The 144,179-nt window shown below is 41.0% G+C and overlaps 1 protein-coding gene across 3 annotated transcripts; it reads left to right on the top strand.

Moving 5' to 3' along the window:
• Positions 1-50,144: 50,144 nt before the first annotated feature.
• Positions 50,145-134,734, top strand: B3GAT1 (beta-1,3-glucuronyltransferase 1). Of its 3 annotated transcripts, none has more exons than XM_063435712.1 (7): positions 50,145-50,355; positions 118,138-118,258; positions 118,390-118,536; positions 128,452-128,960; positions 130,591-130,887; positions 131,051-131,164; positions 132,885-134,734. In XM_063435712.1, the coding sequence occupies exons 2-6, from the start codon at positions 118,255-118,257 to the stop codon at positions 131,135-131,137; spliced, it is 1,044 nt and encodes a 347-aa protein (XP_063291782.1). In that variant the 5' UTR covers positions 50,145-50,355; positions 118,138-118,254; the 3' UTR covers positions 131,138-131,164; positions 132,885-134,734. The 3 variants fall into 3 exon arrangements, with proteins under 3 accessions (XP_063291782.1, XP_063291783.1, XP_063291784.1); XM_063435713.1 differs by having other exon boundaries at positions 118,138-118,276; XM_063435714.1 differs by lacking the exon at positions 118,390-118,536.
• Positions 134,735-144,179: the final 9,445 nt, after the last annotated feature.

The following is a 144,179-nucleotide window of genomic DNA, read 5'->3' as shown; positions in this document are numbered from 1 at the left end:
ACTTGCCCAGTGCCACCACTCATATCTGGTGTCACAATAGCTTGCATTTAAAAACCAAAATGTTTTTTTCACTGTAATAGATTAATTAGCAGTTAGTTGTCTGCAAACGTCTGTGTGTCAGGCCAACAGCGTGTACTCTGCCAGTGCACAGTGGCACTCATATCTGGTGGCACAATAGCGTGCATTTAAAAACCCACAAACTTTTTTTTCACTGTAATAGATTGAATAGCAGTTAGTTGTCTGCAAGCATCTGTGTGTCAGGCTCACAGTGGATACTGTGCCCACTTGCCCAGTGCCACCACTCATATCTGGTGTCACAATAGCTTGCATTTAAAAACATTTTTTTTTCACTGTAATAGATTAATTAGCAGTTAGTTGTCTGCAAGCGTCTGTGTGTCAGGCCAACAGCGTGTACTCTGCCAGTGCACAGTGCCACTCATATCTGGTGGCACAATAGCGTGCATTTAAAAAACCCAAAACTTGTTTTTCACTGTAATAGATTGAATAGCAGTTAGTTGTCTGCAAGCGTCTGTGCGTCAGGCTCACAGTGGATACTGTGCCCACTTGCCCAGTGCCACCACTCATATCTGGTGTCACAATAGCTTGCATTTAAAAACCAAAATGTTTTTTTCACTGTAATAGATTAATTAGCAGTTAGTTGTCTGCAAACGTCTGTGTGTCAGGCCAACAGCGTGTTCTCTGCCAGTGCACAGTGGCACTCATATCTGGTGGCACAATAGCGTGCATTTAAAAACCCACAAACTTTTTTTTCACTGTAATAGATTAATTAGCAGTTAGTTGTCTGCAAGCGTCTGTGTGTCAGGCCAACAGCGTGTACTCTGCCAGTGCACAGTGCCACTCATATCTGGTGGCACAATAGCGTGCATTTAAAAACAAAAAACTTTTTTCACTGTTATAGATTGAATAGCAGTTAGTTGTCTGTAAGCGTCTGTGTGTCAGGCCAACAGCGTGTACTCTGCCAGTGCACAGTGCCACTCATATCTGGTGTCACAATAGCGTGCAAAGCCGTTACGGCATTCTATGCCGCCGCAATGGCTTTAAAGCCCACTTAATGTGGGACGGCATAGAACGCCGTAACGGCAGGAAGGGGTTAAGTTACTCCAATGGCCACTGGAGGGAATGCCCGCCTGCCAACGTCAAGGCAGACCCCCCTAAGCAGGTCCTACACTGACCCTTCACCTTGCTTCCTTGAGCTTCTGGCAAAGATATCTCCACTGAGACAGAGAGGGGTATTTTTTATATACACCCCTATACACTTATTAACACTTAATAGGGAACACATGGGATGGGCGGCAGCATTGTAACCTAGCTATGTGATACAAAAAGTGAATACAAATACAAAAAGAAAAGTCCTGCGCGCATTCCCATCACTCCTGGGCGGCAGCAATGACCACATTATACCATCAGCCTAATGTCTCAGCGTTATTAACCAAAGTGAGAATTCACTGTAAATATCAGATACAGTGTTTTCTGTGCTCTAAAAGCAGGTTAATTAACGGGCATTCCAAATATCATAGAAACTTAAACGGACATGCCAGACCCCTAAAGTATTTTAGCTTGGAGTGATTTATGTGTGAAGAGTGTGCCCTGTTTAATCACTTTACCAAAAAAATGTAGATTTCAATAGAAATTAACACTTTTATAAATTAACTTTGTAACTTCAACCTGACTGTCAATCAGACATCTGGTCATTATTTCCAGGTTTGGTTACTTCACTCAAGAGGCAGCCGTTAACCAGAGCACCTGCCTTGCAAAGACTTCTCATTGAGCGGCATTGGGAAGCCTGTGATTGGACAGCCACAGAAAGTCTGCGTGTGGTTAGAAGGGGAGGGCTTTTTAAAGCTGTTTTCAGATATACCCTGTTGGAAAATGCATAATCAAATGCATTTTCATTTTGTGTGTCTACTATACAGTGATTTTTGTTATTTGGGTAGCCGAGTATTCATTTAAACTTCTATTATGTATTATTAAGATACAAGGAGGTTCCCTGTTACGTTCTCTTCATACACAGTGTTTTTAACAACCACAAAATGTTAAAATAAAATGTTGCCGTTAGAAGTTCTCCCTCTCACTATATATGACATATCATGGGGAGGTGGAGGCAAGCAATGCCCCATTATTGATGTGCTCTACTCTACCACTGACCATGATGGATTGGATGAAATATTTCACAACAGGTTCTTGGGCAGACCCAATCAGATCTACCTGCAGCCGCTGCGAATCCTGAGGGTTTACAGCAAAAGCAAGAAATTCAAATGTAAGCTTTTTGTAATATTTATTTATCTTTTCCCCTTTGTTTCTTGATATATTGCGCATTATCTAGAAACTAATTATAATCATATAATCCTAGTGCATAAAATTACAGGCCTGGTGTAGCTAGGAAGGCCTCACTCATAAAACGAGGGCTATATCTGCAAACAAGGATTGTAGTCGTCATGACAGAAAACTACTAGAAGCAATAAAATGCATTCATTAGGTCTGACATGAAAAATCAGTGTTGTTTAAGTTGAACTAATGTAAATGACTGGAGGAGACTAGATCTATATCATTATCACTGGATCATATTACAGTACAGGAATTATATTACAGGGCATTGAATATGCATTTCTATAAATGGAAAATTTGAACACATTGCACATTTTGTTGCCAGTTCATAGGATAGTGTGGCAAAGACAATCCTATAGATTTGCTCTCATTTGATACAGTTCAGGCCAAGACAAGCCGTGCATAAAAAAAAAAGCCATCACTCAGCAAATCTCGATAAATGATCAGCTGTGCAAGGTGATTAGACAAACCTCCCTTGGAAACACAAATACAGTAAAAATTATCTTATCAGCATTTTAACAGAGGTGTTTATTAGAGCTGAGGTGAGATGCTATGGATGGGGAGTCTGGAAGGGACTGATCATGGAACGCACATAGAATAGGTTACATTTAAGAATCATTTTGTTATTATTATTTATAATCATTTGTTAGATATGTCATGGTGGCGGGTTGCATGATGATATTCTCTGGGCCATGGTAATAGATAGTTTGTCGTTTGGTTTTGCTTTTTAACCCCTTAAGGACACGTGACATGTCATGATTCCCTTTTATTCCAGAAGTTTGGTCCTTAAGGGGTTAAAATATGCCCCATTTTCATATTATTTTTCCATCATTTTACCTAATATGAATATATTTGTAGAAATCTCTCTAAAACTCGTTATTAATTAATTTCTGCCTCTTCAAGGCCTGATCATTTTTCTCAGATTACCCAGTCAGGGTTTTTAAAGTAAATTTCAAATTGAAGTAAAAAATAGACAAACTGAAAATGGAATTGACTGGGAGAATTGATAGAATTTGTCTATTTTGGATTCCTGGCAATTCCCACTTTAGTAATAACAGAGTAATTAATTAAAGTGAGAAGTAGCCTTCTGGAAAAATTCTCCACCTTTCACTTCAGCGAATTTAGCCTCAAAGTTGAAATTTGATTTGAATTCTCTTTGAATTAATAATGAGGTAAATAACATTGGGTGAGTATTATTCACCAGAGTGTCAATTGTGGGAAAGACTAAGAAAATCAGACAGCCGCTAGAGGCACTTCCTGGTGGCTAGGCGTAGTTTGTTCCCCTAACTGATGCTGGACATCCACACACTCTGCATGATGCAATCCAACGTCAGTAAAATCCCCATAGGAAAGCATTTCAGCAATGCTTTCCTATGTAGACGGCCTACAAACGCATTAGCCCCCCCACCCCGTCGGGTGATGTTGGAGAAGGCGGAGGGAGATCGGTGCTGGAATCGGGTGAGTATAGAAAGGTTTTTTTAACTTCACTTCCGGGGGGTTGGCTTGAACAGAGGAAACTATCATGTAAGTAATACAGATTTATATTCCTTACACTATCCCTTTAAATTCTACTGACTTGGTATGAGAGACCATCTGTACTATTCTTTCGGAAACGTTTTCCAAGTCGATAGATGAAAAGCGTCAATGTACATAGGCTGTATATAAAATGATAAATAGCAGCGATCACAGCTCATTTCTTCAAACCTGCCTATACAATACAATATCATTTTCTTTTATAAAATCCTATTTCATTCCCACTTTTTGAAATACAAATCTGATTTCATTAATAGGTTATTGTAGGTGCATCACCTATCTGCTGTAATGTAATACTCTGAGCGATCTCGCAGCTTAGGGATTAGAAAAAGTCAATTTAAATTACATGGGTTTTGTTTTCCAATTGATATCACTTGCTACAGGGTCTGCTGGTGTCCCTCGTGATAACAAATAGCGGAGCAATCTTGCATTGTGTCAATGACATATAGCACACGGCACAGGGGATTACATTGTAGCCGTGGGAGGTTAGAGAGAGACCCGGGCCAAATCAAATTGTTTCTCTACCAGAACAAACCTCCAGGTGAGACATTTATTTGATTAGTCATATTAATTTAATGTATATAACAGCGCAGATAGCACAGGTGCCCTCTATGTAGCAATCTGATCAAAACAATCAAATCTAAAATGGGTATTTAACCATTTCAGAGTTATTTATCGTCATTTTTATATTATGAGAGGCAGAAAGCAGGATACAAAATGGAATTAAAACTTTATTGGAAATTATTAAAATGGGCTAACGTTTTTTGATTTGTTTGTTTTTTGTTTTGTTTTTTTTAAATATATACGGAAATGTTACTGATGGCCTTTCAAATCAATACACCTAACTATTAAGACTAATTAAAGGGTAGGAATGTACAGTCAGAATTTGTGAAAACATATCGGGGGTTGTGTGCACGTTGTGAAGGATTTATCTGTACAGAAACTTACTAAATACAGCAATGAGCTGGTACAATGTACGCCCTCCCCTCCCCCACAGATTATTTACTAAACTCCAAATTATAGCAAATTTGAAACTGAATGGCAATATCAGGGCGAAAATACTGATCTGGACAAATACTCCGATTATACTCTAGCCACAGTTTAGTTATTTTAGTATTTTAGTAAATGTGTGTGAAACAGATGGAACAAGTCAAAAGTGTAAAAGTAAAGTTCTTTATTGGTGGCACACATGGTATAAAATACCCTTCAGCCACGAACCCGAATCATGCATATCAATAAGACAAATGGAGGTCATTTAATTGCTCCAATGGCCATTGGAGGTAAGGCCCGCCTGCCAACGTCAAGGCAGACCCCCCTAAGCGGGTCCTAACACTGACCCTTCAGCCTGCTTCCTTGAGCTTCTGGCAAAGATATCTCTAATGAGACAGAGAGGGGTATTTTTTATATACACCCCTATATACTTATTAACCCTTAATAGGGAACACATGGGATGGGCGGCAGCACTGTAACCAGGCTGTGTGATACAAAGTAAATACAAATACAAAAAGAGAAGTCCTGCGCTCACTCCCATTACTACCTGGCCGGCAGCAAGGACTACAATACACATCAGCCCCAATATATAGTAAAAACCAAAGAAAATAAAAAGTTAAGAAAAAGAAAAAAAAAGAAAAAACAAAGAAAAGAAAAAGAAAAAGTTAAGAAAAAGTTAAAGAAAAGAAAAAGTGGTTAAAGAAAAGAAAAAGGGTTAATAAGTATATAGGGGTGTATATAAAAATACCCCTCTCTGTCTCATTAGAGATATCTTTGCCAGAAGCTCAAGGAAGCAGGCTGAAGGGTCAGTGTTAGGACCCGCTTAGGGGGGTCTGCCTTGACGTTGGCAGGCAGGCATTCCCTTCCAATTGCCTTTGGAGCAACTAAATGACCTCCATTTGTCTAAATATACATAGGGATTAAGGAGAGAGCGCAGGTAACTTTTTCTTTTCTTTGGTTTTTACTATATATTGGGGCTGATGTGTATTGTAGTCCTTGCTGCCGGCCCAGTAGTAATGGGAGTGAGCGCAGGACTTCTATTTTTGTATTTATATCAATAAGATAAAGACATGAGTATGTATACCCTCCCCAAGTGGGATCAAAGATGGTTATAATTCATCGTCCCTCTCCCCTTCCCGGACCATGCTCGAAGAATAGACATTTACATTTTATAGATTTTTAATTGTGCCATTAAGGTTTTGATGAAGTACATTTTAGAGTTTAGTGATTAAAAATGCATTTAGGCATCAAAAATATTAACTTCTATATCAGATTTGCTGCTAATGTTGACGAGAAAAGTTTTATATGAAAACTGTCACAACCTAGAAGTTACATTCATGGAAGCCTTGATACTCTGCTGTTACGAGCCATCGATGGGGTATCCTAAGGGAAGCCAGGACAAGGAGGGTTAAGGGGTCTCTACCCAGATCATATTATGCATTTGTGGCACCTTTCAGGTTGTGAATCCTGTCCTATTGTGTTTTACAACCCACCTCCTATAGAATGTAAGCTTGTTTGAGCAGGGTCCTCTCCAACCTCTCGTTCCTGTAAGGTGTCTTGTACTTGTCCTATTTATAGTTAAATCTCCCCTCTTGTAATATTGTAACGCGCTATGGAATCTGTTGGCGCAATATAAATGGCAATAATAATAATAATAGAATTGCAAGCCGTCTGGCACAGCGAATAATACGTTTAATGATGGTTACTTTGCCTAGTTTCACTTCTGTCCGAGGATCATGTCCGCCTTGAATGGCCAGCTTTATTTACAAATAAATTACCATCGTTTGGAAGCAGAGAGAAGATATATTTTAATGCTTGATGGCCCACTCTGTTTCTGCATTAGCACACTGGATGAAATAGGCATGAAAATAGCAAGATATAGATTAGGGATTCATTTCCTAATGAAAAGCCATTGAGAAAATCTAAATTCAGCAAAATATCTCATGGATAGCAAGCAGGAGCCAAGACAAGTTTAACGACAGGCCTAATCAATCAATCTCAAAAAAACATGCTTTGTGCTTGCAGTCCAGGCATAATCAATCAATCCAATCATTAGAATCTTGCCAGTAGCTTTTTACTGCACGAGTTGTGGCCCCTGAAAGTGAGGCTTCTGGGGTCGATAATCCCTGGGAGCCAGAGATGGGGAATATAAAATAACGCGGTAAAGGGAGGGAGAATTGGAGCAATTTGTGGAAGCCGGGGATTTGCAAGAAGAACGAACTACTCAAGGAGAAATATTGCAGCGATGACAATTAGACAATTGTATTTGTGTGTATATGTGTGTGTGTGTGTGTGTTTGTGTGTGTGTGTGTGTGTGTGTGTTTGTGTGTGTGTGTGTGTGTGTGTGTGTATATATTTATGTGTGTGTGAATATGTGTGTCTTGTGTATGTATGTGCATGTGTTTGTGTTTGTGTATGTGCGTATTTGCGTGTGTGTTTGTGTATGTGCGTATATGCATGTGTACATATGTGTGTATCTGTATATAAAAAATCTTGTATTGTACATTGAAGTATCCGTGCATTATTCTCTTTAATGCGTGGCTCCTTCTATTTGCATCTGCAGTTCGAATAATACTGTGCTCGGAATTTAAATGAATTTGTTTTTTTAATACACTATTTTTGTGTAATATTATCTGTATTATATTATATTATTGGGGATAGACTATTATCTTTCATATTTTCATTTTGGCCTGTTAATTTAAAAAACGAGAGAAAAAAACAAGAGCATTTTCACTTATAGTTAATTTCCATTTTTTTCATTAGCAGCTAGTTTTGTTTTTAGTTCTTTAGGTATTTCAGACTCCTCATTATCTGAATATTGCTCATTTCCTTTTCATTTCTTTTAGGAATGGGATAATCTCTCTAAAATGGAATATGAAGATCTCTCCATTAAAAGAGAAAAAAATTCTACCCATCGGTAGAGGAACATACACTACGTACAAAACAAAAACATGCTCTACCCAGCGGATGAGGAACATACTCTAACCATCAAATGAGGAACATACTCTACCCATCAAATGAGGAACATACTCTAACCATCAAATGAGGAACATACTCTAACCATCAAATGAGGAACATACTCTAACCATCAAATGAGGAACATACTCTAACCATCAAATGAGGAACATACTCTAACCATCAAATGAGGAACATACTCTAACCATCAAATGAGGAACATACTCTAACCATCAAATGAGGAACATACTCTACCCAGCGGATGAGGAACATACTCTAACCATCAAATGAGGAACATACTCTAACCATCAAATGAGGAACATACTCTAACCATCAAATGAGGAACATACTCTAACCATCAAAAGAGGAACATACTCTACCCATCAGATGAGGAACATACTCTAACCATCAAATGAGGAACATACTCTAACCATCAGATGAGGAACATACTCTACCCATCAGATGAGGAACATATTCTAACCATCAAATGAGGAACATACTCTAACCATCAAATGAGGAACATACTCTAACCATCAAATGAGGAACATACTCTAACCATCAAAAGAGGAACATACTCTACCCATCAGATGAGGAACATACTCTAACCATCAAATGAGGAACATACTCTAACCATCAGATGAGGAACATACTCTACCCATCAGATGAGGAACATATTCTAACCATCAAATGAGGAACATACTCTAACCATCAAATGAGGAACATACTCTAACCATCAGATGAGGAACATACTCTAGCCATCGAATGAGGAAAATACTCTACCCATCGAATGAGGAAAATACTCTAACCATCAAATGAGGAACATACTCTAACCCACGGGCGTATTAGCCGCGAGGCAAACAAGGTATTTGCCTTGCGGCTAACAGACATGCCGGCGGGCTGCTGGGCTGGGCGGGGCGGGCGGCGCTGGTGGGCGGCTGGCGAGGGAGCACTTCCTCTGAGCTGTCTGCTCAGCTCCCTCGCGCGCCGCAGAGTGAGGCTGGGAGCCGGAATATGACGTCATATTCCGGCTCCGCCTCCCAGCCTCACTTTGCGACGCGCGAGGGAGCTGAGCAGACAGCTCAGGGGAAGTGCTCCCTCGCCAGCCTGCCGCCCACCAATGCCGCCCGCCCAGCAGCCACTGGACCACCAGGGAGGAAGAGAACCCCCCCAGCATTTCCAAAGGTAAGGAGGCTGGGGGGGTTACATTTAAAAAACAAATGTTAAATATGTGAGTGTGTGTGTATGTCTGTTAGTGTGTCTGTTAGTGTGTGCGTGTCTGTTAGTGTGTGTCTGTTAGTGTGTGTGTCTGTTAGTGTGTGTGTGTGTGTGTGTGTGTGTCTGTTAGTGTGTGTGTGTGTGTGTCTGTTAGTGTGTGTGTATGTCTGTTAGTGTGTGTGTCTGCTAGTGTGTATGTATGTCTGTTAGTGTGTGTGTGTGTGTGTGTGTATGTATGTCTGTTAGTGTGTGTGTGTGTGTGTGTGTGTGTGTGTGTGTCTGTTAGTGTGTGTATGTATGTCTGTTAGTGTGTGTGTGTGTGTGTCTGTTAGTGTGTGTGTATGTATGTCTGTTAGTGTGTGTGTGTGTGTGTCTGTTAGTGTGTGTATGTATGTCTGTTAGTGTGTGTGTGTCTGTGTGTGTGTGTGTGTCTGTTAGTGTGTGTGTGTGTGTGTGTGTGTGTCTTTTAGTGTGTGTGTGTGTGTGTGTCTGTTAGTGTGTGTGTGTCTGTTAGCTAGTGTATGCGTATCTGTCAGTGAATGTGTGTGTGTGTATTTAGAAGGTAGGGAGAAGGGTTGGGTGGGGGTGGCGGGGGAAGGGTTGGGTGGGGGTGGTGCGGGCGGGAGGGGGGCGCCTGAGTTTTGTCCTGCCTAGGGCAGCACAAAACCAGGATACACCACTGCTCTAACCATCAGATGAGGAACATAATCTACCCATCAGATGAGGAACATACTCTACCCATCGAATGAGGAACATACTCTAACCATCAAATGAGGAACATACTCTAACCATCAAATGAGGAACATACTCTAACCATCAGATGAGGAACATACTCTAACCATCGAATGAGGAACATACTCTAACCATCAAATGAGGAACATACTCTAACCATCAAATGAGGAAAATACTCTACCCATCGAATGAGGAAAATACTCTAACCATCAAATGAGAAACATACTCTAACCATCAAATGAGGAACATACTCTACGTACAAAACAAGAACATACTCTACCCAGCGGATGAGGAACATACTCTACCCATCAAACAAGGGACATACCCTAACCATAAGAAGAGAAACATACTCTATCCAGCGGATGAGGAACATACTCTACCCATTAAAATGGTAAGATACCATACCAATCAGAAGAGGAAAATACTCTACACATCAGTAGTGGAAAAAGCTTTACTCGTAAGACGAGGATCATGTTCGTACATTTCAGAGGAGGAACATGTCTATGTGTCAGAAGATGATCATATTTTATCTGTCAGAGAAGGGATATGCATTTTGGAAGCTGAGTGGAAGTATGAATAATGTAATTAACGTTAACAGTTACTGAACAAGAATGGTAAGTTGAGCCTAAATTTCTCTGGTGGTAATAAATCTCCATTACATCTTCCTCCATCCCATATCTTGGAAAGGGGTATAATCAGGAACTCTCAGGAATGCCACTTAATTCCTTGGATATTTCATTGTATTAGTTACTATTTATTTTCCCATTCAAAAATGTGACAAATTTAGACTAAATTCTCTCTAAATATACCTTAGCCAGTGTATAACAAGACCCTCAATGTCAGGGCTCGCAGTATTGTAAGAGAGGTGGAATTCCCCAGTTACCTGAACTTGGCAAGTGGAGAGATGAATCTTGTACACGGACACATTAATCTGAGGGGCAATGCCGTGTCTAAAGAGACAGATATCCTCATTACGGTAAAGTTTACCACCAGGTAGTGTATAATGGAACTGTGTGTTTAAGCACATGATAGAAAGGAGTTTTTATCCCAGATCATCCAGGGGTGAAGAATTAACTATTCACACTTAGAAATCAAAGAAGCGTAAATAAAGCAGAGTCGTTACCATCTTGAAAAGAATATAGATTCTACGTTATGTTTCAATACTTTGTAATGTGTTTCTTGTTCTGAAGCTAATGTGTGAGCCATAGGTCGTATGTCAGTGTCAGTGAGTGAATTTCAGTGAGTATTGGTGAGTGTGTAAGGTGGGCCCTTCTCTGATTCTTGTACCTGTGATTCCTAGTTACGCCCCACGCTGCTGAATGAGTAGTCATGGCTTTTACTTCCATGTCTATGGAGAATTGGCAGTGAGTGCAATAAAATTATCTGTGTATATTAGGTGGCGAGAGAGGTCACCGAAGGTCCACCATATATTTTCTGCAAATGTCACTTCTTCAAGCTCACACTGCATGAAAAGAGCTTAAAATCAATTAGTAAATCAAGACAGAACTTTGCAGATACCACTTTTTTTTAATTAATCAATTTGCTTCACGCAGCATGTGAATGTTGTATACCAGCGGATCCCAAACCGCGCGCCGCAAGACTGTGCCTCCATTTCCCTCTTGGGTCCGCTAGCACTGTAATGCTGGCAGCCGGCAGGAAGGGAGGGGGAGAGGACCCGGGGGATCTCTAACCTGCAGCTCTGCCGGATTCTCCTCTCGCGAGTTCGGAGCCATGGTTACCACAGCAACGCTCTGAATCTCACGAGAGTGAACTCTAGCAGCTCCTGAGGCTGCTAGAGTTTACTCTCACCACTGGGAACACCAGGGTTTCTCTACCGGACCACCAGGGATTGTCCCCCCTCCCAGGCAAAGGTAAGCAAGGGATATGAAAGTAATATTTTTTAAATTAAAAAAAAATCTCTTAAATATTTCTGAATCTCCCCTCCTATCCCCACAGACCTACAATAACTCTCCCCATACACACACCCTGTCCCCAATACACACTCACACTGCCACCCATACACACACTGCCCCATACACAAACACACATTGCCCCCCCCACACACACTCTGCGCCCATACACACACTGCCCAAATACACACACACTTCCCCCATACATACACACTGCCCCCATACACACACACACTGTACCACTCACATACTAACTGCACCCCTCACGCACAAACGGCACCCCTCACGCACAAACTGCACCCCTCACGCAAACACTACATCCTTAACGCACTACATCCTACACACACACACAAACACAAACTGCGTCCCTCTCACACACACACGCACGCTGCACCCCTCACACACGCACACTGCACCCCTCACACATGCACACTGAACCCCTCACACACACACTTCACCACTCACACACACATACTTCACCCCTCACACACATACACTACTGCTCCTAACCCCTACTGCAGCCCCATCCCAAGGCACTTCTGGCACCATATCCAATACAGAGTAATGTAATGGTTATTGTGACGGAACCAATCTCGCCACATTGTATTGGAGGAGCCTGGTTGCCCGTCTGCTGCCTTTGGACTATGGGCCAGACTGTAAAATACTTATTTGCCCTGCAGAAAGGCTTATTCGTGCCTTTTCTGCCGGGGTGTTCGGTAGATTGTATCTACCGAACAAACTACCGATCGCCAGGCCACCCGGGAGCTGGAGTGTGCCCTCAATTTACCTCCGTGAAGCTGCGGTTAACCGCAGCTTAATTGACTAATCCAGGGTGGTCTTTGTTCGTCGACCGAACACGTGGCAGCGGCCATTTTACAAGTAGCGTACGGCCAGCGGTGTGCGGCACCTAACTTATGGAACTATAAACGGACACTTATTTGCACGAACACCGCTGAGCCGTCCGTCTCCTGGTTCCTGTTCGGGGGGGATGTAGCCGAACAGCCGTTCATTCGGTATTCTTATGTGAACTGTGGTAACCCAGATAGCTTGCCATGGAGCCTATTCGTGTGATTAAAGACTTTGGCTCCATGGCGATTAAACTGTATTCGTGTAGTCTGGGTGCCATTCACCTAATAATGTGCACCCAGACCTGAGCTATCTGGGGATATGTAACATGTCCATATTTAATGTGTAACAAGTGACTGTATATATTTTAAAGCATATTCTGTATTTAGGTCCCCACATGTGTAATGGAGGTTTGTCTTTGTCCCGGGAGATAATTGGATTACTTCACCAATTATCTCCAGGAAACCAGGATGCATTGTGGGGATGTTTTTCCTCTGTTTGTCCTGAAATGCTAAATGTCTGTCTTTTGTTACAGTCTTCCATCTGGTCCCCTAGGGGAGTGTCCACCAGGTGGGAGACCTGCATAAATACAGGGGCAGGTAGCCCTGAATAAACAGACCACTGCTTGACCTTCAACACGGAGCCTTGTCTCGTTCTTGGGGGGATTCACTGTATGCTGCTGGAGATTGACTGCTAGGAGTGTAAGCTGATGTCTGCTTTTCCTGTTCGTCTGCTAGCAGCTATTCGTGAGGTTCCAGTTGGAGTGCTACCTTATTCCCTTGTATGCAGTTCGGGAGTTTGGTGCATTCATTTATATCCAAATTCGTGAGTTTTGGTGCTTTTACAGTAGCTGTGCCTTTTTGGGAAAAGGGGATTATCGCCTAAACGGATTTTTCCCATTTCATGCTGAAACGGTCCGTAACAGTTATTGTGCCTGGACTGTTTTATTAAATAATCTACCAGTGCCCCTTCCAAGATTAGGTTCTGGATCTGCGCCTAAACGGCAAGCATTTCTGCCGAACAGGGACCCAGTATATACTGCAGCACGGTTCATATATACAACCTAGAAAATTGTTGTGACTTGGGGCGCCTTGGAAAAATATTGAAATATTAAGGGCACCTTGAACCTAAAAGGTTTGGGAGCCACTGCTGTATACTGTTGGGTAGCACTTTTCATGCATTGCCCACCGACAGATAAACATGATATGTAGGATTGCAATCTTGATGAAGGCAAATCGAAGAGCTAATCCAAGGAACTGCCTCTTTTAACCCCTTAAGGACACATGACGTGTGTGACATGTCATGAGTCCCTTTTATTCCAGAAGTTTGGTCCTTAAGGGGTTAATGAACTTTTTTTTCTCCTGCAGCATATGAATGACACATACCAGGCCGTGAAATGTATTAAGGAATACATGGTTAACCTAGCTGGAATTACATTATACTTTGCTCTAGCACTCAAAGGGTTAACCCCACCCCGTTTTTAACAACTGTTTGAGTGCTAATTACATTTCCTGTAACATATTTTGCCCTCGGTTGCCAAGGTTACTGCTGGAAGACAGACATTGTATCAGTTCTTGTATCATATGTAAATGAAGTAATTTCCTTAAAAAGTGTCTATTATGCAAGAAAGTGGTTTTAAGAGTAATTGTAATTAGACGTAGCCATTACAGGGATGATTTACGGCCATACATGCTTGTTATCAGGCTCCTACATTATTCTATCTAATTAACTTCCACTTATGAAGGAAACACTGCTGTATTTTATAATGATAACATTAATAATAATTATACATTGTTTTTATATGATGCTTTAGGAGTTACACTGTGAAGGCCCGCGGGTTCACCATCTCACCGCCTGTTTCATGGGAGATACTATATTATTAACCAATTAGAGGGAAATGAGATTGGTCACAAAGCAATTAAGCAAAGATCTGGCCTAAATATGATTAACCCTCTGGGTGCCGGGGTGTGCTTTAGTATAGAACAGTTAAGAGGTGGACCGATTGGATTAGCCCCTCCCCCCGGGGGCAAAGCATCATGGGAGACGTAGTATTACAACAGCTATGGCCTTACTGTTTGTAGTCTCCAGGTTTAGTGTCAGAGAGACAGACGTTGGCAAGGAAACGTCTAATTATATTAAATTACAAATTAAATTAAAATGGACTTTCTTATGTTTCAGATTTATATATAGCGGCAAGTAGCCTCTGCAGACTGATCGGAGTGAAGGACACTGACGGTTTTTAATGTGTAACATTCACATTTTTCGATATCTACTATATCTTCCTGCACACCCACAGGTCTGCATAGCTCCTATATCAAGTACAGGAGGGACAGTCAGTGGTGTATCCTGGTTTTGTGCTGCCCTAGGCAGGACAATACTCAGACCCCCCCTGCCACCGCCCCCCCTCCCCGCCTTCCAAATACACACATTCACTGACAGATACGCATACACTAGCTAACAGACACACACTCACTCACTAACAGACACACACTAACAGACACACACACTCACTCACAGACACACACACAGACACACTAACAGACACACACACACACTCACACACACTAACAGACACACTAAACAACACACTAACAGACACAGACACACACTAACATACACTCACACTAACAGACAAACCACTAACAGACACACACTCACTCACTAACAGACACACACTAACAGACAAACACACACTCACAGACACACACACCCACACATAGACACACTAACAGACACACACACTAACAGACACACTAAACGACACACTAACAGACACAGACACACACTCACACTAACATACACTCACACTAACAGACAAACCACTAACAGACACACACTCACACACTAACAAACACACACTCACTCACTCAGACACACACACACACACAGACACACTAACAGACACACACACTAACAGACATACAGACACACACTCACACTAACATACACACACTCACACTGACACACACACACTAACAGACTTTAAACTACAATAACTGTGTTTAGAAATCAGTCTGTGGATATAAGATACATGGTTCTTGTTCTAAATTACATTTCAGTTGAATAAATTGTTATTATTAAGACACCGAACAATTTCTCAGAACAGCCCTGTCCCTGGCCACACCCCCACTTACACCCCTAAAATGAAAGTGTCCCTCTTTGCCCATTTGAAATGTTGGAAGGTATGCGTGTGCGCAAAGGGTGTGCTTCCTTCAATAATGAATTTACATGAAGCACCTGAAATGGCTTCCAACTGACTGAAGCGACAATTGGCCACCACACCAAGTAGTTACTGAATTCTCCCCACCATGTATGACAGTGTTCCCCGTAAGGACCTTAGTGTGAGTGCCTGAGCACAAAACTATTTGTAAGAATCCTTACAAAACACTTCAGAATATTTTGCAGTGAAGCATTATGTGCTCAGTAACAATAATTGTGCAGTTTTAATGTGAGCTGCTTTATTAAGAGTTTCATTGAGCTAGACTACTTTGAATGCTGCGTGAAAGGATCATCTTAATGCAACAGGACATGCGCCGTTCTGCTATCTTTACTTACAGACTTGCACAGTGAATGCAAAGGACGTGGTGATATATTATTAATTTATTTTAATAAAGATTACCGTATTATAAAGGTCCTTTGAAGGAGTGCATGCTATGACTTCTGGCAGAGGTGTCAAGCACTTGAAAACATTAACAGTGGCCACTAATGACAGTGTAACTCCCCTTCCTGTAAACTGGATCAACACACATTTGTAAAACGACCATCTGAGTCAACTCCGATTAATTCATGTTTGTCAGAGAAGTGACTTGGAGTTTTAGCTAGGACGATGGGATGGAGGACACGACAGAACAGTATAGGATGTAATGAGTGAGAATGAAGGCTATCTGAGAGACGTGGTGGAGGTGGCAGCCCCCCTGGGGTTTCAGGCTATGTATCCGTTTGGTTTGAGCTGCATTCATTTAACACATCTGAATAAAACATTCCTGTAGATTAACACAGCACTTCCATCTTGGTGAAAATTTAATGAGAGCTCTCTGCTTCGAATGATGATGATCCGAAGATCCACTTTGCATGTTAAGTCAATCTTAGTTTTAACCGTGCAGACTACTGACAGAAACAACCATTTGGCACGATGTTTTCAGATGGTAGCCAGAAGCCACTGATTGAAATACAAGGCGTTCTTGCTTCCAAACTTTTTGATTATGAGCCTAACCGTCTTGTTTTTATTACGGCGTGTGCGTAAATCAAGATTTACTTTCATTTTCAATCCTTTTGCTGAAAAGTGGCACCAGAATATTGTTATCCCCTCGTCATCAATGCTCACGCCATAAGAGAAATGATGTCAGGTGCTGACATCACACAAAGGATTACATCACTTTTCTAGAAATAATACTGTGGGGATGGGAAGTTGGAGAGACACAGAATGGAGGTGGAGAGATGCAGAAAGGTTCGGAGACACCGCGATCTATAAAGGAATAATCCTCAAATCCAAATTATCGTTCTTCACTCTTTGCGCAGTTAAAAAGAAACCAGGCTGACGTAAGAAAAATGGCCAGAATTGATTATTATTAAAAATAAGCAGCCGTAATTAACTAGGCTGGCTCACCGAATCAGCATTTCCTTTGTGTTTCTCATTTCCTGGCCGCGTTTAATCATGTTCCCGTCTGTTTGATGAGCAGCCATTTGAAATCGGTTACGGTTGGATTATCAAAGGTGGATTGATTGCAAAATGTTCAATAGTTAAGTCCTTAAACTTTGCATAGTGAATACATTTTACAAGGTGTTCGTTAGAGTGTAGAATGATTGGAATCTGAGCTTATACCTGTATCGAGTTCCATTTGCTCACCTATAGAGATCTGTCACCTGTCCGTTTGACATGCCCCACGTGGAGCGAACGCACAGTTAATTAAGTTAAGGTTAAAGTGAGGTCTAGACTTAGCTAGAGCTTTGTAGCACCACTACATAAGAAATGTAAAATGACGTTGATTGTTAAAATAAGGTTTAGGCATTGGTTTAGCAGACAATTAAATCTAATCAAAACCCTTACCTTAAATATAATATTAATCTGAACCCTAGATTAATATTATTCTAACCCTAATTTTCGCGAATCACCAACTTTAATATCTGATCTTACTTTTAACCTTAACCTACATTCCTTCATTCCTTTTGCTGTATTTCACTCCTAACCCTAACCTAGTCCTAACTGTGGTTAACTTGCCGGAACACGCTAGCTCAGTTTTACTATTGGCTACTGACAGTCAACGTTATCACAGCAGTTACACGCACACTAACATACACTGATTCCCAAACAAGTCTTAAGCATCATCTGATTGGTGCTTTGTAAATTTGTTTTGTTTTGATATATTTTATTTAAAAATACTAAAATTCAAAATGGAAAAAATATAAAAATGAGATAAATTAAAAATTAAAACAAAAGTGGAAAAAAAGGAAGGACAGAAGACAGGTGCACGTTACAGCATTAAAAGCACATTCTGATAGCTAAACATTCTTTATCATACTATTTATCATACTATTTATCATACTATATCGTACTTAACATTATACAGGGGACATTATTAGTGTAGGACCCACCGATATTGGGGTACTGTGAGGTTATTAGTGTAGGACCCACTGATATTGGGGTACTGTGACATTATTAGTGTAGGACCCACCGATATTGGGGTACTGTGACGTTATTAGTGTAGGACCCACTGATATTGTGGTACTCTGACATTATTAGTGTAGGACCCACCGATATTGGGGTACTGTGAGGTTATTAGTGTAGGACCCACCGATATTGGGGTACTGTGACGTTATTAGTGTAGGACCCACCGATATTGGGGTACTGTGACGTTATTAGTGTAGGACCCACTGATATTGGGGTACTGTGATGTTATTAGGGTAGGACCCACCGATATTGCGGTACTGTGAAGCAGTAGTGGGCTTTACACCATAAAGCCATATGGTGGAACTGAATCCTCATATTTGTTTGCTGAGATAGGTGATTGTAAGTAGCCTTAGAAATTTTAAATATGTATTTTTATGTGTACTCCGTTCCTTAATCTGTTTATGTATGAATTCCTGCGAAATGCATGTTTCAGGTGTGCCCCTTTTGTCTTTAGTTTATATATCATGTTCTACAGTCTCACCGCTTCTACCTTTTAGGAATTATCTCATTTTGTTTATGCAGCTTTCCTACACACTTCCTAAAACAATTTTAGCTTCCATTATTGCACAGTGTGTTTAATTTAGAATGTCTTGTCTCCTGCTAGAAGCTGCTACAGCCTCCTGTGTGTAATTAAAGAGCAGGAGAAATTTTACTTTAAAAGTAAACTCTGATCTATATTGTAAATCAAACCATTTTTCCTTTTGTCTGTGTCAGTCACAGCCAGGGGAGGTGTGGCTATACCTGCATAAACAAAACAGAAGGGACTTAACTCCTAAATGGCAGAGAACTGAGCAGTGAGACTGCAGGGACATGATCTATACACCAACACTGCTTCATTACGCCAAAGTTATTTTGTTGCCTATAGTGTCGCTTAAAACTTTTAGGACCCAGCAGTACATCTTTAATATCAAATATAAATCCCTCCCCCACCGCCACTTCTTTGTTGTATCCTCTAATCTGACTCAGTGACACATTATGTGCAGCTCTCTATACACATCCTACTGCTATCCACCACAACAAATAATATCATATCCAACCATTGGCGTGAATTATACATTCATAGGATTATGGGTAACGCTGTGATATATGTCCCTGATATCGCACCACATTGCTTGAAAGAGTCCGAATGACAATTTTACAAATAACTGCATTTTATCATGCAAGTGATCTTATTGCGAGATTATTCCACAATGTGTATCATAAACACAAATAAAACATTCTGGAATAGAGATTGGAAATTATTAGCTAGGCTTCCTGCTGGGCTGCAGCAGTATTTCAGGTTATTTCCTTAAATGATCCATTTGAAGCCGAATCACAGGAGAACATAAAGGAATGCGAGAATCCTGTAAAGAATTGTTATAGCGGGGTTAAGGCGTATTACACTATACACGGCTTGGCAGGCCAGTACCGAGAACACATTAAAGTGCAATCAATGTAAACCTGCGGATACGATGCTTCCAGCTGTCCCCTAATCCCAGACAGACACAGCAACAATTTGTTTTATCTAAGTGTCTATTGCTTATGCTTCTCTCGGGTCGAACCATTTCTTAGGGATTTATTCACTAAACCAGAAATTGCATAATATTGGCAATGGAATCAGAAAAACACATGCATTGTACCAAATTCAGGTTTTTCGACCTTAAATTTGTATATCCCTTGACCTCATTGTTTGTTCATTAAACATTGACGAGCAGGGATTTGAAACCAATATCTTTGATATTCTGGCTAGTAGCTGTCAATGTATTCAAAGCCAAGCTGTCAATTCAAATTTTCTCATACATTTCTTATCTGCTGTTAACAAATAGTTTGTTTCCCAATTGCTCAGCGCTACAAACTATGTTAGTAGTTTATAAATAACAGTAACGCTGTGTTCCGATTCTAATTGATCTGTCATAGTTTAACCCCTGCAAGACCAGTGATATGACAGAATGGTCACAATTAGAAAGAAAAACAACTGTATCGTCATTACTTATGGGGTTTAAAATGAAAGGTCGCTTTGTTCATCAAGTTTGCCTTTACCAAAACAACCACAAAAAAACATATTATAAAGTTACATTAAAAAGTAAGAAAAATAAAATGTAACAATAACATAGACACATACGACTTAGAGCAAAGGAATTCTCGATTTTGCTTTTTTTTTTATTCTTTATTTTTGCGGGCAAGCATAAACAGTGCAGTACATCGTGTGAAGAAAAGGTATCAATCATCAGGTATACACGTTAGCATGGACCACATCACAATTAATGTACAGACCCAATTTTTTAAATGTCAGATGAGCTTAAATCTATCTCAGCCATAGTGTAGTCAGATTATGGGCTGAAGGTTGCTTGCTGCCTGTGAGCTTAAAGTGCCCGTGTAGGTAGTAACCGTATAGGGAATGTCATAAAATATCTTAGTTTAAGGAACGGGTAGTTTAAAGAGCTTAAGCTTGGTTGTTATCTATAACCTAGGACCTTCTGAATGCATGGCTGGTGGGTGGTTGGGCCGGCTAGGTCTGCATCTGGACGTGTCACATATTGCTTGCGGACTGGAAAGGAGACAGTGCACGCCCCAGTTGTTGCGCTAGGGGGGTTATTAACTAGGCAGGGTGTCTGTGTATCAGCTTACAGAGCCAGCCACATGGGTACGTGCATTATTAAAATAAACTTATCTGAACAGTTAAAATATTAACTAAGCATACAGTTCAAATGAAATATTAAACCAAACGTTGGTAAGTAGAACATGAAGTTGCAACACAAATATCAACAGCAGTTGATCCCGCCGGTATGCCCGGATGTAACGAATGCTGGTATAGCTGATACCCGTTTGACTATTTCCTCTCGAACTGCTGCAACCTGAGTGATTATAGCTCGCAGTTCAGGTGTTGATTCAAACGATTCTCCATATGAATGTCAGCCTCCCAAGTGTATTCTCCCAGCAAAGTAGACAGGTACCCAAACATCAGTCGAAACTAGATGAAGGGTGTAACAGGAATGATTTTAATGGTGCCACACTGGCTTTTATGCAAGTCCCCATGCAAGGGGTACTCCCACATGGACCTTGTTGGGAATCCATCACAAAGGTATACACCAATCACAACAGGGTTACAAAGTATAACACTCCAATAGTAAACATACAATCCCTCCTCTCTGCCTGGGAGATAATTGGGTCAGATCTTGTAATAACTCAATTATCTCCAGGCAGAAAAAGCACATTTTCCCCAAAACTTCAAAAGCACCCCAAAACACATACAATCCCCCAAAATGTTATATCCACTGACAGCCCTGATCTGGGTGACCAGCATATTGAAAAATCACCCAGATCAGTTTAGGGGTTTAGGAGTTGCATGGAGGTCTTAGTTTAACCGACCACACACAAGGTTCTTGCCCAGAAATAGTTCCATTAGTTTAGGTTGTGTGTTCATCTATTTTGAAAAGTCTTGAAACCGAACAAATCCACGAACAGTACCCCCTGGCTCATAGTAGCCTTTGTTCCCCTAGTTCGTTGGAACAAAACTACTGAACAGCGCTCTCCTAGCTGTTCAGGAAAAGGAGGCAGGCGTTAGTAAGGTTTGACTGGTGTTCAGGAAGACGAGTGTCCGTTTTAGTTCCAGACGCTCGACGACCAAGTTCTGCTGCCTCCTTTCGTCGAATAAGTTGTCCACCGTTTTCTCCTGCATGTGGCGTTCAACTATACAAGCGGCCACACAAGACGAGCACTAATTCATTGTTTGAAGTCAAAGAGCCAAAGGGGTGGTCTATGTTGGATAGTTTCAACTGCCGAACGGCACAAAAAGGCAAATTTCTTCACATTGGAGATCTGAGGAAGGTCGGCACCTCTGACCAGTGGTGGATCCAGGGGGGGGCAAAGGGGCAGTTGCCCTACCCGACAGCCGATGCGCTCTCCTGCAGGGCGGGTGCTATGACAGTGTCGGCCCTACTAAGTGCCTTCACGGATCAGAGGGGAGATCAGAGATATCCCTCACTGGTCCGCAGGCACATTGCTGGGCAGCCGGCACGGTAGGGAGAGGAGACCCCGGAGCTCTAGCTCCGCCAGTTTCCATGGTAACGCTCCGTTCTCACGAGAGTAAACTCTAGCCCAGGAGGTGCAGGCTAGAGTTCACTCCCCCGCTAGAACTGCCAGGGATTCCACCGGACCACCAGGTATCAGAAATATCCCCCCTCCCAGGCAAAGGTAAGAAGGGAGGGAGGATACTTTTTATAAGAGCAATTTCAAATAAGTGTTTGTTTGTTTGTTTTTTTATAAAAAAAAAATATGCTTTATATTCTCCCCTCCCTGAGCAAAGGTAAGAAGGGAGGGGGGATATAAAGCATATTTTTTTTATTTAAAAAACAACAACACTTATTTGTTTTAATCAGCCCCCTCCCCCAACTACACACACACTGCCCCACCAGACACACTACCCCCACTGTACCCACATACACACTTATCCCCCATACACACACTGCCCAAACTGCACCCCCATACACACACTGCCCCCACACACATAATGCCCCCACTGTACCCCCACACACACACTTCCCAAACTGCACCCCATACACCCACTGCACCCCCTTACACACACTGCCCCCACTGCACCCCCATACACACACTGCCCCCACTGTACCCCCATACACACACTGCCCCACTGTACCCCCATACACACACTTCTCCCCATACACACTGCCCAAACTGCACCCCATACACACACTGCCCCCCATACACACACTGCCCCACTGTACCCCCATACACACACTTCTCCCCATACACACTGCCCAAACTGCACCCCATACACACACTGCCCCCATACACACACTGCCCCACTGTACCCCCATACACACACTTCTCCCCATACACACTGCCCAAACTGCACCCCATACACACACTGCCCCCCATACACACACTGCCCCCACTGTACCCCCATACACACACTTATCCCTCACACACACACTGAACCCCCATACACACAGTGCTTCCCCACATAAACACTGAACCCCCATACACGCACTCCCCCACTAAACTCCCATACACATACTGCCCCCACTACATCTTTATACACACACTGTCCCCATAAACACAGTGTTCCCACTGCACCCCATGCACACACTACACCACTCACACAAAAACACACTGCCCCTCCTACACACAGTGCTCCCACTGCACCGCCATACACACGCTGCCTTGCATACACACACACACCTACCTACCTACCTAGAGGCCCTATCCCCATACTACAGCCCCTATCTTGGCAGACCCAGGTAAATTGTCAAACTGTTCTTAAACGGTTTGACTATTTACTCTGGGAGGGCACCACGGCACTCCTGGCACCATAACCACTACAGAGTGCTGTAGTGGTTATTGTGCCTGGATTGTTTCTTTAAATCATCTATGAGTGCCCCTCCCGAGATAAGGCTCTGGATCCACCTATGCCTCTGACAGTTGTACCAAAGGGTGTGTTTCGCCATTCTTATCTGCCAGTAATCAATGGGAACCCCATAAAAGTCTGAGTCCCGAACAAACTTAATCAGCACATCGCGGGGAGCATCTTTGGTGGCCCTGGGGAGACGAAAAACAAACCCGACTCATGTTACATGCCTTGGCTCTATTCTCCATGCTTGCTAGTTGTGCTGTAAGGGAACTGCATTGTATCTGCAGTGAACTCAGGGCAGTATCCGTGGCTGTTTGAGACACCCCTGCGCCCTTGATGTGTTTTTCGGCTGTCACAGACTAAAATTCAGATTACAGCAAAAAATGGCAATTTAGTCAATAACGCTTCCTAAAAAAAAAAAAATGAAATCTATGTACTGGTATATATTTGATTTTTAAAATATGTGACTCTAAATAAACTAGTTTTTTATTTGCACATTTATTTTGCCTTTTGCTACAATTCCAATGTCGTTACACCATCCTTCAAAAGTTATGCAGACGTGGGATTTTATTATCCTAAACATTGTCTTTCTTTGCAACTATGCAGTCATTTCTGACTAATGAACAATGTCTAATGGAACTCTTGCTTATAGCACATGCGCTTTAGATTAATTCTAAACCTTGTATTGCTGTGTCTGAAAACTTTTAGAAATGACAAAAACTATCTTTAGGAATAAAAATAAACAAAACAATAATGGTACAATTTCAAGTTAGATAAATGCTTTCAAACCGCTACCTCATCTTTCTGTCCTTGGACCCATTTCATTTAAGTACCATTCTCTGGAACACAGCGCTCAGAGTTATATAGCAGCTAGTTAAAACTATCTGCTAACAGGTTCGTTTTGAAAAACTCAAGGCAAAATGTGTTTGAAATATGGGAAGCATGAACAGTACTTAAAAGCAGTGATGTTCTGCATTGATTGGATATTTACAGAATTTATTTTCTTCATCCACCATTTTTCCCCGAAAATAAGACCGGGTCTTAAATTAATTTTTACCCTGATGTCTTAATTGGGGAAAACGGTAGCAAGCATGCGCAAGAAAACAGGTCTACGTTTGGAGGAATATCGCCCGTAAACTCGGGCATAGACCAGTAAACCCGGGCATAGAATCCTGCAAATCTATGTTCGGGGAAACTTCCCCGAACATAGATTAGTGAACTAGCGACTATGGCTTATTTGTGGGGTAGGGCTTAGCGTAGGAAGGAAATGGGTTAAATAATATAAGTGTTTCAAAGAAGAAGGATGTGAATTAATGCAGATGAGGACAAAACGAACAAATGAATTATTCAGCTCAATGGCTCTTTTTTGGGGGGGAAATATTCTCAGACGAAGGATCTGGGATTGAAGAATACTAGGTGAAAGTGTTGTGCAATCTCAGACGATGCTGCAAAGACAAACAAGGTATAATCACGTCTAAAACAGGTATCCATGCTGAGGATCAGAATATAATATTATTCCTTGATAAATCATTTGTAAGGTTTCACCTTCAATATACAGAGGCATTTTTGGCATCAGCTCAATAAGAAAGACATTGTGGAGCTGGAAAGGGTTCAGAGATACACAACAAGATTAATTAAAGGGATGGAAGATTTCCGTTACAGGGGCAGGATGTCTAAATCGGGTCTGTTTACTCTGGAGAAAAGTAACCCATGAAGTAAGGACCATATGATCTCCATACGCCAGGGAATTCAAGGTCAAGGTAAAAACCTCTATGGAAAGACAAAGAACTTTAATAATGACACAGAGTATCCATTAAAGTTATGAGAGATTCTTTCTATCCTAACGAGGTATTTAATTCACTCATATTTTCACTGAGTTGTTTGATTTGAGTAAGATCATACACAAAAAGAACAAACATGTTTACAAGTCATTTAAACACATCAGGTTTTGTAGCAACTGATTCAAAACATTGTTGATGTTATTTTGTTATGTTGATGTCAGATTGTTGATGTTATTTTGTTAGGTTGATGTCAGTCTGTTGATGTTATTTTGTTAGGTTGATGTCAGATTGTTCATGTTTTTTGTTAAGTTGATGTCAGATTGTTCATGTTTTTTGTTAAGTTGATGTCAGATTGTTGACGTTATTTTGTTAGGTTGATGTGAGATTGTTGATGTTATTTTGTTAGGTTGATGTGAGATTGTTGATGTTATTTTGTTAGGTTGATGTGAGATTGTTGACGTTATTTTGTTAGGTTGATGTGAGATTGTTGACGTTATTTTGTTAGGTTGATGTCAGATTGTTGACGTTATTTTGTTAGGTTGATGTCAGATTGTTGATGTTATTTTGTTATGTTGATGTCAGATTGTTGATGTTATTTTGTTAGGTTGATGTGAGATTATTGATGTTATTTTGTTAGGTTGATGTCAGATTGTTGACGTTATTTTGTTAGGTTGATGTCAGATTGTTGACGTTATTTTGTTAGGTTGATGTCAGATTGTTGACGTTATTTTGTTAGGTTGATGTCAGATTGTTCATGTTTTTTGTTAGGTTGATGTTAGATTGTTGATTTTATTTTGTTAGGTTGATGTCAGATTGTTGACGTTATTTTGTTAGGTTGATGTCAGATTGTTGATGTTATTTTGTTATGTTGATGTCAGATTGTTGACGTTATTTTGTTAGGTTGATGTCAGATTGTTGATGTTATTTTGTTATGTTGATGTCAGATTGTTGATGTTATTTTGTTAGGTTGATATCAGTCTGTTGATGTTATTTTGTTAGGTTGATGTCAGATTGTTCATATTTTTTGTTAAGTTGATGTCAGATTGTTCATGTTTTTTTGTTAGGTTGATGTCAGATTGTTGACGTTATTTTGTTAGGTTGATGTCAGATTGTTCATGTTTTTTTGTTAGGTTGATGTTAGATTGTTGATTTTATTTTGTTAGGTTGATGTCAGATTGTTGATGTTATTTTGTTAGGTTGATGTCAGATTGTTGACGTTATTTTGTTAGGTTGATGTCAGATTGTTCATGTTTTTTTGTTAAGTTGATGTCAGATTGTTCATGTTTTTTTGTTAGGTTGATGTCAGATTGTTGACGTTATTTTGTTAGGTTGATGTCAGATTGTTCATGTTTTTTTGTTAGGTTGATGTTAGATTGTTGATTTTATTTTGCTAGGTTGATGTCAGATTGTTGATGTTATTTTGTTAGGTTGATGTCAGATTGTTGACGTTATTTTGTTAGGTTGATGTCAGATTGTTGATGTTATTTTGTTAGGTTGATGTCAGATTGTTGATGTTATTTTGTTAGGTTGATGTCAGATTGTTGATTTTATAGTGTTAGGTTGATGTCAGATGGTTGATGTTTTTTGTTAGGTTGATGTCAGATTGTTGACGTTATTTTGTTAGGTTGATGTCAGATTGTTGATGTTTTTTTGTTAGGTTGATGTCAGATTGTTGATTTTATTTTGTTAGGTTGATGTCAGATTGTTGACGTTATTTTGTTATGTTGATGTCAGATTGTTGATGTTTTTTTGTTAGGTTGATGTCAGATTGTTGATGTTATTTTGTTAGGTTGATGTGACATGTAGCTGTACTTTTCCATATCTGCAATATTCTAGCGTCTTTCTAGTATCAAAATTGACGCAGTTTGCCACTTGTCTTCCCCGTGTCATTTTAGTGTCAATTTTGATGCTCCATGCTCTAAACCTTTTATAGTTCCTATAGTGTGCGTCAAAATGAGGACACAGAACAGCTGGCAACAAACACACATGTTTTGAGTGCTCAAGTATGACATAGGAAGCAATAATGGCATCAATTACTCCATAAAACCCTCTAGCCCTTGAACTCATTGCCCTGTTGTGGTGACCTGGTAATGCCAACAGCGCGTTAATTGAGCCTTGATAGTCCTGACTCTCTATAACCCTGACCCAGCTTGTCTCTGTATTCTATAATCCCTCAATCTAGGCCATCTCTGACTATTCTCTGGTTACTATAAGGACCATAATACACTTCTATCCTGTTATATAATAATAATAATAATTCTGTTATATGTATCTGGTTAGTGTGGGTTCACATGCTATGTGTTTGGGTATATTATACCATCACATATTTCCAGGAGATTCTGATTGTTTCTGTCAAAATAAATTATTTTTTTCCCTTTAGAGAGGACTGGAAACCGTGTCTGTAAGATTTTTTCATGTGTGTTAATATGTGCATTTACATGTGTGTTTGTGTCAGGGTACCTGAAGTCTCTACCTCTGAGAGAGGTAGAGACTTAGAAGTTTATCCGTCCAGAAGGGCTGTTTCCTCCGTCCCTCGCGGTCCTTCCGGTCATTTACACGCCGGCCGCGAGGGATCCACTTCCTTTTGTAACACGACGCCCAGCAGTCGACGTCATGACGCCAACCCGGACCGATCTGTCACTCAGTTGTCTGGAAACTAATCAGGACTCGTCGGAGGCGTGTCTACTCTCCTGAGCCAGGGTATTTAACAGTGCTTCTTCCATTTGCTCATTGCCCTGTCGTGGTTCTAGCCTGTCTAGTCACTCAGTGCTCTTGTATACCAGTTATTCTTTTGGTTCCGACCGGCTTGTTTGTATTACTCTGCTTATCTACGTTACCCTTTGACTCGGCTTGTTTCTCGCTTACCTGTCTTCTCGTTCCCTCGACCTCAGCTTGCCTTTGACCATTCTCTCTATCTCCGTACGTTAGTCCGGCCATTCTAAGGTCCGGTATACGTACCTTTCTACTGTCTGTACTCTGCGTGTTGGATCCCTGTCCCGATCCTGACATTACGACAGGGCCAATGGATCCTGCAAGTACAAACAGTCAGCTTGGTCCTTCCGATCCTAGGTCTGAAGCCATGGAACACAGAATTGATCAGATGGCCCTAGCACTACAGGCGTTATTATCTCGTGCTAATAACCCACCAGAGGAGACGCGTACTACTTCTATTTCCCCTGTGAGTTCAGGCCTAGAGGTAGCCACTGTAGGTGCCTCTTCCCGTATTACCCCACCAGTACGTTATGGTGGTTCACCTGAGAAGTGTCGTGGTTTTTTAAACCAGATCAGTATCCACTTTGAATTACAACCTCGCTCCTATCCTACAGATAGGGCGAAGGTTGGATTTATTATCACCTTACTCATTGAGAGAGCTCTGAGATGGGCCAACCCATTATGGGAGAATGATAACCCGTTAGTATATAATTATAATGCCTTTGTAGCTGCCTTTAGAAGAACTTTCGACCCTCCTGGTTGAAAGGTCAATGCAGCTAGATTACTGTTGCGCCTGAGACAAGAGAACCGAACACTTGTGGATTATGCACTAGAATTCAGGTCTTTGGCGGCAGAAGTTAAGTGGAATGAGCAGGCTTATATAGATGTATTTTTGAACGGGCTATCAGATGTAATCCTTGACGAGGTTGCTACTAGAGAGCTCCCTGAAAATTTGGAGGATTTAATTTCGTTCATTTCTCGTATTGATGAGCGTTTAAGAGAGAGACAGAACACTCGAGAGAGGAACTTTAGACCTTCCTTTAAATTAGCTCCCGCATTTCAAAGTCCTGATTCCACTACCTCACTGTTTCCTGAACCTATGCAGATAGGCAATACTCGCCTCTCAGAAGAGGAAAGACAGTACAGGAGAAGGGAGGGATTGTGTATGTATTGTGGAGTCAGAGGTCACTTACGCCTGAATTGTCCTAATCGCTCGGGAAACGCCCGCACCTAAGTTTCTTTAGAGGACAGGCCTTGGGTGTTTCTATTTTGTCCTCTACTCATAATTATAAAGATCACAGGCTTCTGCTACCAGTTTCTTTAACTTGGGAGAAGGGAGTACTAAAGACCATGGCTTTGATAGATTCCGGAGCTGCTGAGAATTTTATCGACCAGGCCTTTGCTACTAAACACACTATCCCATCCCAGTTAAGGGATACACCCTTGGCCGTTGAGGCCATAGATGGTAGACCTTTACTTGAGCCTGTTATCTTTCGTGAAACCATACCCGTTAACTTAACTGTTGGTATCTTACACGAGGAAAACTTATCGCTTATGCTTATTTCGTCCCCTTCTGTTCCCATAGTCCTGGGTTACCCATGGTTAAAGAGACATAACCCTATTATTGATTGGGAGTTAGGGGAGATACTCTCATGGGGCCAGGGTTGCCAGGAGAAGTGTTTACGGAGGGTTTCTCCATTGGGTGTAATTAACACACCAGGTAGTTCTACCCAGTCTACAGATATACGGATACCGCCTCTGTACCTGGATTTAAAAGCAGTATTCGACAAAAGGAATGCTGATACTCTACCTCCACACAGGACTTTTGATTGTAAAATTAATCTTCTACCTGGTACCATGCCTCCGAGGGGCAATGTATATCCTCTATCCACCAAAGAGAATTCAGTTCTAGAGGAATATATTCGGGAGAATCTAGACAAAGGATTCATTAGGAGATCTTCTTCTCCTGCCGGGGCTGGTTTTTTTTTTGTTAAAAAGAAGGATGGTTCCCTAAGACCTTGCATTGATTACCGAGGTTTGAATAAAATAACCATCAGAAATGCTTATCCGATCCCCTTGATTACCGAGCTGTTTGATCGCCTAAAGGGCTCTAAAATTTTCACCAAGTTGGATCTCAGAGGGGCATATAACTTGGTGAGAATCCAGCAAGGACACGAGTGGATGACAGCGTTCAATACCCGTTATGGGCATTATGAATACACGGTCATGCCTTTTGGACTTTGTAACGCACCGGCAGTATTTCAGGATTTGATTAATGAAGTTCTTAGGGAATTTCAACATGATTGTGTTATTGTGTACCTGGACGACATACTTATACACTCTAGAGAGATTGAGACCCACCACAGACAAGTCAGAAAGGTATTACACAAACTTCTTCAACATGGGTTATACTGCAAATTGGAGAAATGTAGTTTTGATCAGTCTCAGATAGACTTTCTTGGTTACGTGATTTCTGGGGAAGGCTTTAAGATGGATCCCGACAAACTCCAGTCTATTTTAGATTGGCCATTGCCTAAGGGACTCAAGGCTATTCAGAGGTTTATTGGTTTCTCCAATTATTATAGGCGCTTCATTAAGGGATACTCTTCTATTATTGCGCCTATTACCAATATGACCAGACAGGGGGCTGACACTAAGACTTGGTCTACTGAAGCTCTCGTTGCTTTCAAGACTCTCAAGGAACTTTTTGCTTCTGCTCCAATTTTAGTCCATCCTGATACGACTCTGCCGTTCCTACTCGAGGTCGATGCCTCTGAGACAGGCGTAGGTGCTATTCTGTCACAAAGGTTAGGGGTGGACAAACCACTACACCCTTGTGGTTTTTTTTCCAAGAAACTGTCTGGGCCTGAGAGCAGATATGACATCGGTGACAGGGAATTATTAGCGGTCATTATGGCTTTAAAAGAGTGGAGACATTTATTGGAGGGGACCTTACATCCTGTTACCATTTTAACGGATCACAAGAACTTGTCCTATATTGGGGAGGCTAAGCGACTGTCCGCCAGACAAGCTCGTTGGTCCTTGTTCCTGACCCACTTCAATTATGTGCTTACTTATAGACCTGGTTCTAAGAACTCTAAAGCCGATGCTTTGTCTCGCCAATATGAACCTTCTACTATATCTGAACCTGTTCTTTCCTCTATAGTTCCGAAATGCAATATTATCGCTAACACGAATCTCAGGATTCACTCTCCGTTACTTGCCGAGATCTTAAAGCTGCAACATCTAGCCCCTAAACAGACTCCCGGGGGTCGACATTTCGTTCCTCCTGCTCTTCAACTGGAACTGTTACAATGTTTCCACAACAGCAAGGTGGCTGGACATCCTGGCATTCGCAAGACGTGCGCTTTGATCTCTAAAGACTTCTGGTGGCCTGCTTTACGTAGGGATATTAAAGATTTCATCGGTGCGTGTGAGGTTTGTACTAAGACCAAGCAACCTCATACGCTTCCATGTGGATTTCTGCATCCCTTAGAGGTTCCAGAAAAGCCATGGTCCTGTTTGGCTATGGACTTTATTGTCGATTTACCTATATCTAAAAAACAGACTGTTATCCTCACCGTGGTTGACAGATTCACCAAGATGGCTCACTTCGTTCCTCTGCCTAAACTTCCGTCTTCTCCCGAGTTGGCAGAGATATTCGCAAGGGAGATTTTTCGTTTACATGGGATACCCTCCCAAATTGTATCTGACAGAGGTTCCCAATTTGTTTCTCGTTTTTGGAGATCCTTCTGTTCTCAACTGGGTATCAAATTGAATTTCTCTTCCGCCTATCATCCTCAGTCTAACGGAGCTGCTGAACGCACCAACCAAAAGATTGAACAATATTTACGTTGTTTTGTTTCCGAACACCAGGACGATTGGGTCGGTTTGATTCCTTGGGCGGAGTTCGCGCACAAGAATCTCGTTTGTGATTCTACTCATTCAAGCCCCTTCTTCATGAATTATGGCTTTCATCCATCCATTCTTCCCTCGGTTTCTCCTTCCCAAGGGGTACCGTCGGTTGATGTTCATGTTGCCAATTTGAGGAAGTTGTGGGATCAGACTCGACAAATTCTTCTGCACAATTCTATGCTGGTTAAGAAACACGCTGATAAACGTAGAAGGTCGGCTCCGGTTTTTGTTCCAGGCGATAGAGTATGGTTGAGTACTAGAAACATTCGTTTAAAAGTGCCTTCCATGAAGTTCGCTCCTCGTTATATTGGACCTTACAGGGTTCTGACTCGAATTAACCCAGTTGCGTATCGTCTAGCTCTCCCATCTGCCTTACGCATCCCTAACTCCTTTCATGTTTCATTGCTGAAACCGCTAGTCTGCAACAGATTTTCCTCCACGGTATCCTCTCCTCGCTCTGTTCAGGTGGAGGGTCAGGAGGAGTATGAGGTCAACTCTATCATCGATTCTCGAATCTCTCGGGGGAGAGTACAATATCTGGTCGACTGGAAAGGATATGGTCCTGAAGAGAGGAGTTGGGTACCTCAAGAGGATGTTCATGCTCCTCGCCTCCGCAGGGCGTTTCACTCCCGCTTCCCATCTCGCCCCGGTTCCTTCCGCCCGGTGGGCGTATCTGAGAGGGGGGGTACTGTCAGGGTACCTGAAGTCTCTACCTCTGAGAGAGGTAGAGACTTAGAAGTTTCTCCGTCCAGAAGGGCTGTTTCCTCCGTCCCTCACGGTCCTTCCGGTCATTTACACGCTGGCCACTTCCTTTTGTAACACGACGCCCAGCAGTCGACGTCATGACGCCAACCCGGACCGATCTGTCACTCAGTTGTCTGGAAACTAATCAGGACTCGTCGGAGGCGTGTCTACTCTCCTGAGCCAGGGTATTTAACAGTGCTTCTTCCATTTGCTCATTGCACTGTCGTGGTTCTAGCCTGTCTAGTCACTCAGTGCTCTTGTATTCCAGTTATCCTATTGGTTCCGACCCGGCTTGTTTGTATTACTCTGCTTATCTCCGTTACCCTTTGACTCGGCTTGTTTCTCGCTTACCTGTCTTCTCGTTCCCTCGACCTCGGCTTGCCTTTGACCATTCTCTCTATCTCCGTACGTTAGTCCGGCCATTCTAAGGTCCGGTATACGTACCTTTCTACTGTCTGTACTCTGCGTGTTGGATCCCTGTCCCGATCCTGACAGTTTGAGTGTTTGTGTGTAGATGTGCATCCACATTTTTTATTATTATTTCCCTTTGCATCCCTTTTCCTAGAACAAAACATATTGATTCTTCAAAAAGGTTGAATCTGAGGATGCTGCTGTTTTTGTTAACGTAATGAAGTATCTCTGTGTTTAATATGTAATGTTCTAAGTATATCCATGCATATCTGTAGGAGGAGGAGAAAGGAACTTACTTGTGATCTCTCTATCCTAGAAATCGGTTAGCAGACATGTAGCCATTGTTACAATTTGCAATAAGGTGCCGTTTTCAAACAGTAGTGAGGACAGTACCTGCCAGACCTGAATATCCCCTTGCTAGGGCTTAACCTCCACTCATTAATGGTTAGCAGCCAAGTAGATATTTTTAGCCATGTATCTATATGTAACTATGTAACTACAGATAACTAGGCAGCTATCTGACTATGTAACTGTGCAACTAGGTATCTATTTGTGTGTATATATATATCCCTATATAAATGTGTAACAATGTATAACGCTATGTAACAGCATTATAGCTAATGTTCACCTGACTGTGGTATATACTACTGTACCCCTCCGTTTACCCTTTGTGTCACTATACCCCATTCGCTCTAGCATGTAAGCTCACTGAGCAAGGCCCTCCACCCCCTCTGTTCCTGTACGTCCAGTTGTCTGGTTACAATTACATGTCTGTTAGTCCACCCATTGTACAGCGCTACGGAATCTGATGGCGCTATATAAATAATAAAATAATAATAATGTAACTTCAATCCACCCTGATCAGTAGCAACATTCTGGCACTCTCAGCAACCTCGCGCGGCTTTGAATGTTGGGAGTTGTAGACCTGCAGTAGCTGAAAACCCATTATTCTGCCTGGATTTCCTGATTAAACTTTCTGTGTGCAATCGGGGGGAACATACCAGCCTCATTCATTCTCACCATTCAATTCTTACATTTCAACAACAACCCATTTATAAGATAAGAGTGTGGCCATCACAAGCTACTCAATATTAGTCATTTATGGTTAATGGTTTCAACCCGAGATGTATTTAGTGTAAAATCAGATAAAATATTTGTATTTATAGATGAGAAGTTTTTTCCCCCAGGCCAGTAAAATCTGAACCAATTATCGGCAGCTCTGCTGAATCCTGTTGGATATCAGACGTGTAACGAGTCACCGCTCAACTGCGTCATGTTTGTAATGGAAGAAACCCAGAGATATATATACTTCGATCTCACATCCAAGTGCTTTAAAGAGCCATTCCAGGCCCGAATTGGTCATTCTATCTATACAAAAAACATTTAAATAATCCAACTGAACCAAATCAAATTTATAACGACAAAAAAAAAACAAAGACAAAAAACACAACTTTTCTCTTTTTCCAAGATCATTTTTAATGGGATCAGAGAGAGTGTGGAATCATTGCCAATACACAGACAGAATGCAGATTAGTGACAGCGTGAGCAACAGCAATAAGTGCCAACAAAGCATCGCATATTACATTTACACAAGAGACAATATATATTTAATAAAGACTTTTGGGCTCAAGACACTGTTAGACGTCCTTTATTTTCTCAGAGATTGTATCACCATTGTTGAGCTTTACCCATGCCAGGAAGTAGCCTGACCAATCAGGAGCCTCTAAGAAGTCAGAACTTTCAAATATATAATTCCTTGGAAGAGTTAACGTGGAGGGGACTGATTAGAAGAAATCATATCTCTCTGTGACTAGTGTCAGTTCTGCTCAGATCAGAACGTTCTGGATAATTATCACCATCATTTTTCATTTCTTTATAGTTTTTTACATCTGCCAACCTTTACATTTGGTACAGTAGCCATTGTGGAAAACAGGAAAGAGAATCACAACTTTTATTCCCTATAGACAAATTGAATAACTTCCCTAAAAACAGCTATTTTTCCAGCTCTAATATTTACGCCTTAAATTTGCCGATTGTTGATTGTCGATTGTCCACAATTCACAGATTAGAGAATAAACCCCCAAGAATTAAAAAATACCCAGATTGTGATGAATGAGCTGGAACTGAGGCCTTAAAGACAATGGATCAATGTGACTCCTGGCTCCGTGGACAGATTAATTCGGTATTCCTATACCTTGATTAAACACAGGAGGGTTTTTGTGGCCTGTACTGCAAATCATCACTTTTTCTATGGAACATTCCTATGATAGATAGATAGACAGACAGGTGCGTATATTATTATTATATATTATATTTTTAAATAAATTACTGTAATTACATCTGAGAATTCTGCAGCTGGGGACAAACACTGTAATCTGTTAAATCCTTTATAGATGACATTGCTGCAATAGAGTGTGCAATATGTTGGTGAATTTCTGTTTATGATCCCACTTTCCCTCGGGAGGGAAGAAATAACTGTGGGCTAGGTAGTCCACCACGTCCTGTCTGGTACACTTACTGCACTATAACAGTTGTGGAATAATTTAGCTCAGTCATAATGTGTGGGCGCCAACTCAACAGATTGCGTCTCCACTGAGTGCAGCAACTATTCCACGACGTGACCCTGAGCTTGGAACTGGGAATGACCATATTCCAATGTGGAATAACGGAGCTATTAAACTCTCTGTAACTCGGCTCAGCCCTGAATTACTAAACCATCGCACTCTCACTGTATCGAATGGCCATTACACAAAATAAGACCTGCCCTTGCTGGTATGGGGTGATTCCGCAATATCTCCTGGAGAATCATCCAAAAAGCACTCTCAGCCTCTACCAGTATACTCTATCCCTCTGCCTATACGCAATCCCTGCCAGCAGAGGCATAACTGGAAACCACTGGGCCCTAGTGTGAAAATTGCCCTGGGGCCCCCTCCATGTGTCTCATCCGCCCCAGCCCTTCCATGTGTCTCATTCCCCCCCCCCAGCCCTTCCATGTGTCTCATTCCCCCCCCAGCCCCTCCATGCATCACATTCCCCCACCCCCCAAGTCCCTTAATGTGTCTCATCCCCCCCAGCCCCTTCATGTGTCTCATCCCCTCAGACCCTCCATGTGTCTCATATCCCCAGTCTTTCCATGTCTCATTCTCCCCCAGCCCCTCCATGTGTCTCAGTACCTTCCTCCCAGCCCCTCCATGTGTCTCATTCCACCCTATTTACTCCATGTGTCTCATTCCCCCACCCCCAAGTCCCTTAATGTGTCTCATCCCCCCAGCCCCTTCATGTGTCTCATCCCCTCAATGTGTCTCATATCCCCAGTCTTTCCATGTCTCATTCTCCCCCAGCCCCTCCATGTGTCTCAGTACCTTCCTCCCAGCCCCTCCATGTGTCTCATTCCACCCTATTTACTCCATGTGTCTCATTGCCTCCCCTGCAAGACCTACTATATGTCTCATGCTCCCCTCAGACCCTCCATGTGTCTCAGTCCCTCCCTCTTAGTCCCTCCATGTGTCCCATTCCCTCCCCACAGTCACTTCATGTGTCCCATCCCCCCCTATGTTTGTCTCGTATCTTTATGCCTGTATCTTTTCCTCTCCTCTCGCCCTGTGTATATAGTTAATTATTGCCGGCTATTTCAGATAAATGTATTTTCTCCGAGTTTAACTTGTATCTGTCATGCAGAGAGAACTGTAACATATAGAGTGGAAAATAAAAGTCCACATTCTTATTGCAAGTGAAGCTATTATTGCTGTAAAGGCCGCAATCAAGATCAATCACGTCAGATCTTTTTTCACCTTTAATAAATATTGTTGGTTACAAGATGTTAAGTGAAAAACAAATGGATCATTTCTTGGAAAATAATTAAACTGTCAATGCTTAGATGTTGCAGAGAGTGTACCCTTTACAGTGGGAAATGGAGCCGGTTTAACCCTTACTGCAAGACTTCTCGCAGGTGGCTCCTTTCATTTGGAACAGCCTGCCTACCCCTGTCAGACTCTCCCCTAGTCTTCAATCATTTAAGAAGTCCCTCAAAACCCATCTTTTCAGGATTGCTTATGGCCTCCCGGAGTAACTTCTATCTCTCAAACCTTCCTCTTGCTCTCTCTCCTAAAGGGCCACACTCCACTCTCACCTCCAGCTCTGCTACTTTCCCACCATGTCTATTTGCTGTCTCCCTCAATACCCTTCCTATTGTGATTTTATACCCCATCTCCTCTAGACTGTAAGCTCTTTTGAGCAGGTCCTCCACTATCTAATGTTTCTGTTACATTTTGTTATTGTCTCATTTGGTAAAATCCGCTTTTATTGTAAAGCGCTGCAGAATAAGCTGGCGCGTTATAAATAATAATAATAATAATAATAATAATAATAATAACCCATCACTTTCCAAACCAGTTATGCAGAAATTTGCAATGAACTGGGGAGATTCATATTAAATCGAAGTAGCTGTTTCTGAATGTTTTGCTGACTACAGAGGTAAAACAAGAGGAACACCTCCAACCGCACTCCTCGTCTACACCATGACACCGCTGAAAGGTGAAGATTAGAAGAGGGGAACATCTGTACAAAGGAAATGCATTTACAGTTTAATGATGTAAAGACCGTCATTAAAGGGTTACTCCATCCACCATAACCACTTCAGTGACTTGTATGTGAAACATTTTGCTTTGAAACGCTACACATACGGAGTTTAACCCCTTTTCTGTTAGACGTGTGATTCTATCTCCAGCAGCATCATTGGGGTGTCATTATCCAGCCTGGAATTAGAGTTCAGGGCTAGTTAATGTGTATTATGTGCACAATAGACAGTGTGCCAATCATTGGCTGAGAGTGATGAGCATCCAGCTTCTGCAACTCTTGGTAGTGTGCCACCAGAGCTAAAAGGAACCCAGAAACTAGACGAAAAGCCATTGCTATACGGTTTTCCCCATTACCCGGGAATCAAAATGGTGCATGCTACTTCCATTACCCCTGTGTCTGAGTTTCAGTTTTTTAGGCCGTTACTCTGTTACTCCTGAACCAGTATCCTGACCTTTCTACTGCACAGAACAATGAATTTCTGGCCCCATTTCTGTATATTGCCCTGGTCTCCACAGTAGACTTGGCTGTGGGTCCTTTTCCAATCTTACCAAATGAAAAGTACCGGCTGACAAGAGTTTTAGTGTCATCGATAGAGAATAGTGGGAGACATTAAGTGCTGCTTACCAACTAATCTCCATGGTAGACACTAACTTGTATTGGATGCAACAATCTCACTAACTATAAAGTCTGCCTCAGCTTGGGGCAAAGTGAAAATGCCAAGTAATCTGTTAATGTCTCCGTGTCACATTTATGCCTACTTATAACCTCCTCTGGCATATCCTGATCAGGAGAGGAACTGAATTAATGGTGACAGCTGCTACCCAGGAGAGTTACATTCAGCGAAGATTGATACGACCAGGAAATGTACAGTGTGTCCTGCACTGTCTGAGGATTAAAGGAACCCCAGCCTTAAAACTAAACCTAGATCTAAAACTAACGCTGGTCTAAATCCTAGCCTGAAACACAAACCTAAAACAAATCTAACCCTAATCTAACCCCACCCTAATCCTTGCCCTAAACATAAACCTAACCCTAATCTAACCCAAGCCCTAATCCTAGCCCTAAACATAAACCTAACCCTAAACTAACCCTAGTCCTTACCCTAATCTAACCCAACCCTAATCCTTGCCCTAAACATAAACCTAACCCTAATCTAACCCAAGCCCTAATCCTAGCCCTAAACATAAACCTAACCCTAAACTAACCCTAGTCCTTACCCTAATCTAACCCAACCCTAATCCTTGCCCTAAACATAAGCCTAACCCTAAAGCAACCCTTTTCCTAACCGTAAACTAACCCAAGTCCTAATCCTAGCCCTAAACAAAAACCTAAGCCTAACCTAACCCTAGTCCTAACCCTAAACTAACTGCAGACCTAATACTAACCCTAAACTAAGCCATGCCCTAATCCTAGCCCTAAACAAAAACCTAATCCTAAATCTAACCCTACAACTAATCCAGAAGTACCACTAGACTTAACCCTAACATTAAGCCTAAACGTTATCCTAGTTCTAACTCTACAACTAACCCCAGTCTTAATTCTAGTTCTAACTCTAGAACTAACCCCAGTCTTAATTCTAACTCTACAACTAACCCTAGTCTTAATTCTAACTCTACAACTAACCCTAGTATTAATTCTAACTCTACAACTAACCCCAGTCTTAATTCTAACTCTACAACTAACACTAGTCTTAAGCCTAAACTTTAGTTGTAGAGTTAGAATTAAGACTGGGGTTAGTTGTAGAGTTTGAATTAAGACTGGGGTTAGTTGTAGAGTTAGAATTAAGACTAGGGTTAGTTGTAGAGTTAGAATTAAGACTAGGGTTAGTTGTATAGTTAGAATTAAGACTAGGGTTAGTTGTAGAGTTAGAATTAAGACTGGGGTTAGTTGTAGAGTTGGAACTAGGATAAAGTTTAGGCTTTAACATTAAGCCTAAACTTTATCCTAGTTCTAACTCTACAACTAACCCCAGTCTTAATTCTAGTTCTAACTCTACAACTAACCCCAGTCTTTATTCTAACTCTACAACTAACCCTAGTCTTAATTCTAACTCTACAACTAACCCTAGTCTTAATTCTAACTCTACAACTAACCCTAGTCTTAATTCTAACTCTACAACTAACCCTAGTCTTAATTCTAACTCTACAACTAACCCTAGTCTTAATTCTAACTCTACAACTAACCCTAGTCTTAATTCTAACTCTACAACTAACCCTAGTCTTAATTCTAACTCTACAACTAACCCCAGTCTTAATTCTAACTCTACAACTAACCCCAGTCTTAATTCTAGTTCTAACTCTACAAGTAACACTAGTCCTAACCCTAAAACTATCCTTAAATCCAACTCTTTTAATAATACTAAAATGAACCCTAGGCCTAACCCTAAAACTGACTTGAGCACTAATAATAAAACATAAACATAACTTTCAAACTAACCAAACCTATACCTAACTCTAAAAAAACACAACATAAAAGTTGCCTAATCCAGAGAAAAGAAATGCCATTTCGGATTCTGGAGACTAAACCTCTTATTGTTGATTATGGTGTTTCCAGATCCCTTGACTGGCATTATTTTCCCATAAATACACAGTTAACCATTATATACCCCTCTATATACATACATATACATACACATCAGAGGCCGATAGCCATTCAGAGAAAAATCATGTTTCAGCCCATTGTTGTTTGCTGTGTACTGCTGGGTATTCCATTTTAATGTTTCTAAGATTAAGAATCTGACTTAAAAATTGCATTTTTCACTTGTGCCAAATTTGCTCCTGAAGGAGGGGTGCCGGAGGATGCACAGTCGTGTCATGATGCATTTGCAATTGCAGCCGGCATGCTGATGTGGGCTCAGATGTTGGTCGATAGGGGAAGAGAGCATTCCAGAAGAGGTAACAGAACGCCGTGGAAAGGTGCAATATTACATTTCCGGAGGCACCCTTTTAGTAGGAGGACATGTGGATGGACTGATTATGCACCTGGAAGAAGACCGAAAGGTTGAAATGTGTTATTATATTTATTTTGTTAATATACTTGTTTTTTTTTCATTTTTTTCACTTTCACTGAAATAAATAAATAAATTATATATACTTTTTTGTACATTTTTTTTCTTTACATTTTGGTCTTACACCCCTCTTTAGTGTATCTCTTACCAGCCCCTTGTGTGTCTCTTACCCCCCCCCTCTTTTTATGTTTTACTCCCCCAAGCCCCTTTGTGTCTTACTCTTCCCAGCTCCTTTGTGTGTCTCTTTTCCCCCCAGGCTCCTCTGTGTGTCTCCCTCACAAGTGACTCTGTGCGTCTTTCTCCTGAGACCCTCTGCGTGTCGGTCTCCCCTACCTGCCCCTCTGTGCTTCACCCCTTCCTCAGGCTCTCTTTTTGTCTTTCACTCACTCCTGTCCCTTAATGATCTCTTTCACTCCACCAGTCCCTTAGTGGTCTTATCTCCTCTTCTCCCCCTGTCCCTTAGTGGTCTCCCCTCCTGTCCATTAGTGATCTCCCCTGTCCCTTAGTGCTCTCTCATCCCCTCCCTTAGTGTTTCTATCTCCTCCCTGTCCCATAGTGTTCTCCCCCCCCCACCCTTTGTTGGCCTCTCTCTCCCTCCCCCTTAGCGGTCCTCTCCCCCCACCACCACCTTAGTAATCCTCTCCCCCCCCCTCTCTCTCCAACACCCATGCACCCTTAGTGGCCCTGTCTCTCTCCTCCCACCCCTTTAGTGGTCCTGTCTCTCTCATACCCCTACCCTTTAGTGGTCCTGTCTCTTTCACCCCCCTCCCCTTTAGTGGTCCAGTCTCTCTCACCCCCCTCCCCTTTAGTGGTCATGTCGCTCTCTCACCCACCTCCCCTTTAGTGGTCCTTCCTCTCTCCCCCCTCACCTTTAGTGGTCCTCTCTCTCTCCCCCCTCTCCTTTAGTGGTCCTGTCTCTCTCACCCCCCCTCCCCTTTAGTGGTCCAGTCTCTCTCACCCACCTCCCCTTTAGTGGTCCTTCCTCTCTCCCCCCTCACCTTTAGTGGTCCTCTCTCTCTCCCCCCTCTCCTTTAGTGGTCCTGTCTCTCTCACCCCCCCTCCCCTTTAGTGGTCCTGTCTCTCCCACCCAACTTCCCCATCAGTGTCCGTGTCTCTCGAACCCCCCTCCCCCCTTTAGTGGCCCTGTCTCTCTCTCACCCCCCATCCTCTTTAGTGGTCCTGTCTCTCTCTCACCCCCTTCCCCTTTAGTGGTCCTGTCTCTTTCTCACCCCCTCCCCTTCAGTGGTCCTGTCTCTCCCCCCCTCACCTTTAGTGGTCCTGTCTCTCTCTCACTCCCTTCACTTTATTGGTCCTGTCTCTTTCCACCCTTCCCTTTGTTGGTCCTGTCTCTCTCACCCCCCTCCCCTTTAGTGGTCCTGGCTCTCTCACCCCCCTCCCTTTAGTGATCTTGTCTTTCTCCCCCTCCCTCCCTCCCCTTTAGTGGTCGTACCTTTCCCCCTCCTCCCTCTTAGAGGTGCTACCTGCTACCACCTCATCTCCCTCCCCCCTCAGTGGTTCTCTCCCCCCTGTGCCTCCTTTCTATTTTTGTAGCGTGGCCAGGCGGCACGGGCAGCAGACCGCGGTACAGGAGCATCTGTTACCTGTACCTAGCCGAAGTGACAGGAAGCGTGAGCACTTCCTGTCAGTCCGTCTGGGTACAGGAAATAGAAGCTCCTGTACCGGTAACAGATGCTGCTGTACCGCGGTCTGCTGCCCGTGCCGCCTGGCCACGCTACAAAAATAGAAAGGAGGCACAGGGGGAGAGAACCACTGAGGCCTGGCCGCCCGGTCACACTACACTGAGTGACAGGTAGGAGGGAGCGATGTGCTCTTCCCTCCTGTTGGGTCACTCAAATCTTGTGCCCCCGAGCAGGTGCACCTATAGGACGCGCCAGCCCTGTATACCAACATAGCCAGAGCCTGCTAGATGAAACACTGGAGATACAAAGATTTGTAACAGGGTTGACGTTCCAGGAGGGATAAGCCAAATGGCAAATTACTTAGGTAAACTAGAAAATGGTAAGAGCTGAAGGATATTGATACTTTGGAGAGAGTTCAGAAAAGGGCTACTAAACTGGTTCATGGATTGCAGGATAACACTTACCAGGAAAGGTTAAAGGGACACTATAGTCACCTGAACAACTACAGCTTAATGTAGTTGTTCAGGTGAGATCTATAGCTCCCTGCAGGCAATCTAATGTAAATACTGTATTTTCAGAGAAAATACAGTGTTTACATTGATTGATAGGAATACCTCCAGACGGCCACCAGAGGGACTTCGTATCATGCAGGGCCCTAAAAAGGCCCTGTACACGTCTGACGTGTGCAGGAGAGAGAAGGCACTGTGTGCGCGCCTTCTCTCTCCAGCCTGTCAGCAGAGGAGAGGGGGCGGGCAAAGACCGCGAGCTGAGCTGTCAGTCAGCTCAGCTCGCGGCCGCGCACACTGTGCGCATGAACGGTAGTGCGCTCAGGACTTTATAGGGCGGCATGAATGCCGCCCTCTGAAGTATGTGCACATGTGCGGCAAAGCCGCGCATGCGCACAAGGGAGCAATGACACTTCCGAATGGAAGCGTCTGATTGCTCCCTGCTCGTGCCCGCCTATTTCATCATTTTGACGAAATAGGGGGCGCGGCTTCACAAGGCTGCCGGCGCTGGAACGAGGTGAGTAAAAATGGCTGCCTGGAGTGTCCCTTTAAAGGATCTTAACATATGAATATGAGAGAAACATTTAAATATATAGAGGGACTCAACACAGTAAAGGAGGAGACTATATTTAAAAGAAGAAAAACTACCACAACAAGAGGACATAGTCTTAAATTAGAGGGAGAAAGGTTTAAAAATAATATCAGGAAGTATTACTTTACTGAGAGGGTAGTGGATGCATGGAATAGCCTTCCAGCTGAAGTGGTAGAGGTTAACACAGTAAAGGAGTTTAAGCATGCGTGGGATAGGCATAAGGCTATCCTAACTATAAGATAAGGCCAGGGACTAATGAAAGTATTTAGAAAATTGGGCAGACTAGATGGTCCGAATGGTTCTTATCTGCCGTCACATGTTTCTATGAAATTGTGAGTGACCTGTTACTTCTGTGATTAATTGGTGTAAATTAAAACAGTATTATGCTATGTTAGCTTTTATGTTTTATAGATTATTCAGGAGGTTCATCATGCAGGGAATAAGTTAATATATTCTCTGTGCTGTTTATTGTTGTGCCCACCACATTTTTGTTGTTGATTGTTGTATACTATGTGGTGTCTTATGAGTGGTCACAGACACTAGGGAAGCGACACTTGCACATTGAACTAGGGCCAGTCCACCCATAGCCCACTGTATTTTGGGCTGTTTTGTACACATTCAATTTTAAAATAAAGTAAGAATCTTACAAGGACAGTGCGTTCTTTCAGAAATTAAAAACGATGTGGATTTTGTGGGTTTCACAGCCGTTTTGCTCTGTACGTTATGTGATTTGTGAATGTCAAGTTTCATAGTTACATGTAACCTTGTGCTATAAATAATATAAAAAGACAGAATTCGGGATCGGATCTCTATTCCTGCAATGGTAACTTTCAGTACAGCAGCGCTGGAATTCTAAATCTACGCCATGTTGACAGATTAGAGCGATAACAATTACTCTAATGAGAGAGTTAAAGGCTGATCTTGCTATTTCACCAGAGAATGAGACATTGACAATCACCTTTAACTTGTAGTAACCTTTTTGTCATGTGATATTTCATCTTCTTTCAAATATATATTAAAGATTCAGCTAATTACATTGCAATCCATCTCGGCCGTGGCCCAGTCAGGGCACACATTGCGTTTGATAAATCTTCCCCAATGCTCCTATTTCTCCTTTTCTCTGTAACCTCTCTCTGTGCTTTGTGACAGGTGCTCCCGTTATAAAACTAAATACAGTAGAATGTATTTCTATACTTAATTTTGTATATCAGACCTTTACAAATGCATTGGGATTAATTATAGGGGATAAATAAACATAGCATTAATTGGGACTGAAACCTTCTTAGAGCTTAGACTTAGTCACGGTTTGTTCTTGTCTCTGGAGTGAGGGTACTCTATATTTGTGGAAGCGATCCTGCATGCCGTTTCATATCATTGCATGTTTTTTATAATAATTTTCCTTTTTTTATTTTTATTTTTCCATGTCCTTTAGCTCAGCCATATTTGTCTTGGGTGTTTGAATATGGCAACCCCAACTCCTGCTATGTTCTTTTAATTTGTTTAAACACCAATAAAATGTTTTCAACTAAATATCTTCGGAAGTGACTGTTCTGGAGATCTCTTGTTTGCAGCCTTTGCAGGCCCTCCCCTTCTAACCCCGCCCAGACTTTCTGTGACTGTCCAATCACAGACTTCCCAATGCAGCTCTATGAGAAGTCTTTGCAAGGCAGGTGCTCTGGGCAGTTGCTGCCTCTTGAGTTTAGCTCTTCTGATCCAAACAAACCAGGAAGTAACAGAACCTATTGTGTGATTGATAACCGGTGGGGGGGGGAGGGGGGTGTAACAAGGTTTATTTATAAAAGTGACAATTCCTATTGAAATCTGCAATTTTTGCAAAATGAAAAAAGAGGTCACACTCTTCACACATAAAGCATTTCAGCTTTAAGTTAAAGTGCTTTAACCCCTTAAGAACCAAACTTCTGGAATAAAAGGTAATCATGACATGTCACACATGTCATGTGTCCTTAAGGGGTTAAGGGTCTGGAGTGTATTTTAATCATTGAAGCAAAACTGCCAACTACCTGTGCTGGTGGTAGGTAGGTCTGTTAGGTTTGAGAGCTGCTTCATTGGACAGTCAGATACTAAATGGAGTTCTTCTTACAAACTGTGTGCAGCACCCTCAAAATCACAGGGGAAGGAAACATTTTATATTCATTTATACCTCCTAACAGAGAATTGGAAGAGACTGTTCTTTATATACTACGCTGGTTCATACTTTAACGCATCCTGCAGATGATAAATAAAGTGGCTCTAAAGTTGCACACGCACCATTGGGGAGATCTGTACGGGTTTCAGTGTGATTGCACTGTTAGGGTTAACATGTGACTAGGTTTTCATGTTTCTCAATTCCATGGATCATTGCTGTATACAGCTTCTGTGAGCCAGCATTAAAGGAATCAGATAAGAGATCTGGCTCGGATTTAACCATCTACTAATCTCCTGCTTTTTCCACTTATGTGCATATTGTGCTACATTAGCGGGCTTAGCCTAATGCACTGCCGGGGTGTGCGTCCAGGGATTGTGCTGTGTACAGTGTTCGGCTCATAGTCACTCACTAGCCTCCTTATTGCATCGATGGCACGCCGTAGCACCGCAGGTGTTGGTGTAATAAATGTAGCATGATGACAGCTGCTTTTTTGGTGTGATAGCTGACCCTTTAAAATAATTATTAGCATTTATACAAATTATGCAGCACAATTCTAGAAAGGGGATATTTAGAGGCGAAGGAGGCCCTGCTTAAAAGAATTTACAATCTATGTGGATTTTGAGGTAGGTGGATATTTGAGATTAGGTGATATGCCTAAGGGCACTTGCTGGTGAGGTGGTTTGAACAGGATTTGAACACGCCTGCTCTAGCCAGCCCATAAAACATAGATTAAAACATTTAGCGTTTAGTGGGGTGGGGGAAATGAGGGGACAGGCGATTTTGAGCATATCATAATAAATGAATGACTCCAGAAGTCTGACAATTATATTCCGCTCATACTCGTCTCACTGTTATATATTTTTTTATATTAAATATTTTTAAAATATTAGCTGGGTTTAGCATTAGGGCTCCTTTAAGCATACATGTCCTGGTATCTCCCACAATGGCAGATGTTTGCAGCTGTGGTTCTTAAATCAGCCCCTTACCGATATTGATATGCTGGGTGATGAGCTGATTTGAGAAATGCTTTTTCTGTCTCCACAGCTCCTCGCCCGGGCAAATCAAACTCAGGAGAAGAACTGTATTAATGGCAATTGGTGCAACTAGTGTCTTCTGCCTGGGAGTGTACCTGCCCTGATATTTGGGGCCTGGCACTGCGCCGTGGTGTCAGTCACACAGTGTATTATAGTTTTTAGTCTATAGTGTAGCATCACCCGCTCTTCAACGCAATGTTAAAACATAATCTGCCGTTACAAACAACAAATGCACATAAATACACCTTCCAAAAATGTTTTAATGCAATTCTATTGCTTTCCATTAAATATTTTACGTTTTAAACTGTAATAAGTGAGAAAAATATAATTTATTTAAATGTGTTTTTTTTTCTTGCCCATTTATGCTCCTAAAAGCTCTTTCTAGTCTAGTCCCCTCTAACGGAAATGTCCCCCAATCTCGCTAGCTCCGGCTGTGAGTGTGACCTTCCCCTGACTCAGAACAAACCCAGGTTTTATAAGAGATCCAGATACTCTCTTTGTATCACTTAGTATTGTACAGCAGTGTGAAAGACAGAAGAATTTATAGATCACCCACTTTCGGTTGCTATGGGATCCGCTCTCTTGTCAAAGACAAAGTGGGTTTTATGTTCCTGACGTTTTTTGCGATAGGCCTGGTCTTCTTGTGGTCCTGCCGTCGATCGTCTGCCTGGATGGGTAGCATTGCTCCCTGCCCGTCAGATGTGTTTAATTCATTAGCAGAAAAAAAGCTATATTTTATAAACAATGAGTTGGCAATTAAAGACAAAAAAAATAGCAATAAAAATATCCATCTTGACTGATTTGGACTTTTCTCAGACTTATTTTTATCTTATTTCAATTCGCAGTTTATTGTATAAATCCCAAAGAATTTATTATTAGTGGGAAAACGGGCATTTTAGGCTGTCTGGATATAAGATCACAGAACAAAGAAAGATTTAGGAAATGCATTGAACGTCTTAAAAAACAAGATTTCCTCTCACTATTAACTTGCCTTTTGTGAAAGGAGCATTTTTCCCCCCAAACAGTCTTAAGAAAGGGATTTCTTTTACGGTAGTTTTTGGAGCGATTGTTTCTTTGGCAAGATCATAAATACGTTGGGCTCCAAATAAAGGCTTATTTTCTTGTGGCCTCCTGCTGAAGGCTGAGACAAATTTGTAAATTATAGGGCAGGCAGATTATAGAGTTCCAATGATTATTACTAAAAAGGACGGGAGAAATGAATTCTAGGGATGGGTGGGATACAGAGAACTCCTGGGAAACTTCATTACACAATCCATTGTCTAGAAGGGAACCTAGAAATTTATAGCCAACACACAGAGCTACCTTGAACCTTATGAGGCATGGTGTTGGCTTCTATTATAAAAGTTAGGGTTCCAGGTGACCATCTGTAGGCAGACACTTAATTATTAAAAAAAAATAATGTTGCTGGTAAAAAATACTTCATTACTAATATGACAAATAACACATTTGCAACTACATTTCATTTTCACAAGATAAAACGGTCTGACGTTAATCTTTGTTATTAGAAGAAGTAAAGCTCCATGGCCCCAAAAAAGCTGAAATTGCCACCTAACTTTCTCTGGCAGTTTGCATTACGTTAATGTTATATTGTATAATAAATATAATGACCTTTATTTTTACTATCGGATTTTGCATAACCGTCTATTATAATTACAATGTACTCCCAAAATGGAGATTTTCTCTTATTTTCAAGTATGTCCTGGGTTATAGAAAGTATCTCTGCCTAACTGGCACTTGCTACACTGAAACTTAAGGAGACGAGGCTGACAGAATAATTTACTTAAAGGAACATTATAGGGTCAGGAACACCATCGTGTTTTAGGTGTATTGACCACCCGTACCCCACCTGACAGATGATAGAACTCACCTTATTTCCAGTGTCGTGCTGGTCCAAAGGTGCACGTGCTAAATAAAACATATCTAAATATCGTTTACAACTGACAATGTATCCCTGTAACAATCTAGAATCTTAGATTATGTGGTATTTGAAAGCGGTGAACCAAAAGATTTTAAAACTCAGAGAAAGATGTTTTGCAAACTCCTTGGCTGATTAATCATCTCTTTTATTTTTGGGTAGAAAAAAAGTGCAATTGGGGGCATGCCCGGAACATGCATTTCTAAGTAATGGTACCCAAAACATATACAGCGCACACACAAACAAACATTACATTTCAGTTTTACATTTTACAAGGCTACTTAAAATCACCCATCTCTCCTGTGGTCACCTCAAAAGGGGCACCTGTAGAGGATGGACTCCAAATCTACACAGAAAAAGGGGGATTTAGGGGGCACACCCAGAACATGCCTTTCTAAGTAGCGGTGCTGCCGTATACACTAAAATATGTACAAAAAAATACAGCTTTAGCACCTATACTTAGAAATGTGTGCCCTCTTTTTTCTGTGTAGATTTGGAATCCTGTTGGGCTGAGTACCCGCCTCTCCCCCCCCTAACCCCACCCCCCCCACTACGTGTGCCCTTTTAGAGGTGACCACAGGAAAGCATAAATTGAGGAGAGTCTCTGGAAGCTGCTTGGCATGTTAATCTCTATGTTAAAATTAGTGTAGGATCTATCAATATTGAGGTACTGTGACATTGTTAGTGTAGGACCCATCAATATTGGGGTACTGTGACATTATTAGTGTGGGACCCATCAATATTGGGGTACTGTGACATAGTGGTGGGCTTAACGCAATATGGCCATATGGTGGAACTGAATCCCCATATATGAATTCTAAGAAGCTGGTTTTAAGTTGTCTTGTAAAATGTAAAACTGCATTTGTTGTGTGTTCGCTGTTCTTTAAGCTGTATATTGCATTTATTTTTGTTTCTTTTACTAATATTTTTTCATAAATCTATTTTAACTTTTTCCTTTCAATGTATCTAATATTTACTGTCAGTGCTAGCCCCAGGTGAGGTTATCCCTTAGCTGTGGTTTAGCACCCAGCTCCAATAAATCCAGCACCCAGCTTTAATAAACCCAGCACCCAGCTATAATAAACCCAGCACCCAGCTTTAATAAACCCAGCACCCAGCTCCAATAAACCCAGCACCCAGCTTTAATAAACCCAGCACCAAGCTATAATAAACCCAGCACCCAGCTTTAATAAACCCAGCACCCAGTTTCAATGAACCCAGCTCTAGTGTCCCCCTCTGCCTGCTGAATGGATTGGGGACTTAGTTTCACTGTTTGCAATGCAGGAGGGAATAGAATAATTTGCCCCTATCAGGTACCAATCCTGCTCTCCAGCCTGTATCCCTGATTTATGGATTGTAAGAGGCAGGTCAGAGTGTACCATCTTCCATCCCCCCTATGTATCCCCCTACAGTGCAGAGGAGATTGGTACAGACCTAGGACTGAGCATCTTCTTGTGTTTGCTGAGTGTAGCTGTGCAAGCTGTCTGGCTGGGCTGTGGGAGTATCTCCTGGGATACAGTAAGGATACATTGTCACACAGTACCCAGGTGTGACTGGCCACACCCACACACACACACACACACACACACACACACACACACACACACAGACACACAGGGCAGCCTGGGTGCAGGCTCTGGGGGTCAGCCTGGCATTACACTGGGGGTGAGCCCTGGGATCCTGCAGCAATACACAAAGGATGCTCTGAGCTGCCTTCAATTGCTCTCTGTTCTCAGAGCAGGAAGGATTAAAGAATGACTGGAGAATACAGCTAAACACAGGGACGAGGAAGCTCCAGATTCCACAATGAGGTAAAGTGAAGCAGAATTGTATCTATCCCAGCTGCACCCAATACATATCACAATGCGTTATAATCCAGGTTGCTGGGAGCCCTGGGAGTGATTGCACTTATTATTTTTATTATTATGCATTGGGTTGGCATGTCTGTGTTCCCTCTGAGGATGCAATCTGTTCAGCACTGTGTCTCTCTGGCACACTCATAGTTAAATGCAACCCTTTTTTGCTGTAGTTCTTCGATGGGTTTATGGTGTCTGGATCCCCACCCCCCTCCTTTCCCCACTTTACTCTTAACTTTATTCAGTGTGGACTGTTACCCCACACACTGCAGAAAGCCCCCCCCTTCCCCTGCACCAGGTATACAATGAGACAGTCACATAGCTGAGCCTGTGAATAAATTGCCAGGTGTCAGATAAATTCTGTGCTTTGTGCTGTGAGAATGGAATCCGTAAAAGCTTTGCAATCCAATGTGTTCTGATGTTCCCATGTTTTTAGCACTGAAAGTGTTAAGTCAGCAACCCTATGCCTATTGCTCTAAGCACCGAATTTCACTGTGTCACTCACTATCACATCCTATCTGTGTGTGGCGCTTTGGAGATTGCTGCAGGATAATGGAATAGAGTTGGCATTAATGGACTCAGGAGAGGTGCAGCGGGTGGAAACGTTGGCACCTGTTATCAGGTCATCCGATAAATTGAAATCATTTGATTTAGTGCGCTCTTACATGTAGCCAGTTATCACAAAATGCATACATGTCAATACAAGGATTCAGACCAGAACTTATTGTCTTAAATATCATAAAACTGCCAGTCGGACATTAGATGTTCAATGAAAATGCAATATAGAGGCCAACAGTTGACTTATTTGGTATCAGAGATAAGAATAGGCTGTGCCACTTGGTCGGCAGAATTGTTAGTCTGAATCATTGTGATGGTACTTGTAAAAGATGATTGACAGGACTTGTCACCTAGATGTTCTATAAAACTGCCAGATGCTTCTAATGTTGGACAATCAACCATCGGTGGGGTTCGAAATGTTTCTTACCTGTTCTTGTGACCATTAACAGCAAATCTTTGGGTTTCTTTGACTTTTAAAGAGCTGGCATCAGGGATTATAAAGAGGCCCTTACTGATTGAACCCAACAAGTCCTGGATAAAATGTGTATTATAAGAGCTGGAAAGCCTCTAGAATTGGTGAGAATGTTTGGAGTTGGTGATAAACTAGCCACGTTTAATAATATAAAGAACTGGAATAGAGAATTCAAGCTCTTTCGGTTTTGTGAGATAATATAAATTGGGGGCTGTGGGGTCGCTACTATTACTATGTGACTACTACTTTCATCCTTAACTCTGCACCATAAGGTTTCGGGCAATGCTACATAATCTGTTAGGTGGTACTTGATCAGACGACTCCATTCCAAAGGGCAAAATTAACCCAGTAAGTGGGTGAGACACCTTCACCGCTGGGGCAAAGAGATAGTTAACCCTACAACAAGGAATCAAAGTCACACGTTTATATTGAGGCATTTATTCGCTAAAATGGTATTTTTGGCAAACTTTGACAATAAAGTCAAATTGGGACAAATGATAATTGAGTTGGATTTTCCGGTTGTTGCATTTTCCTCAAAAAAAAATATTGATTTCTCTTGTTAACTCTCCACAGTTTGCAGTTTACAAAATACAATTCAAGATTCAGATGGAATACCATTTCTAATGAGTAAAGCATTAATTCCCATTATTCTATTCAGCCTGGGTGCTTTGGATGACAGAGATTCATGGGCTAATCCTGAAATCTTGGAAATGTGAGCCATCAGTTTGGATAAATGTTCGATCAGGCTATTTCTTAGTGCACACAGGGACTTCTCGTCATTAAATACACTTAATTGTTCAAAGTGTTGTTATAAAGAGAATGTATTTGCAATAAAACAAGATTTCACATTGTATTTGTTTCAAACTGTCCAACCATGCTTTACTTAAAATAAACAAGAGACACAATACCCAATTTTTACTGTAGTGACAATCTGATTTGTACAAATGCAGCCATTGTTTTTTTATGCATTTTCTCTTTAACTAGATAGTGAACTAGCTCAAACTGCGTTTAAGTTCCTAATGAGAGGTCACTGGCCCATTATAAGCGTGGCGCACCTGACACACCCCTTGCGCACAAGCCACCAGTGTTGTCTGATCTAATACGGGTCTCTGATAGCCTCAATGGCCACAGGCTGTAGGTGGTCTGTTTATTACTGTGAGTGCCATAGACGTTTGCTGTTTATACTGCAGTTTGCTAGAGGTAAGCGGTAGAATATCATTTTACAGAATATGATCTTAGATTATGTATCAAGACATTTCCTCTCAATATTTAGTCCACGTACCAACACATACATGCTGCATTCTGATAGGTTCTCAGATGGAAAGCCCCTAAACAACATGTCAAATGAAGTTCAGAATCATTTGAAGAGCTAAGGTGTCTGCTGGCCCAGGATCATAGGAATTGTAGTTCATAAATATTTCTGGTTGCCGCTGTTAGCATCATTGGCCTAGCCAGCTGTAGTCAACATTCAACACTCCAGATGTTGTGGACACACAGTGCCAGTATTTTGGTTGTAAGAGCATTATGGGAGATGTTGTCCACTATATCTGGAGTGATGAAGGTGGACTAACCCTGGCTCCATGGTTTAGCTGGGGCTGCGAAGAGGGCCTGGTGTGAGATGATGATCTCTCGTTCTTTGTCTGCTGTAATGATCTGGGAACGGGAATACAGTGTATCAAGGGGAGTTATATAAGAATTCATTGCTGAGAGATGCAGAGTGCAGTGATCACACATACAGCAATATGCCTCATGTGTGAATTGCTGCAAACAGAGCATTTAATGTGATAGCCAGCCTCTACATGGAAAACTGACCTAATGTAGGAATAGGTTTGGGATGGCAATGCACCCAAGAATATGGAAGGGGGGGGGGGGGGGGGACGATACAAAATGAAGATGAGTAATCACATCAGATTATACTCAGCCTTGCCTCTGGGAAGAGGCAGCAGAAGATGTTGGTTCTGGCAGCCTGTGCAGTCTATTTCCATATTGTGATATAGGTTTATGTGACGAGTTTGGGTCATGTTGTCCTTAGTGATAAGGATTTAATGATCACACTCGCAGCGGATTAGAAATCAATCAATTTGGGCTGAGTATAAAAAACAAGGTTTGACATATCCATTTCGTTGATGACTTGTCGAATGCTTCATCAAATGTAAGATGCTTGTTAATCAAGTTTATTACTTTCAATGAGGATAGTTAGGGAGTTTAAAATCACTTGGCACATCAACGTGACGGGGCCGGGGCCGGGGGGGGGCAAATGATGGACAGAAATCAACAGCTGACTCATTGAATGGCTTCACCGAGGCTGCAAATCATTTGTTTTGGCTCAGACCCAAATCTAACTCAAATGGCTAGCTAAGCATCATGAGATATGTAGCCACAATGGCTGGTTTACCAACAGATCTCCATCATGGTCTCTGTCACATCTGCCAATCTCCCTCAATGACTCTGTGTGGGGGTGCAGGAAAATGGCAGTTTATTGACTCTGATTTAATGACTGAGCGGCTATATAATCTGCTTCCTGCCATGTGGTAAGGGTTGCCAGTTCACCATTAATTCCTGGAAACAGTATACATATATATATTTATATACATATACAGAATATTGCTGCTCTGAAGTATGTAGAATTCATCGCTGCAGCTAGGAAATCAGTTTAATAACCAATCCAGAAGTATATTAATGTTTCATACTATGGGGCAGAACTTTTTATATACTGTCATTAACATGAAAAAGGGAAAAAAGATGTGTGTGTCTGTGTGTCTGTGTGTTTGTGTGTGTGTGTGTGTGCGTGTATGTGTGTAGGGGGTCTATGTCGTGTGTTTGTAGTGTGTACATGCAGCAGTTATAGTGTGTATAAAGGGGTATAGTGTATGTGTGTGTATAGAGTGCTTGTGTGTGTAAGTGCAGGGGTTGTAATGTGAATATAGGGGTAAAGAGTGTAGTGTATTTGTGTGTGAGTGTAGAGGGTGTATATAATTTGGTCTGTGTACAGTATAGAGTGTGTAGTATGTTTGCATGTGTACATGCAGCAGCTATAGTGTGTATAAAGGGGTATAGTGTGTGTGTGTGTATGTATAGAGTGCTTGTGTGTGTAAGTGCAGGGGTTGTAATGTGAATATAGGGGTAAAGAGTGTAGTGTATTTGTGTGTGTGAGTGTAGAGGGTGTATATAATTTGGTCTGTGTACAGTATAGAGTGTGTAGTATGTTTGCATGTGTACATGCAGCAGCTATAGTGTGTATAAAGTGGTATAGTGTGTGTGTGTGTGTGTGTGTGTGTATGTGTGTATAGAGTGCTTGTGTGTGTAAGTGCAGGGGTTGTAATGTGAATATAGGGGTAAAGAGTGTAGTGTATTTGTGTGTGTGAGTGTAGAGGGTGTATATAATTTGGTCTGTGTACAGTATAGAGTGTGTTTGCGCGTGTACATGCAGCGGTTATAGTGTGTGTATATAAGGGGTATTGATTGTGTTTGTGTGTAAGTGCACGGGGTTTAGTGTGTATATAATTGGTATTGAGTGTGTGTGTTTGTGTGTAAGTGCAGAGGGTTTAGTGTGTATAAAAGGGTATTGAGTGAGTGAGTGTGTGTGTTTGTGCGTAAGTGCATGGGGTTTACTGTGTATATAATTAGTATTAAATGTGTGTGTATGTGTGTGTTTGTGTGTTTGTGTGTAAGTGCACAGGGTTTAGTGTGTATATAAGGGATATTGAGTGTGTGTTTGTGTGTAAGTGCAGCGTGTTTAATGTGTATATAAGGGATATTGAGTTTGTGTGTGTGTAAGTGCACGGGGTTTACTGTGTATATAAGGGATGTTGAGTTTGTGTGTGTGTAAGTGCAGCGGGTTTAATGTGTATATAAGGGATATGGAGTTTGTGTGTGTGTGTGTGTGTGTTTGTGTGTAGGTGCACAGGGTTTAGTGTGTATATGAGGGATATTGAGAGTCTGTGTGTTTGTTTTTGTGAAATATGTTATCAGAGAGGTTGTTTTTTTTTCATATATTGTAATAAACAGTGAACAATATTAACAGATACAATACATATTAATGGGATGGGACTGGGAGAAAATGTATCCTTATATACAGATATATACATTAGGTATATATCTGTACATCAAAATAAAGAATAAAACACTACTTTAAATAATATAGTGCAGACAATAGCATTATGTAAACATAACAAATAAATGATACATAACTATTTACAAACAATACATTTTCTTCCCATGCATTCCTAGTAGTATAATAACTCATCTAATAAGGGTGATGGTTTCTTATGGGGAATTCATATGTTTTATTCTCTATTATCAGGTTCAGGATTTCTTTAATTGACGGTAATTTGGGAGATTTCCAGTAACCGGGTAGTGAACAAGTGGCAGCAATTAAAATATGTCCTATAATTATTTTGTCGATTTTATTTATGGAACGAGGAAACTTTTTAAACAAGCCTAATTCAGTCAAAGATGGGTTAATATTTTGAATGAATGCATGTATATTCCTCCAAAATGTTTCAATTTGGGACAGAACCACCATATATGGGACATGTTTCCAATATTTCCACATTCTCTCCAACATTAATCAGGTATATTTGGGTTTATGTTGAGCAGTTTTGCTGGAACTAAAGCCCATCTGTATATACACGAGTTTAAAATGGTTTTCAAAATGATTTGTGCCTTGTGGTGCTGTACCTTTTAAATTTATGGGAAAACCGAGCCAATCATCTAAATCATACCGAGTGCCTAATTCTGAGTCCCATGATAACATGTCATTTAATTTAGTGTTGGGTCTAGTAGAAATTTGGAAGTAACAGAATGAAATAGTTGCTTTACTGTTTGGATCAAGGACATTCTCTCTAATTTAGAGATTTCTAATGATTTATATCCCATATCCAAATCACTTATGTCAAAGCATTCTTTTCATTTGTCATTAATTAAATTGAATTCTGGGATAATATGGTCCAGTAGATCACATTTTTCTTTCATTTTAACAAATTACATAATGGAATTTCCTGAAAGAAAAATAATTTACATTGAATATAGAATATGAATACCAAAAATATAATGTTAATGGAGAAATATGATCATTTACAATAGATCTCTTGATAAACCAAAATGTGTGTACTGTGTAAATCCTGCTGGTATTGGTAAGGTATGTCTTTTTGCGGATGATACTAAGATATGTTACAGGGTTGATGTTCCAGGAGGGATAAGCCAAATGGCTAATGATTTAGGTAAACTAGAAAAAATGGTCACAGTTGTGGCAACTGACATTTAATGTGGATAAGTGCAAGATAATGCATCTTGGACGTAAAAGCCCAAGGGCAGAGTACAGAATATTTGATAGAGTCCTAACCTCAACATCTGAGTAAAGGGATTTAGGGGTGATTATTTCTGATGACTTAAAGGTAGGCAGACAATGTAATAGAGCAGCAGGAAATGCTATCAGAATGCTTGGTTATATAGGGAGAGGTATTAGCAGTAGAAAGAGGGAAGTTCTCATGCCATTGTACAGAACACTGGTGAGACCTCACTTGGAGTACTGTACGCAGTACTGGAGACCGTATCTTCAGAAGGATATTGATACCTTAGAGAGAGTTCAAAGAAGGGCTACTAAACTGGTTCATGGATTGCAGGATAAAACTTACCAAGAAAGGTTAAAGGATCTTAACATGTATAGCTTGGAGGAAAGACGAGACAGGGGGATATGATAGAAACATTTAAATACATAAAGGGAATCAACACCGTAAAGGAGGAGACTATATTTAAAAGAAGAAAAACTACCACAACAAGAGGACATAGTCTTAAATTAGAGGGACAAAGGTTTAAAATAATACCATGAAGTATTACTTTACTGAGAGGGTAGTAGACGCATGGAATAGCCTTCCAGCTGAAGTGGTAGAGGTTAACACAGTGAGGGAGTTTAAGCATGTGTGGGATAGGCATAATGCTATCCTAACTATAAGATAAGGCCAGAGACTAATGAAAATATTTAGAAAATTGAGCAGACTAGATGGGCCGAATGGTTCTTATCTGTCGTCAAATTCTATGTTTCTATGTGTATATAAGGTGTATTGTGTGTGTGTGTGTGTGTGTGTGTGTGTGTGTAAGTGCATTGGGTGTACTGTGTATATAAGGTGTAGTGTGTGTGTGTGTGTAAGTGCATTGGGTTTACTGTGTATATAAGCTGTAGTGTGTGTGTGTGTGTGTGTGTGTGTAAGTGCATTGGGTTTACTGTGTATATAAGGTGTAGTGTGTGTAAGTGCATTGGGTTTACTGTGTATATAAGCTGTAGTGTGTGTGTGTAAGTGCATTGGTTTTACTGTGTATTTGAGGTTTATTGTGTGTGTGTGTGTGTGTGTGTGTGTGTAAGTGCATTGGGTTTACTGTATATAAGGTGTAGTGTGTGTGTGTGTGTGTGTGTGTGTGTGTGTAAGTGCATTAGGTTTACTGTGTATATAAGGTGTAGTGTGTGTGCGTGTGTGTGTGTGTGTGTGTGTGTGTAGGTGCATTGGGTGTACTGTGTATATAAGGTATAGTGTGTGTGTGTGTGTGTGTGTGTAAGTGCATTGGGTTTACTGTGTATATAAGGTGTAGTGTGTGTGTGTGTGTGTGTGTGTGTGTGTGTGTGTGTAGGTGCATTGGGTTTACTGTGTATATGAGGTGTAGTGTGTGTGTGTGTGTGTGTGTGTGTGTAAGTGCATTGGGTTTACTGTGTATATGAGGTGTAGTGTGTGTGTGTGTGTGTGTGTGTGTGTGTGTGGGTGCATTGGGTTTACTGTGTATATAAGGTGTAGTGTGTGTGTGTGTGTGTGTGTAAGTGCATTGGGTTTACTGTGTATATAAGGTGTAGTGTGTGTGTGTGTGTGTGTGTGTGTGTGTGTGTGTGTAAGTGCATTGGGTTTACTGTGTATATGAGGTGTAGTGTGTGTGTGTGTGTGTGTGTAGGTGCATTGGGTTTACTGTGTATATAAGGTATAGTGTGTGTGTGTGTGTGTGTGTGTGTGTGTAAGTGCATTGGGTTTACTGTGTATATAAGGTGTAGTGTGTGTGTGTGTAGGTGCATTGGGTGTACTGTGTATATAAGGTGTGTGTGTGTGTGTGTGTGTGTGTAGGTGCATTGGGTTTACTGTGTATATAAGGTGTAGTGTGTGTGTGTGTGTGTGTGTGTGTAGGTGCATTGGGTGTACTGTGTATATAAGGTGTATATAGTGGGCTGTAAGATCCAGATCCTCCATGTCTTCCTGAACAAATATCACTGAAACATGCTGGTGAGCAGCACATGAAAAGTCCTTACCAGCAAGCAGACGAGGAGGAATGCCAGACCCTGCCTTGATAAGTTCAAGGTTCCCTATGAATGATACTATAGGGCAGCACTTTTCCTGCACATCCCATCAACTTGTGTTACTGGAATGTATCCAGAAAAACGTTGACCAGGTCAGCCTCCTCTAGAGATATCTGTCCCCCTTCACCTGGGAAAGGTGTAAAACGGGAAGGAAAGTAATCAGAAATGCCTAGTGGGACCTGTCAGTTATCAACATGCCAGTAGGCGAATCCGCCTCTTCTCTGGATCTCTGTCAGATATAGTGACGGTGCCTGGCAGGCCCATTCTAACACAGTTTGACTCCTTACAGTGTTGAAACGGGGGGAGCCTCTTGGTACCATAACCACTGCAGCACACTATAGTATTTATGGCCCTTGGAGTGTTCCTTTCAGGGAGAAGGCACAGATGAGCTGAAGCTTGTGTTGCCAAAGCCACCATATACCGCTAAAAATGTGCCACCAATATCTGTAGGAAGAAAGGGAAAAGAGCTGCCCCAAAGAACTCACAATTTATAATTCATAATGATCAGTACTTCCTTAACTGAATGATTGATTGATTGATTGATCGATTTCCATCCTGCAGCATCTGAATGCTGTATATTCCAGAAACGTATTGGGGATTTAGGAATAATAGTTACTTGTTACCATCTCCTATTCATGTGGTGAATATTTCCAATAAATGGTTAATTTTAGCTCAAAATAGCAGAATTTTTCCAGTTGTCATTTTCTGAAGTTCACTTTGAACTTCTCACCATGCACCCTGGTGGCTGCTTGTGGGTCAGTATCCCAGCACACCTACTGGAACACTTACTATCTTATAACATTCTGCGTGCGGTTTCTAGTCTGCAACAGAGCAGCTCTTTATGTGGCCTGATTTCAGTTTGTCAATCTGTCAATCATTTTGTAGCACAGAGAGAATGAAAGAATATCTTATTATTATTACTACTGTGGAGCTCTGTGATACACTCAGACACATTACTGGGAGTATTATCGCTGTGGAGCTCTATTATACACTCAGACACATTACTGGGAGTATTATTGCTGTGGAGCTCTGTTATACACTCAGACACATTACTGGGAGTATTATTGCTGTGGAGCTCTGTTATACACTCAGACACATTACTGGGAGTATTATTGCTGTGGAGCTCTGTTATACACTCAGACACGTTACTGGGAGTATTATTGCTGTGGAGCTCTGTTATACACTCAGACACATTACTGGGAGTATTATTGCTGTGGACCTCTGTTATACACTCAGACACATTACTGGGAGTATTATTGCTGTGGAGCTCTGCTATACACTCAGACACATTACTGGGAGTATTATTACTGTGGAGCTCTGTTATACACTCAGACACATTACTGGGAGTATTATTACTGTGGAGCTCTGTTATACACTTAGACACATTACTGGGAGTATTATTGCTGTGGAGCTCTGTTATACACTCAGTCACATTATTGGGAGTATTATGGCTGTGGAGCTCTGTTATACACTCAGACACATTACTGGGAGTATTATTGCTGTGGAGTTCTGTTATACACTCAGACACATTACTGGGAGTATTATTGCTTTGAAGCTCTGTGATACACTCAGACACATTACTGGGAGTATTATTGCTGTGGAGCTCTGTTATACACTCAGACACATTACTGGGAGTATTATTTCTGTGGAGCTCTGTTATACACTCAGACACATTACTGGGAGTATTATTGCTGTGGAGCTCTGTTATACACTCAGACACATTACTGGGAGTATTATTGCTGTGGAGCTCTGTTATACACTCAGACACATTACTGGGAGTATTATTACTGTGGAGCTCTGTTATACACTCAGACACATTACTGGGAGTATTACTACTGTGGAGCTCTGTGATACACTCAGACACATTACTGGGAGTATTATTGCTGTGGAGCTCTGTTATACACTCAGACACATTACTGGGAGTATTATTGCTGTGGAGCTCTGTTATACACTCAAACACATTACTGGGAGTATTACTACTGTGGAGCTCTGTGATACACTCAGACACATTACTGGGAGTATTATTACTGTGGAGCTCAGTTATACACTCAGACACATTACTGGGAGGATTATTGCTGTGGGGCTCTGTTATACACTCAGACACATTACTGGGAGTATTATTGCTGTGGAGCTCTGTTATACACTCAGACACATTACTGGGAGTATTACTGCTGTGGAGCTCTGTCATACACTCAGACACATTACTGGGAGTATTATTGCTGTGGAGCTCGATTATACACTCAGACACATTACTGGGAGTATTATTGCTGTGGAGCTCTGTCATAAACTCAGACACATTACTGGCAGTATTATTGCTGTGAAGCTCTGTTATACACTCAGACACATTACTGGGAGTATTATTGCTTTGGAGCTCGATTATACACTCAGACACATTACTGGGAGTATTATTGCTGTGGAGCTTGATTATACAGTCAGACACTTTACTGGGAGTATTATTGCTGTGGAGCTCTGTTATACACTCAGACACATTACTGGGAGTATTATTGCTGTGGAGCTCTGTTATACACTCAGACACATTACTGGGAGTATTATTGCTGTTGAGCTCTGTTATACACTCGGAATGATTACTTGGAGTATTATTGCTGCGGAGCTCTGTTATACACTCGGACACATTACTGGGAGTATCATTGCTGTGGAGCTCTGTTATACACTCAGACACATTACTGGGAGTATCATTACTGTGGAGCACTGTTATACACTCAGACACATTAATGGGTGTATTATTGCTGCGGAGCTCTGTTATACACTCAGGCACATTACTGGGAGTATTATTACTGTGAAGCTCTGTTATACAGTCAGACACATTACTGGGAGTATTATTGCTATGGAGCTCTGTCATACACTCAGACACATTACTGGGAGTATTATTGCTGTGGAGCTCGATTATACACTCAGACACATTACTGGGAGTATTATTGCTGTGGAGCTCTGTCATACACTCAGACACATTACTGGGAGTATTATTGCTTTGGAGCTCGATTATACACTCAGACACATTACTGGGAGTATTATTGCTGTGGAGCTCGATTATACAGTCAGACACATTACTGGGAGTATTATTGCTGTGGAGCTCTGTTATACACTCAGACACATTACTGGGAGTATTATTGCTGTGGAGCTCTGTTATACACTCAGACACATTACTGGGAGTATTATTGCTGTGGAGCTCTGTTATACACTCGGAATGATTACTGGGAGTATTATTGCTGCGGAGCTCTGTTATACACTCGGACACATTACTGGGAGTATCATTGCTGTGGAGCTCTGTTATACACTCAGACACATTACTGGGAGTATCATTACTGTGGAGCACTGTTATACACTCAGACACATTAATGGGTGTATTATTGCTGCGGAGCTCTGTTATACACTCAGGCACATTACTGGGAGTATTATTACTGTGAAGCTCTGTTATACAGTCAGACACATTACTGGGAGTATTATTGCTATGGAGCTCTGTTATACACTCAGACACATTACTGGGAGTATTATTGCTGTGGAGCTCTGTTATACACTCAGACACATTACTGGGAGTATTATTGCTGTGGAGCTCTGTTATACACTCAGACACATTACTGGGAGTATTATTACTGTGGAGTTCTGTTATACACTCAGACACATTACTGGGAGTATTATTGCTGTGGAGCTCTGTTATACACTCAGACACATTACTGGGTGTATTATTGCTGCGGAGCTCTGTTATACACTCAGGCACATTACTGGGAGTATTATTACTGTGAAGCTCTGTTATACACTCAGAAACATTACTGGGAGTATTATTGCTATGGAGCTCTATTATCCACTCAGACACATTACTGGGAGTATTATTGCTGTGGAGCTCTGTTATACACTCATACACATTACTGGGAGTATTATTGCTGTGGAGCTCTGTTATACACTCAGACACATTACTGGGAGTATTATTGCTGTGGAGCTCTGTTATACACTCAGACACATTACTGGGAGTATTATTGCTGTGGAGCTCTGTTATACATTCAGACACATTACTGGGAGTATTATTGCTGTGGAGCTCTGTTACACACTCAGACACATTACTGGGAGTATTATTGCTGTGGAGCTCTGTTATACACTCAAACACATTACTGGGAGTATTACTGCTGTGGAGCTCTGTCATACACTCAGACACATTACTGGGAGTATTATTGCTGTGGAGCTCGATTATACACTCAGACACATTACTGGGAGTATTATTGCTGTGGAGCTCTGTTATACACTCAGACACATTACTGGGAGTATTATTGCTGTGGAGCTCTGTTATACACTCAGACACATTACTGGGAGTATTACTACTGTGGAGCTCTGTGATACACTCAGACACATTACTGGGAGTATTATTGCTGTGGAGCTCTGTTATACACTCAGACACATTACTGGGAGGATTATTGCTGTGGGGCTCTGTTATACACTCAGACACATTACTGGGGGTATTATTCCTGTGGAGCTCTGTTATACACTCAGACACATTACTGGGAGTATTATTGCTTTGGAGCTCCGTTATACACTCAGACACATTACTGGGAGTATTATTGCTGTGGAGCTCTGTTATACACTCAGACACATTACTGGGAGTATTATTGCTGTGGAGCTCGATTATACACTCAGACACATTACTGGGAGTATTATTGCTGTGGAGCTCTGTTATACACTCAGACACATTACTGGGAGTATTATTGCTGTGGAGCTCTGTTATACACTCAGACACATTACTGGGAGTATTATTGCTGTGGAGCTCTGTTATACACTCAGACACATTACTGGGAGTATTATTGCTGTGGAGCTCTGTTATACACTCAGACACATTACTGGGAGTATTATTGCTGTGGAGCTCTGTTATACACTCAGACACATTACTGGGAGTATTATTGCTGTGGAGCTCGATTATACAGTCAGACACATTACTGGGAGTATTATTGCTGTGGAGCTCTGTTATACACTCAGACACATTACTGGGAGTATTATTGCTGTGGAGCTCTGTTATACACTCAGACACATTACTGGGAGTATTATTGCTGTGGAGCTCTGTTATACACTCGGAATGATTACTTGGAGTATTATTGCTGCGGAGCTCTGTTATACACTCGGACACATTACTGGGAGTATCATTGCTGTGGAGCTCTGTTATACACTCAGACACATTACTGGGAGTATCATTACTGTGGAGCACTGTTATACACTCAGACACATTAATGGGTGTATTATTGCTGCGGAGCTCTGTTATACACTCAGGCACATTACTGGGAGTATTATTACTGTGAAGCTCTGTTATACAGTCAGACACATTACTGGGAGTATTATTGCTATGGAGCTCTGTCATACACTCAGACACATTACTGGGAGTATTATTGCTGTGGAGCTCTGTTATACACTCAGACACATTACTGGGAGTATTATTGCTGTGGAGCTCTGTTATACACTCAAACACATTACTGGGAGTATTACTACTGTGGAGCTCTGTGATACACTCAGACACATTACTGGGAGTATTATTACTGTGGAGCTCAGTTATACACTCAGACACATTACTGGGAGGATTATTGCTGTGGGGCTCTGTTATACACTCAGACACATTACTGGGAGTATTATTGCTGTGGAGCTCTGTTATACACTCAGACACATTACTGGGAGTATTACTGCTGTGGAGCTCTGTCATACACTCAGACACATTACTGGGAGTATTATTGCTGTGGAGCTCGATTATACACTCAGACACATTACTGGGAGTATTATTGCTGTGGAGCTCTGTCATAAACTCAGACACATTACTGGCAGTATTATTGCTGTGAAGCTCTGTTATACACTCAGACACATTACTGGGAGTATTATTGCTTTGGAGCTCGATTATACACTCAGACACATTACTGGGAGTATTATTGCTGTGGAGCTTGATTATACAGTCAGACACTTTACTGGGAGTATTATTGCTGTGGAGCTCTGTTATACACTCAGACACATTACTGGGAGTATTATTGCTGTGGAGCTCTGTTATACACTCAGACACATTACTGGGAGTATTATTGCTGTTGAGCTCTGTTATACACTCGGAATGATTACTTGGAGTATTATTGCTGCGGAGCTCTGTTATACACTCGGACACATTACTGGGAGTATCATTGCTGTGGAGCTCTGTTATACACTCAGACACATTACTGGGAGTATCATTACTGTGGAGCACTGTTATACACTCAGACACATTAATGGGTGTATTATTGCTGCGGAGCTCTGTTATACACTCAGGCACATTACTGGGAGTATTATTACTGTGAAGCTCTGTTATACAGTCAGACACATTACTGGGAGTATTATTGCTATGGAGCTCTGTCATACACTCAGACACATTACTGGGAGTATTATTGCTGTGGAGCTCGATTATACACTCAGACACATTACTGGGAGTATTATTGCTGTGGAGCTCTGTCATACACTCAGACACATTACTGGGAGTATTATTGCTTTGGAGCTCGATTATACACTCAGACACATTACTGGGAGTATTATTGCTGTGGAGCTCGATTATACAGTCAGACACATTACTGGGAGTATTATTGCTGTGGAGCTCTGTTATACACTCAGACACATTACTGGGAGTATTATTGCTGTGGAGCTCTGTTATACACTCAGACACATTACTGGGAGTATTATTGCTGTGGAGCTCTGTTATACACTCGGAATGATTACTGGGAGTATTATTGCTGCGGAGCTCTGTTATACACTCGGACACATTACTGGGAGTATCATTGCTGTGGAGCTCTGTTATACACTCAGACACATTACTGGGAGTATCATTACTGTGGAGCACTGTTATACACTCAGACACATTAATGGGTGTATTATTGCTGCGGAGCTCTGTTATACACTCAGGCACATTACTGGGAGTATTATTACTGTGAAGCTCTGTTATACAGTCAGACACATTACTGGGAGTATTATTGCTATGGAGCTCTGTTATACACTCAGACACATTACTGGGAGTATTATTGCTGTGGAGCTCTGTTATACACTCAGACACATTACTGGGAGTATTATTGCTGTGGAGCTCTGTTATACACTCAGACACATTACTGGGAGTATTATTACTGTGGAGTTCTGTTATACACTCAGACACATTACTGGGAGTATTATTGCTGTGGAGCTCTGTTATACACTCAGACACATTACTGGGTGTATTATTGCTGCGGAGCTCTGTTATACACTCAGGCACATTACTGGGAGTATTATTACTGTGAAGCTCTGTTATACACTCAGAAACATTACTGGGAGTATTATTGCTATGGAGCTCTATTATCCACTCAGACACATTACTGGGAGTATTATTGCTGTGGAGCTCTGTTATACACTCATACACATTACTGGGAGTATTATTGCTGTGGAGCTCTGTTATACACTCAGACACATTACTGGGAGTATTATTGCTGTGGAGCTCTGTTATACACTCAGACACATTACTGGGAGTATTATTGCTGTGGAGCTCTGTTATACATTCAGACACATTACTGGGAGTATTATTGCTGTGGAGCTCTGTTACACACTCAGACACATTACTGGGAGTATTATTGCTGTGGAGCTCTGTTATACACTCAAACACATTACTGGGAGTATTACTGCTGTGGAGCTCTGTCATACACTCAGACACATTACTGGGAGTATTATTGCTGTGGAGCTCGATTATACACTCAGACACATTACTGGGAGTATTATTGCTGTGGAGCTCTGTTATACACTCAGACACATTACTGGGAGTATTATTGCTGTGGAGCTCTGTTATACACTCAGACACATTACTGGGAGTATTACTACTGTGGAGCTCTGTGATACACTCAGACACATTACTGGGAGTATTATTGCTGTGGAGCTCTGTTATACACTCAGACACATTACTGGGAGGATTATTGCTGTGGGGCTCTGTTATACACTCAGACACATTACTGGGGGTATTATTCCTGTGGAGCTCTGTTATACACTCAGACACATTACTGGGAGTATTATTGCTTTGGAGCTCCGTTATACACTCAGACACATTACTGGGAGTATTATTGCTGTGGAGCTCTGTTATACACTCAGACACATTACTGGGAGTATTATTGCTGTGGAGCTCGATTATACACTCAGACACATTACTGGGAGTATTATTGCTGTGGAGCTCTGTTATACACTCAGACACATTACTGGGAGTATTATTGCTGTGGAGCTCTGTTATACACTCAGACACATTACTGGGAGTATTATTGCTGTGGAGCTCTGTTATACACTCAGACACATTACTGGGAGTATTATTGCTGTGGAGCTCTGTTATACACTCAGACACATTACTGGGAGTATTATTGCTGTGGAGCTCTGTTATACACTCAGACACATTACTGGGAGTATTATTGCTGTGGAGCTCGATTATACAGTCAGACACATTACTGGGAGTATTATTGCTGTGGAGCTCTGTTATACACTCAGACACATTACTGGGAGTATTATTGCTGTGGAGCTCTGTTATACACTCAGACACATTACTGGGAGTATTATTGCTGTGGAGCTCTGTTATACACTCGGAATGATTACTTGGAGTATTATTGCTGCGGAGCTCTGTTATACACTCGGACACATTACTGGGAGTATCATTGCTGTGGAGCTCTGTTATACACTCAGACACATTACTGGGAGTATCATTACTGTGGAGCACTGTTATACACTCAGACACATTAATGGGTGTATTATTGCTGCGGAGCTCTGTTATACACTCAGGCACATTACTGGGAGTATTATTACTGTGAAGCTCTGTTATACAGTCAGACACATTACTGGGAGTATTATTGCTATGGAGCTCTGTCATACACTCAGACACATTACTGGGAGTATTATTGCTGTGGAGCTCGATTATACACTCAGACACATTACTGGGAGTATTATTGCTGTGGAGCTCTGTCATACACTCAGACACATTACTGGGAGTATTATTGCTTTGGAGCTCGATTATACACTCAGACACATTACTGGGAGTATTATTGCTGTGGAGCTCGATTATACAGTCAGACACATTACTGGGAGTATTATTGCTGTGGAGCTCTGTTATACACTCAGACACATTACTGGGAGTATTATTGCTGTGGAGCTCTGTTATACACTCAGACACATTACTGGGAGTATTATTGCTGTGGAGCTCTGTTATACACTCGGAATGATTACTGGGAGTATTATTGCTGCGGAGCTCTGTTATACACTCGGACACATTACTGGGAGTATCATTGCTGTGGAGCTCTGTTATACACTCAGACACATTACTGGGAGTATCATTACTGTGGAGCACTGTTATACACTCAGACACATTAATGGGTGTATTATTGCTGCGGAGCTCTGTTATACACTCAGGCACATTACTGGGAGTATTATTACTGTGAAGCTCTGTTATACAGTCAGACACATTACTGGGAGTATTATTGCTATGGAGCTCTGTTATACACTCAGACACATTACTGGGAGTATTATTGCTGTGGAGCTCTGTTATACACTCAGACACATTACTGGGAGTATTATTGCTGTGGAGCTCTGTTATACACTCAGACACATTACTGGGAGTATTATTACTGTGGAGTTCTGTTATACACTCAGACACATTACTGGGAGTATTATTGCTGTGGAGCTCTGTTATACACTCAGACACATTACTGGGTGTATTATTGCTGCGGAGCTCTGTTATACACTCAGGCACATTACTGGGAGTATTATTACTGTGAAGCTCTGTTATACACTCAGAAATATTACTGGGAGTATTATTGCTATGGAGCTCTATTATCCACTCAGACACATTACTGGGAGTATTATTGCTGTGGAGCTCTGTTATACACTCATACACATTACTGGGAGTATTATTGCTGTGGAGCTCTGTTATACACTCAGACACATTACTGGGAGTATTATTGCTGTGGAGCTCTGTTATACACTCAGACACATTACTGGGAGTATTATTGCTGTGGAGCTCTGTTATACATTCAGACACATTACTGGGAGTATTATTGCTGTGGAGCTCTGTTACACACTCAGACACATTACTGGGAGTATTATTGCTGTGGAGCTCTGTTATACACTCAAACACATTACTGGGAGTATTACTGCTGTGGAGCTCTGTCATACACTCAGACACATTACTGGGAGTATTATTGCTGTGGAGCTCGATTATACACTCAGACACATTACTGGGAGTATTATTGCTGTGGAGCTCTGTTATACACTCAGACACATTACTGGGAGTATTATTGCTGTGGAGCTCTGTTATACACTCAGACACATTACTGGGAGTATTACTACTGTGGAGCTCTGTGATACACTCAGACACATTACTGGGAGTATCATTGCTGTGGAGCTCTGTTATACACTCAGACACATTACTGGGAGTATTATTGCTGTGGAGCTCTGTTATACACTCGGACAGATTACTGGGAGTATTATTGCTGCGGAGCTCTGTTATACACTCGGACACATTACTGGGAGTATCATTGCTGTGGAGCTCTGTTATACACTCAGACACATTACTGGGAGTATCATTACTGTGGAGCACTGTTATACACTCAGACACATTACTGGGTGTATTATTGCTGCGGAGCTCTGTTATACACTCAGGCACATTACTGGGAGTATTATTACTGTGAAGCTCTGTTATACACTCAGACACATTACTGGGAGTATTATTGCTATGGAGCTCTGTTATACACTCAGACACATTACTGGGAGTATTATTGCTGTGGAGCTCTGTTATACACTCAGACACATTACTGGGAGTATTATTGCTGTGGAGCTCTGTTATACACTCAGACACATTACTGGGAGTATTATTGCTGTGGAGCTCTGTTATACACTCGGACAGATTACTGGGAGTATTATTGCTGCGGAGCTCTGTTATACACTCGGACACATTACTGGGAGTATCATTGCTGTGGATCTCTGTTATACACTCAGACACATTACTGGGAGTATCATTACTGTGGAGCACTGTTATACACTCAGACACATTACTGGGTGTATTATTGCTGCGGAGCTCTGTTATACACTCAGGCACATTACTGGGAGTATTATTACTGTGAAGCTCTGTTATACACTCAGACACATTACTGGGAGTATTATTGCTATGGAGCTCTGTTATACACTCAGACACATTACTGGGAGTATTATTGCTATGGAGCTCTGTTATACACTCAGACACATTACTGGGAGTAATATTGCTGTGGAGCTCTGTTATACACTCAGACACATTACTGGGAGTATTATTACTGTGGAGTTCTGTTATACACTCATACACATTACTGGGAGTATTATTGCTGCGGAGCTCTGTTATACACTCAGGCACATTACTGGGAGTATTATTACTGTGAAGCTCTGTTATACACTCAGACATATTACTGGGAGTATTATTGCTATGGAGCTCTATTATCCACTCAGACACATTACTGGGAGTATTATTGCTGTGGAGCTCTGTTATACACTCATACACATTACTGGGAGTATTATTGCTGTGGAGTTCTGTTATTCACTCAGACACATTACTGGGAGTATTATTACTGTGGAGTTCTGTGATAGACTCAGACACATTACTGGGAGTATTATTGCTGTGGAGCTCTGTTATACACTCAGACACATTATTGGGAGTATTATTGCTGTGGAGCTCTGTTATACACTAAGACACATTACTGGCAGTATTATTGCTGTGGAGCTTTGTTATACACTCAGACACATTACTGGGAGTATTATTACTGTGGAGCTCTGTTATACACTCAGACACATTACTGGGTGTATTATTGCTGCGGAGCTCTGTTATACACTCAGGTACATTACTGGGAGTATTATTACTGTGGAGCTCTGTTATACACTCAGACACATTACTGGGAGTATTATTGCTGTGGAGCTCTGTTATACACTCATACACATTACTGGGAGTATTATTGCTGTGGGGCTCTGTTATACACTCAGGCACATTACTGGGAGTATTATTACTGTGGAGTTCTGTGATACACTCAGACACATTACTGGGAGTATTATTGCTGTGGAGCTCTGTTATACACTCAGACACATTACTGGGAGTATTATTGCTGTGGAGCTCTGTTATACACTCAGACACATTACTGGGAGTATTATTACTGTGGAGCTCGGTTATACACAGACACATTACTGGGAGTATTATTGCTGTGGAGCTCTGTTATACACTGAGGCCCATTACTGGGAGTATTGTTGCTGTGGAGCTCTGTTATACACTCAGACACATTACTGGGAGTATTATTGCTGTGGAGCTCTGTTATACACACACACATTACTGGGAGTATTATTACTCTGAAACTCTGTTATACACTCAGACACATTACTGGGAGTATTATTGCTGTGGAGCTCTGTTACACACTCAGACACATTACTGGGAGTATTGTTGCTGTGGAGCTCTGTTATACACTCAGACACATTACTGGGAGTATTATTGCTGTGGAGCTCTGTTATACACACACACATTACTGGGAGTATTATTACTCTGAAACTCTGTTATACACTCAGACACATTACTGGGAGTATTATTGCTGTGGAGCTCTGTTACACACTCAGACACATTACTGGGAGTATTGTTGCTGTGGAGCTCTGTTATACACTCAGACACATTACTGGGAGTATTATTGCTGTGGAGCTCTGTTATACACTCAGACACATTACTGGGAGTATTGTTGCTGTGGAGCTCTGTTATACACTCAGAAACATTACTGGGAGTATTATTGCTGTGGAGCTCTGTTATACACTCAGACACATTACTGGGAGTATTATTGCTGTGGAGCTCGGTTATACACAGACACATTATTTATTATTTATTTATTTATTAAAAATTCTTAAGAAACGCAGTCTTATTACCCATAGGGTCTCGATGCGCATACCAGCAATAAAAACAGATAAAACAATATCCAGCAAACAACAGCATTAAAATCGAGTGCATTTAAACCATGGTTAAAATTTTCATGTAATCCCGTACGCCTGAGCAAATAAGACTGTTTTTAAGCTCCGGCGGAACTTCAGTAGATCATTCTCAAGTCTTAATGTCAGGGGCAGGGAGTTCCAAAGTTGCGCTCCCTGAACATCACTCGTCCTCCCTCCGCACTTTTTCTTTTTGAAATTTGGAATCTTCAATAAGTCCAAATCAGCCGATCTCAAGGATCGACTGGGAGCATAGCGTGTGAATTTATCCTTCAGATAGTCTGGTCCCATGCCATGGATAGCCTTGTATACCAAACAACCAGTTTTAAACAGAACCCGTTCACGAACAGGCAGCCAGTGCAAGGCTCTTAATGATGGAGTGATATGGTCATTGCGGGCCACACCCGTAAGTAGCCTTGCAGCTGCGTTCTGTATCAATTGGAGCTTGTGTATGATGTTCTGGGGCAGTCCAAGGTACAGAGCATTGCAGTAGTCCAATCGACTACCGATGATGGCGTTGACCACCGAGATTTGATCGGAGGGGGCAATGAATCTAAAAGTAGACCTCAGAAGTTTCAGGTGGTAGTGGCAAGAACTTACCACCTGATTAATCTGGGGCTTCAGTGTCAACCTGGAGTCGAGGATGACTCCCAGATCTCTGACCTTGGCGGCAGGACCCAGAGATGGAGAAAACGAGTCCGGCCATGAGGGAAAGATACTATTCACCTCCTGGTTACTGAAGATGATACATTCAGTTTTGGAGCCATTGAGTTTTAGATGATTGGCTCCCATCCACGACTGGATATCCTGTAGGCAGGAGGAAAGATTGATTTGATCCTCCATTGATTTGATCCTCCATTATCCTGCAATAATTACTGGGAGTATTATTGCTGTGGAGCTCTGTTATACACTCAGACACATTACTGGGAGTATTATTACTCTGAAACTCTGTTATACACTCAGACACATTACTGGGAATATTATTGCTGTGGAGCTCTGTTACACACTCAGACACATTACTGGGAGTATTGTTGCTGTGGAGCTCTGTTATACACTCAGACACATTACTGGGAGTATTATTGCTGTGGAGCTCTGTTACACACTCAGACACATTACTGGGAGTATTGTTGCTGTGGAGCTCTGTTATACACTCAGACACATTACTGGGAGTATTATTGCTGTGGAGCTCTGTTATACACTCAGACACTTTACTGGGAGTATTATTGCTGTGGAGCTCTGTTACACACTCAGACACATTACTGGGAGTATTATTGCTGTGGAGCTCTGTTATACACTCAGACACATTACTGGGAGTATTATTACTGTGGAGCTCTTTTACACACTCAGACACATTACTGGGAGTATTGTTGCTGTGGAGCTCTGTTATACACTCAGACACATTACTGGGAGTATTATTACTGTGGAGCTCGGTTATACACAGACACATTACTGGGAGTATTATTGCTGTGGAGCTCTGTTACACACTCAGACACATTACTGGGAGTATTGTTGCTGTGGAGCTCTGTTATACACTCAGACACATTACTGGGAGTATTATTGCTGTGGAGCTCTGTTATACACTCAGACACTTTACTGGGAGTATTATTGCTGTGGAGCTCTGTTACACACTCAGACACATTACTGGGAGTATTATTGCTGTGGAGCTCTGTTATACACTCAGACACATTACTGGGAGTATTATTACTGTGGAGCTCTTTTACACACTCAGACACATTACTGGGAGTATTGTTGCTGTGGAGCTCTGTTATACACTCAGACACATTACTGGGAGTATTATTACTGTGGAGCTCGGTTATACACAGACACATTACTGGGAGTATTATTACTGTGGAGCTCTGTTATACACTGAAGCACATTACTGGGAGTATTATTACTGTGGAGTTCTGTTATGCACTCAGACACACCAACAATATGGAGCTTCGAGTAAGAGGAACAGAGTGATTTAAGCCCAAAAGAGATTTATCTATACAGATTATCATCACATGTAATATTATTGTGACTTGACTATTTAAAGGACACCAGTAGTGTTAAACTAACTGTTTATGTTACCGGCCTCCCTCAGGTTGCATGAATTAACAAAGTGATTTTATTCACTTTTTCTCCCTCACAGCACACGTCTTGCCGCGGCTGTCTCTGTCTCCATGGCTGAGATGATCAATTATTGATAATCTCAGCAATCTAATGCCTTCTCACAAGAAAGTAATTGGAGGCTATTGCACATGCAGGGCAAACACTGCACCTCATCAATCAGCATCTCCTCTTGGATCAATGTATCACTATGAGGAAAGTTCAGCGCCTCCATGCAGCACATGGAGTCGCTGTGCAGCACTGCCCCAGGAAGCACCCCTAGTGGCCGCCTGTGTGACTGCACCTAGAGCTGCTCTAGGTGCCAATGTAAACACTGTCTTTTCTCTAAAAAGGCAGTGTTTACATTGAAAAGCCTGCATGGACATTCTAAAGACATTACGCTATAGTTGTTCTGGTTTCTACAGTTTCTCTTTAAACAAATGGCAAGTGATTGAGCAGGGGTTAACTATTAACATTCTGTAAGCAGGAAGCTATTCCATTACACAGTAAGGGTGCAATAGTTCTACCATTTAAATGGGAATCATTTTAATAGGGCTAATTAAAGAAATCCATATTTTAACCCCTTAAGGACCAAACTTCTGGAATAAAAGGGAATCATGACGTGTCAGACATGTCATGTGTCCTTAAGGGGTTAATAAAGTAGATGATAGTAGAATTTTGATCAATAATTCAAACAGGTTAAAGCACTAAGAACCACTTTCCATGTATCTAATTTGTTAGCTATTAATATAAAATTAAATATTCGTGCATTTTGGTATTTTTTGACCAAATTCCACTTACTCCTCAGAGAAAATGATAATCAATTTAACAATCTGATCATAAAAAGAAATCCACTTCCAAACACAAGTTGAAGGGGCCAATTACAGCCAGGGGCGCTGGACGCCTTGTGATCTCACCTTTACCAAAAGTCGTTTTAGTAGAGGACCAGACGTTCTGCACCTCCCTCCCCCCAGGGTTTCTGGGATTATAATCCCATTCTCTAATTTCAGCTCCCTTTTGTAAAGACGTGGGCCCCTCTACCAGAGAAAAGTCACACAGCCACGAATCTTCCAATCTTCTGTGCGTCCCATGCGTCAGAGAAAGGAACCTGTTACTATTGACAATTTATCCCACACAAATCAAATGAAACATGGTTTAGCACAATTCAACACTGTATTAGCACTCCAAGAAAGTTATTCACTAATGTGAGAATTCAAAGTCAATTTCAAATTTAAAGTCCAAATACGCGAACTGGAATCATTCTCTAATTCAGCCACACAGCCAGCAATCGGCTACTTTGGTCTTACGTCTGAAATTGAGAAAATCAGAAATAAGAAATCCATCAATAATCAATGTTCTGACCTCATGCGTGTGGTCCTCCTCTATGTCGCTGCTTCCCTAGAATGAACATCTAGAGGCTTTGCCATGTCACTTCTATCCCGGTAACAGTGAGAAATCTCTCCTTACTCTACGTAGCTCTTACCTCCCTCTGTGTGAACAATGCACAGATTATGCCATCGTCATAGATCAGGAAATGTCTGGCCGTATGGCATAATTAAAGCATTCTATTGTCTTCTTAACGACATAAAAGAGAATTGTGTATCATGTAGTTGGGGAAGCATGAAATATCAATCCATCTCGTGGCAAGATGCTCGAAGAGCACGTATCTTATGGCTGCACTAAAACAATAAAAGCTATCAGTGCATTAAATAAAGGGGAGCATGTATCCGCAGCTCGGAATTCACCCAATCGGACCAAACTCACTGAATTACAGTTTGGTCCAAAACAAATCTCCAAGTCTATCAGAGAGGGAATGCGCAGATTATCAGGTGAATGGATACTATAATCATGAATGGCCTAATTTCTGGAGTCTCAAGTGAATGGGAATGTTTTCGGGGTTTGGGGGGCTGAGTGAGAAGCACATTTTCAAAGTCTCAGAGTAAATAGACAGAATTTCAGGTTCTCCGGGTGAATGGTTAGATTCCCTGAGTGATTGGGCAGATTCTCAAACAAGCAGATTGTGCTAGGAATGAGACCATTATTTATACAGAATCCCCATCATCTCTGTGATTGGCTAATTCATTTTTGAAAAATATTCAATACACAAACTTACCAGTTACCATATCTCCTGGCATTTTACACAGACATTGTTTTTAATAGCCAAATAGCAAAGAGATACAAGTGTTTTAGAATAAGTTCAAATACAGTCTACCAGGGCTCGACAAATCCCAGGCGCCAGGTCGCCATGGCGAGCCGGAAATTAGTCCTGGCACCTGTGATTTGTGAGCCTGTTCAGCCCCCGAGGTGACCGGTTGCCTGAGAGCAGAGGCAGGCAGTCGGTTTACGGAGGGCTGAGGCAGGCTGCTGACGGATGGAGGCGGCCGGCTCATTTACAAGTAAGGAAGGGAGACCAGCTCACGGAGAGCTGTGAGAGAGAGGGGCGGCCGGGTAATGGAGAGCAGAGGGAGGGCGGACTTAATGCCGCTGCGAGAGAGCTGTAATCTCCCTACTCACCTCCCTCGCACGGTTGTAGTGATGCCGGGAGCCGGGTTATGACGTCACACTGACCCACGGCGGCCGGGTAATGGAGAGCAGAGGGAGGGCGGACTTAATGCCGCTGCGAGAGAGCTGTAATCTCCCTACTCACCTCCCTCGCACGGTTGTAGTGATGCCGGGAGCCGGGTTATGACGTCACACTGACCCACGGCGGCCGGGTAATGGAGAGCAGAGGGAGGGCGGACTTAATGCCGCTGCGAGAGAGCTGTAATCTCGCTACTCACCTCCCTTGCACGGTTGTAGTGATGCCGGGAGCCGAGTTATGACGTCACACTGACCCACGGCGGCCGGGTAATGGAGAGCAGAGGGAGGGCGGACTTAATGCCGCTGCGAGAGAGCTGTAATCTCCCTACTCACCTCCCTTGCATGGTTGTAGTGATGCGCGGCTTGCATGGATGCCGGGAGCCGGATTATGACGTCACACTGGCCCCCCAGCTCACTAAACAGTGCGCGAGAGGGAGGTGAGTAGGGAGATGACCGCAGCCCTACTGGACCCCAGGGAAAGCCTATCCACTCCAGCTCTCCAGAAATAAGGAGACTGGGTGGATTTAAATAAAGTAATTACTTGTGAGTAAGTGTCTCTGTGTGTGTGTGTGTATGTCAGTAAATGTTTGTGTGTTTGTATGTTTGTGAGTATGTCTGTGAGTGTGTGTCTGTCTGTGTGTGTGAGTCTGTGAGTGTGTGTGTATGAGTCTGTCTGTGAGTGTGTGTATGTCTGTCTGTATGTCTGTGAGTGAGTGTGTGTGAGTCTGTCTGTCTGTATGTCTGTGAGTGTGTTTGTGTGTATGTCTGTTTGTGTGTCTGTCTGTATGTCTGTGTGTGTGTGTCTGTATGTGCGTGCCTGTGAGTGTGTGTGTGTGTGTCTGTATGTCTGTGAGTTTTTACTCACCTTTTTTCCCCACGCTGTGCTGATGACGCTGCGGCTGGCCCCACCTCCACGGCTGAGATGATCAATCTTGACGATCACAGCCAATCCAATGCTTCCCCATAGGAAAGCACTGGAAGACTTTTGTGCATGCACGGCAAAATGCCACTGCGACAATTTAACTTCTTATAGAGGTGCATTGAATCAATGCATCTCTATAGGGAACATTAACATAGGTGCTGCACATTGTGAAGCACTGACCAAGGAAGCACCTCTAGAGGCCATCTGAGTGACTGTCGCTAGAGGTGTTACCAGGCAGCAATGTAAACACTGCATTTTGCCTGAAAAGTCAATGTTTACATTGAAAAGCATTCAGGGACAGGATATAGACTTCAGAACAACTGCATTAAGCTGTAGTGGTTCTGGTGACTATAGTGTCCCTTTAAGAATTGTATTTTTGGTGTTAATTTCTCTGGCTCCTTACTTTTCTAGCTGGCTCCTAGATTCCAAGGAAATTTGTCAAGCCCTGGTCTAGTCCCGTTTAATGTAGTTTAAAGGAACATTATAGCATTAGGAATATAAACATGTATTGCTAACGCTGTATTGTTCCCCTACGTATTTAGGAGTTCCCACTTCCCAGGAAGGTTTGAAAGGTGAGATTTACTTACCTTTTCTCCATTGCTGCTCTGGTCTCACCAACGCCGCTCAGCCTCCCTGGCTGAGACCATCAGGACTGTGGCAAATCACTGCGCTGCGCCAATTAAATGCTCTCTAGCAGCACTGTTTGATTTAAACCAAGTTTAACTCACTTCTCACGAGGAAGCGCCTCTAGTGGCCGTCAGTATGTCACTGTGTTTAAACCAAAGAAAAAAGTGACCTCCAATGGCCATGAGCGGCAATGCCCATCTGCCACGCCAAGGCAGACCTGTTAGGTAACTAAAAACCTCCATTTGTTTAAATATACATAGGGATTTGGGAAAGAGCGCAGGTAACTTTTTATTTGGTTTTTACTGTATGTATTGGGGCTGATGTGTACTATAGTCTATTGCTGCCGCCCAGGAGTAATGGGAGTTCGAGTGCAGGACTTGTTTTTTTTTGTATTTGTTGTCACTGTGTTTAACCCTGCAATGCAAATGTTGACACGTCTACAAAATTTTAAAAAAAAATGTAATTGCTAGTTTAAACTAAAGAGCCACTCTGGGATAAACCGGTCTGGGAGCCTTTAAAGAAACATCACTAGGATTGTATTGCTCGGCTATACACTCAGACACATTAACAATTGTGGGCACCTTGGAAAGAGGGACATTAGGAGATAGAAGAGTAACAGAGGGATTTGGGTTGAAATGGGGAATGTCCCGTCTCAGTAGGAAACATTGGGAGGGATGATTAAGGCAAAAAGGTGGTTAAGTCATTTAAACAAATCTTCCAACTATAGACTCTTTCTAAAAATGGATCTACAATGAGTTTTGTTTTTATGTTGGAAGTTCAACATCCACAAAAATGACCACTTGGGACTGGAGCTAAAATGACTGTCACATAAACTGAGGGACACAAAAATCACCAGTCCCCCCAGAGCCCCTTAATACTGTTTCGGTAGTTTTTGAGTTCTTGTAAAATCTTTAGGAAGACAGCTGTTCCTTTAGCCCTGATATATGGGTATAATTGGAGAAGACAATGAAATCAGACCGTTTTATGGTGCGAGATAGCTTATTTTCATCTTCTGGAGCTTTTTAACATGATTTATGGGTCAGAATTTATTAGCACAAATTGACTTTGTGTAATTCCATTATCTTTTGACTCGTCTGACCTGCAGAAATCCACACTTCTCGCTCGCTCTTTGATATGATTGGTGCATTTCACAGACCCAGATACTTTTTACTAGCAGGATCGTAAAATAAAAACATGTCATGTGACTGCGCCACTGTGTGATAAATATTCAGCATGAATATTGGTAATAAAAAAGCATTTCATGAAATAGAAAGTCCTACAGGAGCAGAAAATATTCAAATATTATTTGTATAAGTCGCAGTATACTATATATGTCTCATATTATATTTGAGTATTTTGCCAATATCTATTTATTTAACCTTTAACCTTTCTAAAAGGGGGTGTGTGTGTGTGTGAGTGTGTGTGTGTTTATATATATATATATATTATCAGAATGTCTTTCAGTACTCACTCATAGTTTTCATTCTGCAAGGCAGAAGAGCTTAAATAGACACTATAGTCACCTAAACAACTTAAGCTTAAAAAAAAGCAGTTATTTGGTGTATAGCTCATGCCCCTGCAGTTTCTCTGCTTATTTGTATGCCGATAATGAGTTGAATCACTTTTGTTCCTGCTTATGCAGCCTTAGTCACACCTTCCCTGGGTGTGACTGACACAGTCTGCATGAAAACAATGGTTTCATTTTAAATGTTCATTTGCTTTAGAGGTTTTTTTTTTTTTTTTTTTTTTTTTAATTCTTTATTTTATTGTGCACAGGAATTGACAAACAGCCTTGATTCGCCACAACAGCGTGTCAAGGTATGAGTAATTTCAATTTGCAGTACATGTTGTGACATTTATTACTCAGGCACATTTTTAAGTTTTTTAGTTGCTAACAATCAGCAGATACATCATAGCATTAGTGAAATATATATGAGAAATTACTTCGCTTAACTGTAGAGTGAGTACTAGATTATCTAAGAGCTGGCTAATGTTTTGTTCACTTACAAGAGTGCAGTTAAAAGCTTAATAAAAGGAGTAAACATCGCAAATTAACAGATTAACAGAGCGAGCCATATGTCTAGTATTCAACATTTATAAATCTCAGTGAGTATACTTGTTAGGTTAATGTTGTGATAAGCCTCTAGAAAATAGGCAAGATTTTGCACGATTTTTGTATCTATAAGCTTAGCTAAACATTTATTCCAGCAAAGTAAGATTTAGTTAAAATAACTCATGTGAAGAGAAAACCTAGATGATTAACACGTTTAGTTGCATCGCCTTTATACCATGCTATTTCAATAGAGGGCTATTATTCTGGAGAGATTAGTGGCATGGTTGTGGCTGAGACAGTGGTTCCAGCTAAAGTTAATGTAAAGCTCCCTAACTACATTAGCATTGTAGCTTAATATGCAGACCGCCGTGTTGGCTGCGAGTGATGGGAGTTGTGAGAAGCAAACCTGAACATTAAATAAACAAATTTTTAAAGCAAAAATAAACAGGAAGATAGGGCTGGTGAAGAGTCCATAGTTAGTCATTTAGTCCCAGTGGTTCATCCGATGCCTTGTATGGGCTCCCCCTGCACAGTCTGCTGCAGCTCTGTTGCGGTCCGTGTTGCACCCGGTCCGGCAGTGCTTGGGTGAGGCATCTGAGCGTGGGTTAGCATTTGTCGTGGCAGGTAGGAAGCAGCTCCGGTGTTAGGCTCTATCCATCTCTGTGTCGGCAGGCTGGGTCTGTGTTCGTGGCGTCGTGCTATTGCGGCCCCCATGGTTTGCTTTGTGGTCAGTTGTTTGCAGGCGTAAATGGGGTGCTTCATACCTCTCTGCATCTTGGCCGGGCGGGGAGTCTGGTTTCGGCGCCACCAGCTTACTGCTGCGCCCCCGGTATGTTTTACCCGGGTCCGGCTGTGGTTGCCCTTAGTGAGGCTACGGGTCTCCGCTAGCAGGGCGGTCTTTCTCGGGAGCCTGTGGGGTCTGGGTAGGGAGCCGGCGGTATATGCCGGGATTCCCACTGGGGTCTTACGTGCTGGTTCTCTATGCTTGCCGTCCGACTTGATCCCCGACTCCGAGGGCCACGCCAGTTTCTCCAACTGCTCCCAGAAGGAGTTGAATATGCGGGTGAGCCGGAGCTCCGTGTCTCGTCTGGCCTTGTGGAAGGCTGAGGCGTGGTTGCTGTCCGCCATTTTGTCCGCCTTTTCTGCATCTGCTATGTCTCGTGGTTGTTTCAACCGCTCATCTCCTTTCGTGGGGATCGTGAGTGGGTGGACCGGGATGACCCCCACCGGTCCAGGGGGGGGGAAACGAGGGCTCGGAGGCCGGCACCTGGCTGGTACAGGCAGCAGGAAAGCGGCCGTCTTCCCCGCGCCCGCCATGCTGGTAGGCCTCGTCTGGATTCTGGGTGCGCCTGAGGGGTATCTTCGCTTATGTGGTGTCCATTTGTGCGCCCCAGTATCGCCTGTCGCTTGGTGGCCATGAGGGGTCATTGTGACGCCGTTTTGGTGCCCCAAATTAGCTTTGTTTGCCCTGAATTGCAGGAGCCGGTGAGGCATGCTTCCTCACAGTTCAGCGGTCAGGCCCCGCCCCTGCTTTAGAGGTTTTAACCACCTGCTCTGTAAATTGAATTTTAATCACACACAGGAGACTCCTGCAGGATCCAGAAGTCTATTAACAGAGCAGGAGATAAGAAATTCTAAATTAAACAAACTGTGCAATACAGGAAGTTTAAACATTAGATCTCTCTTTACAGGAAGTGTTTAGGAAGGCTGTGTAAATCACATGCAGGGAGGTGTGACAAAGGCATAAACAAAGTGATTTAACTCTTAAATGGCAGAGAATTGAGCAGTGAGACTTCAGGGACATGATCTACACACCAAAACAGCTTCGTTAAGATAAAGTTGTTTTGGTGTCTATAGTGACCTATGGTGCCTAAAGTGCACAAACACCCATTACTCTCTGTATTTATTTGCCTAGAATTGTTTGCAATGTGGACAGAAGATTTTTGTTAGAAATGGAAGCATGATCCTTCAGTTTACATGGGACAATTTTAGGGTCATAGGACAGAGGTAGCTAAGTTTATACATCTAACTGCTGCATATCTCACCCCAGCAAACAGTGAAATAATGCATGCGCGCAACAGCAGGATAGGTTGGGAATGTGATGGAGTATATTTTGCTACCGTTTTATAATCTTGGAGACTTTTATCTGATGTGCTCCGTAGGCTGGGGGAATGTTTGAGGAGGCTTAAGCTCAGGATGATGAGCTTTTCAGTTATCTAGAGATAGGAGAGGGGGCAGGAGGATATTAGTGTTTTTTTATTTTAATTTTTATTTTATATCAGTTGCTTTTCAAAGGAGCCATCTTTTATCAAAGCAGAGATCAGTAGCATAGCGCTCTGCCAGGCTACTTATGAGGTCTGTCATTTAGGGGATGCTGCACATCCCTCTGTTAGGTAGGTATCGTGGTGGGATCACATTGAATTCCTGGCTGTGCAGACTGTTGATTTCATTGAGGTTCCTTGAGAGCTGCAGCTATTCATGGGTGGAAAGGAGAGGACGTAACATCGACAGGCGGGGGATGTCATGACGTAATCCACCTCTCTGTTCGGGTCACTGAGTTTTTCCAAGGGCTGAAGCCCCAGGTATTTCGGGAACCGAGCAAGGCCTCTCGAAAAAGTACAGAACAGCAAAACAGGGGTCCCCCGCAGCGGCTCTATTGACAGATATGGGATCGTTGGAAGGCATGAAACACTGGCACAATGTCAGCTGCAGGGACTCTATACGTTTTTTATTTAATAATAAATAAAACTAAATAAAGCCTGCAAATAGTTGAAAATGTATCAATTGCAGCATAAATGAATCAAACAATGCAATATTCTATTAATGCTTTGCTATGCACATATCCATCTTTGAGTGTGGCGCCACCTCGTGGATGAGTCACTAACTGACACACAAAGGCTCACACATAGACAGGATATTCTTTAAAGCAGAATTGTTGTTAGGGCTCTTGAGGACATACCAGGGACTTCTTTCATAATCACTTCTATTTCGCAGACGAGGATAAAAAGAAGAAAAGCCTGGAAACAGTTTTGTGCTGCTCTGAACAATTCTTCACACGAAAATGAAAGCTCCAGTCACTTTCTATTTGTATAAATTCTGTGCAAGAAAAGGCACTGTCTAAATATATTCATTCATCACATTGCCAGGAGGCAATCTCTCCGAAACATCCTGCTCTGATTTTACTTTAATTGCGATAATGCAAAAACGAGAAGTCGAGAGAGAAGTAACCCAGGATTTGTAGGGCTTAAAAACATAATACATTGTATATAGATCATTTAACCCTTTCTGTACCCTGGGTCTTTGTAATGTATCCAGCACACAAGAGGAAATCCGTCAAGTGAAAAGAAAAAATCTAGAATTAAAGGAGCCGCACACATTAGATGCACTGTGTAGGTTAGGCTACAGTTAGTAATACTGGGTGGGTTTATATTAATAAAGGGACACTCCAGGCTCCCACACACGTTAGATGCACTGTGTAGGTTAGGTTACAGTTAGTTATACTGGGTGGGTTTATATTATTAAAGGGACACTCCAGGCTCTCACACACGTTAGATGCACTGTGTAGGTTAGGTTACAGTAAGTTATACTGGGTGGGTTTATATTATTAAAGGGACACTCCAGGCTCCCACACACATTAGATGCACTGTGTAGGTTAGGTTACAGTTAGTTATACTGGGTGGGTTTATATTATTAAAGGGACACTCCAGGCTCCCACACACGTTAGGTGCACTGTGTAGGTTAGGTTACAGTTAGTTATACTGGGTGGGTTTATATTATTAAAGGGACACTCCAGGCTCCCACACACGTTAGGTGCACTGTGTAGGTTAGGTTACAGTTAGTTATACTGGGTGGGTTTATATTATTAAAGGGACACTCCAGGCTCCCACACACGTTAGGTGCACTGTGTAGGTTAGGTTACAGTTAGTTATACTGGGTGGGTTTATATTAATAAAGGGACACTCCAGGCTCCCACACACATTAGATGCACTGTGTAGGTTAGGTTACAGTTAGTTATACTGGGTGGGTTTATATTATTAAAGGGACACTCCAGGCTCCCACACACGTTAGGTGCACTGTGTAGGTTAGGTTACAGTTAGTTATACTGGGTGGGTTTATATTAATAAAGGGACACTCCAGGCTCCCACACACGTTAGATGCACTGTGTAGGTTAGGTTACAGTTAGTTATACTGGGTGGGTTTATATTATTAAAGGGACACTCCAGGCTCCCACACACGTTAGGTGCACTGTGTAGGTTAGGTTACAGTAAGTTATACTGGGTGGGTTTATATTATTAAAGGGATACTCCAGGCTCCCACACACGTTAGATGCACTGTGTAGGTTAGGTTACAGTTAGTTATACTGGGTGGGTTTATATTATTAAAGGGACACTCCAGGCTCCCACACACGTTAGATGCACTGTGTAGGTTAGGTTACAGTTAGTTATACTGGGTGGGTTTATATTATTAAAGGGACACTCCAGGCTCCCACACACGTTAGATGCACTGTGTAGGTAAGGTTACAGTTAGTTATACTGGGTGGGTTTATATTATTAAAGGGACACTCCAGGCTCCCACACACGTTAGATGCACTGTGTAGGTAAGTTTACAGTTAGTTATACTGGGTGGGTTTATATTATTAAAGGGACACTCCAGGCTCCCACACACGTTAGGTGCACTGTGTAGGTTAAGTTACAGTAAGTTATACTGGGTGGGTTTATATTATTAAAGGGACACTCCAGGCTCCCACACACGTTAGATGCACTGTGTAGGTAAGGTTACAGTTAGTTATACTGGGTGGGTTTATATTATTAAAGGGACACTCCAGGCTCCCACACACGTTAGATGCACTGTGTAGGTTAGGTTACAGTTAGTTATACTGGGTGGGTTTATATTATTAAAGGGACCCTCCAGGCTCCCACAAACATTAGGTGCACTGTGTAGGTTAGGTTACAGTTAGTTATACTGGGTGGGTTTATGTTATTAAAGGGACACTCCAGGCTCCCACACACGTTAGACGCACTGTGTAGGTTAGGTTACAGTTATACTGGGGGGGTTTATATTATTAAAGGGACACTCCAGGCTCCAACACACGTTAGGTGCACTGTGTAGGTTAGGCTACAGTTAGTAATACTGGGTGGGTTTATATTAATAAACGGACACTCCAGGCTCCCACACATGTTAGGTGCACTGTGTAGGTTAGGTTACAGTTAGTTATACTGGGTGGGTTTATATTATTAAAGGGACACTCCACGTTAGATGCACTGTGTAGGTTAGGTTACAGTTAGTTATACTGGGTGGGTTTATATTATTAAAGGGACACTCCAGGCTCCCACACACGTTAGGTACGCTGTGTAGGTTAGGTTACAGTTAGTTGTACTGGGTGGGTTTATATTATTAAAGGGACACTCCAGGCTCCCACACACGTTAGGTGCACTGTGTAGGTTAGGTTACAGTTAGTTATACTGGGTGGGTTTATATTATTAAAGGGATACTCCAGGCTCCCACACACGTTAGATGCACTGTGTAGGTTAGGTTACAGTAAGTTATACTGGGTGGGTTTATATTATTAAAGGGACACTCCAGGCTCCCACACACGTTAGATGCACTGTGTAGGTAAGGTTACAGTTAGTTATACTGGGTGGGTTTATATTATTAAAGGGACACTCCAGGCTCCCACACACGTTAGATGCACTGTGTAGGTAAGGTTACAGTTAGTTATACTGGGTGGGTTTATATTATTAAAGGGACACTCCAGGCTCCCACACACGTTAGACGCACTGTGTAGGTTAGGTTACAGTTATACTGGGGGGGTTTATATTATTAAAGGGACACTCCAGGCTCCAACACACGTTAGGTGCACTGTGTAGGTTAGGATACAGTTAGTTATACTGGGTGGGTTTATATTATTAAAAGGACACTCCAGGCTCCCACACACGTTAGATGCACTGTGTAGGTTAGGTTACAGTTAGTTATACTGGGTGGTTTTATATTATTAAAGGGACACTCCAGGCTCCCACACACGTTACGTTACAGTTAGTTATACCGAGTGGGTTTATATTATTAAAGGGACACTCCAGGCTCCAACACACGTTAGGTGCACTGTGTAGGTTAGGATACAGTTAGTTATACTGCGTGGGTTTATATTATTAAAGGGACACTCCAGGCTCCCACACACGTTAGATGCACTGTGTAGGTTAGGTTACAGCTAGTGATACTGGGTGGGTTTATATTATGAAAGGGACACTCCAGGCTCCCACACACGTTAGCCGCACTGTGTAGGTTAGGTTACCGTTAGTTATACTGGGTGGGTTTATATTATTAAAGGGACACTCCAGGCTCCCACACACGTTAGATGAACTGTGTAGGTTAGGTTACCGTTAGTTATACTGAGTGGGTTTATATTATTAAAGGGACACTCCAGGCTCCCACACACGTTAGATGAACTGTGTAGGTTAGGTTACAGCTAGTGATACTGGGTGGGTTTATATTATTAAAGGGACACTCCAGGCTCCCACACACATTAGCCGCACTGTGTAGGTTAGGTTACCGTTAGTTATACTGGGTGGGTTTATATTATTAAAGGGACACTCCAGGCTCCCACACACGTTAGATGAACTGTGTAGGTTAGATTACAGTTAGTTATACTGGGTGGGTTTATATTATTAAAGGGACACTCCAGGCTCCCACACGTTAGATGCACTGTGTAGGTTAGGTTACAGTTAGTTATACTGGGTGGGTTTATATTATTAAAGGGACACTCCAGGCTCCCACACACGTTAGATGCACTGTGTAGGTTAGGTTACAGTTAGTTACTGGGTGGGTTTATATTATTAAAGGGACACTCCAGGCTCCCACACACGTTAGGTGCACTGTGTAGGTTAGGTTACAGTTAGTTATACTGGGTGGGTTTATATTATTAAAGGGATACTCCAGGCTCCCACACACGTTAGATGCACTGTGTAGGTTAGGTTACAGTTAGTTATACTGGGTGGGTTTATATTATTAAAGGGACACTCCAGGCTCCCACACACGTTAGATGCACTGTGTAGGTAAGGTTACAGTTAGTTATACTGGGTGGGTTTATATTATTAAAGGGACACTCCAGACTCCCACACACGTTAGATGCACTGTGTAGGTTAGGTTACAGTTAGTTATACTGGGTGGGTTTATATTATTAAAGGGACACTCCAGGCTCCCACACACGTTAGATGCACTGTGTAGGTAACTTACCTACACAGTGCATCTAACGTGTGTGGGAGCCTGGAGTGTCCCTTTAATAATATAAACCCACCCAGTATAACTAACTGTAACAGGTAAGGTTACAGTTAGTTATACTGGGTGGGTTTATATTATTAAAGGGACACTCCAGGCTCCCACACACGTTAGATGCACTGTGTAGGTTAGGTTACAGTTAGTTATACTGGGTGGGTTTATATTATTAAAGGGACATTCCAGGCTCCCACACACGTTAGGTGCACTGTGTAGGTTAGGTTACAGTTAGTTATACTGGGTGGGTTTATATTATTAAAGGGACATTCCAGGCTCCCACACACGTTAGATGCACTGTGTAGGTTAGGTTACAGTTAGTTATACTGGGTGGGTTTATATTATTAAAGGGACATTCCAGGCTCCCACACACGTTAGGTGCACTGTGTAGGTTAGGATACAGTTAGTTATACTGGGTGGGTTTATATTATTAAAGGGACACTCCAGGCTCCCACACACGTTAGATGCACTGTGTAGGTTAGGTTACAGCTAGTGATACTGGGTGGGTTTATATTATTAAAGGGACACTCCAGGCTCCCACACACGTTAGATGCACTGTGTAGGTTAGGTTACAGTTAGTTATACTGGGTGGGTTTATATTATTAAAGGGACACTCCAGGCTCCCACACACGTTAGATGCACTGTGTAGGTTAGGTTACAGCTAGTGATACTGGGTGGGTTTATATTATTAAAGGGACACTCCAGGCTCCCACACACGTTAGATGCACTGTGTAGGTTAGGTTACAGTTAGTTATACTGGGTGGTTTTATATTATTAAAGGGACACTCCAGGCTCCCACACACGTTACGTTACAGTTAGTTATACCGAGTGGGTTTATATTATTAAAGGGACACTCCAGGCTCCAACACACGTTAGATGCACTGTGTAGGTTAGGTTACAGCTAGTGATACTGGGTGGGTTTATATTATTAAAGGGACACTCCAGGCTCCCACACACGTTAGCCGCACTGTGTAGGTTAGGTTACCGTTAGTTATACTGGGTGGGTTTATATTATTAAAGGGACACTCCAGGCTCCCACACACGTTAGATGAACTGTGTAGGTTAGGTTACAGTTAGTTATACTGGGTGGGTTTATATTATTAAAGGGACACTCCAGGCTCCCACACGTTAGATGCACTGTGTAGGTTAGGTTACAGTTAGTTATACTGGGTGGGTTTATATTATTAAAGGGACACTCCAGGCTCCCACACACGTTAGATGCACTGTGTAGGTTAGGTTACAGTTAGTTACTGGGTGGATTTATATTATTAAAGGGACCCTCCAGGCTCCCACACACGTTAGATGCACTGTGTAGGTTAGGTTACAGTTAGTTATACTGGGTGGGTTTATATTATTAAAGGGACACTCCACGTTAGATGCACTGTGTAGGTTAGGTTACAGTTAGTTATACTGGGTGGGTTTATATTATTAAAGGGACACTCCACGTTAGATGCACTGTGTAGGTTAGGTTACAGTTAGTTATTCTGGGTGGGTTTATATTATTAAAGGGACACTCCAGGCTCCCACACACGTTAGGTACGCTGTGTAGGTTAGGTTACAGTTAGTTGTACTGGGTGGGTTTATATTATTAAAGGGACACTCCAGGCTCCCACACACGTTAGGTGCACTGTGTAGGTTAGGTTACAGTTAGTTATACTGGGTGGGTTTATATTATTAAAGGGATACTCCAGGCTCCCACACACGTTAGATGCACTGTGTAGGTTAGGTTACAGTAAGTTATACTGGGTGGGTTTATATTATTAAAGGGACACTCCAGGCTCCCACACACGTTAGATGCACTGTGTAGGTAAGGTTACAGTTAGTTATACTGGGTGGGTTTATATTATTAAAGGGACACTCCAGGCTCCCACACACGTTAGATGCACTGTGTAGGTAAGGTTACAGTTAGTTATACTGGGTGGGTTTATATTATTAAAGGGACACTCCAGGCTCCCACACACGTTAGACGCACTGTGTAGGTTAGGTTACAGTTATACTGGGGGGGTTTATATTATTAAAGGGACACTCCAGGCTCCAACACACGTTAGGTGCACTGTGTAGGTTAGGATACAGTTAGTTATACTGGGTGGGTTTATATTATTAAAGGGACACTCCAGGCTCCCACACACGTTAGATGCACTGTGTAGGTTAGGTTACAGTTAGTTATACTGGGTGGTTTTATATTATTAAAGGGACACTCCAGGCTCCCACACACGTTACGTTACAGTTAGTTATACCGAGTGGGTTTATATTATTAAAGGGACACTCCAGGCTCCAACACACGTTAGGTGCACTGTGTAGGTTAGGATACAGTTAGTTATACTGCGTGGGTTTATATTATTAAAGGGACACTCCAGGCTCCCACACACGTTAGATGCACTGTGTAGGTTAGGTTACAGCTAGTGATACTGGGTGGGTTTATATTATGAAAGGGACACTCCAGGCTCCCACACACGTTAGCCGCACTGTGTAGGTTAGGTTACCGTTAGTTATACTGGGTGGGTTTATATTATTAAAGGGACACTCCAGGCTCCCACACACGTTAGATGAACTGTGTAGGTTAGGTTACCGTTAGTTATACTGAGTGGGTTTATATTATTAAAGGGACACTCCAGGCTCCCACACACGTTAGATGAACTGTGTAGGTTAGGTTACAGCTAGTGATACTGGGTGGGTTTATATTATTAAAGGGACACTCCAGGCTCCCACACACATTAGCCGCACTGTGTAGGTTAGGTTACCGTTAGTTATACTGGGTGGGTTTATATTATTAAAGGGACACTCCAGGCTCCCACACACGTTAGATGAACTGTGTAGGTTAGATTACAGTTAGTTATACTGGGTGGGTTTATATTATTAAAGGGACACTCCAGGCTCCCACACGTTAGATGCACTGTGTAGGTTAGGTTACAGTTAGTTATACTGGGTGGGTTTATATTATTAAAGGGACACTCCAGGCTCCCACACACGTTAGATGCACTGTGTAGGCTAGGTTACAGTTAGTTACTGGGTGGGTTTATATTATTAAAGGGACACTCCAGGCTCCCACACACGTTAGGTGCACTGTGTAGGTTAGGTTACAGTTAGTTATACTGGGTGGGTTTATATTATTAAAGGGACACTCCAGGCTCCCACACACGTTAGATGCACTGTGTAGGTTAGGTTACAGTTAGTTATACTGGGTGGGTTTATATTATTAAAGGGACATTCCAGGCTCCCACACACGTTAGGTGCACTGTGTAGGTTAGGTTACAGTTAGTTATACTGGGTGGGTTTATATTATTAAAGGGACATTCCAGGCTCCCACACACGTTAGATGCACTGTGTAGGTTAGGTTACAGTTAGTTATACTGGGTGGGTTTATATTATTAAAGGGACATTCCAGGCTCCCACACACGTTAGGTGCACTGTGTAGGTTAGGATACAGTTAGTTATACTGGGTGGGTTTATATTATTAAAGGGACACTCCAGGTTCCCACACACGTTAGGTGCACTGTGTAGGTTAGGATACAGTTAGTTATACTGGGTGGGTTTATATTATTAAAGGGACACTCCAGGCTCCCACACACGTTAGATGCACTGTGTAGGTTAGGTTACAGTTAGTTATACTGGGTGGGTTTATATTATTAAAGGGACACTCCAGGCTCCCACACACGTTAGATGCACTGTGTAGGTTAGGTTACAGCTAGTGATACTGGGTGGGTTTATATTATTAAAGGGACACTCCAGGCTCCCACACACGTTAGATGCACTGTGTAGGTTAGGTTACAGTTAGTTATACTGGGTGGTTTTATATTATTAAAGGGACACTCCAGGCTCCCACACACGTTACGTTACAGTTAGTTATACCGAGTGGGTTTATATTATTAAAGGGACACTCCAGGCTCCAACACACGTTAGGTGCACTGTGTAGGTTAGGATACAGTTAGTTATACTGGGTGGGTTTATATTATTAAAGGGACACTCCAGGCTCCCACACACGTTAGATGCACTGTGTAGGTTAGGTTACAGTTAGTTATACTGGGTGGGTTTATATTAATAAAGGGACACTCCAGGCTCTCACACACGTTAGATGCACTGTGTAGGTTAGGTTACAGTTAGTTATACTGGGTGGGTTTATATTATTAAAGGGACATTCCAGGCTCCCACACACGTTAGATGCACTGTGTAGGTTAGGTTACAGTTAGTTATACTGGGTGGGTTTATATTATTAAAGGGACACTCCAGGCTCCCACACACATTAGGTGCACTGTGTAGGTTAGGTTACAGTTAGTTTTATTCCCATAAATTCCATCTAACTGCTGTGCCCCTAACCTTAGGAGTGGTTTTATTAAAGGCATGGTTGTAATCCGAATTTTAACATTGCTGCATTCTTATTAACACAGAGCAATGTGAGCGAATGTTACCATAAATTCAGTCACTTATTGCTGTGCAAATTTGGGCACCTGTTCTAAAGAAAGATATTCTGGCACTAGAAAAAGTGCAGAGACGAGCTACAATATTGATAAAAGGAATGGAGCATTGTAGTTATGAAGAAAGGTTAACAAGTCTTAATCTCTTTCGTTTGGAAAAACGTCGCCTCAGAGGGGATATGATAACTTTATACAAATATATTCGGGGCCAGTACAAACCTTTATCTGCAAATCTATTCATAAACAGGGCTATACATATGACACGAGGTCACACAATTAGGCTGGAAGAAAGGAGATTTAATCTAAGGCAAAGAAAAGGTTTTTTTTACAGTAAGTGCAATAAGGATATGGAATTCTCTGCCTGAAGAGGTGGTTTTATCAGAGTCCATACAGATGTTTAAACTGCAATTGGATAAATACTTGCAAAAAAAATAACATACAGGAATATAATTTCTAATTAGTGGGGTAATAGCTGCTTGATCCAAGGAGACATCTGACTGCTATTTTAGGGGTCAAGAATGAATTCTTTCCTAGTTTATTGCAAAATTGGAAGCACTTCAGACTGGGTTTTTTACCTTCTTTTGGATCAACAGCAAAAACATGTGAGGAAGGCTGATGGAACAAGTCTCTTTTCAGCTACGTAACTATGTAACATAGTTACTGAGTTACAGAGTTATAAGGTAAAATAGGTTGAAAACCATCCATGAAGTTTAACCTTGAAACTCATTCTTTAATGTTATTAAACTGAAAGATGGCAAAAAAAAAACTGCTTGCGTATATGCCACGAAAAGGATAAAATTCCCCAATTGACTCCTTAATGACAGTGACATTTGAAATGTCCAAGCCGCCATTTGCACGCACTGTGAGTTTGGTTATAGAGGTAAAAGCCGCCTCTGTTGGACAGTCCTGGGCCTCCTCCCCCTTAGTACCACGTTTCTCCTATATCCTGTGGCACAGAATACCAAATTTTTTTTTTAGAATGACCAGAACTGTTGACAATCCTGAGAGTTGTGCGAGTGTTGTAACTCCTTGTAGCTGCATTAAATCACAGAAATGTGACGATTTCATGGGAAATTCAATGGTAGTAAGATTTCCTTTGTTTCTGTGCAGTTTTTCCGTTGATTAATTTGCGTCATGTTTGTAAAGGCCTATGAAGAGGAGACCTCAGCACTAACATTAACTGTGCGTTTGTAATTAAACTATTGACATCACAATTAACAATGTATAAAGTAAAACCTGTTTCTAGGTGTCTGGGAGCTCATTAAAGCACTAATTGTGAATTGAATTGAAGTATAAAATAAAGCAATACGCTGCTATTTCATTTGGCCTTCTAATTGATTTTATGGGACTTTTGATGAGTTATCAATATAATAAGATTTTAAGTATCTCAGAAGCAGCTCTTAGAAAAGAGGTTTCCAATAGGGCATAGTAACGAGAGGTTCCCAGGCACTGAATCATAACTGGTAGTCATTGCAACAGCTTAGGAGGCCCCATAACGTTATCTATAATGTTTCAAACCACTTATCCAAAAGCCTTACTCCAAGCTCATCAACATGACCTGTTAGTCCCATTTCTTCAACGCTAGCCTTACAGGTCACTCGAGTGAGAATTCAAAGTGAACTCCAAGTGAATTTTGAATGTAAGGTCAAAATAGCCCAAATGGAAAAAATCAGCTTCGCTTTCATTTTGGTTACTGTGACCTTAAATGTGAAATTAACTTTGAATCCCCAATTTAGTAATCCCTAATGCTAAGTCCTCACAAAACAATCCAGAAGCCATAAAACCTATCAAGAACCCTAATCCTCTCACTGTATATATGGTTCGTATTGCAATAATTGGCAATAAAACTATACTACTTACTGCTAATTAAGCATTCCTTATTGAAATCGTATGGACTATACTACTTACTGCTAGTTAAGCATTCCTTATTGAAATCGTATGGACTATACTACTTACTGCTAATTAAGCATTCCTTATTGAAATCGTATGGACTATACTACTTACTGCTAGTTAAGCATTCCTTATTGACGTCACTTGGACTATACTACTTACTGCTAATTAAGCATTCCTTATTGAAATCGTATGGACTATACTACTTACTGCTAGTTAAGCATTCCTTATTGAAGTCTTATGGACTATACTACTTACTGCTAATTAAGCATTCCTTATTGAAATCGTATGGACTATACTACTTACTGCTAATTAAGCATTCCTTATTGAAATCGTATGGACTATACTACTTACTGCTAATTAAGCATTCCTTATCGAAGTCTTATGGACTATACTACTTACTGCTAATTAAGCATTCCTTATTGAAATCGTATGGACTATACTACTTACTGCTAATTAAGCATTCCTTATTGAAATCGTATGGACTATACTACTTACTGCTAATTAAGCATTCCTTATCGAAGTCTTATGGACTATACTACCTACTGCTAATTAAGCATTCCTTATTGAAGTCACTTGGACTATCTTACTTACTGCTAATTAAGCATTCCTTATTGAAGTCTTATGGACTATACTACTTACTGCTAATTAAGCATTCCTTATTGAAGTCACTTGGACTATACTACTTACTGCTAATTAAGCATTCCTTATTGAAGTCTTATGGACTATATTACTTACTGCTAATTAAGCATTCCTTATTGGAGTCACTTGGACTATACTACTTACTGCTAATTAAGCATTCCTTATCGAAGTCTTATGGACTATACTACTTACTGCTAATTAAGCATTCCTTATTGAAGTCACTTGGACTATACTACTTACTGCTAATTAAGCATTCCTTATTGAAATCTTATGGACTATATTACTTACTGCTAATTAAGCATTCCTTATTGAAGTCTTATGGACTATACTACTTACTGCTAGTTAAGCATTCCTTATTGAAGTCTTATGGACCATACTACTTACTGCTAATTAAGCATTCCTTATTGAAGTCTTATGGACTATACTACTTACTGCTAATTAAGCATTCCTTATTGAAGTCACTTGGACTATACTACTTACTGCTAATTAAGCATTCCTTATTGAAGTCACTTGGACTATACTACTTACTGCTAATTAAGCATTCCTTATTGAAGTCTTATGGACTATACTACCTACTGCTAATTAAGCATTCCTTATTGAAGTCACTTGGACTATCTTACTTACTGCTAATTAAGCATTCCTTATTGAAGTCTTATGGACTATATTACTTACTGCTAATTAAGCATTCCTTATTGAAGTCACTTGGACTATACTACTTACTGCTAATTAAGCATTCCTTATTGAAGTCTTATGGACTATATTACTTACTGCTAATTAAGCATTCCTTATTGGAGTCACTTGGACTATACTACTTACTGCTAATTAAGCATTCCTTATCGAAGTCTTATGGACTATACTACTTACTGCTAATTAAGCATTCCTTATTGAAGTCACTTGGACTATACTACTTACTGCTAATTAAGCATTCCTTATTGAAATCTTATGGACTATATTACTTACTGCTAATTAAGCATTCCTTATTGAAGTCTTATGGCCTATACTACTTACTGCTAATTAAGCATTCCTTATTGAAGTCTTATGGACCATACTACTTACTGCTAATTAAGCATTCCTTATTGAAGTCTTATGGACTATACTACTTACTGCTAATTAAGCATTCCTTATTGAAGTCACTTGGACTATACTACTTACTGCTAATTAAGCATTCCTTATTGAAGTCACTTGGACTATACTACTTACTGCTAATTAAGCATTCCTTATTGAAGTCACTTGGACTATACTACTTACTGCTAATTAAGCATTCCTTATTGAAGTCACTTGGACTATACTACTTACTGCTAATTAAGCATTCCTTATTGAAGTCACTTGGACTATACTACGTACTGCTAATTAAGCATTCCTTATTGAAGTCTTATGGACTATACTACTAACTGCTAATTAAGCATTCCTTATTGAAGTCTTATGGACTATACTACTTACTGCTAATTAAGCATTCCTTATTGAAGTCACTTGGACTATACTACTTACTGCTAATTAAGCATTCCTTATTGAAGTCACTTGGACTATCTTACTTACTGCTAATTAAGCATTCCTTATTGAAGTCACTTGGACTATACTACTTACTGCTAATTAAGCATTCCTTATTGAAGTCACTTGGACTATACTACTTACTGCTAATTAAGCATTCCTTATTGAAGTCACTTGGACTATACTACTTACTGCTAATTAAGCATTCCTTATTGAAGTCTTATGGCCTATACTACTTACTGCTAATTAAGCATTCCTTATTGAAGTCTTATGGCCTATACTACTTACTGCTAATTAAGCATTCCTTATCGAAGTCTTATGGATTATATTACTTACTGCTAATTAAGCATTCCTTATTGAAGTCACTTGGACTATACTACGTACTGCTAATTAAGCATTCCTTATTGAAGTCTTATGGACTATACTACTTACTGCTAATTAAGCATTCCTTATTGAAGTCACTTGGACTATCTTACTTACTGCTAATTAAGCATTCCTTATTGAAGTCACTTGGACTATACTACTTACTGCTAATTAAGCATTCCTTATTGAAGTCACTTGGACTATACTACTTACTGCTAATTAAGCATTCCTTATTGAAGTCACTTGGACTATACTACTTACTGCTAATTAAGCATTCCTTATCGAAGTCTTATGGACTATACTACTTACTGCTAATTAAGCATTCCTTATTGAAGTCTTATGGACTATACTACTAACTGCTAATTAAGCATTCCTTATTGAAGTCTTATGGACTATACTACTTACTGCTAATTAAGCATTCCTTATTGAAGTCGCTTGGACTATACTACTGACTGCTAATTAAGCATTCCTTATTGAAGTCTTATGGCCTATACTACTTACTGCTAATTAAGCATTCCTTATTGAAGTCTTATGGCCTATACTACTTACTGCTAATTAAGCATTCCTTATTGAAGTCTTATGGACTATACTACTTACTGCTAATTAAGCATTCCTTATTGAAGTCACTTGGACTATACTACTTACTGCTAATTAAGCATTCCTTATTGAAGTCACTTGGACTATACTACTTACTGCTAATTAAGCATTCCTTATTGAAGTCTTATGGACTATACTACTTACTGCTAATTAAGCATTCCTTATTGAAGTCTTATGGACTATATTACTTACTGCTAATTAAGCATTCCTTATTGAAGTCACTTGGCCTATACTACTTACTGCTAATTAAGCATTCCTTATTGAAGTCACTTGGACTATACTACTTACTGCTAATTAAGCATTCCTTATTGAAGTCACTTGGACTATCTTACTTACTGCTAATTAAGCATTCCTTATTGAAGTCACTTGGACTATACTACTTACTGCTAATTAAGCATTCCTTATTGAAGTCTTATGGACTATACTACTTACTGCTAATTAAGCATTCCTTATTGAAGTCTTATGGACCATACTACTTACTGCTAATTAAGCATTCCTTATTGAAGTCACTTGGACTATACTACTTACTGCTAATTAAGCATTCCTTATTGAAGTCGTATGGACTATACTACTTACTGCTAATTAAGCATTCCTTATTGAAGTCACTTGGACTATACTACTTACTGCTAATTAAGCATTCCTTATTGAAGTCACTTGGACTATCTTACTTACTGCTAATTAAGCATTCCTTATTGAAGTCTTATGGACTATACTACTTACTGCTAATTAAGCATTCCTTATTGAAGTCACTTGGACTATACTACTTACTGCTAATTAAGCATTCCTTATTGAAGTCACTTGGACTATACTACCTACTGCTAATTAAGCATTCCTTATTGAAGTCTTATGGACTATATTACTTACTGCTAATTAAGCATTCCTTATTGAAGTCTTATGGACTATACTACTTACTGATAATTAAGCATTCCTTATTGAAGTCTTATGGACTATACTACTAACTGCTAATTAAGCATTCCTTATTGAAGTCTTATGGACTATACTACTTACTGCTAATTAAGCATTCCTTGTTAAAGTCTTATGGACTATACTACTAACTGCTAATTAAGCATTCCTTAATGAAGTCTTATGGACTATATTACTTACTGCTAATTAAGCATTCCTTATTGAAGTCTTATGGACTATACTACTTACTGCTAATTAAGCATTCCTTATTGAAGTCTTATGGACTATACTACTTACTGCTAATTAAGCATTCCTTATTGAAGTCACTTGGACTGTACTACTTACTGCTAATTAAGCATTCCTTATTGAAGTCGTATGGACTATACTACTTACTGCTAATTAAGCATTCCTTATTGAAGTCACTTGGACTATACTACTTACTGCTAATTAAGCATTCCTTATTGAAGTCACTTGGACTATACTACTTACTGCTAATTAAGCATTCCTTATTGAAGTCGTATGGACTATACTACTTACTGCTAATTAAGCATTCCTTATTGAAGTCACTTGGACTATACTACTTACTGCTAATTAAGCATTCCTTATTGAAGTCACTTGGACTATCTTACTTACTGCTAATTAAGCATTCCTTATTGAAGTCTTATGGACTATACTACTTACTGCTAATTAAGCATTCCTTATTGAAGTCTTATGGACTATACTACTTACTGCTAATTAAGCATTCCTTATTGAAATCGTATGGACTATACTACTTACTGCTAATTAAGCATTCCTTATTGAAGTCACTTGGCCTATACTACTTACTGCTAATTAAGCATTCCTTATTGAAGTCACTTGGACTATACTACTTACTGCTAATTAAGCATTCCTTATTGACGTCACTTGGACTATACTACTTACTGCTAATTAAGCATTCCTTATTGAAGTCACTTGGACTATACTACTTACTGCTAATTAAGCATTCCTTATTGACGTCACTTGGACTATACTACTTACTGCTAATTAAGCATTCCTTATTGAAGTCTTATGGACTATACTACTTACTGCTAATTAAGCATTCCTTATTGAAGTCTTATGGACTATACTACTTACTGCTAATTAAGCATTCCTTATTGAAGTCACTTGGACTTTACTACTTACTGCTAATTAAGCATTCCTTATTGAAGTCACTTGGACTATACTACTGATTGCTAATTAAGCATTCCTTATTGAAGTCACTTGGACTATACTACCTACTGCTAATTAAGCATTCCTTATTGAAGTCTTATGGACCATACTACTTACTGCTAATTAAGCATTCCTTATTGAAGTCACTTTGACTATCTTACTTACTGCTAATTAAGCATTCCTTATTGAAGTCACTTGGACTATACTACCTACTGCTAATTAAGCATTCCTTATTGAAGTCTTATGGACTATACTACTAACTGCTAATTAAGCATTCCTTATTGAAGTCACTTGGACTATACTACTTACTGCTAATTAAGCATTCCTTATTGAAGTCACTTGGACTATACTACTTACTGCTAATTAAGCATTCCTTATTGAAGTCTTATGGACTATACTACTTACTGCTAATTAAGCATTCCTTATTGAAGTCACTTGGACTATCTTACTTACTGCTAATTAAGCATTCCTTATTGAAGTCTTATGGACTATACTACTTACTGCTAGTTAAGCATTCATTATTGAAGTCTTATGGACTATACTACTTACTGCTAATTAAGCATTCCTTATTGAAGTCTTATGGACTATACTACTTACTGCTAATTAAGCATTCCTTATTGAAGTCACTTGGACTATACTACTTACTGCTAATTAAGCATTCCTTATTGAAGTCTTATGGACTATATTACTTACTGCTAATTAAGCATTCCTTATTGAAGTCTTATGGACTATACTACTTACTGCTAGTTAAGCATTCATTATTGAAGTCTTATGGACTATACTACTTACTGCTAATTAAGCATTCCTTATTGAAGTCACTTGGACTATACTACTTACTGCTAATTAAGCATTCCTTATTGAAGTCACTTGGACTATACTACGTACTGCTAATTAAGCATTCCTTATTGAAGTCACTTGGAATATACTACTTACTGCTAATTAAGCATTCCTTATTGAAGTCACTTGGACTATACTACTTACTGCTAATTAAGCATTCCTTATTGACGTCACTTGGACTATACTACTTACTGCTAATTAAGCATTCCTTATTGACGTCACTTGGACTATACTACTTACTGCTAATTAAGCATTCCTTATTGAAGTCTTATGGACTATACTACTTACTGCTAATTCAGCATTCCTTATTGAAGTCTTATGGACTATACTACTTACTGCTAATTAAGCATTCCTTATTGAAGTCTTATGGACTATACTACTTACTGCTAATTAAGCATTCGTTATTGAAGTCACTTGGACTATACTACTTACTGCTAATTAAGCATTCCTTATTGAAGTCTTATGGACTATACTACTTACTGCTAATTAAGCATTCCTTATTGAAGTCACTTGGACTATACTACGCACTGCTAATTAAGCATTCCTTATTGAAGTCACTTGGACTATACTACTTACTGCTAATTAAGCATTCCTTATTGAAGTCTTATGGACTATACTACTTACTGCTAATTAAGCATTCCTTATTGAAGTCTTATGGACTATACTACTTACTGCTAATTCAGCATTCCTTATTGAAGTCTTATGGACTATACTACTTACTGCTAATTAAGCATTCCTTATTGAAGTCTTATGGACTATACTACTTCCTGCTAATTAAGCATTCGTTATTGAAGTCACTTGGACTATACTACTTACTGCTAATTAAGCATTCCTTATTGAAGTCTTATGGACTATACTACTTACTGCTAATTAAGCATTCCTTATTGAAGTCACTTGGCCTATACTACTTACTGCTAATTAAGCATTCCTTATTGAAGTCTTATGGACCATACTACTTACTGCTAATTAAGCATTCCTTATTGAAGTCTTATGGACTATACTACTTACTGCTAATTAAGCATTCCTTATTGAAGTCTTATGGACCATACTACTTACTGCTAATTAAGCATTCCTTATTGAAGTCTTATGGACCATACTACTTACTGCTAATTAAGCATTCCTTATTGAAGTCTTATGGACTATACTACTTACTGCTAGTTAAGCATTCCTTATTGAAGTCTTATGGACTATACTACTTACTGCTAATTAAGCATTCCTTATTGAAGTCTTATGGACCATACTACTTACTGCTAATTAAGCATTCCTTATTGAAGTCTTATGGACTATACTACTTACTGCTAATCAAGCATTCCTTATTGAAGTCTTATGGACCATACTACTTACTGCTAATTAAGCATTCCTTATTGAAGTCGTATGGACTATACTACTTACTGCTAATTAAGCATTCCTTATTGAAGTCTTATGGACTATATTACTTACTGCTGATTAACCATTTCCTTATTTTTTATAATTGCAATATTCTTGTGTTGCAATTCTGAAACATGGTTCCAAGCATCCATGCATTATTATTTCAAACCCTTTTTTCTGCAAAAGACTGTCAAAGTTAATTTCTGTTATTTAAATAAATTGTATTTTCTTAAAGTGACGGTATCAAATGTATTATTTCATCTGCAGTTGCGTTCCAAATTTTCTCCCGAGAGCATTGCATGGGATAGGTGTAGCTGTGAAACAGATAATGGGAACAAGTGTTTAGCCATCATCATAGGACTGGATGTCAACATCTGAGTGACAGGGAGAGCATGACAACCCTGTGACAGATGGTCCTTCTGCTCATAATCGCATCGGGTACCGTACATGTACACCAAAGTGTTTCACTTACAAGAACAAATGAATTAACATATTTTCTGCAAATCTGATATAAATTGATTTGTTGTGGAGCTCTGTGATACACTTATTGCTCATTACTGTGAGTTTTATTGCTTGGAGCTCTGTGATAATATTTACACTTTGAAAAGCGGGAGAGGAGATTTACGAGTTATGTGTTTACGACTGATGTTCCTAGATTTACATTGTAGCCATTGCTAATGAAATCCAAAGCAGTTCCAGTTTGATATCTGATAAACTGAGTTAAGGAGCAAATGGTTTTCCGTAAACAAAGATTGCCTTAATAATGATATAGGACGGATCCCTCTGAAGCCATTTTAATCTCCTAATGTCTATCAGTTGATGTGAAAATCAATCCTACGCCATGTGATTTATACCTATTGTTCGGACAGAAGTATCAGGATGGACTGGGATACCCAGGGTCCAATATTGCATTAGTTATAAAGCGATATGGTTGTTTGATAAATTTACTACGCGTTGCATCCATTTACGTGATAAATGTGCCCCAGCATTGCTGATAGATGATGATGATATGACTTTCCCATGATGGATCCTCTGCGTGTAGACAAAACAAGTCCCTCACTATTAACTGAGGTGACTGTGGCCCATTTCTTGCAGACGGCCTCGTTAAGAGCTGATATAAATATGAAGATAAGCAGATTTGTTACATTTAGGATACAATAGATAAGTAATAAAAATGGCAACTTTCACATTCTTAGCTTGGCTATTTTGTTATAAATTCAACAGACTCATTTTTCATTTCTCTAAAGTTCACGGTTTCGTTAATACACTTTATTCTCGGTAAGTAGTTGATTGGTGACAATCCTGTTTTGTTTTGGTTTATAAAGACACTTTCTTTAATATTTTATACAATCCAATACCTTCCTACCGAGGCACAGAACAACAAATTCAGAATCTCCCCATAATTCCTTTCACATTTACAAATTCGGATACAATCTCGATCCCTGATTTAGCATATTATAGTATGTTACTATGTATTGTTATGTGTCTGCATAAATTGTGTGTGTGTATGTGCCTTTTGTGCATAGCTCCCAATATTTCATATTGACAAAGAAGGACACTTTAGGGGTGTTGAGTAGGGCTTGTGGCCAGTGGTGGGCCTGTTCTGAGACATTGTAGGTGACTTGCTAATAACAATTGTAACGGACCGTTTCAGCATAAAAGGGAATAAAATCCGTTTAGGCGATAATCCCCTTTTTGAGCGACAGGCACAGCTACTGCAGAACACCAAACTCCCGAACTGGATACAAGATAACACTCCGAACTGGAACAGCTGAACAAGAAAAGCATACAATCCGCTTACACTCCTGGCAGTCAGCTTACAATCCAATTCCCCCCAAGAACGAGACGACACTTCATTTTGAGGGTTAAACAGGAACTCTGGACTGGCTCCTCCAGCCTGGCTTTTATTACAATAATCCACATACAGGCCACACCCAGGGGGAGGCATAAAATAACCAATCCGAGATATGGTACAACCCACACATCCCCTCCCCTTAGCCTGAGAGATAATCCACTTATTATACAGTTTAAAACATAACTTTTACACAATATCTGTAACTTCAAAACCATACATCATATTCGCATAAAAATACATATTCGCAATCAATCCATTCGGGGGAACAACATACTCAAAAATTGCATGAATCAGACCAGGGGTTCAAAAGTTACTAAAAGTATCTTTTGGGCCCTGGCTTGCAGCATGGCACAATCTGGCTCAAACAGAAGTAAAACATCCCCCACAATGCATCCCGGCTTCCTCCCTTCTGCCCTGGAGATAATTGGAGAAGTAATCCAATTATCTAGGACTAGAGTCAGACTCCATTAACCACATGGTTGCAAAAAGACAGTAAAAGACATAAAATTACATACTGATACATTTAACACATAAAACACACATTTCTACATATCCCCAGTTTAACTGAACACATAAATACCTACACAATATTTAAGACAGTATTACTGTGATATGTTACAAAGTCTTAAAGGGACATTAGTCCCAAAAGTCCCAATATGTCCATCGCTGATATTAAAGGGCCAGTAGCAGCAATATAAATTATTACATGCCCAAATATAGTGTTTATAGAGCAATATGTCCATGGGCCGTAGTCGCAGGGCAGGAGGCTAGCAACCAGGCTTCTCCAGTTCACAGTGGCGAAGTTGGTTTCGCCACAACAATTTATACAACTAAAATTTAAATTAGAAGAAGATCAATGTATCTTATTTACACAGACTGATTTCTAAACACATTTATTGTAGTGTAAAGACACGTTACTGGGAGTATTATTACTGTGGAGCTCTGTTATACACTCAGACACATTACTGGGAGTATTATTGCTGTGAAGCTCTGTTATACATTCAGACACATTACTGGGAGTATTATTACTGTGGAGCTCTGTTATACACTCAGACACATTACTGGGAGTATTATTGCTGTGGAGCTCTGTTATACACTCAGACACATTACTGGGAGTATTATTACTGTGGAGCTCTGTTATACACTCAGACACATTACTGGGAGTATTATTACTGTGGAGCTCTGTTACACACTCAGACACATTACTGGGAGTATTATTGTTGTGGAGCTCTGTTATACACTCAGACACATTACTGGGAGTATTGTTGCTGTGGAGCTCTGTTATACACTCAGACACATTACTGGGAGTATTATTGCTGTGGAGCTCTGTTATACACTCAGACACATTACTGGGAGTATTATTGCTGTGGAGCTCTGTTATACACTCAGACACATTACTGGGAGTATTATTACTGTGGAGCTCTGTTATACACTCAGACACATTACTGGGAGTATTATTACTGTGGAGCTCTGTTATACACTCAGACACATTACTGGGAGTATTATTACTGTGGAGCTCTGTTATACACTCAGACACATTACTGGGAGTATTATTACTGTGGAGCTCTGTTATACACTCAGACACATTACTGGGAGTATTATTACTGTGGAGCTCTGTTACACACTCAGACACATTACTGGGAGTATTATTGTTGTGGAGCTCTGTTACACACTCAGACACATTACTGGGAGTATTATTGCTGTGGAGCTCTGTTATACACTCAGACACATTACTGGGAGTATTATTGCTGTGGAGCTCTGTTATACACTCAGACACATTACTGGGAGTATTATTGCTGTGGAGCTCTGTTATACACTCAGACACATTACTGGGAGTATTATTACTGTGGAGCTCTGTTATACACTCAGACACATTACTGGGAGTATTATTACTGTGGAGCTCTGTTATACACTCAGGCACATTACTGGGAGTATTATTACTGTGGAGCTCTGTTATACACTCAGACACATTACTGGGAGTATTATTACTGTGGAGCTCTGTTATACACTCAGACACATTACTGGGAGTATTATTACTGTGGAGCTCTGTTATACACTCAGACACATTACTGGGAGTATTATTACTGTGGAGCTCTGTTACACACTCAGACACATTACTGGGAGTATTATTGTTGTGGAGCTCTGTTATACACTCAGACACATTACTGGGAGTATTATTGCTGTGGAGCTCTGTTATACACTCAGACACATTACTGGGAGTATTATTGCTGTGGAGCTCTGTTATAGAATCAGTCACATTACTGGGAGTATTATTGCTGTGGAGCTCTGTTATACACTCAGACACATTACTGGGATTATTATTGCTGTGGAGCTCTGTTATACACTCAGACACATTACTGGAAGTATTATTGCTGTGGAGCTCTGTTATACACTCAGACACATTACTGGGATTATTATTGCTGTGGAGCTCTGTTATACACTCAGACACATTACTGGGAGTATTATTGCTGTGGAGCTCTGTTATACAATCAGTCACATTACTGGGAGTATTATTGCTGTGGAGCTCTGTTATACACTCAGACACATTACTGGGATTATTATTGCTGTGGAGCTCTGTTATACACTCAGACACATTACTGGGAGTATTATTGATGTGGAGATCTGTTATACATTCAGACACATTACTGGGAGTATTATTGCTGTGGAGCTCTGTTATACACTCAGACACATTACTGGGAGTATCATTACTGTGGAGCTCTGTTATACACTCAGACACATTACTGGGATTATTATTGCTGTGGAGCTCTGTTATACACTCAGACACATTACTGGGAGTATTATTGCTGTGGAGCTCTGTTATACAATCAGTCACAATACTGGGAGTATTATTGCTGTGGAGCTCTGTTATACACTCAGACACATTACTGGGATTATTATTGCTGTGGAGCTCTGTTATACACTCAGACACATTACTGGAAGTATTATTGCTGTGGAGATCTGTTATACACTCAGACACATTACTGGGATTATTATCGCTGTGGAGCTCTGTTATACACTCAGACACATTACTGGGAGTATTATTGCTGTGGAGCTCTGTTATACAATCAGTCACATTACTGGGAGTATTATTGCTGTGGAGCTCTGTTATACACTCAGACACATTACTGGGATTATTATTGCTGTGGAGTATTATTGCTGTGGAGCTCTGTTATACACTCAGACACATTACTGGGATTATTATTGCTGTGGAGCTCTGTTATACACTCAGACACATTACTGGAAGTATTATTGCTGTGGAACTCTGTTATACACTCAGACACATTACTGGGAGTATTATTGCTGTGGAGATCTGTTATACATTCAGACACATTACTGGGAGTATTATTACTGTGGAGCTCTGTTATACACTCAGACACATTACTTGGAGTATTAATGCTGTGGAGCTCTGTTATACACTCAGGCACATTACTGGGAGTATTATTGCTGTGGGGCTCTGTTATACACTCAGACACATTACTGGGAGTATTATTGTTGTGGAGCGCTGTTATACACTCAGACACATTACTGGGAGTATTATTGCTCAGGAGCTCTGTTATACACTCAGACACATTACTGGGAATGATATTGCTGTTGAGCTCTGTTATACACTCAGACACATTACTGGGAGTATTATTGCCGTGGAGCTCTGTTATACACTCAGACACATTACTGGGAGTATTATTGCTGTGGAGCTCTGTTATACACTCAGACACATTACTGGGAGTATTATTGCTGTGGGCTCTGTTATACACTCAGACACATTACTGGGAGTATTATTGCTGTGGGGCTCTGTTATACACTCAGACACATTACTGGGAGTATTATTGCTGTGGAGATCTGTTATACACTCAGACACATTACTGGGAGTATTATTACTGTGGAGCTCTGTTATACACTCAGACACATTACTGGGAGTATTATTGCCGTGGAGCTCTGTTATACACTCAGACACATTACTGGGAGTATTATTGCTGTGGAGCTCTGTTATACACTCAGACACATTACTGGGATTATTATTGCTGTGGAGCTCTGTTATACACTCAGACACATTACTGGAAGTATTATTGCTGTGGAACTCTGTTATACACTCAGACACATTACTGGGAGTATTATTGCTGTGGAGATCTGTTATACATTCAGACACATTACTGGGAGTATTATTGCTGTGGAGCTCTGTTATACACTCAGACACATTACTGGGAGTATTATTGCTGTGGAGCTCTGTTATACACTCAGACACATTACTGGGAGTATTATTACTGTGGAGCTCTGTTATACACTTAGACACATTGCTGGGAGTATTATTGCTGTGAAGCTCTGTTATACACTCAGACACATTACTGGGATTGTTATTGCAGTGGAGCTCTGTTATACACTCAGACACATTACTCGGAGTATTATTGCTGTGGAGCTCTGTTATACACTCAGACACATTACTGGGAGTATTATTGTTGTGGAGCTCTGTTATACACTCAGACACATTACTGGGAGTATTAATACTGTGGATCTCTGTTATACACTCAGACACATTACTGGGAGTATTATTGCTGTGGAGCTCTGTTATACAATCAGACACATTACTGGGAATATTATTGCTGTGGAGCTCTGTTATACACTCAGACACATTACTGGGAATATTATTGTTGTGGAGCTCTGTTATACACTCAGTCACATTACTGGGAGTATTAATACTGTGGATCTCTGTTATACACTCAGACACATTACTGGGAGTATTATTGCTGTGGAGCTCTGTTATACAATCAGACACATTACTGGGAGTGTTATTGCTGTGGAGCTCTGTTATACACTCAGACACATTACTGGGAATATTATTGCTGTGGAGCTCTGTTATACACTCAGTCACATTACTGGGAGTATTATTATTGTGGAGCTCTGTTATACACTCAGACACACCAATAATATGGAGATCCTAGACAAGAGGCATAGAGGGATTTGTACCAATAGTAGGCACTATCCCTCCTAAATATGGACAGCTGGGTGGTGTGCTTTTGTGTGTGTCTGTGAGGGTTCTGAATACATTATGTGTACATATGCCTGTATGTGTCTGCATCAACTGTATGTGTGCATGTATTGTATATGTGTGTGTCTCTAGATAGTGTGTCTGCATGCATTCAGTTTTTGCATGCATTGCATGTTTTTTGTTTGCCTGCTTTTTGTGCCTGCATATTTTGTGTGTGTCTGCATGCACTGTGTGTGTCTATGTTTGTGAATGCATTGTGTGTGTGTGTGTGCCTGCATGCACTGTGTGTGTCTATGTTTGTGCATGCATTTTGTGTGTGTGTGTGTGTGTGTGTGTGTGTGTCTATGTTTGTGCATGCACTGTGTGTGTCTATGTTTGTGAATGCATTGTGTGTGTGTGTGTCTGCATGCACTGTGTGTGTCTATGTTTGTGCATGCATTGTGTGTGTGTGTGTGTGTGTGTGTGTCTATGTTTGTGCATGCACTGTGTGTGTCTATGTTTGTGCATGCATTGTGTGTGTGTGTGTGTGTGTGCATGCACTGTGTGTGTCTATGTTTGTGCATGCATTGTGTGTGTATGTGTGTGTGTCTGCATGCATTGTTTGTATTTATGTAATCACAGGCTTTAAAGTCCCCTGAGTCTTTCTTCCATCTGTAGTCGGTGATATTTTAATTTTTTTTACAATGCATATACTTCCATATATTATTCAGTGACAGTGCGAGCAAGGCGCATACAGAATTCTACACCAATAAGAGGTTATTTTATTTACGGAATAGAAGCAATACATATTTAATAGTAGCTTTGCCCTTTTCCCCCAGCTATGGTTGTTTGCAATATTGTCTCTGTATATCGTCTGTTAGTGAATAACCGTATTAGTAGATAGGAACCTCTCATCCCGCTGAAATAGAAACCTATAGTACTTAAATATAATACGAGCTTCTTCAGAGCCCATAACAGACACCTTGACAAATAACCCTTCACTTTAAAGATCTTTATTATCGAATCTCTTCCTGAAAATCCTAAATCATCCTGATTTTATTTCCTGCTTTACAGGAAGGGATTCATCTATGTCAAACCTGGAGTGAAAGCAGCAACAGGGAGACTAGGGTATCATCAAATGGCTGTACAACTTGAAGATGTCGGTTAAGGATTATTACCCTGAGAATCTGCCAATGCGCTCTGAGAATCTGCCCATGCACTCTGAGAATCTGCCCATGCGCCCTGAGAATCTGCCCATGCGCTCTGAGAATCTGCCCATGCGCCCTGAGAATCTGACCATTAACCCTGAGAATCTGCCCAATCATCCTGAGGATCTGCTAATTAACCCGGAGGGTCTGCTCATTAACCCTGAGAATCTGCCCATTAACGCAGAGAATCTGCCCATTAACCCTGAGAATCTGCCGAATCATTCAGAGAAACTGCCCATTAACGCAGAGAATCTGCCCATTAACGCAGAGAAACTGCCCATTAACCCTGAGTATCTGCCCATGCACCCTGAGAATCTACTCATGCACCCTGGGAATCTGCCCATCAACCCTGGGAGACTGCCCAATCTTTCAGAGAGTCTGCCCATTAACCTTGAGACTCTGCCCATTCACCTCACAAATCTGCCCATGCACCCTGAGAATCTGCCTATTAATCCTGAGAATCTGCCCATTCATCCTCAGAATCTGCCCATTAACGCAAAGAATCTGCCCATAAATCCAAAGTAGCTGCCCATTAACGCAGAGAATCTGCTTATTCACTTGAGAATCTGGCCATTAACTCTGAGAATCTGGCCATTAATGCTGATAATCTGCCCATTAACCCTGAGAATCTGCCCAATAAGTCAGAGAAACTGCCCGTTAACCCAGAGAATCTGCCTATTAACCCTAACAATATGTAAATTCACTTCACAAATCTGTCCATTAACCCTGAGTATCTGCCCACCAACGCAGAGAATCTAAACATTAACCCTGAGAATCTGCCCATTAACCCAGAGAATCTGTCTATTCACACTGATAATCTGCCCATCAACGCAGAGAATCTAAACATTAACCCTGAGAATCTGCCCAATCATTCAGAGAATCTGCCTATTAACCCTGAGAATCTTGTTATTAACGCAGAGAATCTGCCCCTGCACCCTGAGTATCTGCACATTACATCAATAATTATTCAAAGATTTGTTCGGAGCCGCTGCCTTCGCACGATTACAATGAAACTGACAGAAGGATTCAGTTTGACTGTGTCACAGACAGGAGGACTGGCTTATAGCTGCAGACATTTTACATAACTTGAACAATTCTTACTTTGCAGCTTGCTCTTAGCTCTATATCCTTTGCACCGATGCAATGTTGTTATGGTGCTTCAAGTGATCCGTGTAAACGTTAATTAAAGATGAAATAAGATCAGGAGAGAAGTGGAATGCAGACAATAAACGCAGATTGAAGAAAATGTAACACACCATGACAGTGATTGCTCACAGGTTTTCAAGCTTTGAGACAGAGGTAGAGAGAGTGCGGGGGAGAGGAGAAATGAGAGAGACAGACAAAGAGACAGATCATCTGACAGTTAGAGTTCAAGTCTTTAAAGGAACAAGGCAGATCTTGTATAAGTGAATCTTGTTACACCAATCAGACAACCAGTCCTGTTACTTGAATAATTACTTGGTTTAGCTAGCTCAGCGGAGACAAACTCAAGATGCAGCAATTGCCCAGAGCATGTGCCGTGCAAAGACTTCTCATTGGGCTGCATAAGGAAGTCAGTGATTGGACAGTCACAAAAAGTCTGGGAGGGGTTAGAAGGGGAGGGCTGGCAAAGACTGCAGACGAGAGATCTGCAGCTTTTACCATTTGTTTTAGATATAGCCCAATTAGAAAATGCATAAATAAATAAATACATGTTTTCATGGGATTAAATTTACTAAGCAGGATACAGTTGTAATCAAAATCATTCAACCCCCATTGAAAAGCAGGTTTATTGTCAAAATTTGCAGCTGTTTTCACTGAACAAAAGCAATTGAAATAGCTCTACACAACAAATGCTTCAAGTGGTTTCCCCAAATTCAGCTGAAAATGCAACTTGTAATGACTTCTCCTGAATAGAATCTCTAACAACAGCACAAATATGCAAACAGGTGTTGTCTCAAGCACACATGATTCAGTTAATTAAGGGCTTTCTTAGTTGCACCAGGTGTGCTTGAGCTGGAACACTTGAAATACCTAAACTGGCTAGGGGTTTGTTAATTGTCACGATTGACTGCATTTTAGAAATAAGTCAAAACAATGGTCCACAAAGTTGAGAGAAGAGATCATTGCTCTTCACAATCAAGAGAGATTTCATGAGACACTGTTGAAAGCATAGTTTTAGTTTGCAATTTTAAAGTTGAAGGAATAGTGGTTACACTACTTGGATAGGACAGAAAATGGAAGCTATCAATGGCTGCAACCAGATTTCTGAGAAGGCAGGTTGTGAAAAAACGCTCAAGTGACTGCAAGAGACCTGCAGCAAAACCTGGTGGCAACAGGCACCGAGGTTTCAGTGAGTATAGTAAGGCGCGTACTAAACACGGACACAACTCCAAGACAGACTCCTCTGCTAAACCAAAAGCACAAAAAAAGTCGGCTCCAATATGCCCAACATACAAGTCAAAAGTTATTTGGGATACAAAGTATAATTTGGTGCTGCTATCACCAAGTGTGAACCACTCCAACACACAAGAAATCAATGTAGTGAAAGATAAAATTATGGTGAGAGCACTCAAAACATGCAAAAGCAGTATTTTACCAGACTTGGTTCTGATGGGAGTATCTAAAACAGTAAAACATGAAACACAAAAACATAGAGTAATATTGTTATAGAAGGTATAAAATGATTGCATGTGACTGGTAAAACTCACATATTTCTGAGTCACTTTAGCAAGCTGACTCAGACTTAAAGCTTGTCTGGAGATGAAAAATCTTCAGCTTTGGACGTCCTGTATCGATAATATTGGGTCTGCACTAGGAAATACTTCTTCCAATTACTCCAGAAGGCAAGATCCAAAATAAAATTTTCTTTATTATAAAATAACTTGGTTAAAATAATTCTTGGATTAATGGATTCTTGGATTTTTCATCTCCAGACAAGCTTTAAGTCTGAGTCAGCTTGCTAAAGTGACTCAGAAATATGTGAGTTTTACCAGTCACATGCAATCATTTTCTACCTTCTATAACAATATTACTCTATGTTTTTGTGTTTCATGTTTTACTGTTTTAGATACTCCCATCAGAACCAAGTCTGGTAAAATACTGCTTTTGCATGTTTTGAGTGCTCTCACCATAATTTTATCTTTCACTCCAATATGCCCAAACTTATATAAATAAGCCACAGGAGTTTGGGGATTCTGTTCTGTGGATCCATAAAACAAAACTGGAACTTTTTGGCCCAACGGCTTAGCGGTATGTTTGGAGGAAGAAGAAAAAAGCATACGCTGAAAATAATCCTCTGCCTACAGCTAAGCATGGTGGAGGCTCGGTGATGCACTGGGGCTGCTTTGCATCCTCTGGCACCGGAAACCTGCAGCACGAGGAAGGCAAGATGGATTCATTGAAGTATCAGGAGATCCTAGGAGGAAACGTCATGCCATTTTCAAGGAAGCTGAAGCGTGGGTGTTATTGGACCTTGGGTTGAACATTGGATTACAAATCGAGTACAGAGTTGCCATTAATGGTACATTTTCAAGCTGGACAGAGGTGGCAAGTGGTGTCCCTCAGGGTTCTGCTCTGGGACCCCTTTTGTTAAACATGTTCATAAATGATCTTGAAAAAAGCATTGAAAATCATGTTCCAGTGTTTCCAGGTAAATGGAAATAATCTCAGGCACTCACTGTGATATGTTCAAGGCAGCTTTTATTGGATCTGCAACGTTTCAACGTGTACCCAGGTTTTTATCAAGCTAACACCACAGTAACCAGAAAATGTTTTTATACACACAAAACAATCAATTAATGTGAAATTACAAAATTCATTAGTATAAAAAGATAAAAAGTGATAAAAAAAACAGATGATCCGTCAATTTGGTTAATGCACTCATTAAATCTATATATAGGTACCTTAGAAGACATGGAAAAAGAAAAAGAAATGAAATATATACAAAAGTAAAAAATAATATAAAAAATGTAAAAAAATCTAAACAAAATTCAAAAAATAAATAAATTAAAAATAAAATAAAAATAATAATTAACAAAACTATTTAATATATATATATATATATTTATATAAAATGAAAAAATAATAAAAGATAAACAGAAAAAATGATAAACAGAAAAAAGTAATAAACATAATAGAGTCAGAAAAAAAGAAAATAAATCAACCATGTACTATAAAGAAAAAATAAGCTCCATGGAGCAACCAAGATAAACATGGTCATCATAATACAGCAATAGATATATACGAATATATAACCTTATATACATATCAGTAAATAAGTGTAGAAAACTACATATAAACATATAACAATATGAATATCAGTGTTTCCAGGTGACACAAAACTTTGTAAAGTAATACAATGTGAGCAAGATATTACTTTGCTGCAGAGTGATTTAGATAGACATAGAAACATAGAATGTGATGGCAGATAAGAACCATTCGGCCCATCTAGTCTGCCCAATATTTCAAAATACTTTTCATTAGTCCCTGGCCTTATCTTATAGTTAGGATAGCCTTATGTCTGTCCCACGCATCCTTTAACTCCTTCACTGTGTTAACCTCTTCCACTTCAGCTGGAAGTGCATCCATGCATCCACTACCCTCTCAGTAAAGTAATTCTTCCTGATATTATTTTTAAACCTTTGCCCCTCTAATTTAAGACTATGTCTATAGACTGGGGGACTCAAATGACAGATGAAAATTAATGTAGAGAAATGTAAAGTTATGCACTTTGGCATAAAGAATGCACAAGCAATGTATACCCTTAATGGAAGCGAAGGAAGCGAATTAGGGATAACAACACACGAGAAGGACTTGGGAATTGTTGTAGACAACAATGTGCAATGCCAATCAGCAGTGGCTAAGGCCAGTAAGGTATTGTCATTCATGAAAAAAGGCATTAATTCTTGGGATGAGCATATCATTTTGCCTCTTTATAAATCACTGGTAAGACCGCATCTTGAATATGCTGTGCAATTTTGTGCACCTGTTCTAAAGAAGGATATTATTGCACTAGACAAAGTGCAGAGGCGGGCAACAAAAGTAAGTGAACACTATAGGGTCAGGAACACAAACATGTATTCCTGACCCTATATCCCTTTACCCTCCTTAATTAAGTAAAATCTTACTTGTGTTACAGTCTGCTGCTGCTGGTTCTGACCCTGAACTGCCTGCTTGTCTGACATAATCAGAAGTGGTGATCTCAGCCAATCACAATGCTTTCCCATAGGATTGGCTGAGACTGTCAATGAGGCAGATTAGGGTCCAAAACACATCCCTGGCAGCATCTGCTCATAGAAATGAATTGAATCAATGCATATCTATGAGGACAGTTCAGTGTCTCCATGCAGAGCGTGGAGACACTGAATGTCAGTCACACTGTGCAGCACTGACCCAGGAAGCAACTCCAGTAGCCATCTGAAGAGTGGCCAGTGGAGGTATCCCTGGGCTATAATGTACACATTGCATTTTCTCCGAAAAGACAGTGTTTACTGCAAAAAGCCTGAAGGAAATGATTCTACTCACCAGAACAAATACAATCAGCTGTAGTTGTACTGGTGACTATAGTGTCCCTTTATTAATAAAAGGAATTGAGCATTTTAGCTATAAAGAAAGGTTAACACATTTAAACCTCTTTTTGGAAAAACTGCACCTCAGAGGGAATATGATAACATTATAAAAATATATTCAGGGCTAATACAAACCATTGTGTGGAAATCTATTCATAAACCGGACTTCACATAGGACACAAGGTCATGCGTTTAGACTGGAAGAAAGAAGATTTAGTCTACTCTAAGGCAAAGAAAATGTTTATTTTTATTTTTTTTGTTTGTTTTTTACCGTAAGAACAATAAGGATGTGGAATTCTCTGCCTGAAGAAGTGGTTTTATAAGAGTCTGTACAGATGTTCAAACAGCTATTAGATGCATACTTGCAAAAACAGAATATTCAAGGATATAGTTTTTCAATGTAGGGTAATAGCTGCTTGATCTAAGGATAAATCTGACTGCCATTCTGGGGTCAAGGGATTTTTTTTTCCTAGTTTGTTGTAAAATTGGAAGCGCTTCAAACAGATGTGAGGAAGGCTATGCTAAGTATTAAATATCTTGCCATTAAGGGGTTGAATCATTTTGACACAGGAGAAGTCATTATAATTGAAGCATTCATTGTGCTAAGCTGAATTGCTTTTGTTGGATTTGTTCATTGTAAACAGCTGAAAGTCTGCAAATTTTGACAATAAACCAGATTTTCATGGGGTTTGACTAATTTTGATTACACCTGTATTTGTATATTATTATTATTATTTTATTTGGGAAGTTGAGGGTTCCTGTAAGTCTGTGCTGGTTAGCCTTTGACACCTTGGATGTTTGTGAACTTCATTTCCCATAATGCTTTATTGCTGCATTGATGTGCTTCTCAATAGAGTGTCACAACTACAACACACAGCCAACCTAGCTCCTACTAACCAAGAGAATCTCAGAATCCCAGCCCCCAGCCCAGGCTGCGCTATCTGACTATTGCTATTGTGCATAGTTATTATTATTATTTTATTATTTATATAGTGCCAGCAAATTCCGTAGCGCTGTACAATAGTTCAACAATGTATGTTGGTGCTGGTTTTAGAATGTTGGTCTGCTTAACCCCTTAAGGACCAAACTTCTGGAATAAAAGAGAATCATGACATGTCACACATGTCATGTGTCCTTAAGGGGTTAAAATGCTCTTGGTACAATTCTGGGTACTCTCCCACTGAGTACATACCTCCCAAGTGTCCCTATGTACAAAAGCCAGTCTCTATTTGGGGCTTAAATCCCCCAGGCTCTCTTCTCTATCCTAATTTCCCTCTTTTCTAGGAGCTCCATATTGTTGGTGTATCTGAGTGTATAACAGAGCTCCACAGCAATAATACTCCCAGTAATGTGTCTGAGTGTATAACAGAGCTCCACAGCAATAATACTCGCAGTAATGTGTCTGTGTATAACAGAGCTCCACAGCAATAATACTCCCAGTAATGTGTCTGAGTGTAAAACAGAGCTCCACAGAAATAATACTCCCAGTAATGTGTCTGTGTATAACAGAGCTCCACAGCAATAATACTCCCAGTAATGTGTCTGAGTGTATAACAGAGCTCCAGAGCAATAATACTCCCTGTAATGTCTGAGTGTATAACAGAGCTCCACAGAAATAATACTCCCAGTAATGTGTCTGTGTATAACAGAGCCCCACAGCAATAATACTCCCAGTAATGTGTCTGAGTGTATAACAGAGCTCCACAGCAATATTACTCCCAGTAATGTGTCTGAGTGTATAACAGAGCTCCACAGCAATAATACAACCAGTAATGTCTCTGAGTGTATAACAGAGCTCCACAGCAATAATACTCCCAGTAATGTGTCTGAGTGTATAACAGAGCTCCACAGCAATAAAACTCCCAGTAATGTGTCTGAGTGTATAACAGAGCTCCACAGTAATAATACTCCCAGTAATGTGTCTGAGTGTATAACAGAGCTCCACAGCAATAATACTCCCAGTAATGTGTCTGAGTGTATAACAGAGCTCCACAGTAATAATACTCCCAGTAATGTGTCTGAGTGTATAACAGAGTTCCACAGCAATAATACTCCCAGTAATGTGTATGAGTGTATAACAGAGCTCCACAGAAATAATACTCCCAGTAATGTGTCTGAGTGTATAACAGAGCTCCACAGCAATAATACTCCCAGTAATGTGTCTGAGTGTATAACAGAGCTCCACAGCAATAATACTCCCAGTAATGTGTCTGAGTGTATAACAGAGCTCCACAGCAATAATACAACCAGTAATGTCTCTGAGTGTATAACAGAGCTCCACAGCAATAATACTGCCAGTAATGTGTCTGAGTGTATAACAGAGCTCCACAGCAATAATACTCCCAGTAATGTGTCTGCGTGTATAACAGAGCTCCACAGCAATAATACTCCCAGCAATGTGTCTGAGTGTGTAACAGAGCTCCACAGCAATAATACTCCCAGTAATGTGTCTGAGTGTATAACAGAGCCCCACAGTAATAATACTCCCAGTAATGTGTCTAAGTGTAACAGAGCTCCACAGCAATTATGCTCACAGTAACGTGTCTGAGTGTATAACAGGGCTCCACAGCAATAATACTCCCAGTAATGTGTCTAAGTGTAACAGAGCTCCACAGCAATTATGCTCACAGTAATGTGTCTTTAAACTGCAATAAATGTGTTTAGAAATCAGTCTGTGGAAATAAGCTACATTGTTCTAAATTACATTATAGCTGTAAAAATTATTAGTAAGTTATCTAATATTTCTCATTACAGCCCCGCACGGCCAAACTGTGAAAATTAAATTGTCCCTCTTTCTTTGTTTCAAATGTTGTGAGGTGTGTGAGTACAATGCTGTGGATAACATTTTCTGAGTTAAATGATTTCACCATAGAACTCAAAATGATGTGAGTGTCAACAATGCTCTGGGTGCGATGCACTGTTACAATGCTGTGGATGTAATGCTGTTGGTATTATGCTGTGCATATCATGTCTTGGGCATCATGCTGTGCATGTAATGCTGTTTGTGCCATGCTTGGGGTGTATCCCTGTGAATACATGGCTGTGGGTTTAGGACTGTGAATACAATGCTCTTAGTATAATAATCTGGGTACAGTCTGTGGATACAATGCTCTTAGTATAATAATCTGGGTACAGTCTGTGGATACAGAGCTCTTAGTATAATAATATGGGTACAGTCTGTGGATACAGAGCTCTTAGTATAATAATCTGGGCACAGTCTGTGGATACAATACTCTTAGTATAATAATCTGGGTACAGTCTGTGTATACAGTGCTCTTAGTATAATACTATGAGTACAGTCTGTGTATACAGTGCTCTTAGTATAATAATCTGGGTACAGTCTGTGGATACAATGCTCTTAGTATAATAATCTGGGTACAGTCTGTGGATACAGAGCTCTTAGTATAATAATCTGGGCACAGTCTGTGGATACAATACTCTTAGTATAATAATCTGGGTACAGTCTATGGATACAGTGCTCTTAGTATAATAATCTGGGTACAGTCTGTGGGTACAGTGCTCTTAGTATAATAATCTGATTACTCTGATTTGAATGTTAATATCTCTCTCTCTCTAGTGATCCTCTCTTTCTTTATCTCCTTCTATTCCACACAGGATTCCTCCTTCCTCTGACTCTTCGCAAGGTCCTGGGCAGTGAGGGGCTTGAGCCCCAGAATTCTGTGAACCCCCCTGTCCCTTCCAAGCAGCGCCTGGGACCCCCTGCCTGCTGCAATGGGTGGGTTATAAATCACTGGTAAGAGGTGACTGTGTCAGCTGTGCTATGTCTCCTGGGCCTCTCTGCTCTTTATACTGATCTCTCTCCTGTCTGCTTTGCTGTCCTCTGTGCTGTCGGGGTGTCCTCCTCAGGTAATGAGGAGCACTGGGGTCAGCCTGCCCTGGAGATGCTGAAGAGAAGGGACATTCTGGCTATTGTGCTGATCGTTCTTCCCTGGACTTTACTGATCACAGTCTGGCACCACTCCACTCTGTCCCCGCTGCTCACAGCACACAAGGGTGAGAAGACTTTGCTACCCCCGCTCACATCCCCTCATGTCCTGCCATGTTCCTTACTCACCACTGTCTCCTGCCAAGTCTCAATCACAAGTTAGCGTAATATCATGGACCTTATCGTATGTCTGTCTCAATACTCATGGACCATACTATTTGCCTATCTCAATACTCATGGACCATACCATTTGCCTATCTCAATACTCATGGACCATACCATTTGCCTATCTCAATACTCATGGACCATACCATTCATCTATCACATGCACGTGTGTTGCTGGGTTTCTAGATCTATAGATTGCAGAAAGGGTAGAGGTGAAAGGATTAAGGGAATCTTTCAAGTTTACTCTATGCTGTCATTTAAAAAAAAGAAAAAATCAAACAATTATTACTTTAGGTATTTATCGAATATAACGGGTTACATACTGCAGAGTTCTCTGCTCGGTCTGTGTAGAGCTGTAGGGTTCAATGTTCACTCTTTTGGAGAGAGGCAGAGTTCAGCTAAATTCTGCTTCTTGCATCTCTGTAGTTTGCTGTCAAATCCCTCATTACGCTTGAAGAGCCTTAGCACTAGACATGAGCAGGGTGCAAAAATGTGATTCAGTCCAATTAGTGGAGGTAATCCGAAATGTATCCATTGGGTTTAGACGATTCGGAAAATAAGATACGGACGAACAAAAAAGGGAGTGAAAATAGGGCAGCCAGTGAACTTTAACCCCTTAAGGACATAATTTCTGGAATAAAAGGGAATCATGACGGAATTGTTCCGTCATGTGTCCTTAAGGGGTTAAAATAAATACAAAATGTAAATATGTATATATGTTTTGCCCTTAGATGCTAAAAGAGTATTTTTGTGCCATTCGGTTCACAGATCGAGTGAGAAGAAGTAACCAATAGAAGGAAGGGAGAAGCAGTAAACAAGCTATGTTTATATATCGTATTTTTATTAAATATTTAAGATACAAATATAGATTTTTTTTTGTTCGTGCTCCTATTTTACTTTCCATCGCTTACTTCTCACTTGATCTGTAAATAAAATTAATATGTAATGGCTGTTCCGTAACCAGCAACCTTCTTTTTTATCATCCATCACGACTTCTTTTGATGTCATGGACGTAACCCACAAAGAAACGAACGTGTTTGTCCGCTGTCCAGTTCGTTTGTTTGTGATGCGTTCATATGGTGATTCTCACATTCGGCATTCAGACGAATCCCAGGGTTATTTAAAGGGACACTGTCTGGGTACAATGTCCCTTTTGCACTTAGTGCTGCAATGTTAAACAGTCCCAGATAACTGCAATGTTTACATTGCAGCTCTAAGTCAGTCTATCAGACAGTCACTGGGGGCAATTCCTGGTTTTGATTCAATGATTTCCTATGGGCATGTGCATTAGCGCCCGTTTGTTGCGGGACGTCATAGGGGGTGGAATGTCAGCCCAGCGCTGAGGGACATCTGCTCTGGGATCAGGTAAGTAATTAAAGGGGTTTTATCCCTTTATTTAGCGGGGAGGAGAGGAGCGAGGGATGGTGGTGCGATAGTGCCAGGAATAAAGCTTTGTATTCCTGGCACTATAGTATCCCTTTAAGACTATTTAGCATATCTGGGGGGAGGGGGTTTCAAACCTCCTATGCTTGTGACCTAAGTTAGGCACTTATGGTTAAAATAAATCTTAAATTCTGTAAAATGCAGCTGGTTCAAGATATTCATAGTGTGCAGGGTTTATATTAGGACACAATGTTTTACGACAAAGGGGATTTAAAGATGACCGCTCCATAGAGTAAGAGTAAGGCCAGGAATTGCACTGAAAATGGGTATTTACTTTTCTGTATGCATTACAAAATAATATACATAGAGGCTGTAAAGCATTTATTCTAATTGACAGTTTTCATTTAGCTTTACCCACATTTTTCCAAATTCATTTGAGTAATGGACAAAATTGGTTGATTGAGGAAATATTAAAGAACAAATCACAATATATAGAACTAAGAATTCCAAAGTTCGACATTAGGAAACAGGAAATTGGTCGTCTGTTGGTGAATTCGATGCAGGATCAGGGTCTGTAGCAGACTCAAGTTGTAGTCCATCATCTGGCGTAGCATTTTGGGAGTTGTAGTTATTAGTTCTTTTTCCAGTTTAGTATTGTACAGTAAATCTACCTACATAGCTGCCCGTATTCTCGGAATTTAATCCACGACAAAATGTTATACAGAAACCTTATTAACTAAATGACAATTGTCCAGAACTGACAGCGAAATCAGCGGAGCCAAACTCGAAAAAATCCCAATTTCAGATATTTGTTTTCATTTAGTTTATTTTGTCCTTACGTTGTCAGTCTCCCACATTTTCTCTAGTAGACAAACCCCTGCGTGTTAAAATACCAGTTGGACGTAGAATGTCATTGTTGTGAGGTTTGAGTTCACCTCTTGAAATTCAAGTATTTCAACCTAAAAGAAGACTTACCGGGTTCTTCACTAATGTGAGAATTCAAAGAGAGAATTTAAAATTTCAGGTCAAAATAGCAGAACTTGAAACATTCTCTAAGTCAGCTCTGCTGCCAGTTCGACCACTTTAGCCTTAAAATTTAAAATTTACTTTGAATTCTCACTTTAGTGAATAACCCTGTTTGACAACTTAAACTCTGCTCTAATATCATCAGGTACATGCGCCTGGATACGCTGGCTTGGCACCCGTTGGCATTTACCAAATTGCATGGCTTACTAACATGTTATGGCTTGATTCACTGTGAAGAATAATACTCCAATCCTGCCATGTTCTACCTTTCTCAGTTCGCCCCATAATACTCCAATCCTGCCATGTTCTACCTTTCTCAGTTCGCCCCATAATACTCCAATCCTGCCATGTTCTACCTTTCTCAGTTCGCCCCATAATACTCCAATCCTGCCATGTTCTACCTTTCTCAGTTCGCCCCATAACACTCCAATCCTGCCATGTTCTACCCTTCTCAGTTCGCCCCATAACACTCCAATCCTGCCATGTTCTACCTTTCTCAGTTCGCCCCATAATACTCCAATCCTGCCATGTTCTACCTTTCTCAGTTCGTCCCATAGTACTCCAATCCTGCCATGTTCTACCTTTCTCAGTTCGCCCCATAATACTCCAATCCTGCCATGTTCTACCTTTCTCAGTTCGTCCCATAATACTCCAATCCTGCCATGTTCTACCTTTCTCAGTTCGCCCCATAATACTCCAATCCTGCCATGTTCTACCTTTCTCAGTTTGCCCCATAATACTCCAATCCTGCCATGTTCTACCTTTCTCAGTTCGCCCCATAATACTCCAATCCTGCCATGTTCTACCTTTCTCAGTTTGCCCCATAATACTCCAATCCTGCCATGTTCTACCTTTCTCAGTTCGCCCCATAATACTCCAATCCTGCCATGTTCTACCTTTCTCAGTTCGCCCTATAATAATCCAATCCTGCCATGTTCTACCTTTCTCAGTTCGCCCCATAACACTCCAATCCTACCATGTTCTACCTTTCTCAGTTCGCCCCATAACACTCCAATCCTGCCATGTTCTACCTTTCTCAGTTCGCCCCATAACACTCCAATCCTGCCATGTTCTACCTTTCTCAGTTCGTCCCATAGTACTCCAATCCTGCCATGTTCTACCTTTCTCAGTTCGCCCCATAATACTCCAATCCTGCCATGTTCTACCTTTCTCAGTTCGTCCCATAATACTCCAATCCTGCCATGTTCTACCTTTCTCAGTTCGCCCCATAATACTCCAATCCTGCCATGTTCTACCTTTCTCAGTTTGCCCCATAATACTCCAATCCTGCCATGTTCTACCTTTCTCAGTTCGCCCCATAATACTCCAATCCTGCCATGTTCTACCTTTCTCAGTTCGCCCTATAATAATCCAATCCTGCCATGTTCTACCTTTCTCAGTTCGCCCCATAACACTCCAATCCTACCATGTTCTACCTTTCTCAGTTCGCCCCATAACACTCCAATCCTGCCATGTTCTACCTTTCTCAGTTCGCACCATAGTACTCCAATCCTGCCATGTTTTACCTTTCTCAGTTCGCTCCATAATACTCGAATCCTGCCATGTTCTACCTTTCTCAGTTCGCCCCATAACACTCCAATCCTGCCATGTTCTACCTTTCTCAGTTCGTCCCATAGTACTCCAATCCTGCCATGTTCTACCTTTCTCAGTTCGCCCCATAATACTCCAATCCTGCCATGTTCTACCTTTCTCAGTTCGTCCCATAATACTCCAATCCTGCCATGTTCTACCTTTCTCAGTTCGCCCCATAATACTCCAATCCTGCCATGTTCTACCTTTCTCAGTTTGCCCCATAATACTCCAATCCTGCCATGTTCTACCTTTCTCAGTTCGCCCCATAATACTCCAATCCTGCCATGTTCTACCTTTCTCAGTTCGCCCTATAATAATCCAATCCTGCCATGTTCTACCTTTCTCAGTTCGCCCCATAACACTCCAATCCTACCATGTTCTACCTTTCTTGGTTCGCTCCATAATACTCCAATCCTGCCATGTTCTACCTTTCTCAGTTCGCCCTATAATAATCCAATCCTGCCATGTTCTACCTTTCTCAGTTCGCCCCATAACACTCCAATCCTACCATGTTCTACCTTTCTCAGTTCGCCCCATAACACTCCAATCCTGCCATGTTCTACCTTTCTTGGTTCGCTCCATAACACTCCAATCCTACCATGTTCTACCTTTGTCAGTTCGCCCCATAACACTCCAATCCTACCATGTTCTACCTTTCTCAGTTCGCCCCATAACACTCCAATCCTGCCATGTTTTACCTTTCTCAGTTCGCTCCATAATACTCGAATCCTGCCATGTTCTACCTTTCTCAGTTCGCCCCATAACACTCCAATCCTGCCATGTTCTACCTTTCTCAGTTCGCCCCATAATACTCCAATCCTGCCATGTTCTACCTTTCTCAGTTCGCCCCATAACACTCCAATCCTGCCATGTTCTACCTTTCTCAGTTCGCCCCATAATACTCCAATCCTGCCATGTTCTACCTTTCTCAGTTCGCCCATAGTACTCCAATCCTGCCATGTTCTACCTTTCTCAGTTCGCCCCATAGTACTCCAATCCTGCCATGTTCTACCTTTCTCAGTTCGCCCCATAACACTCCAATCCTGCCATGTTCTACCTATCTCAGTTCGCCCCATAACGCTCCAATCCTGCCATGTTCTACCTTTCTCAGTTTGCCCCATAACACTCCAATCCAGCCATGTTCTACCTTTCTCAGTTCGCCCCATAACACTCCAATCCTGCCATGTTCTACCTTTCTCAGTTCGCCCCATAATACTCCAATCCTGCCATGTTCTACCTTTCTCAGTTCGTCCCATAATACTCCAATCCTGCCATGTTCTACCTTTCTCAGTTCGCCCCATAATACTCCAATCCTGCCATGTTCTACCTTTCTCAGTTTGCCCCATAATACTCCAATCCTGCCATGTTCTACCTTTCTCAGTTCGCCCCATAATACTCCAATCCTGCCATGTTCTACCTTTCTCAGTTCGCCCTATAATAATCCAATCCTGCCATGTTCTACCTTTCTCAGTTCGCCCCATAACACTCCAATCCTACCATGTTCTACCTTTCTCAGTTCGCCCCATAACACTCCAATCCTGCCATGTTCTACCTTTCTCAGTTCGCACCATAGTACTCCAATCCTGCCATGTTTTACCTTTCTCAGTTCGCTCCATAATACTCGAATCCTGCCATGTTCTACCTTTCTCAGTTCGCCCCATAACACTCCAATCCTGCCATGTTCTACCTTTCTCAGTTCGTCCCATAGTACTCCAATCCTGCCATGTTCTACCTTTCTCAGTTCGCCCCATAATACTCCAATCCTGCCATGTTCTACCTTTCTCAGTTCGTCCCATAATACTCCAATCCTGCCATGTTCTACCTTTCTCAGTTCGCCCCATAATACTCCAATCCTGCCATGTTCTACCTTTCTCAGTTTGCCCCATAATACTCCAATCCTGCCATGTTCTACCTTTCTCAGTTCGCCCCATAATACTCCAATCCTGCCATGTTCTACCTTTCTCAGTTCGCCCTATAATAATCCAATCCTGCCATGTTCTACCTTTCTCAGTTCGCCCCATAACACTCCAATCCTACCATGTTCTACCTTTCTTGGTTCGCTCCATAATACTCCAATCCTGCCATGTTCTACCTTTCTCAGTTCGCCCTATAATAATCCAATCCTGCCATGTTCTACCTTTCTCAGTTCGCCCCATAACACTCCAATCCTACCATGTTCTACCTTTCTCAGTTCGCCCCATAACACTCCAATCCTGCCATGTTCTACCTTTCTTGGTTCGCTCCATAACACTCCAATCCTACCATGTTCTACCTTTGTCAGTTCGCCCCATAACACTCCAATCCTACCATGTTCTACCTTTCTCAGTTCGCCCCATAACACTCCAATCCTGCCATGTTTTACCTTTCTCAGTTCGCTCCATAATACTCGAATCCTGCCATGTTCTACCTTTCTCAGTTCGCCCCATAACACTCCAATCCTGCCATGTTCTACCTTTCTCAGTTCGCCCCATAATACTCCAATCCTGCCATGTTCTACCTTTCTCAGTTCGCCCCATAACACTCCAATCCTGCCATGTTCTACCTTTCTCAGTTCGCCCCATAATACTCCAATCCTGCCATGTTCTACCTTTCTCAGTTCGCCCATAGTACTCCAATCCTGCCATGTTCTACCTTTCTCAGTTCGCCCCATAGTACTCCAATCCTGCCATGTTCTACCTTTCTCAGTTCGCCCCATAACACTCCAATCCTGCCATGTTCTACCTATCTCAGTTCGCCCCATAACGCTCCAATCCTGCCATGTTCTACCTTTCTCAGTTTGCCCCATAACACTCCAATCCAGCCATGTTCTACCTTTCTCAGTTCGCCCCATAACACTCCAATCCTGCCATGTTCTACCTTTCTCAGTTCGCCCCATAGTACTCCAATCCTGCCATGTTCTACCTTTCTCAGTTCGACCCATAACACTCCAATCCTGCCATGTTCTACCTTTCTCAGTTCGCCCCATAATACTCCAATCCTGCCATGTTCTACCTTTCTCAGTTCGCCCCATAATACTCCAATCCTGCCATGTTTTACCTTTCTCAGTTCGTCCCATAATACTCCAATCCTGCCATGTTCTACCTTTCTCAGTTCGCCCCATAATACTCCAATCCTGCCATGTTCTACCTTTCTCAGTTCGCCCATAGTACTCCAATCCTGCCATGTTCTACCTTTCTCAGTTCGTCCCAGAATACTCCAATCCTGCCATGTTCTACCTTTCTCAGTTCGCCCCATAATACTCCAATCCTGCCATGTTCTACCTTTCTCAGTTCGCTCCATAATACTCGAACCCTACCATGTTCTACCTTTCTCAGTTCGCCCCATAATACTCCAATCCTGCCATGTTCTACCTTTCTCAGTTCGCCCCATAACACTCCAATCCTACCATGTTCTACCTTTCTCAGTTCGCCCCATAATACTCCAATCCAGCCATGTTCTACCTTTCTCAGTTCGCCCCATAGTACTCCAATCCTGCCATGTTCTACCTTTCTCAGTTCGCCCCATAATACTCCAATCCTGCCATGTTCTACCTTTCTCAGTTCGCCCCATAGTACTCCAATCCTGCCATGTTCTACCTTTCTCAGTTCGCCCCATAGTACTCCAATCCTGCCATGTTCTACCTTTCTCAGTTCGCCCCATAATACTCCAATCCTGCCATGTTCTACCTTTCTCAGTTCGCCCCATAACACTCCAATCCTGCCATGTTCTACCTTTCTCAGTTCGCCCCATAGTACTCCAATCCTGCCATGTTCTACCTTTCTCAGTTCGCCCCATAGTACTCCAATCCTGCCATGTTCTACCTTTCTCAGTTCGCCCCATAATACTCCAATCCTGCCATGTTCTACCTTTCTCAGTTCGCCCCATAACACTCCAATCCTGCCATGTTCTACCTTTCTCAGTTCGCCCCAAAACACTCCAATCCTGCCATGTTCTACCTTTCTCAGTTCGCCCCATAGTACTCCAATCCTGCCATGTTCTACCTTTCTCAGTTCGCCCCATAATACTCCAATCCTGCCATGTTCTACCTTTCTCAGTTCGCCCCATAATACTCCAATCCTGCCATGTTCTACCTTTCTCAGTTCGCCCCATAATACTCCAATCCTGCCATGTTCTACCTTTCTCAGTTCGCCCCATAATACTCCAATCCTGCCATGTTCTACCTTTCTCAGTTCGCCCCATAATACTCCAATCCTGCCATGTTCTACCTTTCTCAGTTCGCCCCATAATACTCCAATCCTGCCATGTTCTACCTTTCTCAGTTCGCCCCATAATACTCCAATCCTGCCATGTTCTACCTTTCTCAGTTCGCCCCATAATACTCCAATCCTGCCATGTTCTACCTTTCTCAGTTCGCCCCATAATACTAATACTAATAAGTTGAGTCTGTAACGAACATCCAAAACTGCTCAGGTAATAAGGGGTTTTAATCCTGGATCACCTTTCTTGACACATCACCAAATCTCACGTTATCGTAGTATTGATCAGAATACAGTGTGTCAGGAATGTATTGGGACATAACAGGTACTGGCCAATACAATGTAGGAAATGTTTAAACAATCAACGATAAAAAGCCTAAACCAAACACACCATCATGGCAAAGGACAAACAGAAAGGATGAAAAAATGAATAAATAAATTTAATCTTGATTGCAATAAGGAAACTACAAAAAAAATTAAAGACAAAAAAAAGCCACACTTAGACACACCATGTAAAATTAAATGAAAACTGTTCTGTAATCATGAGCAATTTCAATCTCACAACCCTAAGTGTAGTCAAAACCTCATAAGAAGGGACTAAATAAATAGTATAGTAGGTCCCAAGAAACATGGAGGCCCTAATAAAGATACCTAGGGTAAAGTATAGGTAAATTCCTATAAAATGAAGTTGTACTATATGTATCAACCTAACAAATAATCGACAACATCTGCAATATGTACATAGAAAAAGGGAAGAGCTCACAGTCCCTCAGTGCTAACTGGATAAAACCTAAATTAAACGGGGTTATAAGACCGCTAATCCAACTGTAAGGGGTGGTCCTAAGACGATCTCAGCACACGAGACGTTTGCGTGGATTCAATGCCCAAAAGAAATAGAAGAGGAGACCAAAGCCTATTGACAAACAATTAAGAATAGAAAACTCTATTGTGCTACCTATAGTGGAACATAAATACAAGCAGTCAGCCGCAGAGCCCGAAACACGCTTTGGCGTGTGAGCACACCTTCATCAGGGTTTTGCTGGTTGTCCTCCAGGTCTTTCCTGGGACCTACTATCATATATTTAGTCTCTTTATGTGAGGCTATGACTACACTTGAAAATTGCACACGATTACAAGACTTCCTTTCACAAGGACTCTCTAAGTTTCAATTTGTTTTATCTTAGAATATTTCTTTGCGTAGATAATCCCCAGGCAGTGTTGGCAGAAAACCGTTTAAATGAAACTATTTAAGAAACAATTATATTTTCTTTAGGTTTGAAAAAGCATTCTCTATATTATTGAATTAATAAATAAATACAAATTAATTCAGGTCTTGTTTTTCGGTACCCTGTACTATACCTTTAAACACCACATCTATGACAACAAAAGCATATCTTCTTTTTTTTATATTTTTCCTACAGTGTTCTCCTTTAATTTGCTTTTTGGCTGAATAAGACAAATGTTTCTGTTTGCCCTTAAATTTGATTGTACATTTGAATTCCCGTAAGGGACAATGACCCATAAATACCTGCATTAACCACTTTCCTTGCATTTTTGGGCATCGTTATGGCATTGAGAATTATTTTGTTATAATTTCGAATTGTGCTTTATTTGTTCCAGAAGACGGCAGCGAAGGTCGGAGGGATGCAGGTCCAGGGTCAGATTCCAGAGAGTATTGTTCTTCTGAGCGAGATATCGTGGAGGTTGTGAGGACAGAGTATGTGTACACACGTCCTCCGCCCTGGATGGGGAACCTTCCTATCATCCATGTTATCACCCCAACATACAGCAGACCGGTACAGAAAGCCGAGCTGACCCGCCTCGCCAACACTTTACTGCATGTTCCCAATTTGCACTGGATTTTAGTTGAGGACTCTCAACGACGGACCCCTCTGGTGACTAAAATGCTTCAGGATTCTGGGCTGAATTATACCCATCTAAATGTGGAGACCCCACGTAACTACAAACTGAGGGGGGATACGCGAGACCCACGAATACCTCGTGGTACCATGCAGAGGAATCTGGCCTTGCGTTGGCTCAGAGAAACTTTTCACAAGAACAACAGTTTGCCAGGGGTGGTCTATTTTGCTGATGATGATAATACATACAGTCTAGAGCTGTTTGAAGAGGTGAGTTGGTCATATTTCTATATTTACCCACATGATCGTTTAGTTGGGTTCACTTTCAAAAGAGTTAAACCCACTCATTTCTCTAAGAACAAAGTGTGCATAGCATTAGCAAATGCTTTCAGTCTGTTCTCAATATGTTTTACCATGGGGAATATCACAATGTGGTCTCACTATTGGGAATGTTGACACGAGTCAATTTGGATTTTATATTGACTCAATATTGAGAGCCGACTTGTAAAATGTAAGACATTACAGAAAATATGGTTATTTATTATGTTTTGGCAACATATCGTTCTTCAATGTCATGCTTTTCTTGGTTGATATTCATGCTATGTTTATTTAATAAAGATCGGGGGTTTAGAATGGTTGGGATGGGAATTAGGTGAAACGTAGTTAGTAAACACACAGAGTACCAAGATTAGTCAGCACTGGACATCCACATTATAACAAGTAACTATCTTAATAGTTTATTCTTTCAGCAGCAAAGCACCCGAAACATTAAGAACAATTTTCACAAAATAGTAGAAAGAAAAGTAGAGTTTTACAAAGACACTTTGAGGAAATGTATCCTTTATCCTTAAAGGAACACTATAGGGTCAGAAACACAACATGTATTCCTGACCCCTATGGTGTAAAACTGCCATCTAGCCCTCTTGGCTCCCCTTTCCCCCCAAATCTAGTCAAATCTTACCTTTATTCCAGAAGTGATGGTCTGAGCCAATCACAATGCTTTCCCATAGGTTTGCAAAAAGCCTGAAGGTAATGATTCTACTCACCAGAACAAATTCAATAAGCTGTAGTTGTTCTGGTGACTATAGTGTCCCTTTAAAATATCAAAGCTCCCTTCTTAAACAAAATATTACCCCTCACTATTTAGATTTTTTTATTTGGTCTTGTCGCTAAGGGAGTCACTGATTGGGGTAGGGGTGTGTATATACTGTATTTGTTTAGTCTTTCTTACCCCTTTAACCCCTTAAGGACACATGACATGTCTGACATGTCATGATTCCCTTTAAATCCTGAAGTGTGTTCCTTAAGGGGTTAAACACCAAAGTTAATGTAACACTTTAACCTTAAATAAGTCAAATGTGTTTCCTAGTAGATTAGGCTACTGCCCACCCCTTTTATAAAGAAAACACATTAGAATAGCCATTAACCCCTTAAAGACCAAACTTCTGGAATAAAAGGGAATCATGACATGCCACACATGTTATGTGTCCTTAAGGGGTTAAACTTACCTGTAACCCAGAGTAGAGACAGGCTTCTCTTTGCGGGATGATCCTCCAACTGTCAGATGATTCTCATAGAGCAGACTGCGCATGTGCGGCAATCAGTCGCGCTCTTTATTAGGGTTCTGTGAGCGATGACGCCAAACCCAAAGATCTTTTGAAAATCGAAGGATCGTGGGTGTCTGTTTGAAGTGCACCAAAACCACTGCAGGTGAATTTATAGGACACTTGGATTGTTTAAGGGAGGAGATTTAGAACATTCAATTGAAAGTCACAAAGTTTTAGTATTGGTTACAATGTGTCCATTTTTTAGTGACTGATGTCCCTGGTATGTGGAATATATATATTCTGGTAGGTACCCAAGCATCCATGTGTGAATGATGTCTAACCTCTGTCCATAGATGCGAAGTACCAGGAAAGTGTCCGTTTGGCCGGTGGCATTCGTAGGAGGTCTTCGTTATGAGTCCCCCAAAGTCAATGCCGCTGGCAAAGTATTTGGATGGAAAACAGTGTTTGACCCCCACAGACCATTTGCCATAGACATGGCTGGCTTTTCCATCAACCTGCGCCTGATTCTCCAGCGACCGCAGGCATACTTCAAATTGCGAGGTGTTAAAGGAGGTTATCAGGAGAGCAGCCTGCTGAGGGAGCTTGTTACTTTGAGTGACCTAGAACCCAAAGCGGACAATTGCACTAAGGTAGGTAACTTTTAAAGCAGTATTTCTCATCCTTCTTCTAACCAAGTCTACTAACCGTTTAATTTATTTTTCTCACCCAAGAACCCATCATATAGCTGTTTGTTTTTATTAAGTACCGCATTGTGCCTTATGCACATTATTTGTGTTTTTTAATATTTTACAGATTTTGGTCTGGCACACCCGGACGGAGAAGCCTGTACTTGTGAATGAAGGAAAGAAAGGTTTTACGGATCCCAACGTGGAGATCTGAAAGAAACAAAATGAGAAAACATCTAAGGTAAGTAACTCATATCCCATCCTTGCATGGAAAGTCTGACCGTCTGGTTCTTCATAATGTCCTCAGACTTTGAAGAATCAGTCTCACCATTCCATGCATTATGGATGGGTTTTGGTTACTCTGCTGATATCAGGTTCCTTTCTACCAATCTGTCCTAGGCTCCATCTAGATGCCTTTACCTGTGCAGAGAAACCGCTATTAAACCCTGTCCTGTCTGGAGACCTATATACAGGATTATTATCTGTGCTGTGAAGGGTGCAGATTCACATATTATACCAAAATGACAAAACTGGGAGAAAAAAATCTCCAACTTTTTTCTTTTTGGATAAAATGTCATTTAAGTTCTCTGGTCAATTACTAATTCTTGGTTTAGTGAATAACCCAGAAAAGATCAAGGATTCTATTTTTATATAATGTAGAGCAGGGGTAATCAAATGTAGGTCCCCAGAAAGGGCTGGTCTGGGGAAAAAAAGACAGCGGGCCACTGAGAAGGGAACGTGCCAGTTATTGGGTGTAATGTCATCACTAATGACAAGCACGTCCCCACTCAAAATGAGCAAGTTTGCTCGATGCTCTTCCAGGGCAAACTATGTATAGATCCCTGCTGAGGGGCTCTTGCATGAGAAAAACGCCCTGTATTTGTTCTGCACAAGCAAATTTAAAGCTTGCGCTGTGCCGGCTTGTGACTTGTGTCTAGTATCTCCGTACGTGGTATACTAGAGAACAAAAGGACAAGGAAAGCGTATTTGCATGTTTTAGGAGGCTGCTTGTTGGATTAAATGTTTGCTGAGTGAGCTGATTGTGGTGTGGTGTTTTGTTTAAATAGGTTGGTTTCAGTTGTGTTGTGTTTGTGGTGTACAATGTGTGGTTAGGGGCAGTGGAGAGGGGCTGCTCCTCCGGCTAGAGTTCACTCTTGTGAGATCGGGAGCATTGCAATGGTAAACCCCGGAAATGCTCCCGAGAGGACTTTCCTCACCCAGCGGAGCTGCTGGCTGCAGCTCTCAGGTCCTCTTCCACCTCCCTGGATTTAAGAACCTATGATCTTTGTTCTCCTTCTATGGCCCATTAAGACACACAGCAGGGCCAGCGTCTCCCCTGTTGGCCTCAGCCCATAGCCATCGTGGCCCACGGGGTATTTGCCCGATCGCCAGTCCGGGCCTGTCCCCAGATGTTGCAGAACAGCAGCATGAAAAATTCAGATATTTCTAGGAAATTATGGTGGGTTTGCAAATGAGATTGACATCATGGAAAGGGCTTCACATATTATGGGGGTCTTGGACCATAGATGTTGAGCTAAGTACCCCTTCCTAAGCACAGCTGTTACTCATGGATTTAGGGAAGTAACAGATAAGTTGATAAATTGATACAAAACATATATAGTGCACTTTTGAAAAAGACACAGTTTATAGAACATATAATTACAGTACTTAAATAATGTTACAGTTGCTTTTGGTTACGTAACGGGCTTATTCACTAAATACTGAATTATTGTAAATTGAAAATCTAATTGCTAAATTTGGGCAGAAATTGCTGATTTGGAAAAAAAAAATCTCCAACTGAGGCTATTTTCAATGGCTTTTAGCCTGTGTTTCACAATAAAGTTTTTAATACAATTCAATATTTTGTGTTTGAAGCCCGTGTTTTGTTTAGTTTTTTTAATAAAATGTTACAATTACATATTTCTTGCATGGTCTAAGCATTCTCTGTATGTTCCTCGCAGGGGCTGTATGCAGGTATCGCGCTCTCCATGGGCAGATGGACATAGAGAGTGTCATTGGGGACACATTCTCCAACACTGAGACCATCTGCCCCTAGCCCCCAGATTGTGCAGGATCGCCCATGTGTATGTTCATTTACTCAAGAAGCACAGCACATGATACGGAGGGAACCTTGGAGATATTAAGGAATGAAGAATCCTGGTTTCTCTAACTGTAAATCATCCGGCTGTTCCTGTGCTGCAGAGAGCCAGGGGTAAGTCTTGTAGGATGGAAAGTGAAATAGATATGAGCAGTGGGGCCCGGCGTGCGGACTCAAATTGCCTCTGCACCCACGTGGACTGACTGCTATGCCGTTGTCACTTCCGGAAACTCGCTGTGCAGCCTATGGACCATCCTCCCAATACCGGGTCATACAGCCATGTTCTTCATGCTCCTCTGCAGGGAGCGGCTCGTCTTCATGTTCTCTGTAGATCCAGGTGTAACTCACACTGCTAGGCCCCTCGTAGCATCCAAAGTGAGACACACAGACACTCGTTACTCTGCACTCAAACCAGATGGCAATCTGAAATTTTCAAGGAATTCTCGCTCTCAATGTAATGACAAATTGCGTTGCAGGACAAACCCTTCCATTCCCTATACTATATCAGTGCAATTTTTGGATTATATATACGATATATTGAGGCTATGATAAACTTTAATTGAATTACCTTCTTTTACAAGAAATCGATTTTATCAATTGAATCTCTCAGTTTTCTTTACATAGAAGTAAAATGTCAAGAAAAGTGCTTACATGGCATGCGCACATTCAGGCACACTACAAGGCCCAGCATGCAGCTCTGCCCTAGGAATTATGAGAGGTAGTGTGGCAGTCACCAAACATATGGGATATTATCTTTTAAAATGAATAGCAGCTTCTGACAGTTCCTCCAAGTATTAAAAACAGAATTAAAAAAACAAAACAAAAAAACACATATAAGAAGATTGGGTTATCCCTATGAGAACATCACATGTATATAGTGTTTGAAGAACGTTAGAATGCCCAGTACCTTCACATTCTATCTATACATCGTTAGCACAGGGTATCGCTTACATTGTATAAGTGACCATCACAAAGAGAGATGTATAAATATATACACAAACACAGAACTACACTCAGAATTATACAATGGCATTCAGTAAATAGCATTCAGTAAATGGTGAGTTAGAATGAGAACATTCTCGTAGGTAACATGTTATTCAAATGTTCAATATCACTTGTTTGATTTGAAGAAATATTATTGAAAGGGCGACTCCACACATCTAAAACACCTTAGCGTGCTGAAGTGCTTTATGTATGAAGAGTGTGCCCTGTTTTGTTTTGTTTTTTTATCGCATTGTACAAAAATTACAGATTTCATAGAAATTGAAACTTTTATAAATGAACCTTCTCACACAACCCCCTCCCTCCCCCGGCTGTCAATCAGAAAACCAGTCCTGTTACTTCCCGTTTTTTTACCTTAGTGGAATTAAACTCAACTCAAACGGAGATGAGCATCATATTTGAGGTTATACTTTTATTTTCTCTGCACATGGATTTGTACTTTCAGAATCGGACTCCAAACAAATCACTAAAAAGATGGATCACCTCGGTAGATTTGCATTTTTTAAAAAGCACATTTTAGAAAACACTTTTCCTGTCTGAGAGACAGCATTATTAGTGATCAAATGCTACAAATTAAATATGGTGGTCATCTCCCCGGCACAGAGAGCATGATGGATCATGGCTGATGAGACGCTGATCTCTGCAGAACATCTCACTTCCCACTTGCAGACTATTGCACACTGCGTCTAATTAAAGAAACATTCTGATCTCTGTGTGTTCGCTGTTCTGCTCCTCAATATCCGGACAAATGCACTTAATTACTTAATGCAGAGAAAAAGAAAAGAAAAAAAAATGTGGAAGAAGTAGTTTATTAGAAAAATTAAAACAAAAAAATTAAAAAACACAAAGAGAAAACCTCCATCTACATCACATCAACTTCAGTGCGGCACTTTCCTGAAGAAACTACAAGCTGCTGTTTTTAAACAAAAAAAATTCTTTTCTGGAACAAAACTTTTTTCTTTTTTTTTTGCATATTTAAAAAAAAATGAAAAAAATGAATGTTTGTGAAAAAAAAAAAAAACAATGTGTCTCAACAACTGTGTGTGTTTTTTTGTGTCAGTTTTGGATTACATTACCAAAGATATTTGCTATATTAGTGGAATCGAGTCATCGCAAGTCACGCAGCGCATGGCAAGGGCAGATGTCCAAAAAAAAAATATAAGCGTTGGTGGAGATTTACTTAAACTGGGGCTTATTCCATAACAAGTAAGTAGCCACAGGCTGAGTGACACCTGAATTGAAATATTTAATCGAGTGAATAATTCGGAGATTTTTTCCAGCTTTGCATATTCTTCGCTTTTTTTTTTCTTTCATATACGTTTCCACAAGCTGTATGAGGGAACTGTAAATGTTGCCAGACTTTACTATGGTTAGCATAATAGACAGAAATATAAACACAAACATATAGCAGGAAAATATTCAGAATTTGTATTTTAGGATTGTTGGTCAGTTTACGAATTAAAAAAGGGAATTTTTTCCTTCACGAGCAAATTCACATTTTAGCGCAGAGAAGCAGAGCCGGAAACATAGCTTAGTTCCCATGTCAATCCTGGGTTGTGGTAATAACCCTGCTCAAGTGACGGTGCCTCTTTAAATCATTTTATGATCACGCTTAGCAATATCCCGCACTAAGTGCCTATGGTATATCTGGCCAGCTGCCACTTCATCTGGACAAGAACCAAATGATGGCACGCAGGAGACTAAATATGGCTTTTTATTCACTCATGTGCGCAATGCACCCATTGACCTAAAAACATCCCTGCTTTTAGTTTGGCTGCAAATATTACATTAAGCAAGGGCTCCTGCGGTGAGCCACTCAGCTGTGTCCTCTTCCCCCTGACATTTCCTAGCAATAGATTGCCGCAGGCGAGCTTTCTATGGCGTTCATAACGCACAAGGCCATGACCGAGTCTTGCAGGGCTCCAGTGTGCTGCCGTCTGAAGAATAGGGCAGTTTAATATTCTGCAGGGACAATTCCCAAACTATTATGTGCAAAGCTCTAGATTTTGTGAATACTATACACAGCAATGGAGCGAATCAATGGGACATATTCACTAAGAATCTCATTTCTTGCAGCAAATTTCATTTGGCTTTAATTTAATTTAAATTTGGGTAAAATGAGTAAAGGGGATTCAGTTGCAGCTTGGGTGTTTGTGAATAATATAATTACCAAACGGATATAGAGAGTCGGCTGAACATGAGCAGAAATGTAATGCGTGGATGAAATAGTCGGAATTTGCCTTAGAAATAGCCGAATGTTTCGTGTGGAAACGGACAAATTTGGAAAACCTGTGCCATTCACCTTTTGTTGGTATTAAGTGAATAGAGGTTTATATGTATTTATTATGAAATAAAAACAACGCTTAGGCTTATATTAAAGGATATACGATCCATGCATGTGTTATGTAGGGTAAGTGCAAACAAACAATGTTGAGTTTATTTTCAATGAAGATCCTCTTTTTTCGGACGTTTTGGAAGAAAATCCCGGCATCCCTGTGTATACGATGTATATATGGGCTAACTTTAACTTTTCTTTGCAAATCAATATTAAATAAAAGTAAAATGTTGCCAATACAGCCCCACCATATACCATTTCGCTCCAGTGATGGTGGCCAACTTACAGTGAAACAAATCTCTCCATTCTGTTCACATGCAGGTATTATTTCAGCTTCATTATACACAAATACTTTTTTACTTTTTAGTGATATTTTGTAGAAAACTGCATTCTTAGAAATATCAGCAGAATGATTACAAATACCTATAAGAAATATATGTAACCATTTTTATGGTTCTTTTTATCATAACTTCTGTACATGACAAATAATGGTATTTCTGCTTCTATGATAATATTTCAGTATCGGCCTGATATACGGCAAAATAAGTCCTACCATATGATCTCAAACGCCTGGTTAATGCATACTTTACACGAATACAATGAGGAACACACGGAAATTATAAATGTCAATCCATATGCAAAATCATTTTTTATCCTTTAATTAAGTGACAACTAGGTATTGCATGTTCAAATAAATTAGAATATATATATATGGGTTGTTTCTGGCACTCTTCCCATATTAACAAAAAATACATACCTTTAAATGTCCCAGCACAATATGTATCAATCAAAAAATGAGAGCACTCACTGGATTTGATGAATCAATTCAAATGGTTTTTATTTACAGTGACATAAATTCCATTAACGTTTCGACCGTCTGGTGGTCTTTATCAAGATGCCTTCACCTAAACCCAATACATTGAGCTTTTCAATTTCGGAAGAAGCATGCACCTTAAAGAGTTTTTTGATAAGTCTCGAAATATTTCAACACAGGAAGTGGATACACCACAATTTAAGAACAGATCCAGATTTGATCCTCCTTCTAACAAACCGTCAATCAAAACCTTCTTATCCACGGTTAACAGCACTGCACAGGAAATCACTGCACAATACCAACCCAAGCACATGAATATCACTAAACGGCAACGGAAATGCATAGAATCTTTAGCGAAAGATCCAACTATAGCCATACGCCCAGCAGATAAGGGCAGCAGCATTGTCGTAATGAATTACAGTGATTATTCTAATGAATTGAAATTCCATCTTCAAGATCAACATATATGCCACTCGAAGGGGATCCTACACATTAATTATGAGGAAGATTGAAGAAGTACTAACCATGTGCCTTGAAGCGGGGTATATTGATGCACAACTTTATCAATATCTACTATCCAAACATCCTCGCACACAAATAATTTATTCGATCCCAAAAATGCACAAGGACCCCAAGAAACCACCAGGGAAGCCCATTGTATCGGCCATAGGCGGGGCTCTGGAGCCCATTGCTAAATGGCTTGATCACCTCTTTAAAGCCCCCGTCAAGGATTTAAGCACCTGTATTAAGGATACACCCAACCTAATCTCTAAACTTGGAAAAAAACATTGTTACACTCATTACCATGGACGTCCGTAGCCTCTACACCATCATACCTCATGAGCAGGGTGCGGAGGCCATGAGACAGGTCCCGTCTACATCAACCAAGTATAAAGGTCCACTGATATAGTTTGTCTTGGAATTGTTAACCCTTATGCTGTCTAACAACTACTTCCGTTTTGAGCAGGACTGGTACCTACAGGTGGCTATGGCCCCATATACGCTAATGCATATATGTTCATCTACGAAATGCAACATATAGTTTCAAACTATAGCCAACACATCTGTGGATATTACAGATTTATTGATGATTTGTTGATCATCTGGAAAGAGAGTATCAAAGAGGCACAAACCATGGTAGAACATCTCAACACACTTCCAACTACAGTTAGGATTACAGCTAACATTAGTACAGAGTCTGTACAGTTTCTTGACTTGAAAATATGACTGAAGAACCACAGGATTTCATATAATCTATTCAGCAAGCTCCTAACAGATTCTAAGACCATCTTGCATGTTGACAGCGCACATCCATTGCCGCTTAAACGTTCACGATCTAAGGCGCAGTATATGTGTGTTATAGGGAACAATTCAGAAAAATCCATTATGGAACAGCAGCTGAATATTCCTTGTACGGGGATACAACTACAAACACCTATTGAGAGCGTTAAATGAGGCCAGAGTTGCCCACGCCAATAAGGTAACAGAGAGAGTAACCCGTATGGTCTTCCGTATACCGTGACCTATAGTCAAGTGACACCAAGCATTTCAAAGAATCCTCTCTCATTGGCTACTAGACAAATCACAACCTGCAAGACTTATAATTCCATACAGACCCGACTAGCAGTTATGAAAAGACCATAAATCGTCAGAACAGGGGTTCTGTTAGATGCCTTGGTTGTGTGACATGCATGCATATGACCCCAGCCCGCACTTCCAACCATCTACACAATAACCAAGTTTACACCACATGCCACACTATCACTTGTAAAACCCCATTTGTGATTTACAAATTAACGTGCCCCTGTGGGTTGGCCTATGCAGGCAAAACAGAAACACCCCTCTGCAAACGCATAAGGGGCAATAGGTCCAGCATAAGAGTGGCCTATAGAGATGGCAGAACAGATCAACCAGTCGCCCAGCATTTCCTGGATAAACAGCATCCACTGCATAGACCATGTCCCGTTAACCCAAGAGAGGAGGGGATTGCAGAATCGTATTGCTTAATAGAGAGACATTCTGGAGCTACAAACTGGACACCATTGCTCCCGTGGCCTTAATAAAAAAAACTATTTCTCATCATTCCTTCCTCTAAGCCCTGCTTTGGAATGGTTTTTAAGTGATTACCATCTTTTATACCCTACTTATATGTATAGTAAAAGTTCTAGGTTAATATATTTATCTTCATAAGTTTTGGGGTATTTTAGTGTCAATAACACGTTTTTATAAACAGCTTCAACTTTTCTATAATGTGGTGGCTTCTTTTTTAAGCTACTATTACACATCAGCACTTTTCTGTATTTTGGCACTTTAAGAACTTTCTGCACTTTATATCGACATACACTTTAATCCACATGCCCTTTTGGTAAATATTAACTTTTATTAACATGCACTTTGATAGATTCATCCTTTATGATAGAGTTTCCGGGTTCCTCTACAACACTGGGTATAACAATATATTAAATCGTGTTGTTTACATCACTGTTTTCATGTATAATATTGATGTTTACACATTGTAACCTCGGCGACCTATGTTTGTATCAGTCGCTATAGCAACTTACATCATCACGGCATGTGTGGGCGGAGTCACATAGCACATGCGCACTTTTCGATGAGAAACGCAGGTTTCCAGTATTCACTTCACCTGGGGTAAGATAATTATTCTTAATTTGTTTGCCTATAAATCTGTAATTTGTCTAGTTAGTTAGTTCGTTAGTATCTTGTTCACCCTGAAGAAAGTCCCAGACGTGGACTGAAACATTGGTGATGCCTTTAATGGAACTTCAATAAAATTCTACTTTTTATCCACGACAGACCGTGAGTGCAATCCTCTCCATTAACCATGGCTTTTTGGCACCTGGCACTTTGAACAATTGATCTTGTGTGCAAGGATACTCTGTGTGTATATATATATATATATATATATATATATATATATATATATTATATTATATTATATATACCGTATATACTCCAGTATAAGCCGAGTTTTTCAGCACATTTTTTGTGCTGAAAAACCCCAACTCGGCTTATACTCAAGTCAATAGTCTGTATTATGGCAATTTGCATTGCCATAATACAGACTGGGGGCTGTGTGCGGTTACTTACCTCTCCTGCAGCTCCTGTCAGCTCTCTCCTCCTCCGCGCCGTCCGTTCAGCACCTCGGTCAGCTCCCAGTGTAAATCTCGCGAGAGCCGCGGCTCTCGCGAGACTTACAGTGTGAGCTGACAGAAGAGCTGAATGGACGGCGCGGAGAAGAAGGGAGCTGACAGGAGCTGCAGGACAGGTAAGTAAACTCTCTGCCAGCCCCCCTCTCCCCCCCACTGAACTGCCAATGCCACTGGACCACCACGGAAGGAGAGCCCCCCTCCCTGCCATGGATCAAGCAGGAGGGGGGACGAAAAAAAACAATAATAATAAAATAAATAAAATAATGAAATTAAATATAAAATAAGAAGAAATAATAGACAAATATGAAAATAATAAAAAAAAATTATAATAATAAAATTGCCCACCCCCCACCAAAGCTCTGCAACACACACACACTGCACACATACACATACACACACTGCACTCATACACACACGCTGCACTCATACACACACGCTGCACACATACACACACGCTGCACTCATACACACGCTGCACTCATACACACGCGCTGCACTCATACGCACACGCTGCACTCATACGCACACGCTGCACTCATACACACTGCACTCATACACACACACTGTACTCATACGCACACACTGCATTCATTATACACACACTGTAAATAAATATTCAATTAATATATATTTTTTTAGGATCTAATTTTATTTAGAAATTTACCAGTAGCTGCTGCATTTCCCACCCTAGTCTTATACTCGAGTCAATAAGTTTTCCCAGTTTTTTGGGGTAAAATTAGGGGCCTCGGCTTATATTCGGGTCGGCTTATACTCGAGTATATACGGTATACACATACACACGCACACCAAAAAAGTTACTACTATCCTAAATCCCTGTGCACATTTAAATAACTGGAATGTTTTAAAGGTTATCTTTTTAAATCAAAGCGGGGTGGACAGAAGTCACAACAATTGAAGCAAACGTGTAGTCTCCCCCCCCACCCCTCCAAAAAAAAAAAAAAAAAAAGATAATTTTCAGGACTATAGATTCTCTTTACGCTCCTAAAGGACCACTCCACACTTTAAAAAAAATGATGTCCCAATGAATACATACATGCATATTTTAAATAGTGATGTCCCGAACGGTTCGCTGGAGAATTGTTCCCGGGGAACATAGCTTGTTCGGTCCGCCACCTATTCGTCATCATTGAGTAAACTTTGACCCTGTACCTCACAGTCAGCAGACACATTCCAGCCAATCAGCAGCAGACCCTCCCTCCCAGACAGCATACAATTTAGATTAATTCTGAAGCTGCATTCTTTTTTTTTGTGTGTTTGTGTTTATAATACATTATCCTCCCCATAGCCAGTAACCTGTGTTTATTATACATTATCCCCCATAGCCAGTAACCTGTGTTTATTATACATTATCCCCCATAGCCAGTAACTTGTGTTTATTATACATTATCCTCCCATAGCCAGTAACCTGTGTTTATGATACATTATCCTCCCATAGCCAGTAACCTGTGTTTATTATACATTATCCTCCCATAGCCAGTAACATGTGTTTATTATACATTATCCCCCCATAGCCAGTAACCTGTGCTTATTATACATTATCCCCCCATAGCCAGTAACCTGTGCTTATTATACATTATCTCCCCCATAGCCAGTAACCTGTGTTTATTATACATTATCCCCCCACAACCAGTAACCTGTGTTTATTATACATTATCCCCCCACAACCAGTAACCGGTGTTTATTATACATTATCCTCCCCATAGCCAGTAACCTGTGTTTATTATACATTATCCTCCCCATAGCCAGTAACCTGTGTTTATTATACATTATCCTCCCATAGCCAGTAACCTGTGTTTATTATACATTATCCCCCCATAGCCAGTAACCTGTGTTTATTATACATTATCCCTCCCATAGCCAGTAACCTGTGTTTATTATACATTATCCTCCCATAGCCAGTAACCTGTGCTTATTATACATTATCCCCCCCATAGCCAGTAACCTGTGTTTATTATACATTATCCTCCCATAGCCAGTAACCTGTGTTTATTATACATTACCCCCCCATAGCCAGTAACCTGTGTTTATTATACATTATCCCCCATAGTCATTTATCGTTGGACCTAGGCAGCATGATGTCTTAGGCCGGCCCAGAAAGTGAGTGAGTGAGTGAATAATATAATATATATGTTCAGAAACATATTAGTAATATATGTAAATCGGGTTCATGCAAAGAGGGTGAAAAGGTATTAAAGAAAAACACACTTATTGCATCAAATTTACAAAGCCAAACTTTTAAAAGCTTTCCTCATTTCTTTCTCGGGATGAGGAATATATCGGTTGTAGACTGAGGATTTCCATCTGCCCAATCTTTTAATAATATGGACTGGAGTATCAGTGTTGAAGAAGACCGAAGCTGCCCCTATTCTAAATGAAAGACCCGAGACATGGATACAACCCAATCTTAGGAGTAGTGTTCTGCTGTAGAAGATGAATTTAGCAGTAGTCAGAGGGATTCAGTGAGAGTAGTGGTGAAATGTGTGTGGCATGACTGAGTGTGGGTAAGTAAGAGTCAAGTATTTTAACTGGGCACTAGTTCTAGGTGGGATAAAGTGGTATAGCGGATTGATGAGTAGTTTGGTTCGTTTTAGAGGTTTGTAGGAAAAGTATATAGTAATCATGATTTTTAGCGATATCCAATATTTTTAAGGTGGTCTCAAACAAACATAAAATGCTATATAAAATTTGTGGGAATATCGAATAGTCGTTTACAGTAAATCAGAGAGGGCTCAGAATATCGAACCATCGATCGGTAACCTGGATGAAGTAGGGGGTCTGTTTTATTAAATACGCGGTAATATGCTTTTAATGGGATAGGACGTTAGGAAAGGTGTGTGATTGGGATAAGTGGTTATGGCTGTATTTACCTTATCCTGGCTCCTAAGCTTGAGCCGCGCGTGGCTGGATCACTCCTGCCTCCACACGAGCCGCATGCGGCTTGATCTCCTCTTTTGACTTAGCCGCGTGCACTGACCGCAGTGATTGGTCACGTGGCCCGTCTGGCACTAGGAGCACGGCTCGAGTCACGAGCTCGCTCTTAAAGGGGCAGTGGGAACCAAAAGTTGATTCAGGCTCCCATTGGCCCCCGTCATTCCAGCACCCCCACACACGAACATTTTGGGGGCGTAGGCATGACGTGGGCCAATCAAATGTTAAAGGATATTTAAACTTCCCTAGCCCTATCCACTTTGTCCTATCGTGGTTTCTGTGTCAGTACCCTTTTGTGCGTTCCTTGATCTATTTTGTTTACTTTGGTATTGAGCATGGCTTTGTTCTTGACTCTGAATTTATCTTTAACCCTTTCCTGTCTTGTTTGCCCTTGTGACTGATTACCATCTACCTGACTCTGGCTTGTTCTCGTTTTCGTAGTCTCTCTGTTACCATGACCTTGTCTCGTTTCTGATTACACTTTATCTCTGTCTGACGTTTAGTCTGGCCATTCTAAGTCCAGGTAATAAGTTATATCCTAGTCTTGTCCCTTGCTATCCTAAACTCTGCGTGTTGGGGTATTACATCATGACATTATGATAGGACCAAGGGCCCTGCAGGTTTAGGACAGCAAATGGCCTCCTATGAGGCAAGATTTTAAGAACAGGATCACCGTATGGACCAGATTGCCCAGGCCCATCAGACACTTTTGTTCCAGAGGCATCTATCCTTACTACTTTACGATTAGTTAATGTGCAGAGAGCAGTTCATGTGATCAAAGGCATGGTGTGGAGGATCGGCTATAGTGGGACATGCTTGGCAGGCTGCTGTTTACTGCTTGTGCTCATCCGATCCCTTCTGGGCACCAGGTGCAGACCCTGGGAGTCC

Source organism: Pelobates fuscus, chromosome 11, assembly GCF_036172605.1.
Source record: "Pelobates fuscus isolate aPelFus1 chromosome 11, aPelFus1.pri, whole genome shotgun sequence".
In the NCBI taxonomy this organism is placed as follows: Eukaryota; Metazoa; Chordata; class Amphibia; order Anura; family Pelobatidae; genus Pelobates; species Pelobates fuscus.
Note: the sequence above shows the minus strand (reverse complement) of the source record. Positions and strands in the feature narration are given on the sequence as shown.

Bases quoted from the DNA above. Each gene is read 5' to 3' on its own strand.
- B3GAT1 (XM_063435712.1), top strand. The intron at 118,537-128,451 runs GTGAGAAGACTT...TATTTGTTCCAG, and splicing joins GCTGCTCACAGCACACAAGG to AAGACGGCAGCGAAGGTCGG. The intron at 128,961-130,590 runs GTGAGTTGGTCA...CTCTGTCCATAG, and splicing joins GTCTAGAGCTGTTTGAAGAG to ATGCGAAGTACCAGGAAAGT.